Source organism: Microtus oregoni, unplaced genomic scaffold, assembly GCF_018167655.1.
Source record: "Microtus oregoni isolate MIOR12 unplaced genomic scaffold, Mior012 000028F_ref0000031, whole genome shotgun sequence".
Taxonomy (NCBI): Eukaryota; Metazoa; Chordata; class Mammalia; order Rodentia; family Cricetidae; genus Microtus; species Microtus oregoni.
Window position 1 is genome coordinate 2,012,030 of NW_024543087.1, and position 124,583 is coordinate 2,136,612.

At 48.6% G+C, this 124,583-nt stretch overlaps 1 protein-coding gene across 1 annotated transcript; it reads left to right on the top strand.

Moving 5' to 3' along the window:
* The first annotated feature begins 7,642 nt into the window (after positions 1–7,642).
* Positions 7,643–118,815, top strand: Ano10 (anoctamin 10). The gene is made up of 13 exons (XM_041676855.1): positions 7,643–7,760; positions 18,007–18,159; positions 21,128–21,325; positions 22,603–22,737; positions 28,868–28,987; positions 31,965–32,534; positions 34,082–34,137; positions 34,608–34,682; positions 36,709–36,891; positions 41,896–42,087; positions 45,805–45,933; positions 88,756–88,872; positions 118,304–118,815. The coding sequence occupies exons 2-13, from the start codon at positions 18,021–18,023 to the stop codon at positions 118,367–118,369; spliced, it is 1,980 nt and encodes a 659-aa protein (XP_041532789.1). The 5' UTR covers positions 7,643–7,760; positions 18,007–18,020; the 3' UTR covers positions 118,370–118,815.
* Positions 118,816–124,583: the final 5,768 nt, after the last annotated feature.

A 124,583-nucleotide genomic window follows, 5' to 3' on the forward strand; every position in this document is an offset into this window, starting at 1 on the left:
ACCTTTATAGGCTCATGTATTTGAATGCTTAGTCACCAGAGATTGGCACCATTTGAAAGAATTAAAAGAATTAGAAGGTGTGGCCTTATTGGAGGAAGTGTGTCAGTAGGTGTGGGCCGCTTTCTCTTCTTACTGAGTATGATCAGATTAGAACTCTCAGCTTCTTCTCTAGGACTGTATGTGCCTTCCCCATGCTCCCCACCCTGATGACAATGGACTAAAGTTATAAAGCTGTGAGCAAGCCCCAGTTAGATGCTTTCTTTTAAGAGCATTACAGTGGTCGTGGTGTCTGTTCACAGTGGTAGGGCAGTGACTAAGACAATAGTGATGGCTGGGACACAGGGACACCGCCATGCTATACCCCCGTGCTAAGGAGGATAGGGCCAAGGAGCAGGAGAGTTACTCAACCATATGGAAGGCTTCCTGGCCACAGTTGTGGCCTTCAGTGGGTGACACAATCAACTCGCCAACCTACAGTGACTCAGCACAGAGAGAGCCAAACAACAAGTCTCCTGCCCAGACCTCAGCAACCAAACCCAACCAGAGGCAGAGGACAAGGGGGTGAATCAGCTTCTTGGGACAGAGAGAAAAAGGAAGAAAAGAAAAGAACCTGTTTAATTTGCAGCCATGACTGCCACACACAAGGAATGGGTAGTCTCAATTTTGCAAATTTCTTTAAGAGACATTTCCTGTTGTTGAAAGAAATCAAGGGCTCCCTATTTGATTGGAAGCATCATTTCAGCCCCCTGGCATCCATATATACAAGGAATGTTTGGTGGAAAGTTCCAAGCCCCCATCCCCTGGGAGTTGCCTCAGTCCAGACTCTACCTCCAAGAAAGCCTGCCAAATGGTGACCCCTCCCCAGGGAGGGTCAAGACCACTCCCATAGGCTATTTAAACTGCCCCCCACAGAACAAACACATGGTCCCCCTTGTTTTTTGTACCCCTCTCTGTGTTTTTCTGGAGAGCCACCTGGGAGCGCTGGCATCCATTAAACCTGGGCTTCTTTTAATTTGGTCTGATTTGGATTATTGCATAGGCGGAGAGGTTTATCAGGCAGAAAAAAAAAGCTTAATGCTTCCTATGAGGACTGAGGCAAGCTGGAAGTCATGTAGAATCTGAGTTGCCTTGCTGGAGACAACCAGAGGTTATTTAGTGAGTCATTCTTTGTTTTTTGTTTTTTTTGTTTGTTTGTTTGTTTTTATTTTTCGAGACAGGGTTTCTCCGTAGTTTTTTGGTTCCTGTCCTGGAACTAGCTCTTGTAGACCAGGCTGGCCTCAAACTCACAGAGATCCGCCTGCCTCTGCCTCCCTAGTGCTGGGATTAAAGGCGTGCGCCACCACCGCCTGGTTTTAGTGAGTCATTCTTATATGATGAGAATATTATAAAATAACTCTTGAGGGAAAATGTATTACGATGGGTATGCCAAGTACAAAACCTTTTAAAAAGCCAGAATTCCTGCCTCAATCTTTGCTAGTAAAACCCCAACTTATAGAGCTGGAAGTGGCAGCTTGAGAAGGATGGATATTAGACATTTTTTTTTCAATTTTTTCTTAGGAATCACCCAGAAGGAATAAGCACACTGTGAAACAGAAGAACAAGAACCACTTTTGGCATCACGCGGTGAAACTCAAGCCACACAAGCTGCTCTAGAGGGCATGGGTCCCAGTGGGCAGGCCGGCAGTGAAGGGTGTGTACACAGTTGTTGATTTCAGATAAGGCTGATGGACATCCATGGGAAGAGCCTGGAGGAGAGGGTGGCAATCTGCAGAGACTGGGGGTTCAGGAAAGCGCACTTCTGTAGGTTGATCTCAGTCTGCCAGCAAGAAAACCATTGTGTAGCCTAGAGTTTAGCTTTAGATAATGCAGCATGACTAATAAAAACCCAGAGACAGAAACTGGGGTTCAACCTGAAGGTCAGAAAAACAAAACAGCTAGCCACTGGCTCTTACCTCTACCTCAGTCCAAAATGGCAATCCTGCCTCCAGGAATCCTCAGAATGAGACTGAGAACTGTCTTCTGTCTTCTCTCTAGGGCTGGGATTAAAGGTGTGCACCACTACTGCCTGGTTTTTATGGCAAACTAGTGTGGCTCCTGGGATTAAAGGTGTATGTCACCACTGCATGTTCTGTAAGGCTGACCAGGGTGGCTTGGCTGTTTTACTCTCTGATCTTCAGGCAAGCTTTATTTATTAAAATGCAATGAAATATCACTACCAGATGGTGAAAGCTCAGGGAATTCACTACCCAAACCCTGATTTGTGTGGGGGGTGGGGAGGCGGGAACAGAGGAAATGGGGATGACAGGAATGGGCCAGGGACAGCAGGGAATTTTTCCAACTAGTCTCAATCTCCTCCGTTGTCCCTCTCCCAATACTGCCACCAAATTATGATCTACCATTGGATTCATTCATGCAGTGGGTCAGAATTTCATGACACAGTGGCTTCCCTGAAGTTCTTCCCTTCAATACTGTTGCACTGGGGACCAGGCCTTCAACATGTGAGCCTTGTAGGGGACACTTCATGTCCCAACCATAATAACACATGCACACGCATGCATGCACACGAGCACACAGACATACATATGCATGCACACATCATGCAGTGTGTCTGCATGCACATGAGCACATGCACGCATGCACACGGCACACTAACAGACACATGTACACACGTGAGGCAAAGGCTTTGTACGTGTAGCAGTAAGAGGAGGTGAAAGTGGTAAGATTGGATAGTTAGAAATGAAGAACATCTGCACACAGAAGGAACCAAATGCTCAGTCAGCACAGGGAAACTCAGAAGACAGGAGCTGAGGAAAGACTGAAACCTGTATTTAGGAAAAAGGACTTTTTATTTTTCTATAAGAACTTCCATAATTAGGAAGAGAATTGGGCGCACTGTACAGAAAATTCATAAAAAATGAAATACAAATAACATTAGGATATATTATTAACCTTAAAACATTGCTTAAATATTTTATTTCTACATTTTTATGAGCATATGTGTATGTCTGTGTGTCCCTGTGTGTGCACTTGTGTTTGTGTATATGCTTGTGGAGGCCAGATGTGTATGTGTGTGTGTGTGTGTGTGTGTGTGCATCCCTGTCTGTACACTTGTATTTGTGTATATGCTTGTGGAGGTATAGTAGGAGCTGTGGGGCTGCATTCTGCCACCCAGCTCCCGCCGCCGGCTAGCTTATGCCCTGAAATAACAACACACAAACTGTATTCATTTAAACACTGCTTGGCCCATTTCTATCTAGCCTCTTCTCAGCTAACTCTCGCACCTGGACTAACCCATTTCTAATCATCTATGTAGTACCGGTCTTACTGGGAAGATTCTAGCCTACGTCCATCCTGGGTTGGAGCTTCATCGCGTGCATCTTCCCGGGAGCAGGGAGCACGGTGTCTCTCTGAGGCATCTGCCCCTGAGAGGAGAGCTGTCGAGTCTGAGCTCACTTCCTCTTCCTCCCAGCGTTCTGTTCTGTTTACTCCTCCCACCTGTGTTCTAACCTATGAGGGCCAGCCAAGCAGTTTGTTTATTACTTAGCCAATGAAATCAACAGATTGATATACGACACTCCTACACCATGGAGGCCAGATGTGTATGTGTATGTGTGTGTGTGTGTGCATGCGTCTCTTCTGTACACTTGTATTTGTGTATATGCTTGTGGAGGTATAGTAGGAGCTGTGGGGCTGCATTCTGCCACCCAGCTCCCGCCGCCGGCTAGCTTATGCCCTGAAATAACAACACACAAACTGTATTCATTTAAACACTGCTTGGCCCATTTCTATCTAGCCTCTTCTCAGCTAACTCTCGCACCTGGACTAACCCATTTCTAATCATCTATGTAGTACCGGTCTTACTGGGAAGATTCTAGCCTACGTCCATCCTGGGTTGGAGCTTCATCGCGTGCATCTTCCCGGGAGCAGGGAGCACGGTGTCTCTCTGAGGCATCTGCCCCTGAGAGGAGAGCTGTCGAGTCTGAGCTCACTTCCTCTTCCTCCCAGCGTTCTGTTCTGTTTACTCCTCCCACCTGTGTTCTAACCTATGAGGGCCAGCCAAGCAGTTTGTTTATTACTTAGCCAATGAAATCAACAGATTGATATACGACACTCCTACACCATGGAGGCCAGATGTGTATGTGTATGTGTGTGTGTGTGTGCATCCCTGTCTGTACACTTGTATTTGTGTATATGCTTGTGAAGGCCAGATGTGTGTGTGTGTGTGTGTGTGTGTGCGCATCCCTGTCTGTACACTTGTATTTGTGTATATGCTTGTGAAGGCCAGATGTGTGTGTGTGTGTGTGTGCATCCCTGTCTGTACACTTGTATTTGTGTATATGCTTGTGAAGGCCAGATGTGTGTGTGTGTGTGTGTGTATGTGTGTGTGTGTGTGCATCCCTGTCTGTACACTTGTATTTGTGTATATGCTTGTGAAGGCCAGATGTGTGTGTGTGTGTGTGCGCATCCCTGTCTGTACACTTGTATTTGTGTATATGCTTGTGAAGGCCAGATGTGTGTGTGTGTGTGTGTGTGCATCCCTGTCTGTACACTTGTATTTGTGTATATGCTTGTGAAGGCCAGATGTGTGTGTGTGTGTGTGTGTGTGTGTGTGTGTGCATCCCTGTCTGTACACTTGTATTTGTGTATATGCTTGTGAAGGCCAGATGTGTGTGTGTGTGTGTGTGTGCATCCCTGTCTGTACACTTGTATTTGTGTATATGCTTGTGAAGGCCAGATGTGTGTGTGTGTGTGTGTGTGTGTGCATCCCTGTTTGTACACTTGTATTTGTGTATATGCTTGTGAAGGCCAGATGTCAACATTACTCACTCTCCATCTTATTTTTTGAAACAATCTCTCAGTAAAACTGGGATTTCCTGATTTGGCTAGATTAGCTGCTAGCAAGCCTCAGGTCCTCCTGTCTGCCTCTGCTGTGCTGAGATTACACGCATGTACTGCCACTCCTACCTTTTCACGTGGGCAAAGGGGTTCGTGTGGCAAGCACTGCAGCTAGGCCATCCCCTCAGCCCTTAAAACGTTCTTTAATTGGATTGACAGATTTAATTTCTGACCAAACTAGAGGAAGCCCGCTCGCTACAGCTTGTGCCTTATCACTAAAACATCTGGCAAAACACAACATCAATGAAGTCAAGGAGAGCAGGCAGACTGGACAGGGAGCTCAAAAGTTGAACGGACACCATTGTGAGGCCATGAGATTCCTCGTTTTTTGTTTGGTTTGTTCTTCTGTGCTGCCTTCTGGCTTTGATCTGAAGGCTGGCTGGAAGAGGGACCAGTAATCAGAGATGATCAGAAAACAGGTTGGAGAAACCTAGCGTCCAGCAACAGTGACAGGACTAGGCTGCAGGGAGCAAGAGAAGCTGTCGTGAACCTGCCCATGGTTTTCCTTCTGAGCTTAGCCTGGTCTAGAGGCTGACACCTGAGAGCAAAACTGTCCTGTAGCAGTGGTCCTCAGCCTTCCTCATGCCGCGGTGAACGCAAAGCTCTAACGGCCGGAGCGTGCAAATGTAGCGCTGACAGGTTTGCCCTTCCCCCTTCCCCTCTTCCGTGCTGCAAGCCCTGAGATTACATTTCTAAAGTTAGCCCCCATGGTACAGCCCCTTATTTGGACACTCACTCATTCCTGAGACTAAGTAGCAAGGTCCAAAATCAAAATTCATTATTTGTCTACTATGTCCAATCAGGACTTACCAGCTCACTCTGGCACAGACCCGCCCTTTTCTCCTTAAAAATCCACACCAGTTTGCAGCTACTGCTGCTTGCTGTCTGCGTTTGCAACCCCCACCCCCATCCCCACACCCCTGCTTGCCCCTCAGGGGTAACAAATCTCCTTTGTGCTGAGAACTTGGTGTTTGAGTGCATCCTGTACCAGTTCTGAAGGGGCTTCCCTCCCTTACAATGACCTTCAGCCATAACATCATTTTCACTGCTATTTCATAACTGTAATTTTTCTAGTTATGAATCATAACGTAAATATATGTGTCTTCCCATTGTCTTAGACCATTCCTGTGAAAGGGTTGATCTCCCAAAGGGTTTGTGACCCACAGGCTGAGAACCACTGTTCTAATGGAAGGAACTGGAAAGGGGGGCTTCTGGGAGCTGCAGGGAATGGAACTTTGAAAGGGGTGTTGAAGGGGCCTAATTCTGGGGGACTGTTTGTTATGTAGCAAAGGATAATTAAGACGATGGTTCATGCCTGTCCTGGCCTGCTTTGATAAAATATGGACCAAAAACAACTTGAGAACAGTTGATGAAAATGATCCATCATCAAGGGAAGCCAGGGTAAGAGCTTCAGGCAGGATCCTGGGACAGGACCTGAAGCAGAGACCATAGAAAACACTGCTACTGGCTTGCTCAGTTTGCTTTCTTAAACTGCCAGGTCCTGCCAGTTTAGGATGGTACCACCCAGTGGGCCTGGCCCTCCCGCATCATCAAGAAAATGCGGGCTTGTCTGATAGAGGTCATTCCTTATGTTCCTTCTTCCCAGGCAACTACAGCTGTGTCAGGTTCACAAAAACTCTTCCCTGGCACGCACAAAGCCCTGGTATCAATCTCTAGGATAAAGATCATCTGAGCTAAGTGGATTAAAAAAATACTCCATTCAAATGATGTTTTTTTCAAATATTTCCAATCAAATACCAAAAAGATGAAGTTATATACAAGGGTGAATATAAATAAGTTCAGGGGATGCGCGAACAGGAACCTTGAACGATAACAAGTTGTAGTTATAGTATAACAAGTCTACTGAGTCATCAATTGGTTCTAATTGTTTATGCTCATGAACTATTTGCATTGGTTTTCAGAGAGGAGAGAGCACCAGGGCCCTGCTGAAACACAGTCAAGAACTGCTCCTTAGGGCAGAGAGGGGGCTAGGAGAAACAGCCTCCAACCCTGCATACCTCCGTGTTGGGGAGAGGATGGGGGGGTGGAGGGTTTGTCCCCACGGAAGAAGGCAGCTTTGTCTAACCTCAGGAGAAGCAAGGAATGCAACCCTGCTTGGCCTGGGGCAGAAACAGGAAGGGTGTGGAGGGTGGAGGTCGGAGGAGGGTGGAGGTGGGAGGGTGTCTGGGAAGCGCAAGGGGTTGGGAAATCCCATAGATGCCTGAAGGTGAGGTTTCAGTTATAAATCGGATCTGAGCTTCTCATTACCTGGTACAACTGAAACGAGACTTGTGCTCACACTGGATCCCTAGTCCCTTCCATTCCCTGACCTCGCAAGGCAAAGACAGCGAGTCTTAGTCCCAATTCCACTACAATGACAGCCAGTCAGGCCCCGCCCCTCCCGCCGAAGCTCCGCCTCTGCCCCTTTCGAATGACTGCAGGTCAGGCCCCGCCCCAAGAGCGGCCCCGCCCACCCGCCGAGTCCCCGCCTCCATTCCGTCGCAGTGGCTTCACCCGCCGTCTCACCGAGACTGCTGGCGAGACCCCGCCCATTTAGCTCAGCTCCACTCCACCACAGTGACAGCCCTCGGGGCCCCGCCCATCCCGCCGAGGACACGCCCCCTGCCGAGCGACAGCCAGTGAGGTTTCGCCCTGCGCACCTCCGCCCCGCCTCTTTCGCTGTGGTCCTGCCTACCCCGACTAAGTGACTGCCGGAAGGCCCCGCCCCGTCCCGTCCGGTCGTTGACGCCCCCTGGCGGCCTAAAGCGCCACGCCCAGGTCGCGCGTCCAGTCTGCCCCGCCTCAGCGCCGCAGCCGGGTGCCCCCTGCTCGGGCCGCCCCCGAGGACGCTGCGTGGGCGGCCGGTGAGTGGGGAGGGGAGCAGCCGGTGCGGGGGACCTGCCGGGGCTTCCGCCCACGGGGAAGAGCGACTCTGCTGCGCGGGGCGGGGCTGGAGCTCTGCATGGCCGAGGGCCGGCGGAGGCAGGGGGATGCCGCCGGCTTCTGGTCGGCGTCGGGCCTGGGGCGGGGCCCGTTCTGATTGACGCCTGGGGTCCGGGGGTGCAGGCAGCTCTGATTGACACTTAGGGAGGACGCCTGGAAGCGTTCCAGGGTTGCGGACAGATCCGGTTCCACTTTTCTGACGCCGGGGCCTGCTGTCTCACGACTCCGGTGAATGGGTAGAGAGCCCTATCCCCGCTGGCCGACCACCTGAAAACCCTGCTGGTTTCCCGTAGCTGGGGCGGTTTGCGTGGGTGTCCTGACTTGGGCGCTCTTCAAGTTCATTCCCACTACAAACTGCGGTGTCGCACGCCTTTAAACCCTGGATGTGTAATCGAATCCTGTGCGTTTTAAAAGTTTCCAGCGCACTGCGAGCCGCCTGGTTTTCGTTTAAAGTCACACTAACCTCAGAGGACCAGACGTTTATAAAGGCACATTCTGTCTTTCAACAGTTTTAACTGCAGCCGTGGATAAGCAACTGTGAGATGCTCCCTGAGGCGTCTCTACCTGGTGTGAATAGCCCAGTACACTCACACAGACTAACAGGCTGTGACTTCACCAGGCATATTGTTTATTTTTTTTAAACTTTGCGCATGTTCACGTGTGAGTGCAGGCACGAGGATGCCATACAGGCTTGAGGAGGTCAGAGGACCACAGGTGCCGGCCCTTGCCTTCCTCCTTGTTTGAGGCAGAGTCTTTTCATTCTTGGCAGCGGTGCTGCCTGCTCTAGGGCTAGGCTGTTGGGCTTTACAGCATCTCCCCCTAAGAGCTGGGATTACAGAAGTGCTCTATGGCCTGGCTGAAGGTGCATTCTGGGGGTCCAAATTTAGGTCCCCTTGATGAGACACGAGAGATCCAGAATAATGGACAGACCCAGACAAGACCTGGTAAAGTGTAGCGTGAGTGTGTATTTGTGAGTTCGTGCATGTGTTTGGGTAAACTGTAGTGTGTGTGAGAGAGAGGAAAACTAGAAAAGTTGAACACAGAAAAGAGGATGAAGTTGAAAATATAAATGCTCAGATTTGTATGGCTTCTGCCGACATTCTGGTGATTTCCTTCCTAATTTGTATTCTTACTGTGGTGTGAATATAGGTGTGCACAGGCCATTAAATGTGTGCAGGATTCAGAGCCGGTTCTCTCTTTTCATCCCCGTGTGAGCTCTGGGGGGATAGAACTCAGTCAAGTTTGCAAACCCAGCACCTTTTACCTACCACCCGCATCCGCCGGCTCACCAAACCAATCAATTCCTGTGTCTATAGGTACACATGTTCCCGTATTGTGACTCTTCCAGCTTAGAGTTTTCTCACTTAGTATTTTCCTTGATCCCTAAAAATTCACACAGAGCAACCAATTATTTGTTTTAAAAATAATATTAGTATTTCAACTCTGTTTAATACATGCTTGGAAGTGAAAAATTAGGGCTGATCAAGGCAGTTATATTTTCCAAGTGTTTAAATGCCAATTCCTTATCAGTATATTCATATATTCATAAATTATCTGTACCTTTCTGCTTTTACACAGAATAACATCTTTGCTTTTGGACGATGCCTGCTTGGAATGCTGAGCATTTGACTTGGTTGTTGGGTTTTTTTTTTCATTTATTTATTTATTTATTTATTTATTTTTGGTTATTGATTTCAACTTGACACAAGCTGTTCTCCATCAAATTGATAGGCACACAAGTCTGTGAAACATTTTTCTTGATTAATGAACAAAGGGAGAGGGGCCCGCCCACTGAAGGTAGAACTATCCCTGGGTAGGTGGCCTTTGGTTGTATAAAAAAGCAGGCTGACCGAGCCCAGAAGCAGTGTTCCTCCATGGTCCCTACTTCAGTTCCTGTCTTGAGTTCTTCCCTGATGAGGGGAGCCAAGTTAACCCTTTTCTCCCCACGCTGCTTTTGGTAGCAGTACTGATCGGAGCAATAGAAACTCTGAGACAGTGCTCCATGTGACCTGAAGCTGTTGTGCTGAATGCACGGGAGTTTTTATGTGTACTGTTGGGAAGGGGAAAGAAGGGATTTGGCGGGAAAAGATACCTTAAATGATTTTTATTTTGAAATAATTTGGATTTTTAAAAGTCTGCAAAAATACTGAGTTCTCATGTGCCAGCTTCCCTGATGCTAATTCCGTGTATGTTCTTAGTACAATTCCTGAACAGAGAAACCACACTGACACCATTCCTTTAGTGACCTGCAGACCATGGTCGGAGCACACCCGGCTCCCACACACTCCCGGATCCAGTCCTTAGCTTTGAACAAAGGCATCCTCCCAGACAAGATGACCAGGTACAGAGCTCTGCAGTAGGGCAGGCCTGCAGGAAGTCAACAACCTTTCCTGAACCCATCTCCTGAACACTGAGAAAGGATGCTTATCTTTCCTGTGCACACAAGCTGCTGTTTGAGTAAATTACACACTAAGGAGAACCTTTTTGTCCTGAAGACAGGAAGTCAGCCTCAGGATGCATCTTCAATTACTCTCTACCTTGTTTTCCCCTCTCTCTCTCTCTCTCTCTCTCTCTCTCTCTCTCTCTCTCTCTCTCGTCAGGATCCCTCATTGTCCTAGAACTCATCAGTTAGGCTCGGCTGGCTGAACAGGGAGTTCCCAGGGCCCAACCTCTCTCCACCTGACCAGCATTAGTATTAGAGGCTTAGGCTTCAATGCCCACCATTTTAATGTGGGTGCTGGGGATTGAACTCAGTTCCTCATGCTTGCAATGGCAAGCAGTTTACAGACAGATGTAACATGTTATAGAAGGACTGATCAGATAATCCAGGTGTCTTCTTTATTAGGATACGAATTACAACAGGAGTCCCTTTGAAAGCAACGTGCCAAGTGCCCACTTTTTCCTCCAGATACATTTAGCTCCGACGATTAAAATCCACAGCCTTTTTTCTTGGGCTCCTCTCCTCATTTCCAGCGTGTTCAGAGGTGTTTCATTCTCCTCTCACTCAGACGCTCCTGTTCTGCTTCACCATTGAGAGTAATGGGTCCTGTTTCTCCCTGAGTCTGAAATAAGGTGGTGTGTGTGTGTGTGCGTGCATGTGCGTGCATGCATGTGCACACGCAGGAGTGTCTGTTTGGAAGAATCCCCTCCGCTGTCTTCATGCACAGCCTCTCCCAGTGAACTGTGTTTCTCTGCATCCTAAGCACTATTCAGATCCACCCCTCGTGGGCCAGGGATCCCGTGACCAATGGGAAAGCCAGGTGTATCCTCTTGTCAGGTAGGTGTCTCTGCTCCTTTGGTGCCTCTGGTGAGCCCTGGATGCTCAGCTTGCTGGTCGCTCTCACCGTTGCCTTGGTCTACAGTCTTGATCGGGAGGAAGTTGAAAGAAGATCATCCTACCCCCTAGTGCCCTGGAGGTTGGTCTGTTGAATCACGGATATATTTTAGAATGCTTCTGCCACAACCACGCCTGTCACACACTAATCATGTTCCCGTCTGATATTTTGGGTCTGCCTTTCTGTTCCATCTTGTGGTAATGGTGGAGCAAACGCCCGCTACAACGGTTGGTGAAAGGGAGTCACAGAACTCAGTTTAGGCAGAGGCTGCCTTTCCCCACGCACCCCTCACTCAACTGGTCAGGGCTGCCAGTGGGCAAGGTGGAACAGACCATCCCACTGGCAGTTACTACAAGTCTGTCACCCCCATGTCCCCGCTGCATGCGGAGCACAGAGGAGTGGGGACGCCCAGACAGGGTCACCCAAGAGGGATTATTAATGAAGGGGTCAGGTCAGGCGAGGACATATTAGTGCTATTGCAGTGTGGGGCAGAGAGAGGGCACTCCCAGGTGGGCTGTGGGGAGAGGGAGGAGAGAAAATCTGCTCCGTAGGAAACCATTCTCCTGGCACTCTGCATCTCCGGGGATGGCACAGTTGCTGTGTGACTTAGCAGAGGCACAGGAAGATCGTTGGTCCTCACGGACTGCAGGTACCATAGCCTGCCTGCTTCCCTTCCCTTCTCTTATGGTTTACATTGCTCACAGTGGAACCTAGGCAATTCTGGCACTTGTGATAGAACTAAAAGTGTGTGTGTGTGTGTGTGTGTGTGTGTGCGCGCACGCGTGCGCGTGTGCGTGTGCATGCATGTGCGCACACATGTATGGCAGGTGTGCATTCCTGTCCACTCACACTTTGAAGCTAGAAGAGGTCACTGGGAGTGTGACTTTATCCTTCTCTGAGACAAGTCTCACTGAACCTAAGAGGGAAGCCAGCAAACCCTAGAGATCCCCTCTCTGTTCTCCCACGGATCCAAGGTTACTGATACGCATGTCCACACCTAACTTTTTGTTTTGTTTTGTTTTCCAAGATAGGATTTTGCTGTGTAACAGCCATGACTGTCCTGAAACTCACTCTGTAGACCTGGCTGACCTCAAACTCACAGAGATCTGCCTGTCTCTGCCTCCTGAGTGCTGGGCTTAAAGGCATGTGTCACCACTGCCTGGCTCACATCTGGCTTTTTATGTGGGTGCTGGGGATTTGAAATCAGCTCACACCTTCTGGTGTTACTGTGTATTTAGTATACATTTTATATGGAGTCAGTGTGTATAGTTTTCTTAATTGTGTGAGGAGTTAGCATCTGTATTAGTCACTAAGTATAATTTTTAATGAATGTAGTCGGAGCTGTGTCCGCTTATGGGTGGTCCTGTTGTACCACATGGTATATAGTCGTCTTAGTCGTCTGTTGGTGGATGCTTGGATAGTAGGTTGTTTCTTTTGTTATTGTTTTCCATAAATACACAAATAAATACAATAAAATCTGTAATGGCTTTTATATTCACATTGGTTCAAAGATCCTTTAGAGACAAGTATTAGTAAAGTGGCAGTGAATATCTAGATACATTTTGTTTAATTTTCTTCTTGGGACAAACTCATGAAAATAATACTGTGATGTCAGTGTGTAGACATTTGCATTCCTTGTTGCTGGTTTGTTTTCTGGAAGGTGGTGGGTTGCAGAGTCCGTCCGTGGTGCGTGAAAACGCCTGATTCTCCAGATGTTCTGTCCTTCAGCTTTAGTAAACTGGAAATAGGGACGTCTCTTGTTAATTTCTACTTGTTCTCTTAATGGCCTTGAACATCTTTTCTGGTGGGGTTGGTGTGCTTTTGAGAGTTGTGTTTGCTGCCTGTGGTGGTTTGTTGTTTGGTGTGTCGCCCGCCCCTTGAGTCCTGGTAACTGCAGCTAAGGGATGTTAACTCTTGCTTGCCATATGTTGCCAATACTGATGAGGGTCTGCTTTGGATAGTGAATGGCACAGAGTCTCCTAAGTGATAATAAGTAGAGAGCAATGTTTATAATGGGTTTCTGAGTGAAAAAATGAAATTTATGCTCTGTCAATGCTGAAGTATGCTTGGGCAGCCCGGATATGGTGGTTCTGTTGAACTTGTCCATGTTGGGTCTATGGTCTAAGTTCATGAGGACAACTGGCCAGGTCTCTCCTGGGTTTCTATGAGTTCTCCTGTACCTGCTTGAAGAGAAGCCTGCTCTGGCTTTCTCGGCAAGATTGTTTTATGACCTGATAATTATGAATAAGGTAGATTATTAACTACATCAGTGTAGACATGTTCAGCTGCGCTGACCTTTGATGCATGTCCACACGTTCTGAACACTGCTCTTTCTCGTCCCGGAGTTCTCCTCTACTCCAGCCGGAAGCCTTGTGGTCATGTGTGATGCACAGAGGTTGTCATTCCCCAGCTGCCATTAATAGCTGTTTGGAAGCACGAGCTGATGCCGTCATAAGTCTCAGCCTCTTGGTCTAGACCATTGCTAACACAGCCAGTCTGGTCTGATCTTAGAAGCTGAGCAGGTCCAGCCTTCCATGAAAGAATGATGGTCTCCATGGATCTTCACAGATCCTGATGCATCTGGAGATCAAACACCTGACCAAAGCAGTTTAGGGGAGGCGGAGGTTGGAGCCTGAGGCAGCTGGTCACATGACATCCACAGCCAAGAGCAGAGAGAGAAGATGGGCCCGAGCTGCCTGCTAGCCTCTTGAGCTCAGTCGGCTTTCTTCATTCCTGTGCATTTCATGGCCCAGCCCAGGTGCCGCCCACAGTGAACTGCATCTCCCTGCACCAGTTCACAGCTGTGAATCAGGTGCCGCCCACAGTGAACTGCATCTCCCTGCACCAGTTCACAGCTGTGAATCAGGTGCCGCCCACAGTGAACTGCATCTCCCTACACCAGTTCACAGCTGTGAATCAGGTGCCGCCCACAGTGAACTGCATCTCCCTGCACCAGTTCACAGCTGTGAATCAGGTGCCGCCCACAGTGAACTGCATCTCCCTACACCAGTTCACAGCTGTGAATCTCCCACCATCGTGGCTGCAGCCAGCCTTCCCAGACACTTCCTCATCTGAATTGTGGCAAGTTGACATTTAAAACTGTCGCACAGGCATTTCCAAGACATTGTTAGCCAGGCAGTGGTGGTGAGTTCAAGGCCATCCTGGTCTACAAAGCCAGTTCCAAGACAATCAAGGCTACATAGAGAAACCTGAAAAACAAACAAAACAAAATCCAAGACATTGTTATGGAAGTTAGTATTTGAGCATCAATGGAGAACGCAGCTCCAGTCGGGAGAGAGTGTATAATTTAAACCCTAAATTAATCTCAAAAGCCTGTTAAAAGCCAGACCCAAACAAAGCCTACACCATTTCCAGGGCAGGGAGAGAGGTTGATCAGTCCACACCAGACAACCTGTGTCTGTTCGGATGCTTTGATGCTGGAGGGCAGGTTCATGGGCAGGAAGCTGTCCTGCTGGAGCAGTGCTGTGTGCATGCATGTTTTCAGACGTTGGAGTCTTTGAAACTGATGGAGGCACACACAGTCTTAAGAGTTAGTAAAGTATCGGGTCTGCCCTGGAGAATCCCGGCTCACAGGTGAAGAAGGGAGACAACACACCATGCTTGGGAGGTCCGGTAGTGGGAGTATGAGACGGGGTCACATGCCATCTCAAGTCCAGACGCAGAGACTGACCAGTGCTGCGTAGGCTCCTGTGCCCATGGAGCTGATGCCTTCCCCACCGTGAGGGACTGGGAGCCAGAGTCAGTACTTTCTCCGTCAAGTTGTTTTCCTGTCAGACACTCGGTCACAGCCATGAGGAAAATGACTGCTTCAGAATGTGAAAGTCACCGCTTCCCCACAGTCCCACCTAAGGAGCCAAGCCAAGGGTTGTAACAGTGGGAGCGAGGCCGAGCTCTCCCTGTGTGTGACCAGTAGCCGTGCAGGGGGTGTTGGGCAGTGCAACCCCTCTCTGCTCTAAACCAGACTTTCCTGTCTCTACCATCCCAGGGGGCCCTGGAAAGGAAGAAAGAAGCTTGGGGGAGGGCTGGTTCTTCCCCTGAGGGGCTGGCCTGGAGTTAGAATTCCTGATTTCTTACATAGCTGGAATTTAGTCTGTGTCCATGCAACACAGGCAGACTGGGCAAGCAGTCCAGTGACTGAAAGGGTGAAGGCAGGGAACGTCCGTTCAGTGTGTGACACGGGCCTGTCAGCTGCTGCACTTTCTTGGTCTTTGGTCTTTTGTCAGAGCTGATAAGTTTGCATAAATTACAGACTCACCTACAGTATCCTGAAGTGTGAACTCTGCCCCTCAGCCCTTTGTTTACTCCCCTGGGAGGAAATCTCCTCCTGCCCAGGGAATGCCTCAGCAAGGGCTTCTAGTTTAACAGTCAAAGATTTCATGCGCACAGCTGCCATTCAGCCCCAACTGTGAGACCCCCCACCTCTCAGCACATCTAGGGAAAGTGATGAGAACCACTGTGTTCACCATTGCTTCTCTCTCCCTACCTTGCAATAAAAAGTTTAAGAGAAGCCCAGGATCCCTTCACCTGGAACCCCCTGGTTCTGTCAGATCTCTGATCTGATTCAGTTCCTCTGCACCTGTCACTGGAGAGAAAGTGGAAACACTGATCAGGGTTGTTTGTTTTGTGACTGCTGAGTAGTTTTTTTTTATTCTGTTTTTTTTGGGGGGAGGGGTTGCTTTTGTTCTCTTATCTTTGAAACATTTAATTTTGCCGAATTAAATGTCAGACCCCAGCATCTACAATATAACAAACTTGGGCCCCACAAGCACCTGTATCTCTGAAGAACACAAAGAATACAAAGACCTGCTTTCATGTACAGCACAACACACACACACACACATACACACACACATACACACACATACACACACACATACACACATACGAACACACCCACACATGCAAATGCACACACGCATGCATATAGTCATACAGATACATACAAGTTAATTAGTTCTTTTTTAAACAACCAAAATGGAGAAAGTAATAAATTTTGTATCTATTAGTAAATAGGATTTAGTAGAATTAGGTGAGGAGATGCTTAGGCCAGCCCCTCCTGTGCAGAGGGCAGTCATTAAAGTGAGCCTTTCCCTGCTGATGGGAGCCCTGCCTGCCTCTCTGTGTGTCCTTAGCCTTATTTGGCAGCTGCTCCCAGGAAACAGCTCTTCCCTGCTTCCCGTGGTTGTCATTGTTCTTGCTGCATCGTTAGCAGTGGAATTCAGACAGATTTCTATTTCAATTGTGTGTGTATAGACATTTAGTGCACACCTTTAGTCCCAGCCCTTGTAGGGTCCAACCACGCAGGCACCACCTAGGGACAGATCAGCCAAGGGAAACGTACCTATTGTTCCAAAGGAAATCCCTTACACACCAACCATTGTAGATAGAATCACCTACCAGTACACACTCATCCTGACAAATGCCAGCCAACCTGGGGTCCTGAACCTTAGAAATCCCTCCCCCAACCTCTGCTATTATAAAAACCCCACCCCAACTGAGCCTGAGACACTCTGTGCCCGTGCCTTGGACATGTGGAGAGTCCAAGTTCAAATTTGAATAAGAATAAAGACTCTTTGCTTCTTCTTTTTTTTTTTGGGGGGGGGGGATTTTTTGAGACAGGGTTTCTCTGTAGCTTTTTGGTTCCTGTCCTGGAACTAGCTCTTGTAGACCAGGCTGGCCTCGAACTCACAGAGATCCGCCTGCCTCTGCCTCCCGAGTGCTGGGATTAAAGGCATGCGCCACCACCGCCTGGCTTAAGACTCTTTGCTTTTGACTTGGTCTCCTTGTTGGTTTTTGGGGGACTCCGCGATTTAGTCCTAACAGCCCCCAGGAGGCAGAACCATGGAGATAGATCTTAATGAGTGTGAAGCCAGCTTGGTTTATCTACATAAAAAGTTCCAAGTCAGCCAGGGCTATGTAGTGAGATCTTGTCTAAAAAATGATATTTATAAAATTTATTATTTATATAAATTTATATTTCTATAAGGTTAATTATATATTAAGTTTATGTAATTTGTTTTATATATACTTTTATATAGTAAATTTATATTTCATATAATTATATATTATATGGAAACATATATATATATGAGAGAGAGAAAAATGCATGTGTGTGTGCATGTGTGAGTGTGTGCGCGCGTGCATGCGTGTGTGCATTGTCTGGTCTTCAGCAGAAGCGTTTGTCTGAGTCCCTCATCCGCTGTCCTGGAAGTAGAAGTCCTGGCTTGGGTGTAGTAATATAAGCGGCGGGGCTGCGTCCCCTGCACCCCGGCCGCCTGCTAGCTTATGCCCCGAAATAACAACACACAAATTGTTTCATTTAAACACTGCTTGGCCCTTTAGGTCTAGCCCTTACTGACTAATTCTGATATCCCGATTAACCCATCTCTAATAATCTATGAGCACCGGTCTTACCGGGAAGATTCTAGCCTACGTCCATCCTGGGTCGGAGCTGAATCGCGTGTGTCTCAGAGAGCAGAGCTATCCCCGTGTCTGCCCAGGAGAGGGGAGCATGGCATCTCTGCTCCAGAGAACAGCTGTCGAGTCTGAGCTCACTTCCTCTTCCTCCCAGCATTCTGTTCTGCTTACTCCACCCACCTATGTTCTAACCTATGAGGGCCAGCCAAGCAGTTTCTTTATTTTTTTAACCAATGACCTTCCCCTATCACTTGGGTTCTTACTCGGGGGCCACTTTTAGTGGCATGTGTAGTTGAGCTTCTGCAGTGGCTTTGCCTAGCAGGGATAGTGCAGTGGCTAGCATATTGCTTTCTTCCCAGAATAACTGACTTTTGCTTTTTGTTTTAATTTTCAGTAAGCTTGTCAAAGATGACAGTGACTTTATCAACTTTGGATACTTGTGAAAGCTCCTTCACACCCCTGGTGGTCATAGAGCTTGCCCAGGATGTCAAAGAAGAAACCAAAGAATGGCTCAAAAACAGAATTGTCGCTAAAAAGAAAGATGGAGGTTAGTGCAACAGTCACTCTACCAGCCTGGCCATGGTCGGTCCCTGATGTGTGTCGGCAAATGTGTTTACATGCTATGTCCTGGCTCTCTATTGCTTGTCTGTGGCTTGTAAGAAGATCTTAAATCAGCACTACACTAAAAACCCCACTACTGTGGGCCATGGGAGTGGCTTTCCTCATGTTTCTAAAGGCCACGCCTACCACTTGGCACACGTGAGGTAGGAGTGCCATATGTACTTTTCATGTGAGCAGACATGTCGTGGTGCACCATGGGTTGTTGTGACCCCAAGGGAAGGGTGCCTCTGGTACCTCCTGTAGACACTGCTGTCCAGACGGGGAAAATGGACGCTGATCCCTAGAATGTGGAGTGAACATCCTGTTAGTGGATGAATCGTCAGAGCTGTGCACAGCACACACACATGAACCTTAAACGTGGCTGCCGTAGTAAAGAGAGGGAAAGTAAGGCATTGGGGACACGGACGTCTGACACTGTGGCTTAGCAGGAACTGGGCTGGAGAAAAAGTCGAGGGCTTTGACTAACCAGACAGCTCCTAGAATACACAGAACCACTAGCTGTCCCAGCTGAGGACTGAAGTCAGGCCCTTAACGGTGCTGTAAACCAATGCCTTCAGAGTAGACTTTTCAAATCAAGGCGCTTTTAGAAGTAATTGAGCCAAAAGGAAAGACTACTTGCTTGCTGAAGTTTGAACTATTTCCAGTTGGGCCGGAGCCTCCTCGTCGCATTTCTGTGATTTAGGAGTAACTCCAGAGAGTCACAGCTTCCTTTGCTTCACCCTGTGTCTTCAGGGACTCTCGGGAGAAGGAAGGGACAGATGCACTTTCCCACTTGGGCAGCTATAGGAGAGGGTACCTTGGATCCCTCGGGGAGGATGTGCATTTACTATTTTATCATTATTATTATTTATATTTAGGTTATTTATCATTTTATTATTTCTAAACTGCTGTTTTAACTGTGGTAATATAACAATGAGGGGCTTGTCAGATTTGAGATGGCTAAGACCAAATGGGAGGGCATTGGGCTCCTGAAGAAAATGCAGGGTCTCCCCAACCTCCACCAGTGTTTCCCAGGAGCCTTAGCTTCACTCTTGGTGAAGGCTGGGTGCTGAGATGGTGGGGCCAGGCTTCTGTGGAGGTCTGCAGGGAGATCCCTCCCCAAGCCTCACATCTAACTCAGTTTATAAAGTGCAAGAACAAGGCTTCCAATAATCCAGGCGGCATACTGAATTCCTCGGGGCATCTGACCCATTTAGGAACGAAGAGTGAGTTATAAAGAATCCAGGGGGTTATCTAGGCAGTGACCTGTTGAGGCTGTGCCTGATGAATCCACCTGAGCTCTCTGAACCAGCCCCTTGGGGTCCCTTTCTTAAACAAGAGCCAAAAGAAGAAAGATTGTCACGTGTCTGATCCAAGGGAGATGGAGAAGCAGATGAAGGGTAGCACATGCCAGGAGGAGGATGAAGAGCTCAGCCCTCAGAGGCAGAAAGAGATGTCACCCACAAATGAAGCATGTGTTAGAAAGACCATCTTGTAGGAAAAGCAGCTTTTACAAAGTGAAAACATAAAATCCTGTATGAAAAATGAAAGTGGTTGAGGTAACGTTAGCAAGACCTGCAAGAACAAAGAGCAGAATGTGCTGGCAAAGAAGGTACCAGCAGCCCAGAGGCCGATACCGCCTAGAAGGATGGGTACGGGAGAACTCAGTTGAGATGGACTCAGGGCCCATTCTGGCTTTCAGGGAGAGAGATGCCCTGTGACCAGCTGCACCAGTGAAAGTTCCGGAGCCCTGGTGATTAAGATGCAACAGTCCCACAGGAACAAAGAGAGCAAAGTCAGGTCCAGTCTAGTGCAGAGTGGTGGGATCCTCTCAGTTCTGAAAGGAATCCTGGACATACCTAGCCAACAGTGGAAGGGCAGAGTACAGAGGGGCTGCTCCAGCAAAGCCAGTGACAGGTCCCCTTACGGCAGTGTGTGTAGGGGAGACTTAGCAGAGTGCAGGAGATAGGACTGGTAAGTGCAGTACGCTGGACAGTGGGTAAGACAGACTTTGGTGAGGGTCACCAGCTAGCCTGACTTGTCACAGCAGCAGTGGCAGGCAGGTCCTCTTGGAGGCCACCCCACGTCTCCTCCCATAGAGGGGCCTTGCTCACACTCAAGATCAGCTTTGGTTTTCCATGCAAATGGCACTCAGCTAGGACTTGAAGATGTATTAGGGAAAGACACACAGAGCAGAGTGTGTAGGTAGCTGCAGCCCCTGAAAGCCTGACACTTGTGCAAGCCTTGAACACAGTCCAGCTTTACAAAAGCATCAGGCAGAGGGACTCTGCTCACAGCAATGGCTTTGTGGCCCACCCTCCAGTTCAGTGCTTGTGTTAGTAGGGGCTACAGAGATGGTTCATGTAGGAGATAGAAAGATGGCTCAGTAGGGGCTGGAAAGACAGTGGTGGCTCGGGAGATGGGTCAGTGGTGCCTAGGGAGATGGGTCAGTGGGAAAAGTGCTTGGCATATAAGCAGGAGGACCTCTTTTTATCTCTGACACATTGGTGAAATTCTGTAATACCAGAACAGGGGCTGCAGATTCAGGGGAATCCCTATGAGCTACTGGCTAGACATTCTAGCTAAATTCTTGAGTTTCAGTTCAGTGAGAGACTGTGTCTCAAAAAGTAAGGAGGAGGACAATTGAAGAAGACAATCGACATCAACCTCTCGTCCACATGTGCACATCCACACGTCTGTTCACATGTGCACTTGTGTGCACACATATGCACAAACACAAGCATTAACTTCTATCCCAACTTCCTTATCTTCCTTTTTACTTGGATAACAGTTTTAAATTGCTAATATAATTTCATTTCCTTATACCAAGAAGAAACATTGTATCTTTATAGATTTTCATTTTCTGAAAGTTTGTGTCTGCTTTGTTCTGTACTGCGCTGTCTTGTGTTTGACAGGTGCCCAGTTGCTGTTTAGACCACTGTTAAATAAGTGTGAGAAGGAAACAATAAGAAACCAGAATTTGTACCTCGTTGGTGCCTCCAACATCAGACTGTTGCTTGGGGCAGAAGCGGTGGGGCTGGTGAAGGAGTGCACAGATGCGGCCATGCGGGCCTTCACCTACGGGACCCGCCACAGCTTCAAAGGCTTCCATGGTAAGCAGAGGATCGGCTTGCTGTAGAGACGTGTTTGATGGGATCAGGGTCTCCCAGCGCCGGGTAGTCAAAATCTAGGCTTTGTGGGCCTTGCTCTGCTCTGCTGTTTTGAGCAAAACAGTAGCCCTGGACCGTAAGGAGATGATGAACCGGCTGTGTGGAGTCCTTGAGCCATAACTTACCTCCCTGGGGTGGATGAACACAAGTTAGAATGGATGCCTGTTTACATATTTATTACATTTATTTCAGTAATAAATATGCGTGGACAGATGTAAGAGTTCAGGATTTAGGAACCTCAGTTCTTAAGTTTTCTGGCTCCTTCTGATGTGGCGGGATGGTGGGCATGTCCTGGCATTTAAGGGCATCTCAAAGAGAATATTCTGGAGAGAACCAGGGCCTCAGGCTGTCTGAAGGAGGGGCCCTTGTTTCAAGTGTGTGGGCTCCTGGCAGCGCTGATGGAGTTAGAACATGGACTTAGGCCTTTGGTACTAACTCACTGTAAAGCTTTTTGCCTCAGTGATACCGTGATCTGGGTAACATTTTCCTCAATAAAAAGATTTATCTGTCAGAGCTGCTGTTTTCTTACAGACTTATTTCTCCATGGTGCTTGGTTCCAGGATGGAGTGAGGCCAATGTGACAGTTTGGTAGGGCCTTTCCTGTTTAAGCCAGCTTTTCCACCTATGTTAGAAACATTGGTGCAGTTCAAAATGTGCAAGCTTAGACAACTCCCCCCCCCACTCTCTCTCTCTCTCTCTCTCTCTCTCTCTCTCTCTCCCTCTCTCTCCCTCCCTTTCTCCCTCCCTCTCTCTCTCTCTCCCTCTCTCTCTCCCTCTCTCCCTCTCTCCCTCTCTCCCTCCCTCTCTCCCTCTCTCTCCCTCTCTCTCTCCCTCTCTCCCTCTCTCCCTCCCTCTCTCCCTCTCTCCCTCCCTCTCTCCCTCCCTCCCTCCCCCCCCCCATTAAACACGTCCTGCATTCAAAGAGTGTAGTCTCTGACCATTGGCTTCAAGTAAGGCCAGGGCAATGTGTGCTGATGGACTTTGGTGCCAGAGAAACTTTGAAATGACCGAAGGCAGAGTTAGAAATCAGAGCGGACGTGGTACCCTCATATCCAAAGTGCCTTGCCGCCTGGTAACTTTCCAGTTGTACTTTGGCAGCTCCGTAGGTTGTTTATGTTTATGGCATTTCTATAACCACAAGCATAAGTTAATAACGTAATTAACGCTATTACTTTTACATTGCTACTAGAAAGTAACCAGAAAGTTTTGTTGTATTTTAGATAACAATGACGACTTCCTCACAATGGCCGAGTGTCAGTTCATTATCAAACATGAACTTGAGAATCTTAGAGCTAGAGATGAGAAGATGATCCCTGGCTACCCCCAGGCCAAACTGTACCCCGGGAAGTCACTGAGTAAGTCTCTGAAAGCCAGCTTCTCACCTATCTACTCTTAACACTCTTTATTAGTCATGATTGTTCAGAGAATTTACAGCCTCCTGTTGCCTGTAAGTCGCCTGCTTTGTCCTGTTGCTACATCTAGCCAGCTGGAAGTTGCATGTAAATCAGGCTATTATTGGCCACGTCAAGTCAGCGAAATTCACTTTATAGTCAATGAAAATCCGCGTGGGCGGGGCATGAAAGGCAGGCATGGTCTCATCCTTGAACAAGTCCTGCTCTTGTTCTCCCAGACCTCAGGGAGGTGACCTTAAACAGAGTCGCGTAGGGCATCCTAACAAAGCAGGTAGCATGGGTGAGCATAGGTGTAACAGTCCCGTGATGGGGATGGTGGCTTCAGAATGGAGCACACCAGTGTTCTGCAGCAAGGTCTTGGAACTCTGGTTCCAGGCTCCCAGCTCTGGTCCCTGCATCTGGTTTTCTTTTTAACTCCATCCTCCCTCCCACCCTCCCATTCCCCAACTCCTCCAACCTCATGATACAGAGTTTCACTCTAGACCAGGCTAGCCTCAAACTCACAGAGATCACCTGTGTCACAAGAGCTGGGATTACAGGCGCGTGTCCCTGCACCTGGCCTGGTTTCAGCCTCCCTGCAAGAGAGCAGAGCCTCAGGACCCACTCCATGTTTCCTTGATGTGCTCTCAAGCCTGTCGGCACAAAGCAAGGTCCAGGCAAAGGCTGCCTGCCTTGTTTGCTGCTGTGCACCTGCCTGCCTGGTTTGCTGTTGTGTGCCTTCCCACCTGGTTTGCTGCTGTGCGCCTGCCTGCCTGGTTTGCTGTTGTGTGCCTTCCCACCTGGTTTGCTGTTGTGCGCCTGCCTGCCTGATTTGCTGTTGTGTGCCTTCCCACCTTGTTTGCTGCTGTGCGCCTGCCTGCCTGGTTTGCTGTTGTGTGCCTTCCCACCTGGTTTGCTGCTGTGGGCCTGCCTGCCTGGTTTGCTGCTGTGCACCTGCCTGCCTGCCTGGTTTGCTGCTGTGCACCTGCCTGCCTGCCTGGTTTGATGCTGTGTGCCTTCCCACCTGGTTTGCTGCTGTGCACCTTCAGGCTCTGTGGATAGGACAGGTTCTCATTTGCATGTTTTCACAGTATTGATTTCTGCGGACATCAGGCCTTTTCATCTGTTTGTGATAAAGTATTCAGAGGTTGGGTCTCCGCCTGCCTCGGCCTCTGTTCTGAACCCATATGATACTGTCCTCCATAGAAAGGGCAGGCCTCCCATGGGCTTCAGCAAAGCCTGGCGTATCAACCTGCTTTACAACTGAGCACGTCCTGCTGTATTTAGGATGTGCAGAGCAATCCAGTATGAGGAATAGGTTCCCAAGAGCCAGTCAAAGAACTGGGGACAGCCCCTGCTCCTGAAGCCGGGAGTCCCACATCTAGAACAAGCTACTTAACTCTTACATATTTGCAGAGGGCCTCGGTTAGTCCCATGCTCCCTGGTTGTTGGCTCAGATTTCGGTGGCTTATAATTTTTAAAGTCTTAAAACAATCTTTTAAAATTTACACAACATAAAGCAAGAAAACACTTCCCTGGGGCAATTTACACATTTCATCTTTATTTTCTCTAAAGGGAGATCATGAGAAGAAGAGAGACATAATTTTTCTGTGTCTGAATTTGAGGATGAGTTGAATTTTTGTTAGGTATCCTTTCTGCCCTATGGTGCCGTCTCCCCAGCACTTCTCTTCCTTACTGCACACCCTCCGAAAGGTATTGCTCAAGAGAGCACTCCTCAAACACAGGGACTGTAGAGAGAGAGCACTCTTCACACACGGGGACTGTAGAGACACTCCCGCCATCTCAAGAGAACACTCTTCACAGACACAGGGACTGTAGAGACACACTTGTCATCTCAAGAGAACACTCTTCTTTTTTAAAAAACATATTTATTATTGTGTATATAATATTCTGTCTACATGTATGCCTGCAGGCCAGAAGAGGGCACCAGACCTCATTACCATTACAGATGGTTGTGAACCACCATGTGGTTGTGGGGAATTGAACTCAGGACCTTTGGAAGAGCAGGCAATGCTCTTAACCACTGAGCCATCTCTCCAGCCCCAAGAGAACACTCTTCATACACGGGGATTGTAGAGACACACCCGCCACCTAAAGAGAGCTCTTCACACACATGGGGACTGTAGAGACACACTTGCCATCTTACATCTTAACTATTGTGGATGTTTGCTCATCCAGATTTCCTAGTTAATTCTTGTGTGTTCCTTTTGTAGGGCACTTGGTATTCCACCATGTGTCTGTTATCATATTACCGAATAATACATTTCCTCCATTTTTTTGAATCATAGAGAAAGTAGGAAGAGTACCAGGAGTGGCCTTTAGATCCCAGGTCTTGGGATAGACACTGACAAGCTGTCCTTCCTTTGCCCATTGTCTTCGGGTCACACACTGGTTTTTACATGAGATCATCATCAGATCTAGAAAGCATCCGTGCTTCTGCTCAGTTTAGGTTGTGTGTCTGGGCCGTGGCTGTTACCCGACTCTCAGCATCTGTGAGGTTGTGGTTGTCTGTGTTGTGGTACGGTGAATGGTGCTCCAGTGTGAGCCACTCTTGGTGCCTTCTGCCGAGCTCTGCCCATCTAATGAATGTTCCTGCAGAACACCACTTACTGCTTTTTCAAATGATAGGAATACTTTATTTTTATTGTGTTTCTGACCATTTATTTCTATTTGGTCTATAATTGTTTTTTTCATTTTTTATCATTTGTATTTTGTTGCTATTTTCTTGATCAATCATAATCCTAGAGGTTGTCAACTACGGGAATTTCATCATGTTTCTGCCAATTTGCTCTCTCCCCTGACTCCGTGACCTTTTTTTGCCCCTTTCCATGTTGACCCCTCCCCGCCCCACATGGTCCCTTCTGCTGTGTGTCCTGTCATGTCTCTGGCCTCTGAGCCACGCTGGGCTGTTGTGACAGCTGCATTTTGTTGCTCTCGCTGGTCTCTGTGGCTCTTAGGAGTGGAATGCAGCATTTCTTTCTTCTCGCCCACACGGCAGTTACCTGCTGTCTTCAGTTTTTCCTTTTAGAAGCAGGGTCCCACTCTGTACTCTCGGGTGGCCTAGAACTTGCTGTGCACTTTGGTTGCTCTTCCCTCTCTCTCCCACTTGCTGGGAAGGCACCTCTGGCTCTGTCTGTCTGATAGTGAGTGTTTTTTAGTTTAGTTTTGCTTTTTTATGATTGAGGCAATTTATTAGCCCAGCATCCTTTGTTCTATTGCTTCATGTTGGCAGCTACCACATGTCTATATCTTGCAACAACCAGAAGTTGACGGAGACACCAGATAGTATCCTGAGCATAGGACACCTCAAAGCCTGCACCCATAGTGACACACTTCCTTCAACAAGGCCATACCCACTCCAGCAAAGCCACACCTCCTAATAGTACCATTCCCTATGAGATTTTGGGGGTCAAAGTTCCACACCCTGATACCCAACAGCCACAGGGAACAAGGGCTGTGCTGGTCATCCCTTGCCATGGAACCCTTCATTCCTCTGGCATCTGCTCTCTGGTCAGATCCCGGAGGAGTGGCCTGCTGCTCCCCCTGCACAGAGCCACTGTCAGGATTCCCCAGCATCAGCCAAAGGCAGCTGCACCATTAGCCGTGCTGTGCCTTACCTAGCTGAAGTGTCCTGCAGTGTCCTGCAGACCGGGTCAGATTTTGTTTGTTTGCTACTTATTCAGTGGCTCTCGTAGTCACTCCAATACTGATGGGTATTGTTGGCACCCTGGAAGGAGGGAATCTGGCTGAAGTCCCTGCCTTCTTTTGTTAGGCCCAAGCACCCTCCTATTTTCCTTTCAAGGTAAGAGTCCTTCCTTGTAATTACAGTCAAGCAGACACAAGGAGGCTGGAGGGTTTTAAAGAAGCCAGCCTCTATTTTTAGAGCTGAAACCAGAACCATGCTCTGGCATTGATGGTGACGAGAAGCTGGCAATTTAGGACTCGAAGCCTCTCCAGAGGCTCCATTTACTGTCCTGTTTTTAGAGATGTATAAGCAGGGTCCTCTGCCTGCTGGGGAGCCTGGCACGGTGGAGTCACCTCTTATAGGAGAACCTGGGACTTAGTGCCACAAGCCAGCCCAGGGTTTAAACACCGGTGCAGCAGTGGGGAGGAAACTGTGATGGAGAGGCCCTGCTGCAGCTGTGCACCCCCACACTGGGGCCAGGACTGGGGGCTTGTGGGCAACCGACTTAAGTCATATTAGCCAAAGAAAAGTCCTCAGAAATTTCAACATAAAGAACTTACAAAATGGCCTTGACAGCACCCAAAGCTGATGTAACTCAAACCATATGTCTTCTCACCCTCGCAGCTGGTATTTTGGGCTGGTACCTTTTCCAGTCATTAAGAAGGCTTATTCTTCACAGTCCGCCTTTTAAATCATCTCCTCTGGGTAGAGCTTATGTGAGTGACATAACTGTAAGGGAACCTGATTATTTTCCCTCCAGTTAGCACAGCCTACCGTAGGCCTGTCTTTCTTAATGCAAATTCCATCGTACAAACAGCCGTGCTAAAGACACACGTGGGAAAAGTCCCCCAGCTCCCCAGTGTGCCCTTAGGATGGAAAACCCTTCACTAGTAGGTCAGTCTCAGGACCTACAGCAGATCAGAGGTCTGGGTCCGTCAGGCACTGCCAAGAAGCACTGCTCTGCTTGTGTTTGTCTTTTCCACGTTGTGTGTGATTTTCCAACCATGTTTGCCACCCAGCTGCATAGAAAGGGAGGAAGCTCAATGTGATTTTTGAAGTTTCTGTTTGTGGCTGTCTTTTTTGTTCTGTTGGAAAGAAAGAAACAAGTGAAAGTGCCTGCTGTCCAGAGACGAAGGAACCGCAATGCAGGGGGCTTAGAGCAGGGGCAGCAATGTCAGATGGGTTCAGATTTCAGATTCGTCTGCTGTTGGCCCCAGATGAGAAAAGTTGAAGAGGTGAGATAATGTATGTGCATAATAATTTCAGTATTGGGGGGACTGGAGAGATGGCGCAGAGGTTAAAAGTGAGCATTACTCTTACAGAGAACGTGGGTTTGGTTCCCAGCACCCACATGGCGGCTCACAACCATCTGTAGTAACTCCAGTTCCAGGGAATTCAGAGCCTCTTCTGACCTCTGAGGGTCCTAGGTGCTCACATGCCGCAGTGCATATATGCAGGCAAATATTCACACACATAAAGTGGATATCTAAAGAATTTCAGTATTATTTGCAGTGGCAAAAACCAGAAACAATTATTCTGGGAGACGTTACAGCTGTAAAGGAGAATCCCTCTAGATACATGGTGACACTGAAAAGTTGTAGCAGATACCGTGGCTCCAATGATCAAGAGCACTATGAAGTGTATATGTTGCTTCCTGGTTTGTATTTAAGCATCAGTGTATTTGGGTATAAATATCTGTGTATATTTTGACATCTGGTTATACATTAAATTACTGTTTGTAGTGGTTATTGTTATATAGAGAGAAGAATGGAAAGTTTGCATGCTTCTGATTTGTACAGTTTGTATGGTTTAGAATTTCACTCAACTTGCACTGCTTTCATACTGAGAAAAAATAGTGAAGATATTTATATTCTGAGACACATTGTTCGTATTCAGAACTGGCAGGGAAGCTATGACAATGACCCCGTGTACCAAACCACCGCTCTGTAGCACGATTAATAAAAACCCAGAGATAGAAATTGGGGTTCAACCTGAAGGTCAGAAAAGCAAAGCAGCCAGCCACTAGCTCTTACCTCTACCTCAGTCTGAAATGGTGATCCTGTCTCCAGGAATCTCAGAGTGAGTTTGTGTCTGAGAGCTGTCTCCTCCTGTCTTACATTCCTCTGTAGGGCTGGGATTAAAGGCATATGTCACTACTGCCTGGTTTCTCTGGCAAACTAGCATGGCTATTGGGATTAAAGTTACCACTCTCTGGTCTGTAAGACTGACCAGTGGGGCTGTTTTACTCTTTGATCTTCAGGCATGTTTTATTTATTAAAATGCAAATGAAATACCCCTGCACCACACCCATGCTGGGGCACCCTGCACTGTCTGCTGGACCGTCCTCAGCCAGCCCCGTGTTTTAGGCTCTCATGCTTCTCTCGGCAGTGAGGAGACTGCTCACGTCCGGCATCGTGACCCAGGTGTTTCCATTGCATGACAATGAGGCCCTGAAGAAGCTGGAGGACTCCTGGTATACTCGGTTTGCTCTGAAGTACCAGCCCATAGGTATGTGTCACTGCCGGTGCCCCACTGAAGAGAGAGCCCTGACGAAGTCGCTGTCCTGTGACTCGGTGCTCTCATGGCCAGTACTCAGCTCTTGCAAGGGCAAGAGGATGGCTTGATGACCTTGTTCCTTTAAATCTCATTCAGGCTTTGGCTAAATTTGATCTACAGAATAGGTTGTCGAAAGTAGCCTTTGTGAATACATGTCTCTTAAAAAAGATCTCATCTGTTTATATATATATACATACACACACACACACACACACACATATATATATATAGTGTGTGTGTGTGTGTCACATGTGGCAATGGGGCTAGGGGTTGTGCATGTGAGTGTACGTGCCTGCAAAGGCCAGAAGACAGCATCGCACCCTAGAACAGTTGTGAGCTGCCTGAGGTGGTTTGGTTGACCTTGAGTCAGGCTCCCTCCTGCTAAGCCATCTCTGCAGCACAGGTGAGTCCGTGTCCCCCTGTAAGTGTAAGCTTGTCTGTGAACATTTTGTGCTTGAAATCTTCTGTTCCCATGAAGCTGGCCAAACCAGGCTTGAGGTGAGGCAGACTCAGTGGCCCAAACATCTTTTCTGAGGGATCCATCTATTTTCTCTGAATACTTATAAGAATAATTTCACTGGTATTGAATGTTACTTTATAGAAAGTTACATCAGTATTAATGTTCAAACATTTTTGGTTGGTTATATGCTTAAAAAACCTTTTTGTCAACCTTGAGCCTGCTAGGCAAGTGCTCTTCCGCTCAGCCACACCCCAGCTTTCCTTCAGTTTTTAAGTGTAAGGATGATATTCAAACTAGAACTTCACTAAGTGTTGCTGCCATAGTTTTTCTTTAAAGGACATTTCTTTCTTTCTTTCTTCCTTTTATTTTAAGGGAAGCCTTCTTTCTATATTTTCCTTCTAATTTCCATTTCCATAAACAACTGTTACAGTGTTGAACAAGAAGCAAGATTGGAGGCGGAGAGTCAGCTCAGGGCTCAGAGCCCTTCCTGCTCTTGCAGAGGACTTGAGTGCAGTTCTCAGCGCATATCGGGTGACTCAAACCACCTACACCTCCAGCTTCTGGGAGCTCTGACACTTCCTGTTCTTCCTGTTCTGAGAGCACACACACACGCACACACACGTACGCATACACGCACACACACACACACATGTACACACACACATGCACACACGCATACACGCACACACACACATGCATACACACACACTAAAGTTTTGTTTCCTTTAATATTTTAAAGATTTTCTTGTAGCCTCTGAAAGAAAAGCTTTGTTTTGATAATTCCAGGTACACAGAACTCATTTTTATGTTGCACGTAAGGGAGTTGTTCACTGAATGATATTTAAGTGGCGTAATTTAGATATTGCTTGTGGGACCACAGGTGACTAGCTCTATTCACTAGTCCTAGAAAGGGAACGAGCCTGGGGTGAGGCATACTAAACCTTCTGGGAAGGCGGGGCCTGCTGAGAGAGCTGGCAAAGGGGAAAGCCGCCGGCTTGGAGACCAGGACACACGGGTCCTTGTGTTTTATGCAGAGGGGGCCTGCAGCAGCCTGATCACATTTAAGATGACTGCATCACACTTCTGCTTATAACCCTTCTTCCCAGAACAGCTGGGAGAAACTAGTGTGGGAGGAAATAGTTTATGATCACGCCAACCTGTCCTCATAGGCAGATCTGAACACAATGTCTTCAAAAACAGTGAGTTAAGGATTCAGAGATGGCTCCCTGGTTAAGGGTGCTCGCTGCTCCTGCAGAAACCAGTTCAGTCCCATCACTCATGTTTGGCAGCTCACAACTGCCTGCACCTCCAGCTCCTGGAGCCCAGCGTCTTCTGGTTCTGTGGGTGCCCGCATGCACATGGCACACACACAGATGTCACATGCACACACAAATGTCACATGCACACATACCCAGTTTTTAAAAATACTAATATTTTTAAATACTAGTGGTGCTGGAGAAATGGCTCAGCAGTTTAGAGTACTAGCTGCTCTTACAGAAGATTTGGATTTGGCTCCCGGAACTCACATGGTGATTTCCAACCACCTATAACTCCGGTTCCAGGGGATCTGCTGATACCCTATTCTGACTTATGTGGGAACTGTATGCATGTAGTGAACATACCTACACTCAGGTACACACATAAATAAACTAAAATAAATTAAAATCTAATGTATAATTAAGAACCAGTTATTCTGATTAGTCCCCTGTCCCTCCTGTCCCCTCATCCCATTCTTGTCCCAGCCTGGCCGCTCTAAGGCCCAGGGAGTCCCCGTGTGATCAAGGTTAGCGGAGGTACCGTATAAATGGCCTTTTGGTTGGTGTGTTGTTAGTGTGTTGCAGTCCGCAGCCTGTTGCAGGCTGCCTGGGCTGTCTCCTGTCCACATGAAGGTGTGCATGGATGTTTTCAGTAGGATGTGCTGGAGCTGGAAGTGAATGTGTGGAGTCTTGTTTCAAGTCTACGAACATTTTGTGCTGAATGCACTGGGAAGTTGTCATGTCTCACTGATGTCGTAGGAGATGAAGATCTGTGGCTGTGGGTCATCTTTACAGACAGCTGCACAGAGTGACATGGATGGGGAGGAAAGCAGGGCATACATGACGGCCACACAGGGCTCAGTGTCCATGGCTGAACTTAACCTAGGACCTGAGAGAGTAAGCCCACCCCAGGATGATCTGTCTTTGGCAGTAAAGTATGTTAGATGAATGGAAAGTAAGGGGGAAACTGAGCCACGGTTCCCGACAGTCACGTCCACAGCCGAGGCCTCAACTATGAGCTGGGGGAATGCAAGGCTTGTCCTACTGACAGGTGGGGTTTTTGTATTGTGTTCAGGACAGAGCTGGTACCCTGCACGGGATGGAAATGGAGGCATTAAAGATCCCCAACCACTGAAAAGTGCACCTGCGTGTGCCGTGGTTAAATGGCAGTCTTTGGTAGCCCATGCCTCATTTTTTCCTTCTTTCCCTGCAGACAGCATTCGCGGCTACTTTGGGGAGACGATCGCTCTGTACTTCGGGTTTTTGGAGTATTTCACCTTTGCCTTAATCCCCATGGCTGTCATTGGGCTGCCCTACTACCTGTTTGTGTGGGAAGACTATGACAAGTACGTCATCTTTGCCTCGTTCAACCTCATCTGGTCCACGGTGATCCTGGAGGTGTGGAAGCGTGGTTGTGCCAACATGACCTACCGCTGGGGGACACTGGTCATGAAGAGGCAGTTTGAGGAGCCCCGGCCTGGGTTTCATGGGGTCCTGGGCATCAATTCTGTCACAGGCAGAGAAGAACCCCTCTACTCCAGCTATAAGAGACAGCTGCGCATCTACCTGGTCTCCCTGCCTTTTGTGTGCCTCTGTCTCTACTTCTCCCTCTACGTCATGATGATCTACTTCGACATGGAGGACTGGGTCTTGAGTCTCCACGAGGACAATGAGTCTGTGTGGACCAGCCTCCTGCTGTATGTGCCCAGTATTGTGTATGCCATTGTGATTGAGATCATGAACCGCCTCTACCGATACGCTGCTGAGTTTCTAACATCTTGGGGTAAGCCTAGACGTGTCTCATTTGCCTGTAAGAAGTTCTGCTTGAGGTTCAAGGGTCAGAGAGAGCTGGCTCAAGGCTGGTAAAGGCATCTGTCCTCAAGTCTGAGGACCCGAGTTTTGTCCCTGAGACCTACATAGTTGAAGGAGAGAACCGCCTCTGACCTACGCACACACATCGACACACATCATACACACGTGCACACACACAGAGTGGAACCTATGTACTTACACGTGTATGCACACATATGCACACATATTCAACACACACACAGCACACAAAATAAAAAAAAATGTTACTTAAATTGTTGGGCTCACATGGCCACTGTCCTGCAGAGTAGATGGCAGTCCTCTGGGCTTGTTACTAAGGCCTGAGACCAGCTTACCAGCTCTGACCTCCACTGACCTCCTTATGCTGGCTGCCATAGCGCTCACTTATCTGGCGTTACATTCTGGGTTCTGGCTGCCCCGGCAAGCACTACTCCGGTTTCTTTTTTCTCCTTTTGGGGCACCATGAGCGAGCAGACTCTTCTATGACTAGAGGTAGTGATGCTCACCAAGGCACCCACAATATAGTCAGTATAGTCGGGGTGGTTCAGGACAGTAACCCTGTGTTCATGTTGGGGTAAAGTACATAGAAAGTCTGCAGAGGAACCGAGGCTTGTGTCCTCCGTTCGTTGAGGACGGCCCAAGGTTGTTCTTGCCTGCATCTGTGGAGACAACCTGAGTAGAGTTTAAAAGTGGAGTCCATAGGCTGTTCAGCATTCATCCATTCAAACAAATACGTTGTGTTATCCTATGGGAAGAAGCCTGGGCCTTTACTTCATTGGACCTAACATTCTAATTTTTTATCTGTTCTGTGGTAGAGCAGCCAGTTTGCTGAGGGCTTTCTTTGTACTGGGTCATATGTTCTGATCTCTGCAGCTACGCAGGCAGTGGCCAGTCCTTACAGTAGGGCAGGAGGTAGCATGGTGGCCTGAGGTTAGGTAGCATGCACTGGTGCAGACCAATCCTCATTGCAGGAGCCTCATGATGCTTTTTCCTCTTGCTCCTGCTGTCTTGGGGTCACTGTACTGTGTCCCCATTTCTACATGAGGCTCAAATCTGAATTCTCTTGAGGCTAATCATTGTCCAGGGCCCTGCACAGAATCTGTGTTGATTTCCCCTTAACCACCTTACTGTTAGAGGGCACAACCTCTTCTTTGGGGCTGCTGGGTGCAGGCTCATTTAACCATTTTACTGTTAGAGGGCACAGCCTCTTCTTTGGGGTGGCTGGGTGCAGGCTCATTTGCCGACACTTCCCAGATTTTTTTTTTCCGTATTTAGAGAAAAATTGTTCCCAACCACAGTGCTATTACAGTGGAGGAGAGTGTTCTCTTGTGGTGTTGTTGGTAGCAAGGGGATGGCTGTGACTGACAGCTGAGATGTCCAGAGACTTCAGCTCTGGTGCTGGGTGCCTTTGCCAAGCACAGTCCCACTGATTTACCTGTGACAGCACACCGGTGCTGCCTCTTGTCTGAGAAATGTCTCCTCTCCCCCTTGATATTGTAGAGAATCACAGATTGGAATCTGCCTACCAGAATCATCTTGTCCTGAAAGTGTTGGTGGTAAGTGGCATCTTCCGTGCTGTGGCAGCATCTCTCGGTCAGTGCCACTCTGCTGCCTCCTGGTGTGGGGTGAGGGTTTGAGTCTTCTAGGTCTGGGCTGCTCGATGTAGTGAGGTCTTTCTGCTGCGGTTGCCTGGTACCAGCGTCTCCATGGGGCAGTCAGCCTTAGGCTCCATGGGAGGAAAAGGAGACCCCTTCCCCTGCATGTGAGTCTTGGTACAGGTGGGGAGCCTGGCTGTCCTGATGTGGGACGGGATGCAGGGCTGCATCTCCCTCTGGATGGGGACTGTAAGATGTGTGGGATTCTGTGCAGTTCCTCCTCCTCTTGGCTGCTGCCTCCTCTCACTTCCAGAGTTGATAGTTGAGTTCAGGCCTCAGGGGAAAGGGAAGCAGTTCCAAGCCACAGTCTGCGGCAGTGGTCCCTCAGTTTTAAATGTGCAGGCTGCTAATGTTGTCATCTTCTCTGGCAGTTCAACTTTCTGAATTGTTTCGCCTCGCTCTTCTACATTGCCTTTGTCCTGAAGGACATGAAGCTTCTGCGCCAGGTGAGTGTACCAGCAGAATGCTGAGGGGAGGGTCTCACAGAGGATTTCCAGCCTTAGAAATGACTGTGCTAGGGGCTGGAGAGAAGGCTCAGCAGATAAGAGCCTTGACTGCTCTTCCAGAAGACCAGGTTCAGTTCCCAGCACCCACATGGCAGCTCACAGCTGTCTGTGACTCCAGTTCTAGGGGATCTGATACCCTCACACAGATATATATCAGGGCAAAAATACCAATGCATAGGAAATAAATAAATTTAAAAAAAGAAATGAGTTGCTTTATGCCTTTACTTTGTCTGTTTTTCCCCCTTTAAATAATAAGCATTCACACCTGAATAATGTGTCATACTCAACAGAGAAATTAGTTAATTCAAATTCTCTTGCAAAATGAGTCATGCAAGGGGCAAAGCTGACCTGCTCTCCCGAGGCAGTTCTGACGGCACAGGTGCCTACAGTCTGTGGACATCCGCCAGTGACTGCTGTGGGATAATCCTCTGTATGCTGTGAAGATTTGTCACTTGTATTGTTTTAATAAAATACTGATTGTCCAGTAGCCAGGCAGGAAGTATAGGTGGGGCTACCAGACTAGGAGAATTCTGGGAAGAGGAAAGGCTCAGTCTGCAGTCACCACCCAGACACAAAGGAAGCAATGATAATGCTGACTGAGAAAAGGTACCAAGCCACATGGCTAAACATAGATAAGAATTTTGGGCTAATTTAAGTTTTAAGAGTTAGTTAATAATAAGCCTTAGCTAATAAGCCAAACAGTGTTGTAATTAATATAGTTTCTATGTGATTATTTGGGTCTGAGAAGCCAGGAAATGAAAGAACAGTTTCCGTTATGTTTACAAGTGATGCAGGTGGTTATAGGATAACCTTTAATAGGTCTTGCAAATTTCATTTTTACATTGATAACATGTTACGCTTGAGAGACTAGCAGGTTCGTGTCTGAAATGCTTTAGAGAGTCCTACCTGCATTTGTAGTACTATAGTTTCTGGATCATATAAAACCAGTATCCAATACATTGAATTCAAAGAATTAATTACTTTTCTTATGTGATGGGTGTTCTGCCCACATGTATGACTATGCATCAAGTACCTGATACTAACGGGTGGGAGGAAAGGGCACAGATTTCATGAAGCTGGAGTTAGAGATTTTGAGCTGACATGTGGGTGCTGGAAATCAAGCCTTCATCCTCTGGAAGAACAGCCAGTGGTCTTAACCATTTAGCCATCTCTCCAGTCCTTCAGAGTATTGATTTCTCATGTGTGTGCATGTACATGACGTTGGCTGTCTTTCTTGATTGCTCTCCACTTTGGTTTTTGAGACAGGGTCTTTCACTAACCTGGGGCTTTGCCATTTCAGCAGGACCAGCTGCCCAGTGTCTGCCGCCATGGCCCTGGGGTGCAGGCACTAACCACCTACTAACTACCTTTCCGTGGGTGCTGTAAAGGAACTCAGTGCTCGCATAGTGAACGACACTCTACTGCTGGAGTTGTCTCCACAGTTCCAGGCTGTAAAATGTCTCAGTGATTCCCCCGCCCCACCCTGGCAGTGCTGTTTTATAGTAACATGCTATAAAATATATAATGGAGTAAGTACAGTATACAATATAGTAGGATGATGAGATCACAGTCACAGTGTCAGGTTAACTTCCTCTCTGAAGGACGCTGGATGAGCTTGCTCTGTCTGTCTGTCTGTCTGTCTGTCTGTCCATCTGTCTATCCGTCTGTCTGTCTATCATCTTTAAAGACAAGGTCTCACCATGTAGAGTCCTGGGTGGTCTAGAACTCACTATGTAGATCAAACCTCCCTCTGCCTCCAGAGTGCTAGGATTAAAAGTATGGCCCACCACATCCAGCCCGGCTAATTTCTTCTGATATTATTCTTGAATTAGAACATTGTGCTCACACCCAGCTTTCTATTGTTTGTGTTTATGACATCGTAGGACTCCATTTTGAGCTCTGAAGGACCATGTGTGTGTGCTTTTGTTTCGATCTTTCTAAACGTGATGCTTATGCTTCTCTTCAGAGCTTGGCCACACTCCTGATCACCTCCCAGATCCTGAACCAAGCTGTGGAATCTCTTCTTCCTTACTGGCTCCAACGGAAGCATTGCGCAGCGGTAAAGAAGAAGGTGCAGGCTTTAAAGGTGGACGTTGATACAACCTTGTATGAGCAAGTCCTCCTGGAGAAGGAAATGGGAACTTACCTGGTGAGTTGTGTGAGTGTGTGTAAGGGTCACACAGTTCATGTGTGTGTTGTGTGCGCTGTAAGCGTTCTGCAGCGGATTCCCTCAGCACGAACCACTTTGAAGTTAGGAGGAGAGAACTATGATATGAATTAAGATGCCTCTGTCATGATTCCTTAACAGCAGAAGGTGAGGGTGGAGGATTGTTTGACTGTTTCACAGAGATGGGTGCCTGGATGTGTGCTCCAGCATGACAGTACACAGGGAAGATGGTCCCTGAGGCAGCTCACCTAAGATGGCTTGAATGTCAGATTACTGCTATTATAGCTGTAAGTCGGTTCCTTTAGAATGATTTATTGTGTGCGAGAGAGCCTGTGCACATGGAGTTAGAGGGCCACTTGGAAGTCAGTTCTTGCCTCCTGCTCTGCAGCAGAGTGTCTCGTACCCACTGCTCTGCAGACCCCAGGTTAGGTCTCCTGTCTCTGCCCTGCATTACAGATATGTGTCATGGTGTCCCACTTCCTGGGTGGGGTGAGTTTGGGGGTTGAGTGGTTCATAGAGCCTGTGCTCCCCTGCTGCTGAGGCCTCTGTCTGCACCAGGACATTTCTTTTGACTAGAAGACTTCTCAGTTAATTTGAGGAAATACACGTGGATTACTAGAGGTAATGAAAACCTAACTCTTCCTTCAGTCTTAGCTGCTGATGAGCCCCAAGTCAGACTTACCTCCCGAGTCTCTCTGCTGCTTTTCCTATGCTTGCTGTGTGCTGCACGGACCCCCCCCCCCCATATCCCCCTGAGGGACACCGCCAGAATCTTAGCTCTGGTCTCTCCAGCTCCGCATCTTCTTCCTTTGTGAAGCATGACAGGGGCAGCAGTGACCACTGTCCTCTCTTGTGTGCGACAGCACCAGCTCTAGAGTCGTTCTGAGCAGCAGGCGGTGCGGTGTTATTGGTCGGCTCTCCTTCCCAGGCCCAGAGTCGGTGCTGTGAGCCTGAGCTCTGAGAATGAAGTGAGAGCCTAGTAGGTGGGTGTGGGGACTGTGGGTGAGCGCTGTGCTAACAGAGCACCCCTTGAGCTGTCTACCCAGTCCAGCCACTTTCTCCTCACCTACTATAATGGTTATATTATTTGTGTTTTAATAAATAAAGCTTCCCTGAAGATCAGAGGGCAAAGCAGCCACACTAGTCAGGCACATAGGCCAGGCAGTGGTGGCACACACCTGTAATCCCAGGACTCTGGAGACACAGGCAAACAGATCTCTGAGTTCAAGGCCACCCTGGGCTACACGAGGTCAATCCAGAAACTGATCCAGGTGGTGGTGGTTCACACCTTTAATCCCAGCACTAGGGAGGTGAAGACATGAGTGATATGGCTGGGTGGAGAGAGGAATGTATAAACGGAAGAGACGGGAACTCAGTGGAGTGTGGAGTCTGAGGATTCGTGGAGACAGGATCTCGCCCTTTTGGTCTGAAGATCTGGGAGGGGTAAGAGGACTCTCTAGTGCTTGGCTGCTTTGCTTTTCTGATCTTCAGGCTAAGCTTTAATATCTCTCTGGGTTTTCATTATTTGTGCAACAATCTGCAGTTTCTCTGTTCATTGTCTCCGCGGAGGTGACACGGGGCAGGTTCTAAATGTCTGCAGACATTGGGAAGGAAGAGCCCAGCAGTCACGTTCTCTGGACGGTCTCTGGAGCCCTGCCCTTTCTAGGCCCCTTTGCTCCCCACTGAAGTCCATGGTCTTGGAACTGCATGCTCCGCTGTCTGAAAACATGGACAAATTTTGGAAGAAGTCAGTTTGTCAGATTGCAAAATTACTGTTAAACACAACTTTCACCGTAGAGAAATGACGGACAGAGGAAGTAGGGAAAATGAAGCCTCTGTCCCCTCAGGAAGGGCAGCCTCTGGGTGTTCTGACCCCCGGCCCTGCCCAGACCATGACTCTGCAGCTGCTCAGGGCTTCCCTGTCCACTACTGTCCCTCTATTGTGCCCGCTGTGTCATACCCACGTATCTGTGAAGGAGGCGTTTCCATCTATAGTGCCCTAGCCAGCAGCTGCCACCCAGCCAGGGCCATCGTCACTAAGTCAGCAGTGAAGAGGCTCGCCATGAGTGTGCCTGGACATCTCTCTTGCTCTTAAACATTTTCTGATTTGGAAAATGTGTTTTTTTTTTTTTAAGGTATTCTGTTTATGTTACTGGGTCATCACTTCAGTGAGTCAGAGACATTTTCTGTCTTAATTTCTAGTATGATGAATATCAGTAGATAAGACTCATGTAAGGATGATCCTAGCATCTGCAGTAGCACCTAGGAGTTGGGACCAGAGCTCTGGAGAACGGCGGTGGGTGTAGAATTCCCCTCCCCCCCCCCCCCCTGCCCCTGTTGTGACTTTACCCAGAGTGATTTGCCTATGTTGGGTCGGGACTGAGCTGGCTTGCCCTGTGGGCCTGTGCTCTGAAACTGTCCCTTGCACCTGGCCGCTCCTTGAGGTCCAGCTCTGACTGTTGCTGACTGTGTGTGGGCAGTGTTTGCTGGACTTTCTGCGTAGACTGCCATGTCCACTTCTTTGTCTCGCCTTCTCTGTGACCCCATCTTCTCACTGCTGGCTGTTAAGTTTGTTTTCTGTTTTGGAGACATTTTTTTCTTATTTTAAAATGGTTTATTTTGTGGGGTTTTAAACCATAAATGGTACTGATCTTTATCAAGAGTTCTTTCTTTTTGTGATTACTATCTCCTTGGTTGTTCTATCGCGTTGCTACACTCCAGTGGGAGCATGCTAAGATTTTATTTAGTGTTGACTTGGTTGTTCTTTCGCGTTGCTACACTCCAGTGGGAGCATGCTAAGATTTTATTTAGTGTTGAGACCATAAGCTACTAATCTTCTCTTCTCTGTAATAGCGACTGTACCCTGTTTCATTCGTCATGGAAACCTAGTTTCTTGGCGGTTAGCAGCCACTACATATAGTTTCTCATCACGAGCAGTTTCAGAGTCCCACGGTTTCTGCCCTGGCTACTGTTTCCATCCAGTGCCTGCTTTCCTTGGCATTCAGTTGGCCCTGGGTAAATACACTCTGTGATGTTCCAGGAGGAGCAGGTGGTGTGGTCCCCTGGAACCTGAACTTTGTCTTCAAATACTTAATGCATTAGGTTTGTGAGATTATGATTTTCACTGGCATACCATACCATACATAACCGTTCTGTTCCTAAGGTTTGCTACAGGGACTCACAGGACTGCCATCAGGTGATCTTTGCTGGCTTTCAGCTCATGGGGTCAAGGGTGTCTTGGGCTTGTATTTGCTTTGCTAAGATTGCATTTTCTTTTCTTGCTCTTGGGTTTCACCTGGTGCTGACTAAGCCTGTTGACTCAGCCCCTCTAGTGTAAACATACTGGTGGTGAGTGTGTGGCCACCTAGAGTAACCTCGTGAGGCAGGAAGGGCTGGAAGGGGCCCCCCATCTAGCCTTTTGGGATGTGAGGAAGAGCTCCCTTCAGTAGACTCACATGCCAGTCAGGGACCCTAGCATACCAGAGAATACCTAATTAACTCTTTTGAGGGAAATCACACATCTGTATGAAGATTTGACTGTTGTGATCATAAAAACACATTTCCAGATGTGAACACACACACACACACACACCACGATGTCTTGCAGTGGTTGAGTCTCCTCTGAGGTATGTTGTCTTTGTTTTGGGTTGGGGCCATTGGTGCTCAGTCAGTACGTTGACAGCTCTGCCTCACCTTTAGGTTCCTCACTCCTGGTGCCTACCTTGGTGTAGGCTCCTTGGAATACTGCAGCTTTCCGTAGCCTGTGGGCATCTTGCTGCTCAATCCTACCTTGAGCTCCCGGTCCACCCGTTGTCCCTGACAGACATGATGTAAGAACATTTAACAAAGACTCAGGAGGAGTTTTTGGACCTGGAAGGAATTCTGGAAGTCCACAAAAGGCAACCGTTTTGTGTGGGGTCTTCCAGAGTACCCAGCCAGGTCAGACAGTGACTTCCCTTTGGGACAAGGCTTTGGGAGAGCTGCAGCTCTTTGTCCCTTTTGACTGATAACAGTGCAAGCCATTCTACTTCATGCTGCTACGTGAATGAGTAGGGATGAAGTCAAGCTAAAATGCCACAACATGCAGTTTTCTCCTTGCTAAATGCTGTCAGCGTACAGTTAGACTCCAGAGAACACTGCAGCCAAAGTTAATCATGACAACTGTTGCTGCTCCCATGGGGAGTTGTTACCATTTTACCGGTGTCGTTATTTTCAGTTTAAAAAATCTGACCTCTTAATCTCTTATTAACTTTACTGTACATGCATGCGTGTGTGTGCTCATGGTTGGTCCTCTCCTTCCACCATGTGGATCTTGGAATCAAATGCAGGTCTTTGAACTTGGCAGCAGTCTCCTTTACTCGATGAAGCGTCTTGCCAGCTCATCAGCTTTATAGTCTAAGGTCAGGGCATCCTGGGTGCCTACAGATAAGAATACCCCCCCCTCTAAGACACTGTTTCCCTATGTCACCCTGACTGTCCTGGAACTCTCTGTAGACCAGGCTGGCCTCAAACTCAGAAATTTGTCTGCCTCTGCCTCCTGAGTGCTGAGATTAAAGGTGTGCACCACCACCACCCATTAGGGAGATCTCTTAACTGGATCATTAAAAGCAACTATGTTTAGATTTTTTTTAAATTTATTTATTTATTAAAGATTTCTGTCTCTTCCCTGCCACCGCCTCCCATTTCCCTCCCCCTCCCCCAATCAAGTCCCTCTCCCTCATCAGCCCAAATTGTTTGCCTTGAGGTGGTAGTTAAGGGAGGTGGGTATTAATTAGTTCAGTGATTTGTACATGAGGAAAATAGGCAACTAAATAACTATTGATTCCTGATTTCAGCAACTTAGTGCAAAATCATCTTTCAGTTTGTCTGAACTTGTGGTTGGGAAGAAAGGATTGGAGTAGACCCCGAGTTTTTAGTAGCTGAAGACGACCCTTTCCAAGCATTGCAGATTTCTGTGTGACTCTGAGCCTTCTGTCCACATTGCAGGGAACCTTCGATGATTACTTGGAGCTCTTCCTGCAGTTTGGCTATGTGAGCCTTTTCTCCTGCGTCTACCCATTAGCAGCTGCCTTTGCTGTGCTGAATAACTTCACTGAAGTCAACTCAGATGCCTTGAAAATGTGCAGGGTCTTTAAACGGCCATTTGCAGAACCTTCAGCCAGTATTGGTGTGTGGCAGGTAACTACATGGAGAATAATGTAAAAGCTATTAGTCATTGCTGGGGGAAGGAAAAACCCTAAGAGCAGAAAATGTATATACCCAGAGTACCCCTAAATGTTACCAGACAATAATCTCAAAATTATTATCAATAAGAAAAACAAACAGTAAAACCAGGGATCAGGTAGAAAACAAGTGTCTGACTTAAGTCCCAGCATGTCACCAATTACACTAACTATAAATGGCTTAAAGCCACAGATTAGAGACAGATTGGCAGTGATTGAAACAGTTCACAAAGGGGGGAATGTAGACAGGTGGAAGTCAAGGGGGGGAGGGGAGATAAGGAAACTAAGGAAACGTTCCCGAAAGGAAGAGAAAAGAGGGCAAGCAGAGGAGGCTGTGATACAGTCTGATAAAGCAGAGGTGCTTATGATACAGTCTGATAAAGCAGAGGTGCTTATGATACAGTCTGATAAAGCAGAGGTGGTTATGATACAGTCTGATAAAGCAGAGGTGCTTATGATACAGTATGATAAAGCAGAGGTGCTTATGATATAGTCTGATAAAGCAGAGGAGGCTGTGATACAGTCTGATAAAGCAGAGGTGCTTATGATACAGTCTGATAAAGCAGAGGTGGTTATGATACAGTCTGATAAAGCAGAGGTGCTTATGATACAGTCTGATAAAGCAGAGGTGCTTATGATACAGTCTGATAAAGCAGAGGTGCTTATGATACAGTCTGATAAAGCAGAGGTGGTTATGATACAGTCTGATAAAGCAGAGGAGGCTGTGATACAGTCTGATAGTCTGATAAAGGATACTTCTGAGGCTAGGTTACCAGAGAGGAGCAATCTGCCACAAAAAAGGAGACAAATTCTCAGAAAAACATCAAACTGAAATGTATATGTATCAAACAACAGTGAGAGAGAGAGAGAGAGAGAGAGAGAGAGAGAGAGAGAACAAACTTGGAAGGAGAACTAGAGGAACCCTGTAGTTAGAGATGAAAATACCCCATTCCCCAAGATGGAAGAAGAAAATCACCAAGAGTGGACAAGGCTCAGTGGTCCATCAGCAGGCTGCGTCTGACAGGACAGAAAACACTCCAGCAAGTGTGGATTGTAGACAGTACACCCGAGACAATGAGGCCAAGCCAGAGTTAGTGACAGGAGGTAACAACAGCAAGACCTCCCAACACTAGGCAGCATAAAGTATCCATGGTAAAAAAAATCCCAGATGCTGTCCAAAGACACTAAACCGAAGGAGGCTTTTGTGGGATGCCGCTGGTAAGGAGACCGGCAGGACTCAGGGATATTTATGCTGGAGCAGGGCCTCAGGTACTGAGGGCTCATTAAACTAGAAAAGACAAGCAAGATAAACCCACAGCCAGTAGAAGAAAGGAAACAGGAAAGAGAACGAGTCAGATAAATTGAAAACAGAAATAAGATCACTGAGTCAAGGATGTAGGTCCTAGAAAAGACAAACACAGTGGCAGTGTCCAGCGGGAGTGGATCAGTGTCTGCAGGCCTGCAGCCTTGGGGAAGGGGGCAGGGATGTGTGTGTGCGTGTGTGTGTATGGGTATGTATGCATGTGTGTATGTGTGTGTGCACGCGCGTATATGTGTGCATGCACATGTGTGTGAATGTGTATGTGTGTGCACCTGTGTGTACATGTGTGCACGTGTGTGTATGTGTGTAGTGTGCACACGCGTGTATGTGTAGAGTATGTGTATGTGTGTGTACGTGTGTGTGTATATGTATGTGTGTGTGTGTGTGTGTGTATGTGTATGTGTATGTATGTGTATGACCACAGGACTTGACAACAAGAGGGGAGGACCTTCCCTTCACAAGTTCTACCATTTAAAAAGAAGTCACACCAATCATTAACACTCTAGAAAGTAGAGAAAGGGAGTATTTCCCTTTATGTGACCTGACCATCAGGTCATTCTTCAGTGAGAGGTCCTGAGAAGGAAGCTAGAACAGGGGTCTTGCATGTGCTGTGTCCTGTGCCATGCAGTCTTTTTAGGAAATGCAGCATCTTTCATATTACTTCCAGGGAAGAAATGGGACAGCACCAGCAGCAGGCTAAACCGTGCTGCCTGCACAAGGGACACAGTTGTCTCTCGAGCATCACAGCTCCAGCACACAGTGACCTTGGCTCTGAGGAGTCAAGTCCTAGGGTGGGAGCAGGTAGGTTCTCAGGACCCAAGGCTCTAGTCGGAGCTGCCCAGACCCAAAATAATCACACAGAAACTATATTAATTACAACACTGTTCCGCCAATGATTCAGGCATATTTCTAGCTAGCTCTTACATCTTGAATTAGCTTGTTTCTATTAATCTATGTATCGGCATGAGGCTTTGGCTTACTGGTAAGGATCTGGCATCTGTCTCCTTAGGCAGCAGCATGCGTCTCCTTGACTCCACCTACTTTTCTCCTCTATCTCTGCTTGGAATTCCCGCCTTGCTCTATTCTGCCCTATAATAGGCCCAAAGCAGCTTCTTTATTAACCAGTGGCAACAAAACACATTCACAGAATATGGAGGGGAATCCCACCTCACAAAGCTGCAGCTCCCTCAAGGCCCTGGGCCCAGGCATAGCTCCTTCTCCATACATCAGAGCGCCCCGGGTCAGTCTAGCCCTCAATACTTAGGAAGCCAAAATTAGTGTGATGGCAAAACGAGACACACAGAGAATTGAGAAACAAATAGTACCTCTCATGTATGACAGAAAACCTGAAGCAGTTTGTGTATTAAACGGTGAAACAAGTTGAGCATGGTGGCTCACGCCTTTAATCCCAGCACTTGGGAGGCAGAGGTAGGTGGATCTTCGTGAGTTCAAGGCTAGCGTGGTTTACAAAGTGAGTTCCAGGATAGCCAGGGCTACACAGAGAAACTCTGTCTTGGAAAACACCCCCCCATCCCAAAACACTGTGGGACAAGTGTCCTTGGGAAAACCCAAAGAATTAACTGGAAATTTGGCACAAGTAACAAGAAAACACAGTAACTCACAAAATTACTCCATGAGACAAAGCAGCTACTGTATACACCCATGACCATTGGAAGAAGAGGCAGGGGTACAGCCCTTGTGCTTGTTGGGAGTGGCTTCGGTCATCAGGAGGCAGCCATCAAGAGCTTACAGTAGCAGAGGGAGAACATGGAGGTTCCCACTGTTACCCAGCAACACACCATAGGACACATGGACCTCCTTGTGGGACCCAGTCAGTGTTCTGTGAGTGCCAGGGAAGCCTATTTGCTAACACTCTACAGGAGCTTTGGTTCATGTTCTCAGGAAGGGACCATGCATAACTGGAGACTTTTATAGCTCAGCCACGTGGGGCGTGTGCCTTATCAAAGCAAGGACAGTCTCGTAAAATAGCTTTTCTTGAAGATGTTGCCTGGCTTGGGGTGTGAAGAGCTTTTCTTTGGTGGTCTTTAAAACCCCCTCATCCCTGTAAACAAGCAGAGACAATAACACAAACAGAGCTGCGGGCGTTCCACACTCCAAGCCAGGCCGTCCTCAGGTGGGAAGGCCGAACATACTGCTCAGGAGGGGTCAGGCCGAAGGGATCTAAAATGTCTGCCAATGGGCCAGCTTTAAGTGAGAAGAACCCTGCCAGGAGGGACAGAGGTTTAAAATGTGTGTGCGTCCCGTAGAACCTGGAGAAGCTTTCCCATGGGCTCAGATAGTGGATACAGGACATGGCTGTTGCCATTAACGCCACACCTTTTTCTCTTTCAGTTGGCCTTTGAAACGATGAGTGTTATATCTGTGGTCACTAACTGTGCTCTGATCGGAATGTCGCCACAAGTGAATGCAGTCTTCCCAGAGTCCAAAACAGACCTGGTTTTGATCGTAGTGGCCGTGGAGGTGAGTGAAAGTGTTCACACCATAGTCCTCTGCTATCCTCAGTGAAAGTGTTCACACCATAGTCCTCTGCTATCCTCAGTGAAAGTGTTCACACCATAGTCCTCTGCTATCCTCAGTGAAAGTGTTCACACCATAGTCCTCTGCTATCCTCAGTGAAAGTGTTCACATGAACCACAGGCCTCTGCTGTCCTCAGTGACAGTGTTCACACTAACCACAGGCCTCTGCTGTCCTCAGTGAAAGTGTTCACACCAACCACAGGCCTCTGCTGTCCTCCAGCCAAGCTGCTGCTGCAGCCCATGGTGACGAGCATGCCTAAGTAGTAAGAAGACAAATCCAGTCAGCAGACTAAAGAGTGCGGTCTGTGCACTTCCGCTTCCTGCCCAGCTCATGGAAGAGGCCTTTCCAGACACTGCAGGATGCATTCATTTGGAATAGACGTCTGTGGATTTAGCATGTGTTTTTAGCTCATTCTAGGAAAATGCCTCCTCTGTTTTAGAGCGGATCCTAAGAAACTTTTGTTGTAGATATAAGTGTTACAGCTCTGAGGGGAAAGGCTTCCCCAGTGGAAGTGTTACAGGTCTGAAGAGAAAGGTCTCATGGCAGTCAGGAGCCAAGGAATTCCACAAAGTCACACAAGCGATTCACTGGGAGGGGAAAGACCCAGGAGGGTGGACGCCTCTGCTTGGTGAGCAGAAGACAGACCTTATGTAGGGGTTGGCGCAGGTAGTATGGAGCCTTCCAGGGTGGCCTGTTATTGGAAGGATTATATGATCTGATCTTGGGGCAAACTCAGGGATTAATGGGATTTTGTGGCCAGACACTGGGGCAAGCTCAGGGATTGGTGAACTTTTGTGGTCAGACTCTGGGGCAAGCTCAGGGATTGGTGGACTTTTGTGGCCTGGTCTTGCACTTTTCCTTTTCCTCTTTCTATGGAGTGGGGCTTAGTCACTGCACTACCTTGAGGGTTGAAGTCTGGAGATGGGGCCTGGCCATTGGAGCTCCTGAGACCTGAGCCTCAAGGTGTCAGGCCTGACTGCCAGAGTAGTCTAGGAGTAGAACCAGGCAGCTGGAGGTTTACAAGGGTCGGAATTACAATGAGCTTGGATAAACTCAGAGATTGGCTGGATTTTATGATCAGGGATTGGTTGGCTTCTAGGCTGAGTGGTTCAGGGCCAGGGTGTGTTTCTTGGCTCTGGGTTCAGTGCCAGTGAACTGGCTCTGGTCTCAGGGCCAGGGTGTGTTTCTTGGCTCTGGGTTCAGTGCCAGTGAACTGGCTCTGGTCTCAGGGCCAGGGTGTGTTTCTTGGCTCTGGGTTCAGTGCCAGTGAACTGGCTCTGGTCTCAGGGCCAGGGTGTGTTTCTTGGCTCTGGGTTCAGTGCCAGTGAACTGGCTCTGGTCTCAGGGCCAGGGTGTGTTTCTTGGCTCTGGGTTCAGTGCCAGTGAACTGGCTCTGGTCTCAGGGCCAGGGTGTGTTTCTTGGCTGCACTTTTACACTACATCCATAGTCCTTCACAGTCTCAACAATGTTTTAAAGTCCAAAGTTCAAAGTTTCTTCTGAGATTCATGCAATCGCTTAACTGTAATCACCTATAAAAATCAAAATCAAAAAGCAGATCACACACTTCTAACATATAATGGCACAGGATATACATTACCATTTCAAAATGCAGGGAAGGGAGCATAGTGAAAAAATTCTGGACCAAAGCAAGACAAAAAACCAGCTGGGCAAACTCCAAACTCTGCCTTTTCATGTCTGACATCAAAATGTTCTTCAGATCTCCAACTCCTTTTACTTTATTTATTTATTATATAGTTTTCTATCTGTGTGTATGTCTGCAGGCCAGAAGAAGGCACCAGACCTCATTACAGATGGTTGTGAGCCACCATGTGGTTGCTGGGAATTGAACTCAGGACCTTTGGAAGAGCAGGCAATGCTCTTAACCACTGAGCCATCTCTCCAGCACCTCCTTTTACTTTTGTTGACTGCAACACACTTTCTCTTGTGCTGGTTCTACTCCCTGTTAGCAGCTCTCCTTGGCAGGTATCCTATGACTCTGGTATCTCCATCTTGGGGGCTCCAAGGCAGTCCAGGTTCTCATTCAGAGCTTCACATAATGGCCTCTGGGCCTCCATGCGGGGATGGATACTTGTGACACATGCCTGGCCCCACTGGCTCTCTGTAGTCTCCGGGACAAATTCCATAGCCCCTTCCTTCCATCCTTCACTCTACAGCCAGAACCACATGGCCAAAGCGGCCAAGTTCTGCTGCTTACTGGGGCTGGAACATGGTCCTCTTGTTCAATTATATCTTCATCAACTTTCTTTCCTTCACTGCCTGCTCTTGGCTGTCCTGGAACTGGATCTCTAGACCAGGCTGACCTCAAACTTAAAGCTCACCAGCCTCTGCCTTCCCAGTGCTGGGATCAAAGGTTTGCACCACCACATCTGGCTCTAGATTAAAGGTTTGCACCACTACATCTGGCTTTAAGTTTTTCTTTAGTTCCTTTTCACAAATTGGAAGCTTAGCTGGGTGGGACCTTTCCCTGAGGTCACCACTCCTTTTATTCCATTTCTTAATCCAGTTATCTCTGTGAACACAGGATTTAGCTCTATTCCTCTCCCTGGTGCCCCTCTTTTCCATCTGTATATTTTATATTTTTATTTGCTCAGCTTGCACCTTTTCATTATGAATCTTCATTAGATTTACCACTAATAACCACACGACAGAGTCTATACTAGGCTGTTTTGAGATTTCCTCTGCCAACAGAATTCATCACAAACTCTTCACTTGAACCTCAGGCAGACTCTTTAGAGAAGGGCAAAAGGCAGCCATTTTCTTCACCAGTATATCACAAGAATGATCTCTAGGCAACATACTAAAATTCTTCTTTAAACCTCCTGAGGTAGGCTCCCCCTGCCCCAGTGCATCAAATCACACTCAGGACCATTGTATTCCATGATCCTGCTAGTATGACCCATTAAAAAATACTTAAGACAGGGCTGGAGAAATGGCTCAGAGGTTAAGAGCACTGGCTGCTCTTCCAGAGGTCCTGGGTTCGATTTCCAGCAACCACATGGTGGCTCACAACCATCTGTAATGAAATCTTGTACCCTCTTCTGGCGGGCAGGCGTGCATGCAGACAGAACACTATATACATAATAAATAAATAATTTTTTTAAAAAAAGTTTAAAAATACTTAAAACATTCTACTGCTTTCCTAACCCAAAGTACCAATGTCCAAATTTCTCCAAACGAAACAGCAATACCTCAGTTTCTGGTACCAACTTCTGTCTTAGTTAGGGCTTCTATTGCAGTAAAGAGATACCACTTAATTGTGTGGCTCACTTACAGTTCAGAGGTTCAGTCCATTATCATCATTGCAGGAAGACATGGTGCTGGCTATGTCTTGATCAGAAGTCAACAGGCAGTAGACTGAGGCACTGGTTTGGGCACATATGAGAGAGACCTCAAGTCCCACCCCCATAGGATACACTTCCTTCAACAAGGCTTTGTCTACTCCAACAAAGGCTCAATTCCTATGAGCTTATTGGGACCAATTACATTCAGATTACTACAGATTTGAATGTCCCACTTGCAGGCAGAAGAGACCCATCCTTCTGTGCTTATAGTGGATGCTGCATGTACAGTGTGCATGGGGAGACTCATTTAAGAACCAATGAGTAGGAAGGGAAAGGATGGCCCTGGTGGGTGGCAGTATGTCTGTGTTGAATTTGGGGAGTAGAACAGGGTTTTGGAGAGTCACCTGTAGAAAGGAGGGTAAAGGAAAAGACCTAAAGGCTGCCTGGATTTATAGAGGCCATTCGGCAGGGCCTATGGGAGCCTTGTGATTCAAGACATTTTCTGCAGTTCCACAGCTTTGCTACTTGGTTTTTGTTACTGAGTCTGGAGTTAGCCAGCCTTTGGTACTGGCTGGAGTGGTGGCTGGCAGTTTACACGGGGGATGCTTTCCCAGGGCCTGTGGGCCTGTGGGCCTTGCTGTCAGGTGGCTTCTTGGTGAGAGCTGAGCAAGAGCCAATGAGCAAGAGCCAAGAGGGTGGCAGTCCCGAGACACAGGAAGCCTGACAGCAGCCCTGTTCTGAGCGGGAGCTCTGAGTGCAGCCACCTCTCTCCAGGTCTCTCCCAGGCTCAGGTGTTTGACTCTGCTCCACTGGTGTGACCAGGGCAGCTCTGCACAGCACCCAAGAGTTCCCCAGCTGTGGTTGAGTATTTTTCTATTTCAGTAAAAAAAATCAACTTTAGAAGAAATGTTAGAAATAAATTATAACAACAAAAAGTGGTTGCCCAGTTTTACTCTAGCCTTTCTGAGACCTCAGCTGAATGCCATGTGGCCTTCCATTGAAACAAAAACAAAATCTGGAGCATTTAGCAATAAATTAGAAAACATAAGTTTTGGGTGTGTGACCGTAAACGTTTATAAAGTCATGCTGAAGTTCAGGTTTAGAAGGTGGCTATGGTGGTGGGAACGCTGGTCAGCTCGGCTGTGCCGACCACTGTGTGTGACCCGCATCCACTCTCAAGTGTGACAGCTCCGTTTGTCAGTTCTAGTCAAGGAAGAACTATCACTGGGTCAAGCTAATTTTTTAAATAAGGTTTTTCTCATAAATCTTAAACATTTTAAAGAAAGGAATTGAAGTCTCAGATCTTCTATAAAGTGAAGTCATGTATTTATATTCGCTGTTTCCTCAGAGTCTAGATAGTCTTACTGTGTACTGACTGAAGCTTTTGTTATTGTTCTGGTTCTTTGAGACAGGGTCTCCTGTAGCTCAGGCTGGTCCCAAACTCTGCATGTAGCTGAGGCTGCCCAAGTTCCTGGTCCTCTTCCTCTCCCCCCAGGTGCTGGATTTTAAGGGTGTTTCACCATGGGCAGCTTTCACCAGTTTTTAACATGTCTTTCTCACAGATAACTGCATATTGCACTTTATTTATTTATGGCCTCGAAGTAAAGTTTTGCTAATTCAAAAAGCCACAGTAAACTATAAAAATACATACATTATTTTTAAATAAGATTTGAACATTGATGGGAAAAGCAATTTAAAATGTTACATTTCTCTTCAAACTCATTAGCTTCTCAGTATTTGTCACAGAACAAAGACCTTTAGAAAGTAATCCCCATTTTCTTAAGTTGGGGCTGTGTTGGTGTTCTCATGATGTCGAATTTCCAGCACTAGATAATGCCAGTGATTTTTACTTCTTCTTGATGCCTTGATTTTTTTCTTCCTTCGAGTTAGATTTGCTGCGACTTTCAATTGAGTAAGGGCAAAAGGAAAAAAGAAAAAAAAAAAAAGCTGTCATGGCATCTGTGTGCTTACTGCCCCCTAGCGTTGCCTTTGAATTACGGCTCCGGACACAGCTTTGTAAAATAGATTCATTGGGAACAGACAAGAACCTGAGCATGAGGGGAGAGCATACCGAATGCGCCAGTTTATGGGTTAGAAGTTAGATATTAAAAATGCCATGAAGTTCAGCCCACAGATGCAGTCGGCATCCACAGGTCCCCTCAGGAGCCACCTCACTGAGACATCCCCCTGAGTCTCTAACGTTTCCAGCAGAGAATGCAAAATCACAGTGAAAGTGCAGTTTGTGAAGACACAAGGGGCCGCAGCCCAAACATGCAGTGTTGGGTAGTGTTTGTCTTTTCCGGTGTGTGTCCAGCATCCTGAATGCCAGCCCTTTCCCCTGTACGAGGCGGGGCGGGGCGGGGAGTGTCCCTAAGGCGGGAGTAAGCCGACTACTCTCACTGGGAGTGTGCCTGCATTTCTAGTTTTTAGGTTCTAGTGACCAGTGAGTGTTGGCGCTGTTCATCTTTAATTACTAGTTTGATCGGGGGAGAGTAAGTTATATGATGTACGCGCCCCCTACTGGTTAGAAACGGAACTGCCTGCCATCTGCTAATAGCATTGAAGGCCCTCTGAGAGTGGATGGGGCTCTCAGGGCTTACTTTCCTAGTCTCAGACATAAAAAATGGTAAGCTCACTGCAGAGAACTGCTCTTTACCTTATATCAGGACTTACTTTAGATCTTTGTTGCTGTATGTGTTCTCCCGCTCTGGAGCATGGACTGAGGTAACAGATTGGAGTTCACCGCTGAGCTTCTGCTCAGAGCGTTCCTCGGCTGCAGATTCAGGCACCCGCAGCCTGCCCTGCAGGAGCACCCTGGGAAATAACCCACGAGTGGCGGGGTGAGTGGGACTTGCTGCCAAAGGTGAGGTCTGAGTGAGACTCCCTGTGTGAGACAGCAAGCGTGGAGCCAAGACATGTCACGGGACACACGGGTGTGATCCCGGCTGGTGTGGCAATGCACAGTGAAGCTCTTGCCGCTCCTGTTGCTGTCGTTTCTTCCTAAGCTCATCATGGCAAACATAGCGGAGTCAGAGTATGGCTGAGTGAGAGCCTCGGTTTGTGAGTTCCAGCCCTCAGGTGTAAAGTCCGGACACTGATGACGCAGAACAGGAAGTTGGCGGCCTCACCTTTAGCAGTTAGTGCACAGGCCTGGCCTGCACAGGCTCATGGACCCGTCTCCCCAGGCACACTCGCCTGGTTGGTTTGTGTCTGTTTGCTCCTCAAATCAGTCTCCCACTCCTCTCCACCTGGCTTTGTTTCCACACCTCAGTCCACCCCACCCCTTGTTCCTGCTTCTGCCTGTCAGTCTGTCAGCACTGGCATGGTGTGAGCACAGGGTCCCACACTTCCCACCCACACTCTACTGAGTGTGATTCACGTACACCTCACTCTGAGGCGTGCAGTTCAGGGCTCTCACCCCCTGCTGGCTCTTCTTTTACTGCAGTGATTGTTAGACTTCATTGTCAGCTTGACTGGATAGAAAAGACTTGGTAACACATACTCCGGGTGTGTCTGCGAGGGCTTCTCCTAGACTTGGTAACACATACTCCGGGCATGTCTGAGGGCATGTCCTAGACTTGGTAACACACACTCCGGGTATGTCTGCGAGGGCTTCTCCTAGACTTGGTAACACATACTCCGGGTGTGTCTGCGAGGGCTTCTCCTAGACTTGGTAACACACACTCTGGGTGTGTCTGTGAGGGCGTCTCCTAGACTTGGTAACACACACTCTGGGTGTGTCTGTGAGGGCTTCTCCTAGACTTGGTAACACACACTCCCGAGTGTGTCTGTGAGGGCATGTCCTAGACTTGGTAACACACACTCCAAGTGTGTCTGTGAGGGCATCTCCTAGACTTGGTAACACACTCTCCCGGGTGTGTCTGTGAGGGCGTCTCCTAGACTTGGTAACACACACTCTGGGTGTGTCTGCGAGGGCTTCTCCTAGACTTGGTAACACACACTCCCGAGTGTGTCTATGAGGGCATGTCCTAGACTTGGTAACACACACTCTGGGTGTGTCTATGAGGGCATGTCCTAGACTTGGTAACACACACTCCGGGCGTGTCTGAGGGCGTCTCCTAGACTTGGTAACACACACTCCAAGTGTGTCTGTGAGGGCATCTCCTAGACTTGGTAACACACTCTCCCGGGTGTGTCTGCGAGGGCATCTCCTAGACTTGGTAACACACACTCAGAGCGTGTCTGTGAGGGCGTCTCCTAGACTTGGTAACACACACTCAGGGCGTGTCTGTGAGGGCGTCTCCAGACAGGATGAGATCAGGAGGGCCCTGGTGTGAAGAGTGGATTTGTAATTTGCTGGCATTCTTGGAAGTGGTGAAGGTTGGAGATGAGGCCAAGTTAGTGCAGGTAGGTCCCCGGGGTCATGTCCTTAGGTCATAGCTTGTTCTAGCTTCTTCCTGTGTGACCCTTCTCTATTTCCTGCTCACCAAGAAGTGGAGAACAGCTTCTGCTCTGTGTTCCTGCTGCCAGGATGCTCCCCACAAGCTTGTGGACTCAGGGGCCACGAGCTGAACCCTCTAAACCATGAGCCGAAGCCAATCCCTTCTCTCTTAACCCATTACACCAGGCACCATCACAGCCGTGAGAAAGTGACAGCACACCCTTGTGGTCTGCTCTTGGGCTGTTCTTTCAGGATATTCTGACGGCGGTCATCCTCCATGATGGGAAAGGTGCTGCAGTGGATGACAAAGCCCCTCCCCTTGCCCTGCTTCCCGTTCTGTTGTAGGACACCCTGGTGCCTTTCATGGCCAGTTAGCAGGAACACTCACAGAACTGTGTAGGCCACACTGTTTCCTCTCCAGGATGGGGCTCCCAAGCCTGGGCCAGGAGAGCAGTTCCCCGGGGCCGAGAGGTGCATGGGGTCACTTCATGAGTGGTTTCATGATGGAGTAATTCTTTCAGAGGGTTTGCTCATAAGCAAATGAATCCCATGGTTTTCCCCTAGTGCTCTTTGTGACAGTTATTTGAGAATTCCAGATTTAAACTTGGTAGCTTGTTATAGAGAGGGGGCTGCTTGTTCTTCCCGGCAGCCAGGTGAGCTTACACTCAAAATAATCACACAGAAACTGTACCAATTAAACCACTGCTTGGCCCGTTAGCTCTAACTTCTTACTGGATAACTCTTACATATTAATTTAACCCATTTCTACTAATCTGTATATCACCACGAAGTTGTGGCCTACCAGCAAAATTTCAGCACGTCTATCTCTGGTGGCAGTGGGTCCATGGCATCTCACTGACTCTGCCCTTCTTTCTCCCAGCATTCAGTTCTGTCTTCCCTGCCTACCTAAGTTCTGCCCTATCACAGGCCAAGGCAGATTCTTTATTCATTAACCAGTAAAAGCAACACACAGACAGAAGGACCAAGCACCTGAGACCCACCCCTGGCTCCACAAATGCATGCACAGGTTCATGCACAGCTGTGCCCATCCACACACAAATGCCTGAACCATACATACTCACTCATATTTTAAATATTTAAAGAAGCTAGCAGTTAAAACCCTACCACCTCCATGATACTAAGAAAGTTTGTTTCTTTCTTAGTGTGTCAATATATAAGCATTTTCCCATTCACTAGTCTTTGAAAACAAGGTTTTAAAGTTATTTAATAATATATCATTAATATCCACATATAACACACTTTATCATTTAAATGATTCTATGTATTTAGATGATTTTCTACAAAAGCAAATGAATGAATGTATATTTGAGTATGTAATATAATAATGTCCTTTTGCATCTTAAATAATGGTTGTATTTAGCTTTGCTACTAATGAACCTGATTCTCTTTGGTTTGCTTGGATTATTGCTTGTTCATTTCTGCTTTAGTTTTCTCCAGCCTGCAAATGTTGGCCCAGATATGACCCATGATCTGGTTCTAGATGATGCATGAACTAAAAATAGATTTGGTGTTTCTAAAGCAGTGTTTTAAATAATACAGTTTCTGTGTGATTATTTTGGTTCTGGGAAGCTGGGAAGAACAAGTGCCCCTCCCTTGCAACAGTGGCTATACTTTTGGAAAGTACATTAAGAAAACCTTGGCAGGGGCTGGAAAGGTGTTTCAATGGTTAAGAGCATTGTCTGCTCTTTTAGAGGTCCTAAGTTCAATTCCCAGCAACCCCATGGTGGCTCACATCCATTTATAGTGGGCTCTGGTGCCTTCTTTTGGCATAAAGGCGTGCATGAAGATAGAGCACTCATACATAAATAAATACATTTTAATAAGAAAACAGAAAAATCTTAAAATTCTATTTTTAAGACTATACTATAGAGTTAAGATATATGATGTGGGGGCTGAAGAGATGGCTCAGAGATTAGCAGCACACACTGCTCTTGCGGAGGACGCAAGTTCAGTTCCCAGCACCCACACTGGGCATCCCTGTCAGTCCACAGCTCTTTGTCTTGTGTGGAGTTCAGGTGCATTCTCTGCTTGTGAAGGATCGACCCACAGTGCCTGCAGAGTTTGCTGCTCAGTTCTGGTTGGCTGATGCTGTTCTCTTCAGAAACAAATTCTGAGAATTTCATTGCAGGCTTGACCAGGATGGAGCCCCCAAACGGCGGTGCTGTTCATGGTCTTCCTTCTAGTGTTTTGATTGTTTGGGATTTGGCTCTTCAATTTCCTCCTGGATGGAACCATGGGCTGGATTCCCCACACGTTTGTGCCTGTGGTTTTGAGACGGGGTCATGAGATCGCCCAGACTGGGCTTGAACTCTGAATACCCCTGCCTCACTAACCTTCCTGAGGACTAGGTTACAAGTGTGAGCTACCACCCAACTTTCTTCTGTTTCTGTTTGCTTATTCTTGCTGATCTTTTTTTGATGTTTCCTAGTCTTTCTCTAGGTTGCCCCCATCTCCAGTTTTTATTCAGTTAAAATGTGACTCTGTGGTTGGTGTGGGGATAAAGGCAGTCAGGAGGGTTAAAATGTGACTGTGGTTGGTGTGGGGATAATTAAAGGCAGTCAGGAGGGTTATTGCATGGGATATGCATTTTCTGCTGAACCATCCCAGATACTAGAACAATATGGTACTAGCTTTCTCTTTGGTAGATAGCGAGCATCTACCAACTTGTCCAAGAGAGAAATTTCAGGATAGTAGAAAGCCTCTTCCCTAACCTCATCCCCAGTCAGATGGCCCTGACTGTGTCCCCTCTGGAGGGTGCTGGTACAGGCTCTCCCGGCTTCTAGAAATGGTTGGAAGTAGGCTCTGTGGACTGTGTTTGCTTGTAGAGTGCTTATGAGGACAGATTCTCCCCCCAAATTTATTTATGGATTGCATTCTCGTTACTGTAATTGATATAATTTGATTAAATGAAATGAAAACTGGTGAGAACCTTCGCTAAAGCAAAGCTGTCACATCTATGAGAACCTTTGTAAAGGATCCACGAAGACAACGCTGGTTTCAGACGGGATAAGGAGGAGACAGTTAAGTGACAAGGGCAAATCATAAAAATACGGGCATGTTCCAGATTTGGCTTTCACTTTGCTTCCAAGTGTCTTAAATTTTTTACTCTTCAGAGAAAACAAACCTGGGAAATTCAGTCGTTGTCTGGGATGTGATGGTTAATCCCAGCTCCTGGGATTTAGACCCACCTCTCCAGCCCTTCTCTGAGTGTGGGCTGCACCATCGTGAGCTGGTAGCCACTGAGCAAGGACATTCCTCTCTGCTTTGTGACTGCAGAGGCGATGTGATCAGCTGCTGTTTGCTGTTTGCTCCTAATGCCATGACCCCACTTTTCCCCACCATGCTCTCCCCACCATCACCCTCCTACTCCCCTCCATAAGGACCTCCAAACTGAGCAAAACAAGCAAACCTACCTTCCTTCCTTCCTTCCTTCCTTCTTCCCTCCCTCTGTCCCTCCCTCCTTCCTTCCTTCCTTCCTTCCTTCCTTCCTTCCTTCCTTCCTTCTTCCCTCCCTCCCTCCCTCCTTCCTTCCCTCCTTCCTTCCTTCTTCCATAGCTTTGCTTGGATATTTTGTCACCACAGGAAAGCAACAGACACAGGGGTCTTCTTTGTGGAGGACACTTCCTCACGCAGTGCCTCACAGTGCCGAAGGGCACACTGCTCTGACATCCTCTGAGGAGACTGCTTGTTTCCTTGTCACCTGACGTGTCCTTGGGGACTGCTGAGTTAGAGGGTTAGCCTGTCGTCTGTTTGCTTTCTTGACGATCCAGACCTGGAAACTTGAGGTTAGCGCACACTCTTTTTAAGGATGATTTTGACAACAACCGTTTTACAGAGTATTTGGCACTTTTAAGGTATCATAGTGGTTAACATTTCTGCCCTAAAATACAGGCAAAGGCAGGCTTCCCACTTGGGAAGTGATCATTTTCCTTAAATTTACTGCATTGGTGGAGAAAGTGCTGAAGTGAGGTCAGAACTAGGAGGCTGGCAGCCCCCAGTGTCATGCGTGAGTCACAGGGCGTCAGATGGATCTGCAGAGAGCACAGAGCTTCTGGGCTGGCCGGTTGTGAGGACACCCACTGGTCACTGCCTCTGCTCATCCTCTTCCTCTGCTGCCGTCCTCTGCAGAGCCGCTGCCGGTCCTTCCTTTCACATACCGTAGGCCTCATGACTCTCCTGCTCTATCATTCTGGGGAACAGTCAAAAAAGAATGTATTTGGGTTTCAGTTTTTTTTTTCCCCTGAGGGTAGGAATCACTTTTTATTTCAGAAAACTGAAAGAAGACTTGAGGCCAACAATAATGTTCTGTCCTTTGTAGTAGTGCTGTGGTGTTGAGGGTCTTTGTGTGGCCAGGGACACTTGGAGAAGGGCAGGAGTGAGGGGACTGTGGCATCAGAGCCCGAGGGCTTTCTGAGGTCAGTGAGGGCCTGAGGTGGGATGAGGAGTGGGCGGGGCCACCTCCTACAGTCTCACTTTTCATAAAGTGAGCTCAGCATCCTCCTCCTTCTCTGTGTGCAGCCATGAAGTGCAGCTGGGCATGCTGACATCCATGAGGCTCCCCAGCTCTGTCCCTTTTCTCTGCATTAGATCAGGAGACCCCCATTCTCTGGCAGCTCCATTTCTGTGGTCTCAGCTCTTGGCACCCACCACCCATGCTGCAGAGCCGCTGTGACAGCACTGATAACCAGGAGCGGCTCCCAAAGAGCAGGGATTTCCTGCTGCAGCCGTCTGCTCTTCTGCATCCTAGGAGATTTCCTCAGAACCCGGCTGAGGTTCTGTTCTAGAGGAGAGATGACCAGCTTCTTCCCTTTTCAGGAGGGCTGGTGCTCCAGAAGGATCACCTCAGGGCTTGTTTTGAGGATTTCATCTTGGTTGAAAATGCTCTTTAAACTGGGTTTTGTTGGGGTCTCGTCAGACACCACTTCAGGAACTCATGATGACCCCATTGCTCGACATGTTTGCTTTGCTGTGCTTTGCCGAGCTATTAATAGCTTCAGAGGGACTTGGGTTTCCTTTGTGGTCCCTAAGATGCCACAATGCAGACAGGATCAACCCAGAAGCTAAGGAGAGTGGCAGTGTAAACTGCTGCAGCTGCTGCAGTCTCTCCCTAGTTAATACAATGCTTCCCCAGGCTGGTGCATTCAGGGTTATTAAAAATGGACTACATCTTTCTAATGTTAAGTGCCATGTGGAGCAAAGTGTTTGAATTTCTTGATTTATGTATATGGGGTAAAAAAATGAATATTTCAGCTGCAAGTGTGTGTGTATGCTAGAGAATGTGTATGCATGTGTGCGTTAGTGTGTGTGTGTATGTGTGTGCGTGTGTCCATTGTAAGGTGGGCTCAAGCTGAGCCTGAAAGTCAAGACTGCCTTCTGGCAGATTGAGTCCAGGTGGATGACGAGGTGCAGAAGGCAAAGGCACTGCTGTCCCTAAGCTTCTGATGGGCACGAGTGCCCAAGTGACCACACACAGGCTTCCTCTGCTCTTTCCGTGTCAGTGTCTCACACAGAAGCTAATTGGCACCATCTGTGCTGATAATGAAGCCCATGATGTGGCTATTGGAGCGAGGCACTCGCTGGAGGAGCTCACAGTCGGGGTGAGAGGGAGCAGCAAGTTATTTCTGTGGATGTTCTGTGTGACCAGCCGTAGAAAGAGAGGGAGTTGCCAGAGGCTGCCCCACGCTGGGTGCTCCATAAGGGCGTGTGGCTGGCTTCTATAGGAGAGCCTCCCATCCGAATTGTCTGCTGTGTGTCAGAGTTGCCCGCGACTGCTGTCACATTTGTTCTGCCTGAATTGGGTGCCTCTTCTTTCAGCGCTTCTGTCTGCTATGATTTGCCCTCTGCCTCTCTCACCGTGGGCTGGTAATGTGACTGGCAGCGTTCTAAGCCCCAGAGGCTGGCAGTGCTGCCACGTGCACCTTGTCCTTGGGTCTCCAGTACAGCTCCTGGTCTTGGGGTCTTCTGTGTCACTCCTGTTCCCAGTGTTCCAGGAAGCACAGCACTGTTGAAGTGTCAAGGTTGCAACTGCATTTACATATACATACATACACCTCCACACACAGATACATACACACCCACAGACACCCCCACAGACATACACACTCATACACACAAGCCCTTAAACATGTACACACTCACAAGTGGAAATAACAGAGGGTGTAAGCTGGTCATTTTGTCCATTGAGAGAAAGGACCATTTCTGTCATTCTCTCTCAACTCTCTTGCCTTGAACGTATTTCCAGTCTAGTTTGTAGAGAAATATGCTTAAAGGAACCCTCTGCATGTGTGAGTGCAGGCTTGCACACCATGGCACATGTGTGTATATCAGGAGACAGTTACAGGTGTCCGTCATCACCTTCCACCTCACTTGAGCCAGGGTCTCTTGTTCACTGCTGTATACTGCAGGTTAGCTCATCTGTGAGCCAGCTGATCTGTCTCTGCTGGTAGGTGTGCAGGGATTGCAGGTGTGTGCGCCTACGTGTCTGGTAGGAGTGCGGGGATTACAGGCGTGTGCGCCTACGTGTCTTTAGGTTTGTTGTGGGGTTTGAATTTAGGTGCTCACACTTGCACAACAGTGGGAAACTTTATTTCCATGTTTCTTGATCTCTGTATTTTGTTATCATTTCATTTTTTGTTAGTGCACAGCGCATAGAAACTAGCGAGGCGGTTCCTGACAGGAGGGTGCCCCCCCTTGTTTATTTCATGGGTGTTCTTTGACTAGCAGCCATGTGTCATGTGGTTCAGAACTCCAAAGGCGCAAAGCTGAGTTTGTGTCTGCTACATAGTCCCTGTGGTCCGGTCCCTATCTGGGCATTCCCAGTATTTAAAGTACAAATAGCAGGCACAGTTAATCATGGTGATTAGAAAGTGGGCCATAGCGGGTTTGCTTTATACTTAACTGTCCAGTACAGATGATGATGTTACACACACAAGCTGACTGATGCTGTCCAGTGTTAGATGTGCAGCTATGCTGGTGGACAAAACAGTTTTGACCTTTTCTAGGAAATTCTTGTACCATGAATGATTGACAGGCCAAGGAAGGTGACTGGCATACCTGCCATCTCAAGTCTGGACCAGTTGCACCTTCAATTTGACAAGAGCAGAAATTGCTTACGGATAACAAATATTCTGCCTCGCTTTCACCAGCATTAGGATTGGGCTGGGGTCAAAGCAAAGGATCAGTCTGCTTGTAGGTTTATTAGATTTAAAACATAAAAACAGACTGTTTAGAACTGTCAAGGCCATCATGCAGCTTTGGCCCAGAATCCTTTTCTTTTTCCCAGTGTAACTCAGCCAAGAAGCTGTATTAGGGAGCCTTTGAGGCTGTTACAGCTAAGCTTCAAGGTTAACAAACATGCAGTGGATCTGCTCTCTGACCTGCAGATTCCTCTTCCTGTGGCTCATGCCTCACTTGTTAAGCCCCGCCCTCACTCTTTTGGCCCCGCCCTCACTCCCTTCTCTGCTGTAGCTTGTCCCCAGCTCCCTACAATTCACTCCTCGGTGCCCTTTGAGGGCCTCCATCTTGTTCTGTTCCTCCCAGGCATTTTGATGATGGCTTGACCTGGGAATGGTCCAAGGCATTTTGAGCCCTTTGGGTTCAGCCCCTGACCCCTCACTACAGGGCACATAGGCAGAGTGTAGAGAATGCCGTCCAGGGGAATGGGACACCCAGATACAGGACTCAGTACGTGGAGTGTGGTGCGTGTTTCACCAAGGGCAAGATGAGCGTAGAGCTCCATTATGCCCTGATCTTTCTGACTGGCTCTGTGATCAGGGCTGTTTTGGGAGGGGTTGAGCAGTTCCAGGGCCTCCTTTACAAGCTGGAGACTGCTCCCTCTCCTGGCGCACAACACTTACCTTCTCATGTTCAATGTCAGGCCAGTCCTAACCTCAGTGACAGTGACAAAGCAGGGATGGTGGGTTACTATGCTCTCTGACTCCTTGGTAGAATTTGAGGGTAAAGTGTGACCATCCATTCCCTCCGACTTTGGGGCCTGTTGCCTCTGTGCTGAACCTGGGTGGAATATTGACACTGATCTTGGCTGCTTGCGATGGCACTCCTGTCCTTGTTGGCCAGGCACCGACAGTGCCCCATCTGCGGTGACTCCTGGTGGATGTTTCTGTTTCCTGGGTGAAACACCAGACTTAGGCAGCTGTCGGCTCCTTCGTTATATTTTAATTACCATGGAAATGACAGAATTTTGAGATCACACATTATATTTTTATTTTGAGACCTGCTATATATATTTATACAAATTAGAAAGCAAAGCACCATACAGTACATTTGATTTTGCATTTTAAGACATTAGCGGCAGGAACACCCTGGGCATGCACGTCGGAAGATGAAGCGCATCAGAGACGTGAAAGCCCACTCTGCCTTGTTCTCATTAAACAGCGCTGAAAAGCGAGGCTGAGTATGAACTAACATTGCAATGACACAGATCTCGCTGAGTTCATAGAATAAAATAAGCCAGGGCTTAAAATTTAAAGACAGTTCAGGCCAGGGATGGAGGCTTTCACACTGCTGAGCCAAGGACAGGGGAGGCTGAGGCAGGAGGATTGCGAGTTCAAGGCCAGCTTGGTCTATATAGTGAGTCCCAGGTCAGTCTGGGCCATACAATGAGATCCTGTCTCAAAGGATGGGGGGAGCGGAAGTTGGAATAGTTTCTCAGTGTAGGGATACAGTTTGCTGTAGATGTTGGTCCCAGGAACCTGTCATCCTGTTTTGTCTTTAAAATAGTAGAATATGGTGGGTGTAATACGAAGTTAGAATGCCTGTACTGTGACCACAGATCTATATGTGTGTGTATGTGCGAGAGCGACAGAGATTGCATGCATCTGTATGTCTTAGATCTATATGTGTGTGTATGTGCGAGAGCGACAGAGATTGCATGCATCTGTATGTCTTAGATCTATGTGTGTGTGTGTGTGCGAGAGCGACAGAGATTGCATGCATCTGTATGTCTTCAGCCACACTGCGTACACAACTTTCAGTTCCACGTGGCTCTGAGCACCCCGGCTCCAGGAGGTTGTGACCCATGGCTTCCCAGTGGCATGTCACTGTCTGGGATGACTTTCTGGGGTCCCCTTACTTCTACAGCTGCTGATGTCAGATTTGAGTTCCCCTTTAAATGTGGGCCCAGAGCTGTTCTTGCTGGATTTGGGTATTGATCTGCATTTGCAGGGAGTCCTAGTTCCAGGCCACCCTGTCTTTCAGTCTTGTGGCAGGCCGACGGGTGGCGCCTTCTCACAGCCCTCCTGTAGATCTGGCTTTGTTTCTGAGTTTCTGTCTTTCAAGGCTGTGCATTCGGAGTTATATGACCGGCTCCATTATCTCAACTGCAATCCAGAGTTCTGTGACAATATTTTTATGTCTGGAAAATGTATTTATTTTGGTAGTTTGGATAATTTTGATTTCAACATAATTTATTCACTGATGGATCAAGACAAGTGCTTCCTTTTCTGTTTAGTTTATGATATTTTTAATGGTATATGAATTGCACTTACTCTGTTTTATGCCTAGGTCTTCTCAAAATCTGTTTTTTTAAATATTTATTTATTATGTATACAATATTCTGTCTGTGTGTATGTCTGCAGGCCAGAAGAGGGCACCAGACCTCATTACAGATGGTTATGAGCCACCATGTGGTTGCAGGGAATTGAACTCAGGACCTTTGGAAGAGCAGGCAATGCTCTTAACCACTGAGCCATCTCTCCAGCCCCTCAAAATCTGTTTTTGCTAATGTCATAGTAAGTCTAGATATGTTGTCCACAGTGCACATGCCAGACATGGTGCAGTAATTTAACTGGGTAAAGAACATTCTGAAATTGAATTTTTATAAATATACAGCCATTGACAAATGTAAAAACCCTCCCTCAAAATCCATCACTCAGATGAGTTTATAAGTCTGTGATTTAAATCCTGTAACAGTGTGCCCCAAGCCATCAGAGAGTAGCACTGGGTGTGTGTGCGTGCATGTGTATGCTATGTATGTATGCATGCATGTATATTCATTGTGTATAATGTACACATGCATGCATATGTATATGTGTGTTTTAGAAGTATATTGTTCACATTGTTGGGGTAAAATATCAGAATTTATTTTAGACCCCTAAGAGAATATAAAGATCTTTATTATTACTTAAAATGAGGCTCAGAAAAGAATGCAGTGCTGTATTTTGTAACATTTATGGGCAGTGTAAATAAATACTCATATTGTTTTGAACTGAAGTATAGCACGGATAGGTAGGTAGGTAGGTAGATAGATGATAGATAGATAAATAGACAGACAGACAGACCACATGCTTATATACTATTCGTGGATGTCAAGCTTGATAAATTTTAGAAGTGGACACATTTGTCCAACAGACATTTTCTGGAAGCCCCTGTGTACCTTTGCTGGTCACCACCACCCAACAGTATTCTGCCATTTTGGGGTTCTTTTTAAGTTTTTCTGGCACTGTAGGATAGGTGTGTTCTCCCTGTTAGTTTTCAGTTAGCCTGTGTTGGAATTATTTCCCCACCAAGATGCTCTAAGTGGGTTTTCTTCTGGCTGGTTAGTTCATCATCTTGCCCTGCCCTGTAATTAGTGCTCTTCAGGACTGGCAGTGAGAGCAGAGCTCCCGAAATAATCACACATAGAATGTCTCTAAATCTAGAGAAAATGCGGTCAGAAGTGATGGTTAATGAGTGAGACTATATGAAGATTTAAAGACATGGTGGCTGAACAGGACAGTGACTGTCACTAATTCTGAAAGCAAACCTCAAATGGAAGAGATGGTTTTATATTTCCGCTGTCTCTGACTGGCAAGTCCCGCTGGCTTCCCCATCATTTCTCCCTGGGTAGAGCGTGTGAGTGTGTGTACTGCCTGTGTGTTCACAAACAGGAGCAGAGATTCTGACCTAAAATATCAGAATAAATTACCGTGGGTGGATAGGTTGTGCTGACACCACGAGCAAGCAGGAGGCCTGATCTGAAAGAGATGGCTCCTGGAAGAGCTGAGGCTTGACGTGACCATGCTGCTAGAGTCGGCCTTGTTGATCTTGACAGCAGTGAGGGGCGGGTGTGAAAAGGCCGCAGTTCTCACCATGCTCCTGTCCCTCCACCATCACAAGACTGTTTTTAGGGGGCACAAAGAAAGAGGCCTTGTAGAGGCCTAGGCATGAGCTTGGTGTGATTATAGCATGTAGCTGTGTTTAAGATGTGTCCGAGTGCTCTGGCCTGGTTGCCTCGGGACTCTCATGGTTCCTCCACAGACATCACCGCCTCAGAGAAAAGCTGGGCAGCTCTCCCCTGGCCTCCCTTTGGTTGTAGTTTTGCTGATATCCACTTGGAAACCATACAATATGTGAAGTTCTCTCTTCTCTTTGGTGATTGCTCCTTTCCAGCCTGCCCCTTCTGCCTCCAGATGAACTGCCCTTTGGGCCCTCCTCTGAGATGTTTTTGTCTCAGTCTTCCTCTTGCTCACTAGCTTCCTTGTAGCATTCAGACCTTGCATGGGCTTCACCATTTTTATCTCCTGCCTATGTGTCTTGGGTTGGGTTTCTTGTGGCTGGGAATTCACTCCCACCCAATTGTTGCTAGTCAGAGGACTCCTTGAAGACCCCTTATCTACTCCTCAAGATCTGCTCCAAACATGGCATTTCCCGTTTTCCCTGCCTTTCTCACCCTGTGATGAGATGCTCCGTTACCAGCCTCCTTTCCTTCTGCTGAGGAGTTCTCTGAGACTGGGAGGTCTGCTGTGTTCAGGGTTGGCATCACCACATTCTGGATCAAACGGCAGACAAGTCAGGCTGCAGCAATGTCACCTGCAGATAGAGCAGAGCTCCTTCCGCTTCCTCTGAGAACTGGACATGTGTTTATCGCCACACCCTCCAGAACACATCAGCCTTGCCTGGACTTGGAAGCCAAGCAGGGTTGGACCTGGTTAGTCCTCAGATGGAAGGGTAAGACATGAGCAGGAGAGCGAACTCCTCTTCTTGCCTCTGTTAATCTCGGACATGGCGTATACACCAAGGGAGGGAGAGATTTGGCTTTATAGAGTACAGGGTGGTTTTAGGCAGATACAGGAGCTGGATGTCAGACCAACATCAGTCTCATAAGAGGGAGTAGATAAAAGGCCACTGGAAGGAGGTGTTGCCTGAAGGCAGGACTCCCTGAAGCTTCATACACTGCCCAGTCAGCAAATACCCCGACGTATGGTCTCTGTTTTGTTTGTTTTCTCTGTCGCTGGAGAGCTGCAGCAAGAAGCTCGATAGCATGGTGCATGGTGTGTGAGTGGCTTTGCTGGGGACACAGCGGCACTTCCATTTTGTATGAGTTGCACTTCGTTTGTGTATTGAATTAACTCTTCCTTAACTGTCTGATAACTGAACGCTGTAAACCCTCAAATGAAATCAGTAAAGAGTCCATGAAATTTTGTAGGTTGCTTATAAAAATTCACTAATTGGTCACAATAATCAAATAGTTCTATCTTCTTATTAGTCTTCAAATGAAGCTAGATAGAATAGTAGTTGATTTTGCCTTGAGAGCAGTATGATAGTGTTAACCCTAAATATAATTTCTCCTATTATAAGAACCCATAATGCCTATGGCTGTGGTGGTGTCACCTGGCAAGCATGTGCTGTGTAGTAATAAGGGCGGCGGGGCTGCGTTCCCAGCACCCCGGCCGCCTGCTCGGCTAGCTTATGCCCCGAAATAATTACACGGAAACTGTATTCTTTTAAACACTGCTTGGCCCATTTCTATCTAGCCTCTTCTAGGCTAGCTCTCGCACCTGGACTAGCCCATTTCTAATAATCTGCTGTAGCCCACGAGCTGGCTTACCAGGAATGATCTTAACCTCCGTCTGTCTGGAGTGGGAGAATCATGGCAACTCACTGACTCAGCTTCTTTCTCCCAGCCTTCTGTTCTGTTTACTCCACCTACCTAAGGGTGGGCCTATCAAATGGGCCTAGCGATTTCTTTATTGCTTAACCAATGAAATCAACAGATTGATATATGACACTCCCACATCAGGGCTGGGTTTAGCTTAGCACTGGAAACCCCTCTGGCCACTGTGCCCAGTGTCTTCCCCATAAGGAAGAGAGAGCCTCACCTTCTGCAGGAGCACTGGAAACCCCTCTGGCCAGCATGCCCAGTGGCTTCCCCATAAGGAAGAGAGCTCCTGTCATCTTCCTGTTGCCCATATACAGCTAATCAGTGGTGGGCTCGTCCTGCCTGCCTCCCCCAACTCACACACAGAACAAGCCTGCCACACTTCATGCCTTGTGAAAAAATACATGAGTGGAGGTCTCTACATTACTTAAATCCTTCACAGTATTACCAGATTGTTAATGCTTGACTCACGACCGGGAATTTACTCTGGAGGCTCACGCACTGTGCAGTCACTCTATATAAGAAGCCCAGCACTGGGCCATGGTGGCACACGCCTTTAATCCCAGCAGTGGGAGGCAGAGGCAGGTGCATGTCTGAGTTCAAGGCCAGCCTGGACTACAGAGTGAGTTCCGGTCCAGCTAGGGCTACACAGAGAAACCCTGACTCAAAAAACCAAAATCAAAACAACAACAAAACAAAGAAAAAGGAAGCACAGCTATTGTGCAACAGAACAAAGTCAATCAACATCAACTGATTTCTCAGCTTTCTTTGATTATATCACAGTAAAAATGCTATCAAAATATTCCTCGAAGTGAATGCTGTGGTTCACCAAAGTGCCCACAAGGCAGCCCTCCCAGTCTCTTCTGCCCTGGCCACAGTCCAGCAAAAACATGGACCATGAAAGCTTGGTGGGGTGCCCAGGGTCCTCTAGAGGACAGGATTTCCTCCCCTTCCTGGGTGAGGGACTGTCTTGAGACATCTTCATGTGGGGGTCTAGTGAAGGGGAGTCTTAACTGCAGCCCCTCTGCCTCTTGCCCAGGGTACTTCAGCTGGAAAGGGAGACCCCTTCCTTCTCTTCCAGCTGGGGGTTTCTATGACCAGGATGAAGGACAGTGGCAGGATCTGCACTCTGTCAAAGGCTGGGATCCAAGGAAGGGAGAGGAGGTGGCAGACAGGCACGATGGGAGGAAGGGCTGAGTGGTTGGAGGACGCTTTCGGTTTATTCTGTAAACTGCTGATCAGTGCTCGCCATCTGTACCCACTTAACGTGCTCACTGCAGTCAGAGTCCCAGGCATGTGCACATGCGCATTCTGACACAAGCTCCTTTTCCCTCTTTGCAGGTAGTGGGAGCAGAAACTGTCCTCACACATTTGCCCACAGTAGGCTTGTTGTCCCCACTTAATTCAAACTCATGGAAATCCTTTGAGGCGAGACAGAATCCTAAACACGCAAACAGTTTATATGCACCCCTACAATCCATCTTCTGAACAAGCCTGCCACAGGACAGTCTCAGCTCCCACCCAGGATCTGAAGCAGGGCTGTTCTTCGACTTTGATGATGCCAGAAATAAAGATAGGGGAGTGTGTGGGATTGCAGAGCCTCAGGGGACAGGGCCTGAACCAGAGAGGGGACCCATGAGCCACGAGTCTTCCGATGCAGGAGAAACAGAGGGCAGAACCCAGGGCAGGGTCTGGGTTTCCGCTGGACTTGTTTTTACCAGATGCTGCCTGCCCTTGATGCCAGAGAGGGTGAAGGGTGAGTTAGAGGAGTCGGGTGTGAGGGAGTGGGGCAGTTGTTAAATATTGTGCAAGAAGTGTGGATAAAGGGTAGAACTGCTCATGAGGTACATTTGTTCTGTCCTGTGCTTCTGAAGCTTGGCACCCTTCAGGGACAGACTAACAAGAGGTGTGTTACGGCTATAGTTGGCACACGCATGCCAGACTGTATAGAAACACACATCCCCCACCCCTCCTTACAACCACAAGGTATTCACAGGCCTACCCTTCCTTGTTGTCGGGCCTTCTGGTTATTTTCAGGTACTTTGAACATTCCCAGTGTTAACCTGTGCGTGCCGCTCTTTCTTCCAAAGGGTGTACATCCCAAAGCAAGATTGCTGGCTCAGAGAATATGCACAAGCTTTACTGTAATGGCTCCAGCAAGAAAACTGTACACAAAGTACCCGGGCCAGAGCCCTATTTCCCTGTACCTTATAATCTTATATATATATATATATATATATATATATATATATATATATATTCCCCTTCCCCTTTCTTCCTTCAGCCCCTCCCTTGCCTCCACACTCTCGGATCGATAGTCCCCTTTTCTCTGGTTATTGTTTTACATGTACACACGGATCTGTATGCACACGCACATAAATATAACCTGTTAAGTGCACTTTTTTATATATATATAACTGGTTTCATGGCTGACAACTTTGCACTGGAGAACCAATCAGGGGGCTCATCCCTGGGAAAGAGTAACTCTCCTTCCCCAGCATTCATCAGCTGCTTAGAGCTCTTTGTCTAGAGGTGGGGACCCAGTGAGAACTGCCCACTTCCACATCGGCTTATCTGCTGATTGCCATTGTTCTGGTCTCATTTATGCAGCCATTTTTAGGGACTTTGTTTCACAGCGGATTTCCTGGCATTCTTGCCCTTCAATCTTTCCTCCCCCTCCTCTGGGTGTTCCCCAGGACACAAAAGGAGCAAATGGGGGAGCGGCCACCGAGAGGATCTGGGGATCCCCTGGGAGCAAATGGAGGAGCGGCCACCGAGAGGATCTGGGGATCCCCTGGGGCTGGGCTCCTCTTGATCTGTTGATCTCTGCGTTTGTCCAGCTGTGGTTCTCTGAGGTCGTCTCCATTTGCTGCTCTTTGGTGTGAGGTGGTAGCTGTATTTATCTGTGGGTATAAGGACAAGGCCTAGGTGTAGCTAGAAATTATGTTGGTCCAGCAAAGTGGTGGCAATACATTCTCTTCTGAAAGCCATGACTTCCCTAGCTCCAGGACACGGCTCCATCGCTAGTACCAGGCTGTTCCCACCAAAGTGTAAGTGCCACTCACCCTTTAGGGAGTCCCTGTTGCTGAAGACACCACACACTCAGGACACATGTCTCAGGTGCTTGGCACTGGATCCAGCCCAAAGGTGATCTCCCTGTGTCCTGGCTTCCAGGTACCAGCAAATGTCATAGCAGTGGCCAAGAGAGGGAAGCCGTCGTCCTTCCCACCTGCAACACCTATGGAGCCCAGCACTGACCAGCTTGGCAAGATGCCCGTTTAGGTTCATTTCTGACCTCTCAGGTCAAGTGGCCACTTTTCCATTTTCCTTTTGAATGGTTTGTCTTTCCCCATCCACTGCATCTGAAAATGTTTTTAAAATAGGAGACAAGGCAATTTTGGTCATGTTGGTAAATGAGCCAGCAGCCAGTCCGCCATCTGAAAGATGAGATGGCAGTCAGATGGGGAGCTGACCACCGTGAGGGTACGAGCTTCCACAGAAGCTCCATCAACTGAGGAGCAGTCTCATCCCCAGGTGCTAGGCAGCTGCTGATTATTGTGAGGTTTTTCTCCTCCCCATTCCTTCCCTATCTTGCTCTTCAAGTCAGGACCACAAGAAAATAGACTTTAAATTAGGTTCAGCAATCTGTTTGAAGGCGTGTGGTATCCTGATGAGCCAGCCTTTGTTTGTCACCAAGAGAAGGTGTTGTTTTGTAGAATATTCTTCTCATTCAAAGAAAAGAACACCCGCCTCCTGGCATGCATCTCCCATCCCCGCTGGCTGAACTGCACCCAGAGAGTGTGAAGACCTCTCTGCCAGACTCTGGTCTCCGCTTAGGGGAGAACTGTTGGGCTCACTGTGTCTTCTCCCATGGTAGTCAGCCCGAAGTGCATATCCTCAGCACTGTGGTGGGACACAAACACACCAACCACGAGTGTGTGGCTGATTAGCACCCTGCCTCCAACAGCCACGGAGAAGGCTGTGGCTTCAGCATGTTGTGAGCAGCAAGCATGCTGGGCTAGTTGCTTTTAGTCTTTTTTTTTTAAGTTTTAAAATTTGTCTTATTATATGTGTGTGTGTGTGTGTGTGTGTGTGTGTGTGTGTGTGTGTGTAGTTTAGGCACACATGTTTGTCACTAAACCTGGAGCTCGGCTGGAAGCCAGCAAGCCCCAGAAAAAATTTCCTATCTCTGCCTGCCACAGCATACGTGCATATGGCCATGCCTGGCCTTTTAAATAGTTGCTGGGGATTTGAACTCAGGTCTCTATGCTCACACAGCAAGCACTCTTACCCACTGAGCCCTCTCTCCAGCCTGCTTTTAATCTTCCTTGCCTATGCCATAGTTAGGAACCTGGCCAAGTGCTGTGCCTTGCCCTAGGCCACACCAGGACAGACTCTCACAAGGGAACCTCTTTCCAGCAGCATGGCTCCCCCTTCTCGGCACAAACAACAATAACAAAGCCATAGCAGCTGGACTAGAGCTGCCTGCGATCACCAAAGTGCCACAAAGCTGTGCAGTCACTGAGAACAGAAGGCCAGGCGATCACACAGCCACAGATGAGTGACAAGAGAAAGGGACTCGATTTGCTGGACCCTCAGTCTGTGCATCCTGTTGCTGACTACCGTCAGGGTCCCATGTCAGGAAGCAGCATGCATACCTTATTAGTTTATGAGAAAGGATGTAATTACATAGTGCTTAGACATGACCAAGAATCTAATCTCTTAAGAGACAAATTTAATAAGTAGTCTCTGTCTTCAACACTGGCGTCCTGTTGATTGGATTGCCTGCCCATTACCCGTGTTTTTTCTGGAAACTGCCCCCCCCACGCCAGCAGATGGCAATGGTGTGCTCATGGCTCCTGTGGGAGCCGTGTTGTGTGCCCACCCAGTTCCCCGCCAGGAGTAAGCACCCGGTCTCTCCTGTGGGAGCTGTGTCGTGTGGCCGCCCTGCTCCCTGCCAGGAGTAAGCACCCGGTCTCTAGCGGCTGCGGTCTTGGTTGGGGCTTGCTGGGCCATAAGGTCTGGGAAGCAGAGTGGCCTTGGGGTCTCACACGTAGCCAGGGGTTAGCACTGAACCCTCATCTCGAGTTTAGAAAAGTTTGCCTGTGTACTCAGTGTCTCGAGTCCCAGCACCATACTTTCCCTTAAGCATTTGCAGTGGATCTCTCCTGCTTGGTGTGCATGATGCTCAGTCTCACACTTGACTAGCGGCCATCCGCGCTTTGGCTCCTTTTCCGGTCAGAGTCCTGTGAGTGTGGTCAGTTCTAATGGCTGCTGAACTTGAAGTTTACGTCTGAGGTGATGTCAGGGAAATACTTCTTTTTAATTTTTGTTTTTTCCCTGCTTTAGGAAAATAACAAGGAATAAATACAAGTAGGGTGACCTAGTATGGACTTTGCAGCAGGACAGCGGTGACAGGGCTGCCGTGTGCACACACTGTGGGTGCTGCAGGAGCTGGGCCTGGCTTCCGTCTGGAGTTTGCCTTCCAGCTTAGAGGAGAAATGTGGAACGTCTTGGGTTTCTGTTTTAGATTTTGTTTTTTTGTAAATGTGTGTGCACATTCATGCATGTGACATGCGTGTAGGTACCAAAAAGGCCATAAAAGGGAGTCAGATACCTGGATTTGTGAGTCCCCTTTGGATGCTGAGAACAGCACTCAGGTCCTCTGTAAGAGCAGCACACCTGTTCTTAACCAGCAAGCCGTTTCTCCACCCAGTGCTCCAGCCACAGAGATGTTTCTCCAGGTCCAGAGAGCTTAAATTTCATCTTTAGAAGCACATTATTAAAAATTTAAAGGAATTTTAATTTATTTATTTTTATCTTATGTGCATTGCTATTTTGCCGTGGATGTCAGGTCCCCCAGAACTGGAGTTAAGGACAGTTAGGAGCGGCTATGTGGGTGCTGGGTATAGAACCCAGGTCCTCTGGAAGAGCAGCCAGTGCTCTTCACCATTGAGCCTCTCTTCTGCCTTCAGAAGTACATTTTTTATTTAAACTCGAATCTGCATTTATATAATTCTTTGGCTGTGAGCTTTGATTTGCATGGTGATGTCCACTGTCAGGGGCCCTAGACAAGTGTGAAGAAGCCAGCCAGATGTCTCTGTGCAGCAGAGGCTGTGGCAGCCCTACCTGCGTCCTTGGCTTTGCTTTTAAATGCTTTAATGTTGAGGGTCAGGGGAGATAATTTGATTTCCTAATGATCTATTAAACTTAAAAAAAATGGTTTGATTTCTCCAGCCTTTGCCAAATGTCAGATCACATTCAGTATTGTGTTATCCGCTGCACGTGCAGTGTGTGCTCTGTGTTTAAAGCGGCAGAGCAGCGGCTGAAAGGGTGAGCTTGTGTAGCCAGGGACTCAAGGTCCCGTGGCACCGGTGTGAGCTCACTACAAGGCACAGTTTTCCTGAGCACTTTGACTTCTCACATGTAGAGGTGGAGTCTGTTATACCCTTAGGGTTAGAACATGCAAAGGAGAGAAAGACGAGATAGCTCATCTTCAGGAGGACACGAAGAGCCAACCCACGTTCCCATCCTGAGAAAGTTGCGTCTGTGCCCTGAGAATTAAATGCCATGGATATGAGTAGATCAGACTGCTTACTGGAAAGCAGAAATGGGTCTAGGAGAGGTAAGGACACTTCCCAGGGCTCAGTGGTACCCGGGATCAGGCAGAAGGATGCTCAATGGGGAACTGCAGCTCAAGAGCCCTTACCCCACTGCCAGTTATTTTGTGGGGTTTTCTTTTGAATACCTCTGCTTTTGAATTCGATATGATTAATCACATAGTAACGAGGCAGAAGATTTCCAAGAAGAAACAGGCACTGCAGGAGTTGAGTCCTCAGAAGACAGCAGTGACAAGCAGCACTAAGTGCAGTTACCTGCGTCTGAGTCAGTGGGCCGCACTTTCTGAGATCATTGTGTAATGGTAATAGTACATCACCCTGTCAGATGGCTTGCAAGCCTGTCTTTGCTGGACATGGCGGCCTTTATGGGCAGCTGTTTGTCTTAAGTGTGCAGCCTATGCTCTTGTGGCTCTCAGGGTCGTGTTGCAAAAGTCTGGTAAGTCTGATGTTTGTACACGTACTGCGCTTGCCTCCCACCGCTGGTGTCGTGTCTTGGCTTGGTGTCCTGGCATCTTGTCTGGAATGTCACGCAGAGGTACTTCTGGTGGTGTTTGTTGTGGTTGTTAATACCTCCTGTGTCTGTATAGCTGTTGCTTCCCTTGGATTTGGAGGTTCCCATTAGCAATGTGCAACTGAGTTGACCCAAGTCCCTGTCAGCACTTGGTGCTATCTGTTACTTTAGCTTTCTAGTAGGTGTGTTATAGGACTTGCCTGCATTTGAATACTTGTCATCTTTAGTCTTCTTGAGTGAAATGACTGTGTTTATATTTGAAGAGTTTGAGTTTGTTTCCCTATGTCAATTCTTGCTGTGTCTCCATGAGAAGAGTTGGGGAGTGATGCGTGATATGGGGTAGAAAGAATGCACTGGTCCAGAGTAAAAGATCACGGATGAGACAAATGGGCAGATTAAACCTCTAGGGTGTGGAAAGGAAGTGGAGACAGAGTGGACGACACATAGACCTGGGAAGGTGGCACAGGGCCGGTCACAGGCGTGTCCTTAGGGCCCGAGTTTCTGTACAGTAAGGGGCACTGCAGTTCTCTCAGCTGCTGCAGGCTCCTCCTTACCAGCCAGAGTGTTGTGCCCAGCTTCAGGCCTCTGGGTTTTGTCAGCATGGAAATGTGGAGAACTCCATTGCAGGAGAACTGTGCCCTTGTGCCCCTCGGAGGCCTCAGCCCACCTGTCCCTTGCAGTGCAAGGGTCTTGAGGTTTCAGATCATGTCTGGAAAATTGAGATTGGGAAACAATATTCTGTGTCCTACACGTGGAATATTAATTTTTTTTGAAACTTTATCCTTGCCTCAAAATATATTAGCCGGGCGGTGATGGCGCACGCCTTTAATCCCAGCACTCGGGAGGCAGAGGCAGGCGGATCTCTGTGAGTTCTAGGCCAGCCTGGTCTACAAGAGCTAGTTCCAGGACAGGAACCAAAAAGCTACGGAGAAACCCTGTCTTGAAAATCCAATATATATATATATATATATATATATATATATATATATATATATATATATATATATATTAGGGCTGGAGAGATGGCTTCAGTGGTTAAGAGCACTGGCTGATCTTTCAGAGGTTCTGAGTTCAATTCCCAGCATCCACATGGTGGCTCACAACCATCTATAATGGGATCTAATACCCTCTTCTGGCATACAGTCATACATGCAGACAGCACTTACACACACACACAAAAATATTTTGGGATAGTAAGTGGGGGAAGTATTTATATCTAACGGCCTTTTTGTTGGGTTCGTTTCTGCTGTTAAACCTGAGTCTGATGTTTCTGTAAATAGGTTCCAACTGGGGAAACACATTTTTCTGAGTACTCGCAGGTCACCCCAGTGGTGTGATATAAGAGAAGCCATTAGTGCTTCTTCTAAAATCACTTAATGAAAATTATTGTATAATCAGAGTACGTCTGTTTAGAGATGTAGCCTTAAAATTCTTCAAACTTGACTCACAGAATAAGTTAATTAACTTGCATTTTTAGAGCAAACTTATTCTTGCAAAAACTTACAGAAAAGTGGAGCCTCCCCGTGTTCATTCCCTGCTCAGAGCTGCTCCATTGCTTGCATCCTATGAAGCGGTGTCTGCTTCCACACCGGCGGACTCTGTTGACGCCTTATTACCAGCTGAGCTCCAGTTGACAAGGGAGTTTGTTTTTTTTATGCCATATACTTCCTGGATTTTGACAAATTCACTGTGTCACATTCCACCATTACGGTAGCACCCGAAAGCTTCTCCGGCCTTCTGTGGGTCACGGTTGGCACTGCCTTCTCCCCCTCAAGGTACCTTCTCATCACCGTGCTTGTTACTGTTCCTGACGTGTCGTGGAACTAGAATTCTAGAACCATTTAGACACTGCTCCTTTTGTATATCAGCATCCACTTAAGACTTTCTGTGACTTTTCATGGCTTAGTAACTCATTTCCTCCTCTCACTGAGGCAATATCCCATTGCAAAGTGTAATGAAGTTTGTTTATCCCTTCGCCTGTTGCAAGGGTTTTCTTCTGGTGGTTTCTAGTTTTGGTAATCGTGGATAAAGTTATTAACTATGATTTAATTTGATGTTGTTCCGGTTGATCATCCCTCAAAGTTAGCCACCAATGGCTGTTGCCCTTCTGTGCGGAAGGATACTTCTAGACTGTTAGCCATCAGGTTCTTGGTTTCATGGAGTTTTCTAGTCTGATCTGGGGAAGAGCCTGGGTTATGGTTAAGATAAGTTTATGTGCACACAGAGAGAGTAATACAATAACCGACTTGTGAATGCCTGTAAGATTTTTTGGATACTGTCGTCACTGGGTGAAGGTTAGCAATACTTACCCTGCTGTGTATTGATTATGAAATGTTGCCCACAGGCTTCTGTTTTGAATGCATGCTCCTCAGCCAGTGGTGGGAACTGGGGAAGGCTGAAGTTAGTAAGTGATGGGAACTGGGAAAGGCTGTGGAAACTTTATAAGTGGTGGGAACTGGGGAAGGCTGTAGAAACTTTATAAGTGATGGGAACTAGGGAAGGCTGAAGTTAGTAAGTGATGGGAACTGGGGAAGGCTGTGGAAACTTTATAAGTGGTGGGAACTGGGGAAGGCTGTAGAAACTTTATAAGTGGTGGGAACTGGGGAAGGCTGTGGAAACTTTATAAGTGGTGGGAACTGGGGAAGGCTGTGGAAACTTTATAAGTGGTGGGAACTGGGGAAGGCTGTAGAAACTTTATAAGTGGTGGGAACTGGGGAAGGCTGTGGAAACTTTATAAGTGGTGGGAACTGGGGAAGGCTGTGGAAACTTTATAAGTGATGGGAACTGGGGAAGGCTGAAGGACCTTTATAAGTGGTGGGAACTGGGGAAGGCTGAAGGACCTTTATAAGTGGTGGGAACTGGGGAAGGCTGAAGGACCTTTATAAGTGGTCCACACAGGAGGACATGGATCACTGAGGCTCCTGGGCGTGCCCCCTGGCCACTGTTTGTTTCACTCTCTGCTTCTGATCTGGCTCTGATGTGGCTTGAGCTGGCTCACTGTGAAGGACCCACCATGATGGCTAAGCCCCTGAATGCATGAGCCAAGTAAACATTTCCTCTCTCAAACGGCCTATATCACAGCAGCAGGAAAGTAACTAATACAGAAAACAGGTTTCAGGCACTCATTTCTGTGCCCAAACCCGAGACTGCGTGGTTCCTGAGCCTGTTTGGAGGGAGGATTTGGAAGTGCTCTGAGAACGGCTGGACTGCTGAGAGCCCTGAGTAGGTGGATCCAGGGGAAGTCCAGAAGGACCAGGACAAGGTGGCAGCTCGGACACTCAGGACCACACTGCGGGACGGCCGGTGGACCGCAGCAAGCATTCTGAAAGAATTTGTCTACACTGTACCCATGTCCAGAAACCTTGTGGGAAATGAATTGGAACATAATGGGCTAATTGATTTGGTGGAGGAAATTTCATTTCAGCGCACAGTTCAGGCTATGGCATAGATATTGCCAGCTGCTTTTAGCTGTGCAAGCTCCCAGAACTCTAGAATCTTCTTCCTTCTTTATCAGCCAGGTGCCACTCAGCTCCTCCACACAGCCTGTCCCACCCCAGTGCAACCCCCAGTCCTCCAGAGCTCAGTAGCAGCAGGCCAGTATCTGGGTCAAACAAAGATGGGCCCATGGACTGGCACTGGAACTCACCCCAGAACATGAGGCCATGGGCTAGCACTGGAGCTCACCCCAGAATATGAGGCCATGGGCTAGCACTGGAGCTCACCCTGGGACATGAGGCCATGGGCTAGCACTGGAGCTCACCCTGGGACATGTGGCCCATGGGCTAGCACTGGAACTCACCCTGGGACATGAGGCCCATGGGCTAGCACTGGAACTCACCCTGGACACGATGGTGACCAGAGCAGTAGTGGAATCACTGGGCAAACTTGTGGGATAGACTGATCACTGTCCGAATCCCTGAGAACTGCCTGCACCACACCCTGCAGGTTTACTTTAAAACAACACACAATGTCTGCAAACATGAAAACCAGTGCACATGACGGCCAGAACAGGAAAGTTGTTAACTCTGCTGTGAGAAAAGCAGCTGTGTGGAAAGGAAGCACAGTCAGAGCCTGAGGTGTAGCCTAGCATGCTTGTGTTTCATCTCCTCGTGCACAGATGAGACCTGCGCTGCAGAACGCAGGTGCTGTGAGGGGATAGGGAAGTGCGCCATTTCTCCTTGGAGTCATGACATCATGTGGATGGGCTTTGATGCGGTGGACTTCTCGACCAGCGAGAAAGAACAACCACCACATGAGGATTCTTTTCAGATCACGCTTTACTGGAGTGCCCTTGGTTGAGGGGGAGCATGAAGCGAAGGGGCAGGAAACGAGAGGGGGGGGGGGGAGAGAGAGAGAGAGAGAGAGGCCCCAGAGCACTAAAGCAGCTGCTTATATAGGGAATTGGCACACGGGTTGCCCTGTAATTGGCTGCCACCATCAGCTGACACCAGACTGCATCGGGATAGGCCCAAGAACCCTTATCCACCGCGCATGCGGGAAGCGGGGGACACGCAGCTCTCAAAGGCTTAGCCAAATATGGAGTTGTTTATTTCCAACAAGACAGGATGTCGGCGCCATCTTGTAATGGCAATCCTGTCCAGCTCACTACACTTTGACATCATGTGGATGGGCTGTGACATTGTGTGATGGACTATGACATCGTGTGGTTGGGCTATGATATCATGTGGATGGACAAGCCCCGGATTTCCTCTGCCTCTGACCCGGGTTATCCCAACAATCTGATTGGCAGTTCCCATGATTGCAGTTAGAATGAGACCAGCTGAGCTCCACTGTGTCATTCTGGTTCCCTGACAGCTTCTCCAGTTCTATGGGTTAATAACTCACATAGAATAAAGAGGATCTGCTTCAAGTGTTCGCCTTGGTCTTGATAATCGTATACAACCATGGCCACAGACACACCTAGAACATTCCAGCATCACTCCAGGGGTTCCCCACGTCCCCAGACAGTCTAAATACACCTAGAACATTCAGCATGATTCCAGGGGTTCCTCTCCCCAGACAGTCTAAACACACCTAGAACATTCCAGCATCACCAGAGCCAAAGAAGACATTGTGCATATGTCCCCAGTCTGTGGCTGGGCGTCTCATGAACTTGATGCTATGTTTTGAACACAAGTTTTTAATTGTTAGTAAACTTTAATTTGTCATCCTCTGTGTGTGATTATTGTTTGATTACATCTTGCTTTATACCCTCAGTCCTGAAGACTGTCTTCCAGTAGCCCACAGTTATAGGAACTGTATTATGAGCCATTTCCTGTTCACTTTTGCTTGTAGCTAGGATAGGGGTTGGACTGTGTTTTATCTGGTTATTTCTGTCATTTGCTGAAAAGACCCTTTGTACTTAGTGTTAGAGCTTTCTTTTTCTCTCTTTTAGTTTTTTTTTAATGTATATGGGTGGTTTTCCTGCATATATGTCTTATATTGTGTGGATACATGTCTCTGTGGAGGACGGAAGAAGGTGTTGGATGCCCTGGAACTAAAGTTACAGGCTGTCGTTAGCCACAGTGTGGGGAGTTGAACCTGGGTCCTCAGGGAGAGCAGACAGTGCTCTATCCACTGAGCAGTCTCTCCAGACCCAATTTTAGGACTGTCTAACATATTCTTCTGTTTTGGTCTTTTCCTTGCGTTATAGTTATTGTGGCTTTTGGTCTTCATATCAAAGGGTGTAACCCCTCCTGCACTTCGTTGTTTTCTCCGGTTTCTCTAGGCCACATTCTCTGCATTTTCATGTGAATCTTAGAGTTAATCTGCCTACTTTCACCCCAAAATACTTTTAGGATTGCATGGATTCAACAGTTCCATTTGGAGAAGATGACTGACATTTTAACAATACCAATTCTTTTAATCCAAGAAAATCGTTCCTCTTTCCATAGGGCCCTTAGCCACACAGCAGTGTCATAGATGGAGTGTGCTATGGTTTTGTGCGTGTGCGCTGTGAGAGAAAGGGGGTGTGTGTGACTGTGGAGGTCAGAGGACAACTTTGAGGAGTCCCTCCTTCCTCAGCGAGGTCTGGGGCTCCATCTCAGGTAATCAGGCTTGTGTAGCACCTTGGCCCACCAGCCATTTCTTTGGTTTTATAGTTTTTTCTTCAGTACTGGTAATAAACTCACCAGTCCTTTCCATAGATGAGTACATATTAATTTTCAATTTTAATTGCTTGGCTAAAGATTTTATTTTTGTGTTGACTTTGCAGTTCACAGCTGTGCTGGCCCTGCCAGCCAGCGACAGTCATGTGATCTCTGAGGTGGAATGTCTAATGGACACGGTCTAGCCGTATACAAAGGCCATTTCTCTCCTCCTTTCCTTGCTGGCCTGGCCGCACTGGCTAGCACCTCTAGTGGAATGCAGATGCCCTTGCTTGTTCCTGGTTTGAAAGGAAACACAGTGACAGAATGCCATTTATATATGACATTAAGCTATGGAGTTTTGTTGGTGATGGTTTGTGGGGTTGGTATATGTTTGTATATATGTTTGTGGATACATTTGCATGTGCATACATGCACATGTGTCTCTGTGTATGCATCCACCTCTGTATGTGTGTGTGTCTTTGGATACATCCATCTGTATGTGCACCTATGTGTCTGGGTGCATCCGCCTGTGTTTGTGCATGTGTGTCTGTAGGTGCATTCACCTCTCTCTCTCTCTCTCTCTCTCTCTCTCTCTCTCTGTGTGTGTGTGTGTGTGTGTGTGTATGGATGCATCCACCTGTGTGTGTGCCTATGTGTCTGGGTGCATCCACTTGTGTGTGCACCTATGTGTCTGGGTGCATCGGCTTGTGTGTGTGCATGTGTGTCTGTGGATACACCCGCCTCCCTTCCTCCCTCCCTCTCTCTCTCTCTCTCTCTCTCTCTCTCTCTGTGTGTGTGTGTGTGTGTGTGTGTGTGTGTGTATGCCAGAAGTCCTCATCATGAGCTCTTTCTCCTCCGTTCTCCATCATGGTCTTTGAGGCAGGCCTCTCGCTGGTCTAGCTAGACCAGCTGGTCAGCAAGCCCTAGATCCTGCCCTGCACCTTGAATGTTGTAATCACAGATATGCAGGACCATGGGGTGTTTGTGACCTGAACTTGGATCCTCATAACCACACAGCAATTATTTTCTCCACTAAGCCACCCACCTGGCTCCTTTCTCCCTGAATTACTTCAGTGTGATGAAAGCCACACCCACACCAGGGTCTGGTTAGCTAGTTTCACCGTTGGTGGCCTACCCTAGTTCCCAATAAATGCCATCCCCAAATAGAGATAATGATGGTGCCAACACATGCCAAGCTTAAAAATGGTGACGTTCTGTTGCGTGCCTCATCATGGTTTCTTATAAATGACTGTAAGCAAGACTCACAGACAGCTGGACCCTTCTCTTCCCAAGAATGCCATGTGGACCGCTCCCTTAGACCACCTCCTCTGGTTGCTGTCCCAACTGGTTCTGCTCCTTGATCCGTGGCACAGGCACTTCTACCCATGCTCCATTGGTCCCACCCTCTCCCTGTGGGCACCCACCCCAGTGCTCCATCATCCCTGTGTTTGTTTAAGTTCTGTGGAGGCAGGGAAGACTGGATGTGCAACCAGGTTTTGGGGCTCTGAGTGGCTCATCCTTCACCCTGTCGTGGCTGCTGTGTACACATCACTGTGTAGATGTCTGGTTCGCTGCTTCTCTCGATTGCACATTTCCATGTTAATGCTCCACAGTGTCTACCCTTTCTGCATGAGCACAGCCTGTGCGCCTCCTTAAGGCTGTGAGCAGACCTTAGCCTCTCTGAGGTGAACCTCTGTGTGTTGTAAAATTTTGGAGCTTTAAAATATTCATGTTTTAATAAGATGGAATTCAGAAGTGAGGTAGAAATTGCCATTAATTATAACCCCGGCATATGTGAGTCTATTTTTATAGTGACCTTTCCTCTTCTCCTAATGACTCTGCAGGTGTTGGTGGCTCTTCTGCACCTGCTGAGCACCAGGTTGCCAGGGAGAGAGCCAACTGGGTTATTTGAGGAGCAGGCAAAGGATGCACATCCATTTCTATTTAAAGAAATTAATTACTGCAGCATATAGCAGGCATTTAAGTGGTTTTTAAAATGGTAAACATAACCTCTCGGCTTTTCCTCATCTCAGGGTCATGAGTTAGCAGCTCTGTGCTTTGAACTCACCTGAGAGCAGCAGTGCCCAGAAGACATTAGAGCGAGTCCTCCTGTGTGATGCAGGATAATGTGAGCGCGTCCTCCTGTGTGGTGCAGGACAGTGTGACATTAGAGCGCACGTCCTCCTGTGTGATGCAGGATAATGTGAGCGCGTCCTCCTGTGTGATGCAGGATAATGTGAGCGCGTCCTCCTGTGTGATGCAGGATAGTGTGAGCGTGTCCTCCTGTGTGATGCAGGATAGTGTGAGCGCGTCCTCCTGTGTGATGCAGGATAGTGTGAGCGCTTCCTCCTGTGTGATGCAGGATAGTGTGAGCGCGTCCTCCTGTGTGATGCAGGATAGTGTGACATTAGAGCGCATCCTCCTCTGTGATGCAGGATAGTGTGAGCGCGTCCTCCTGTGTGATGCAGGATGGTGTGAGCGCATCCTCCTGTGTGATGCAGGATGGTGTGAGCGCGTCCTCCTGTGTGATGCAGGATAGTGTGAGCGCGTCCTCCTGTGTGATGCAGGATAGTGTGAGCGCGTCCTCCTGTGTGATGCAGGATAGTGTGAGCGCGTCCTCCTGTGTGATGCAGGATAGTGTAATGCTTGTGGGTTTTTTTCTTGCTCAGTATGGAATACAAAAATGAATAAATTGACATTTGTGTGTGCAGATGCCCAGAGTGAAGACTTTCAAAGGTGGAGCTTAGGAGGCAGTTCAGTCAGTTTGGTGCTTGCCTTGCATTTAGGACGAGTTCAATTCCTGTAGCCCACATGGAAAACCAGGTGTGTAGGAATTACCCCAGCAGTGGGGAGGTGGAGATTGGCAGATCCTTGGGGCTCCCTTGTAAGCCAGCCCAGCCTGCTTAGTGAGCTGCAGGCCAGTGACCTGTACAGTCTCAAAAAAAAAAAAGGGGTGGACAGAGTCTGAGGAAGACACTGAGGTTATCCTTCCCACGTGCACACACAAGCACACATATGCACACATACAAACAAGCTCATACATGTACCCCTCTTACACAGAAACTTAGAGAATGTGATTTTTCGTCTCATTTTCTTGAAGACTTGGGATCAGATCCAGGGTTTTGTGCATGTTGAACAATCACAGTGAGCTGTGTCTCTGGCCCACTTTCTCTTTATGTATAAGCAGACATGCTCTGGTTTTTAGGGGTGCTACTGAAGGGCATAAACACTCATCCTGATAGTAGTTCTCGTCTACAAATAAACGGCAGGCCAACCACTATCACCAAAGTCTAGAGGCCCAAACTGACCTGAAGTGCCATGGGGGCAGATTTGACAAAATGACCACACCTGTATGTTATACCATGTAGGAATGGCAGACACATGAGGGAAAGAAGACTCCTGGGTTACAGTGTCATGTGGGAGGAGCCTTTGCTCTCCTGTGATCACTGGTCACTGTCCACTGGGTGTCGCCCATAGAGGTTCAGGAAGATGCAGGGAGAATGAGGGACTGTGATGCCTGGCTGTGCAGCCTGTGGAAACGCTTAGCTCAGACACCACTGCATCCTACACAGCACCAGACACCACTGCATCCTACACAGCAGCAGACAGACACCACTGCATCCTACACAGCTCAGACACCACTGCATCCTACACAGCACCAGATACCACTGCATCCTACACAGCTCAGACACCACTGCATCCTACACAGCTCAGACACCACTGCATCCTACACAGCAGCAGGAGACACCACTGCATCCTACACAGCAGCAGGAGACACCACTGCATCCTACACAGCAGCAGGAGACACCACTGCAGTCTACACAGCAGCAGGAGACACCACTGCATCCCACACAGCAGCAGACACCACTGCATCCTACACAGCAGCAGACACCACTGCATCCTACACAGCAGCAGACACCACTGCATCCTACACAGCTCAGACACCACTGCAGCCTACACAGCTCAGACACCACTGCAGCCTACACAGCTCAGACACCACTGCAGCCTACACAGCTCAGACACCACTGCATCCTACACAGCTCAGACACCACTGCATCCCACATAGCTCAGACACCACTGCATCCTACACAGCAGCAGACAGACACCACTGCATCCCACACAGCAGCAGACACCACTGCATCCTACACAGCTCAGACACCACTGCATCCTACACAGCTCAGACACCACTGCATCCTACACAGCTCAGACACCACTGCATCCTACACAGCTCAGACACCACTGCATCCTACACAGCTCAGACACCACTGCATCCCACGTAGCTCAGACACCACTGCATCCTACACAGCAGCAGACAGACACCACTGCATCCCACACAGCAGCAGACACCACTGCATCCTACACAGCTCAGACACCACTGCATCCTACACAGCTCAGACACCACTGCATCCTACACAGCTCAGACACCACTGCATCCTACACAGCTCAGACACCACTGCATCCTACACAGCTCAGACACCACTGCATCCTACACAGCAGCAGGAGACACCACTGCATCCTACACAGCAGCAGGAGACACCACTGCATCCTACACAGCAGCAGGAGACACCACTGCAGTCTACACAGCAGCAGGAGACACCACTGCATCCTACACAGCAGCAGGAGACACCACTGCATCCTACACAGCAGCAGGAGACACCACTGCATCCTACACAGCAGCAGGAGACACCACTGCAGTCTACACAGCAGCAGGAGACACCACTGCATCCTACACAGCAGCAGATACCACTGCATCCCTCACAGCTCAGACACCACTGCATCCCACACAGCTCAGACACCACTGCATCCCACATAGCTCAGACACCACTGCATCCTACACAGCAGCAGACAGACACCACTGCATCCCACATAGCTCAGACACCACTGCATCCCACACAGCAGCAAACACCACTGCATCCTACACAGCAGCAGGAGACACCACTGCAGTCTACACAGCAGCAGGAGACACCACTGCATCCTACACAGCTCAGACACCACTGCATCCTACACAGCTCAGACACCACTGCATCCTACACAGCAGCAGGAGACACCACTGCATCCTACACAGCAGCAGGAGACACCACTGCATCCTACACAGCAGCAGGAGACACCACTGCATCCTACACAGCAGCAGGAGACACCACTGCATCCTACACAGCAGCAGGAGACACCACTGCATCCTACACAGCAGCAGGAGACACCACTGCATCCTACACAGCAGCAGGAGACACCACTGCAGTCTACACAGCAGCAGGAGACACCACTGCATCCTACACAGCAGCAGATACCACTGCATCCCACACAGCTCAGACACCACTGCATCCCACACAGCTCAGACACCACTGCATCCCACATAGCTCAGACACCACTGCATCCTACACAGCAGCAGACAGACACCACTGCATCCCACATAGCTCAGACACCACTGCATCCTACACAGCAGCAGACACCACTGCATCCCACACAGCAGCAGACACCACTGCATCCCACACAGCAGCAGACACCACTGCATCCTACACAGCTCAGACACCACTGCATCCTACACAGCTCAGACACCACTGCATCCTACACAGCTCAGACACCACTGCATCCTACACAGCAGCAGACAGACACCACTGCATCCTACACAGCTCAGACACCACTGCATCCTACACAGCTCAGACACCACTGCATCCTACATAGCTCAGACACCACTGCATCCTACACAGCAGCAGACAGACACCACTGCATCCCACACAGCAGCAGACACCACTGCATCCTACACAGCTCAGACACCACTGCATCCTACACAGCTCAGACACCACTGCATCCTACACAGCTCAGACACCACTGCATCCTACACAGCTCAGACACCACTGCATCCTACACAGCTCAGACACCACTGCATCCTACACAGCAGCAGGAGACACCACTGCATCCTACACAGCAGCAGGAGACACCACTGCATCCTACACAGCAGCAGGAGACACCACTGCATCCTACACAGCAGCAGGAGACACCACTGCATCCTACACAGCAGCAGGAGACACCACTGCATCCTACACAGCAGCAGGAGACACCACTGCATCCTACACAGCAGCAGATACCACTGCATCCCACACAGCTCAGACACCACTGCATCCCACACAGCTCAGACACCACTGCATCCCACACAGCAACAGACATGCAGTGTGTGCTTCACATGAAAGGTGGCTGCCCTGCTCCCCTCCCTGTACACTCCTGAACTTCTTGGGCTCTGTCCTGTCCTGGAGTGAAGGGAGATGCTGGGGGGGAAGGGGATGCAGGAGTCACGGGACGGGCTTCCTTGAGAGTACAAACTCCTTGTAAACCCTAAAGGAGCTCCTATGCATTATCTCACTGAAACAAAGACAAACCTTGTGCGGCTTTTCCTGGGGAGATGTAAGCAAACCCAGGGACCAGAGAGAACGTTCTGCTCTAACAGGACCTGGGTTCAGTTCTCAGCACCACACGGTGGCTCACACCATCTGTAATTTAGTGTCAGGACGTCTGATGCCCTCTTCCGACCTCTGGGGGCACTAGGACCTGTATGTGGTACACATACATTTATGCAGACAAAACACTTATACATATTAAAATAAATCTAATGGAATTAAAAGATAAAATAACTACAAAACATTACCAATGGGTAAAGAAAAAAGTAACCCATTTATTGTTGTTTTTCAAGCTCCTTTCCATGACTTTTTATAAATTAGCATTTGTCTGGTAGTTTTTCTGATGATCAGACGATTTTTATTTTTCTGAGGAAATTTCTTAGGTTGGGTTGAGGCTGCTGCACACACAAGCTCTGTAGGAGTCAAATTCCCTTCTCAGGATCCTAAGAATTCGACTCTGATTTGCATTTTGTTTCAGAAGCCAAGGGCTGGACACATGCTGCTAGAAAAATACAGCTGCTGCCCTTGATTACCCAGACTTCCTAGTTGTCACAAAATAAAAGACTTCTCTCCTTGTGCTCCTGGCTTGAGGCTCTGTGAACAGAGGCGACCTGCTGGCTGGTGGTCAGCAGAGGTCCTGCTCCTTGCCCTGGAGATGCTGAACTCAGAGCTGATTTCCTGTGGCCCTGCTCTCTTTGCTTTTCCCTGTAAACACTGCTTAATCAAACTGATGTGTTGAACCGGCTTTTTGTTTATTGGTTTAAAATTTACACTCGACCCCTTCACACACTACTTCTTCTCTCTTTTCTTTTGTTTAGGATACAGTTTTGTGAGTTTTACTTTTAAGAAAATGCTCTGGCGTCTGGTGTGGTGCTCACCTGTCCAACGCTCAAAACCCTCAAGTCATGAGTTTGAGGCCAACATGGTTGCGTAGTAAAACCTTGTCTCTAAAACATCAAAGCACCCAACTTAAAAACAAAGCATATCACTGATGAATAATCACAGTCGTGGCTCTAAGACCACCTTTCTTTCGTGGACAGGTGCCTTCCACCCAGCTCTCCATTCAAATCTGTGTCTTGTTCCATGTCAGCCCTTCCGATAAGCAAGTCAGAATGTCTGTGGTGCTGATGCAGGAGGGAACCCCTGGCAGATTAGGACAGAAGTGAGGTAGAGGCGCCAACTCAGCAGCAGCTAGTCAGGTACCCACTCCAGAGCTGTTTCATTCCTGGGCCCCAGATCCTGCAAGTTGTAGGTTGTTTTCTGGGCAAATGAGCAGGCTTGATCAGGTAAGGCAAGGAGCCTGGCAGAGCATTTCCTTCTTATGTAAACTTTCTCCTTTATAAAAGTGATGTATGTCCGCCGTCAAAGTCTAAAGATGGAGAGATGGCAGCTGGCTCCATGTCCCTTCCAAATGCTCTGCACCCAAGGGAAATGAGGCTCAGGGGACTTGGTTTCCATTTTTGAACTGATTCCCACCAGGACGCCAAGGGGCACAAACAAGGGTGCAGATTTTAGAGAGATGGGATGGGCCAGGAGGTGGGTGCGACTCCAGCTACAAACACCAGAAGGTTCCTTCTCATCCACATGTAACACATTTAATGATGTCATATAGAATTGTGCCCCCTCCTCCCAGGAGCCACTGCTTATTTCTCCTCCATCTTTTGAAATCTTCCAGGAAAGACTCATTCATTTCCTCCCCCAGTCTTTTTCCCGTCAACAGTGAGTGTACCCATCTTCAATGTCCATCTCTTGCTGACATCCTCACCACCTTCTAACTCTCTTCCCTTTAAGACCGAGTGCTGTCACCATACTCTTTCTCTGTAGGTCGTTCAGATAGCTGAGGGTGTTGGATCTCTTCACAAGGCACCAGGCAATGCTGGATTCATAGAAAGCCTTTTGGGGGGGTGGGGCTGTGCGTGCGCCGTGTGGTGTTCATAGAGGCGATGCTCTCTCCATCTCATGTTATTAGGCACTTCCTTCCTAATGATGCTGGAGGAGAAGGGAATGAGGGGCACACGGTAGTCAGTGTCTCACTGCTGTGTGTGGAGAGGACAGTTAAGATGACAACCAGCCCATCAGTGTGTGACGATTATCATGTTGTGAGAGAAACCACACCAGGCACTGCAGTGGTGTGGAGAATTCAGCTCGCACTGACTGTGACTCAGGCCACAGACACTGCTGGTGCTGGGATGGCCCCACCCAGGTGCTGTAACTGAGGAGGACACTGTGCACCCAGCACACTGCTCGGCAATGCACAAGTCAAACATTCTGTGCAAGACTTTGCAATAAACTTTACTTTTCTACAAAGCTCCAAGAGCCACACATGGTATCAATATATTATATTAACTTATTTTAAAAGAGTACATCAAAATAAGCTAGTAACTGTTGGGTTGACCACATCAGAGAGGGCTAGTACAACTCCTGGCCTGGTTGGTCGTTTATGTCAGAGACCATTAATTCAAGAGTCCCTGAAAGTTAACCGAAAGGGTCCAGGAACTTTAGGATGGCCACAGGTTGGTGACAGTGTCAACATGAGGTCTTTCTCTTTGCAGCATGCCCTCTTGGCTCTGAAGTTCATCCTTGCCTTTGCCATCCCCGATAAACCACGGCACATCCAGATGAAACTAGCCAGGTTGGAATTCGAATCTTTGGAGGCCCTCAAGCAGCAGGTAAGCCAGGTATTCTTCTATCGCAGGGGTCAGGTCTCTCTGTGCTTTCCTTCACATTGAATTGCCAGTGAAATAAACACGTGGGCTCCACAGAGGATGGGACAGCCCCACCCAGGTCCTACAGTGTCAGCAGGAAATGCAGGCAGGAGCCTGCAGGCCACAGGAAAGGATGAATGGAGAGGAGAGGAGAGCAGAGCAGGTGTCTAAGAACCAGGCCTGAGCGGCTCCCACCGTTTCTAACTGCGCCCTTCATAGAAACATAAGGGAGGGGAAGCCAGTACACAGGATCCTGAATAGTATTTTGCAGACTGAGGGAGACTGAAAACCTGTGGGCAGAGCCATAAAGAATGCCCTGAAGATTGTTTTCATGTTCTACTAGCAGAGAAAAAGAGAGAGAGAGAGAGAGAGAGAGAGAGAGAGAGAGAGAGAGAGAGAGAGAGAGGAGATAATTGAGGGAGGGCCTCACTGGAATTAACCCTGTTTATTTTCTGCCTACGAGGAGAGGGAGCAGAAGGCCATGAGCACCTAGGTGCTCAACCCATTTACCTGCAGTGAGACACCTCACTTCATCTCAGGGACCAACCTGGGCTCAGCACCTCTTGGACCACACAGTCTCTGGAGAACTGGAGGTGGACATGTGAAAAGCTGACCCTCTGGTAGATTGAGGACTCTCAGGGCAGTGTGCAGATGGAGACCCCCATGTCAGTGCTGTGCCTAATATGGGGGTTCAACCCAGGAGACAAGAGAGTCTGGTCCCCAGACAGCTGGGCTCCTTGTCCCATGGCAGGTGACAAGACTCAGTTCCTGGGCCTGCTAAAGAGATGGGTCTGGGGTGTCTTCACCTTCAGCTTGGCCTTGTTCATGCTCCTGGTGCCCCATGTGAAGCATGGGTCTGGGGTGTCTTCACCTTCAGCTCGGCCTTGTTCACACTCCTGGTGCCCCTTGTGGAGCAGCCCTGTGGCGGTGAGCTCCATGCTGGAGAACTAGGTAGGGTACATACCGGGAGAGGCAGACATATCGTGGCTGCAGACATAGAGGCTCGCATATTTAAAGCCCATAAGGTGAATTTTTTTAATTTATTTATTTATTTAAGGATTTCTGCCTCCTCCCCGCCACCGCCTCCCATTCTCCCCTCCCCCAATCAAGTCCCCCCCCCCCCATCAGCCCGAAGAGCAATCAGGGTTCCCTGACTTGTGGGAAGCCCAAGGACCGCCCACCTCCATCCAGGTCTAGTAAGGTGAGCATCCAAACTGCCTAGGCTCCCCCAAAGCCAGTACGTGCAGTAGGATCAAAAACCCACTGCGATTGTTCTTGAGTTCTCAGTAGTCCTCATTGTCCGCTATGTTCAGCAAGTCCGGTTTTATTCCATGCTTTTTCAGACCCAGGCCAGCTGGCCTTAGTGAATTCCCGATAGAACATCCCCATTGTCCCAGTGTGTGGGTGCAACCCTCGTGGTCCTGAGTTCCTTGCTCGTGCTCCCTCTCCTTCTGCTCCTGATTTGGACCTTGAGATTTCTGTCCGGTGCTCCAATGTGGGTCTCTGTCTCTGTCTCATTTCATCGCCTGAAATTAATATTCAGGAGGATGCCTATATGTTTGTCTTTGGATTCACCTTCTTATTTAGCTTCTCTAGGAACATGAATTAAAAGCTCAATGTCCTTTATTTATGGCTAGAAACCAAATATGAGTGAGTACATCCCATGTTCCTCTTTTTGGGTCTGGCTTACCTCACTCAGGATAGTGTTTTCTATTTCCATCCATTTGTACGCAAAATTCAAGAAGTCCTTGTTTTTTACTGCTGAGTAATACTCTAATATGTATATATTCCATACTTTCTTCATCCATTCTTCCATTGAAGGGCATCTAGGTTGTTTCCAGGTTCTGGCTATTACAAACAATGCTGCTATGAACATAGTTGACCATATACTTTTGTTGTATGATAGGGCCTCTCTTGGGTATATTCCCAAGAGTGGTATTGCTGGGTCCAGGGGTAGGTTGATCCCGAATTTCCTGAGAAATCGCCACACTGCTTTCCAGAGTGGTTGCACAAATTTGCATTCCCACCAGCAATGGGTGAGTGTACCCCTTTCTCCACAACCTCTCCAGCAAAGGCTATCATTAGTGTTTTTTTATTTTAGCCATTCTGACAGGTGTAAGATGGTATCTTAAAGTTGTCTTGATTTGCATTTCCCTGATCGCTAAGGAAGTTGAACATGACCTTAAGTCTCTTTTGGCCGTTTGAACTTCTTCTGTTGAGAATTCTCTGTTCACCTCAGTGCCCCATTTTATAATTGGGTTGATTAGCCTTTTACGGTCTAGTTTCTTGAGTTCTTTATATATTTTGGAGATCAGACCTTTGTCAGTTGCGGGGTTGGTGAAGATCTTCTCCCAGTCAGTGGGTTGCCTTTTTGTCTTAGTGACAGTGTCCATAAGGTGAATATTAAAAGCAATAGGAAGCTGGACATTGTGGCTAGGTGGGTCTGTGATTGTTAGGTCATCCTGGACTATAGAACAGGGTCTAAAATGGCTAGGGCGACAGAGCAGTGAAATCCTGTCTTAAGAAAAGGTCAGGAGGCATATTGTAAATTTTATATAAAATCATGTTTTCTTTCATAAGAATAAACAATCTTAAATATTGAAAATTTCCCATTTACAGGAAAAATTAGAATATAAAGTCTTTAGACGGTAACTTATCTAACAATATGGATAATCTACATGAAAAGTGTTTTTAAACTCTCTTGGAATCAGAAAATTCTACTGTCTGAGGAGGTGGCTCAGTAGGTAGAGCATGGGACCCAGAGTTCATATCCGTAGAACCCTCGTGGCAAACACCTGCAATCCCAGCCTCAGGAGGCAGCGACAGGGATTCCCCCGCCCCCCTACCCGAGCGAGCTGGCCAGCACTGTGAGCCATAAGGCGTCTGGGCCTGACTGAGAGACTCCGCCTCTCTGAATAAGGTGAAGGGGGTTCCTGACATGAACCTCTGCATGCACCCACACACTCGTGCACAAACACACGTGTGTGTACATGCACACAGACATGCACATATACATATGTGCCCCCACACGCATACACACACTTGAAAACAGAAAAAGGAAAAAGCATCCGGTATTGTGGAAATGTGGTGTCAGCCAATGTGCAGACGCAAACGAGGGACAGGTCAGCTTTTCTTCACCTTTCCCACTTAGCCTGGTGCTGGGAAGAGGATGCCCTGCGTGTTCAGAGCACCCTGCCCGCGCCTCAGCACCGCAGTCTGCAAGGGCCGTTCCCAGAGCTTGTGTTTTCTGCCTCCATCAGCTTGGCATTCCACCATCTCTGTCTGCCTTGTGTCTAGGTGTGGCTTCAACTCCCTGCTCTGCCCTTTGCCACAAATATAGAGGCTTCTGGTCACAAGGCCAGTTTCTGGGCCCAGGTTTAAAATGGAGCTATGAGCTGGGTGATGGTGGCTCACGCCTTTAATCCCAACACTCGGGAGGCAGAGGCAGGAGGATCTCTGTGAGTTCGAGGACAGCCTGGTCTACAGAGCTAGTTCCAGGGCTATCCTTCACTTCCCCTGTGAAGTGATTACAAGTTAGTGGTCAGGGCTGGAGAGATGGCTCAGCAGTTTAGAGCATTGACTGCTCTTCTAGAGGACCCAGGTTCAATTCCCAGCACCTACATGGCAGCTCACAACTGTCTGTGTGTTCAATACCAGGGGATCAGGCACCCTCACACAGACATATATACAGAAAAAACACCAATAAAATAAAAGAAAATTTAAAAAGAGAAATTGTTAGTTTACAATAAAAGTTCTGCTACGCCCAGATGGCTATTATATTATTCTAGTTTACATCAACCCAATTCCCATTTTAAGAGCAAAATGTGGTTAAAATGTTTAAGCCATCTATTCCTAAAGAAGGCTGTACATTTTAGGCATAGAACTTTAAAAACACACGTGTGTGTGAGCCAAGGGCCTGATTTCCTGAATCTAAGGCGGCATCTCAGGACCTACATGTTAAAGCCCCTCCTGTTGTCCCACCTCCTCCCCAGTTCCCATCCCAGAGCTAAGCACAGCCAAGGGCCTAGATGAGCAAGCTTAAGAAGCTTCTGCCACCATGCCTGTCAGGTGATCCGCTCACACTGGGCCTGGGATTGACCTTTTAACCAGCATGCCAGCGACCCTGACTTGGAGACCTGGATACCACGGTTGCAGAGCTCCATCCCTCGCAGTGGGTGATTGTCATTCCTAAACACACAGGCAAACTAGGCCTCCTTAGGGTGAGAGCAAGCAGGGGGCTCATTTGCGTTGGCATCTGAAGCCTCAGCTGAGACCTTCAGGAAGAGCTGGATGGAGACTGCTGCCACAGGATGCGCTTATGTCTTCACAGACTGGTTTATTCAGTATCCAGTGATCTTAAGACCAAATTAAAAATAGAAAGGAGTATTAGCTAAGAACCATTTGGTAACTGGAGTTCAGTACATACCTGGGAGCAATCAGTAGCCACTCTGGGCAGCCACGCCTTGCTGAGTTCAGAGCAAACACACAAGCCAGGGACCAGGGACAGAAGTCTAGAGCCTCCCAGAAAGAGGGAAGCCTCTGAAATCAACTCAGAGAACAAGACAACAACCAAAATCAGCACAGGACATGGCTCAGAAGGGCTGGAGGTCGGTCCTCACCAGACACTGCCTGTCTAGCTGGGATAGACTGGGGAAGAGAGCTTGCTAGGCATGAGCGGTGCCCTGGGTCCTTCCCCATTACAGGAAGAATGAACATTGTCTTGGTTTCCTGGGGTTAAATGCATTTTTACCATTTCTCTATCATCTCCTGAGAGCTTCAGAATGTACCCTTTCCCCACTTCTCTGTCCTCACACAATGGGAAACAGACAACATCTTTAACGGCGCATGGAAGAGTTCACAGCAGAAAATGAGGATGTGTAAGTGTTTGACTCTTACACACACAATGGTATGATGATCTGCCAACACCTGGATCAGAATGGCATGTTTGGAGCAGTGTGTGGGGATCACACACCCGGATCAGAATGACATGTTTGGAGCGGTGTGTGGGGATCACACACCTGGATCAGAATGGCATGTTTGGAGCAGTGTGTGGGGATCACACACCTGGATCAGAATGGCATGTTTGGAGCGGTGTGTCGGTCACACACCTGGATCAGAATGACATGTTTGGAGCGGTGTGTGGGGATCACACACCCGGATCAGAATGACATGTTTGGAGCGGTGTGTGGGGATCACACACCTGGATCAGAATGACATGTTTGGAGCGGTGTGTGGATCACAGACCTGGATCAGAATGACATGTTTGGAGCGGTGTGTGGGGATCACACACCTGGATCAGAATGACATGTTTGGAGCGGTGTGTCGGTCACACACCTGGATCAGAATGACATGTTTGGAGCGGTGTGTGGGATCACACACCCGGATCAGAATGACATGTTTGGAGCGGTGTGTGGATCACACACCTGGATCAGAATGACATGTTTGGAGCGGTGTGTGGATCACACACCTGGATCAGAATGACATGTTTGGAGCGGTGTGTGGGATCACACACCCGGATCAGAATGACATGTTTGGAGCGGTGTGTGGATCACACACCTGGATCAGAATGACATGTTTGGAGCAGTGTGTGGGGATCACACACCTGGATCAGAATGACATGTTTGGAGCGGTGTGTGGGTCACACACCTGGATCAGAATGACATGTTTGGAGCGGTGTGTGGATCACACACCTGGATCAGAATGACATGTTTGGAGCAGTGTGTGGGATCACACACCTGGATCAGAATGACATGTTTGGAGCGGTGTGTGGATCACACACCTGGATCAGAATGACATGTTTGGAGCAGAGTGTGGGTCACACACCTGGATCAGAATGACATGTTTGGAGCGGTGTGTCGGTCACACACCCGGATCAGAATGACATGTTTGGAGCGGTGTGTGGATCACAGACCTGGATCAGAATGACATGTTTGGAGCAGTGTGTGGGATCACACACCTGGATCAGAATGACATGTTTGGATCGGTGTGTGGATCACAGACCTGGATCAGAATGACATGTTTGGAGCGGTGTGTGGGTCACATACCCGGATCAGAATGACATGTTTGGAGCAGTGTGTGGGTCACACACCTGGATCAGAATGGCATGTTTGGAGTGGTGTGTCGGTCACACACCCGGATCAGAATGACATGTTTGGAGCGGTGTGTGGGATCACACACCTGGATCAGAATGACATGTTTGGAGCATTGTGTGGGTCACACACCTGGATCAGAATGGCATGTTTGGAGCGGTGTGTGGGGATCACACTGCCTGCCACATCATTCTGGAAGTCTAAGATGTCTAAAAGCTCAAGTTTCTTAACTGAAAAATTTTTGTTTTGATCTGAATGAAGAAATGGCAGTTGTGAGAACAGGGAACTCAGGGTGCCGATCCCAGGGCCTTGGCAGAGCCCAAAGTCAGATCCACATCCGGCAGGGAGTCCAGACCCTTTTTGAGCAGGTTCATCCCTCTCTTCCTGGGTCACACAGCTCATCCCACAGCCCTGTGAGGCTGTTGGGCAAGTGGCTCAACCTACCTGTGCTATGGTTGTCTTCTCGTTGTTCCCCTAGGGCCAGGGGAGATGGTGCCCACCACATAGGCCGTAATGTCTTGGTGAGGATGTAGTGAGGCAGTGTGGTGAGAGGAGCATGGGGCTGCCCAGTGGGGACAAGGGCCTCCTCCTGTGTGAGCTTTTAGAGCAAGGAGCTCTGGAGGGAAGTGACGGCTGCAGCCACTTCCGGTGAGCTTCTGGGTGGCGTTTCTGTCACTGTGATAGAACAATTTGGGAGGAGAGTGTGTGTTTCAGTATAGAACACTCAGGTCATGGAGGACGCTGCTTACTAATTTGCTCTAATGACTGGCCCAGCCTGCTTTCCTTCAGCACCAGAACCAACCCAGAGGTGGCCCCACCCACATGGAGCTAGACCCTCCCACAGTAGTCATCAACCAATAAAATGCACCACAGCTTTGTCCACAGGCCAAGTGTGTGTGTGTGGGGGGGGGGGCATTTTCTCAGGTGAGGCTCCCTCTTCCCAGCTACTGTAGTTTGTATCAGATCAACACAAACTAGCCAGTGGAGAGGCAGATAGGGCTGTGCCTTGGGAGCAGCCCCACCTGTATCCATGGCCTCCACAGTTGGGGGAAATTCTAGGTGTTGGCAGGTGGTGTATACTGGGGAAAATGAGTTGTACACCTTTACACACCAGTGACTTCACAGAGGTCACCAGAGTGGGATCTGTTAGCCATTTGCAGGTGATTCTTCCAACTTTGTCCTATCTGATGAATCAACCTTGATCCTCCTGCCTCGGTCTCTCCAGACAGGAGAGGGCTCAGCAGGTGCTTGCTATGGAAACACAGCCTGTGTCCAGATCCAAGCACCCAAGGAACAAAAGGCCAGGTGTGGTCATGTCAGGCTTGTATCCCGGCACTGCGGGCTTCAGAGACAGGAGGATTACCAAGGCTAGCTGGCTGCCACCCTAACTCCTTGTTCAGTAGGGGGGGGGTTGGGAATGCTGTCTCAAGGCAATAATGTAGGGGAGTGATAGAGCAGGGCGCCTGGTGTCCTCCTCTGACTTCCCTGTATTTAGGATAGGAGGGAGAGGGGAGGAGGAAGGGATGCTCTAGCGGATACTGACTCCGGGTATCAGGTTCACTTCCTCCGCTGCCACTCCTCTCTCACCTAGGGTCTCCATCTCCTGCCGCTGTGGGGTATGGACCGCTGGATCACCTAGGGTCTAGTCTCGAGGTCTCCATCTCCTGCCGCTGTGGGGTGTGGACCGCTGGATCACCTAGGGTCTAGTCTCGGGGTCTCCATCTCCTGCCACTGTGGGGTGTGGACCGCTGGATCACCTAGGGTCTAGTCTCGAGGTCTCCATCTCCTGCCGCTGTGGGATATGGACCACTTCGGCTCCTCTGAGAGCTGTGACGTCCTCAGGGCCAGTAGCCTCTTGATAAACATCTCAGATTTGTTGACTCGCACATAGTTCAGAAGCCAGTGTATGAAATAAATGACAAACGATGTCCTTGGACAAAGCGAGAGTCTTAAAATAGACACAGGCAAAAACGGAAACAAGTCATTTGCTTTTCTGGGATCACAGGGAAAGAATGTGCTCTGAGGGCTCACGTGAGCCCCGCAGAAGGGCCCCACTGCTGGCTTGGTACAGCTCAGATCCTCCGACCCCACCAGTAATGGGGGAGCTCGAAAGGTCTACAGTACAGCCCCAGATTAAGCCAGGTGGAGTTCTAAAGTCCTTGTACTGAAAACTAGCAATTTCCGGCTCTGGAACAGCCCATGCCCTGCTCTGACCCCTTTGCCTCTGTATTTTCCACTCTCACCAGAGAAGTCTGCAAAGGGCAAGCATGCCTTCAAATATGGCCACAGCTCCTAAAAGCCTTAGGACTGTTTGTCTTTCCCAGGGAGCAGCCTGTGTCAGTGGCCACTGATCTCACCGTTTTCCAAATAAAGGTTAAAATATGTATATCTTAGTTTTCCCACCAGATATAAGACACGTGGCCAAGGTGAAAAGCTTTGCTGCATCTGTTTTACTATGGTAAGAAGGAAGCTGTTCAAGAAAAAGATTTACTGTTGGTGAGCATCGCTCAGAGATGATTTGCCTGTGACTGTCGGGCTTGAAGCATCCTAGGAAGGGATCACCCCAGACACCAGCTCTCCAACCCTTGAGGGTTAGCATGAAGTGAGCACCGGTGGGGTCAGAGCCAGCCTGAATGCTTCTTTAAACTCCCAAATGCTAGTCCTGGACTTCTGAATTACCCTCCGCTCATTATGTCTGCATAGAGGATATAATAGCCACTGTTGACCGCTCTACCTGCATAGGACACGCATTTGGTTGTTGTTTGGAGAAGGAGTCTCAGTGTGCAGCCCAGGCTGCCCCTCAACTCACCATAGCCCAGACTGCCCCCAACTCACTGCAACCCAGGCTGCCCCCAACGCACCGTAGTCCATTCTGCCCCCCAACTCACCGTAGTCCAGTCTGCCCCTCAACTCACCGTAGTCCAGGCTGCTCCCTAACTCACCGTAGTCCAGTCTGCCCCTCAACTCACTGTAGTCCAGGCTGCTCCCTAACTCACCGTAGTCCAGTCTGCCCCCCAACTCCCCGCAGTCCAGGCTGCCCCCAGCTCACCATAGTCCAGGCTGCCCCCAGCTCACCGTAGTCCAGGCTGCCCCCAGCTCACCACAGCCCAGACTGCCCCCAGCTCACCATAGTCCAGGCTGCCCCCAGCTCACCACAGCCCAGGCTGCCCCCAGCTCCCCACAGTCCAGGCTGCCCCCAGCTCACCACAGCCCAGGCTGCCCCCAGCTCACCACAGCCCAGGCTGCCCCCAGCTCACCATAGTCCAGGCTGCCCCCAGCTCACCATAGTCCAGGCTGCCCCCAGCTCACCGCAGTCTAGGCTGCATCAGCCTGCCAAGGGCTGGGGTTACAGATGGGCTCAACATACCCTGAGAAAAACATATTTTTAAACTTCTAATTGCTAAGATTGGATGTCCTTTAACATAGAATAAGCTATACTGATTCACACTGCCTGGGGTCTTGGAGATATGACTGGATGTTATGACCAGAGATGGCGACAGATGTCGTGATTGACTAGGGACCGTGGGGTCTGGAGGAGCCTTTAGGAACCACACATTTGTTCATTTCTCTCTCCCAAGAATGGAAGGCAGAACACAGGGAATGCTCGAATTCAGTAATTATTTGAAATACCACCTAATTAAGGGGAAATGATCACACTAATAATGGTTCTAAAAACATAAATGACAATATTGTAATGCAAAATGAAAGTACGGGTAATTAAAATTCATTCCCAAAGATACTCAGTCAGTCAGCCCTCTGTGTCTGTGGGCTCAAAGTTTCCCTCGTCATTGTTCCTGAAGCCGTACTGCACAGCTGTTTCCATGGTGCTCTCATTGTATTAGGCGCTGGTGACTGACTGGGGAGGATGTGTGGGTCAGGTGCTGATCATTTGTGCATGGACTCTGGTGTCCGTGAAATAAACCCTCACTGACACTGAGGGATAACCACACGTGAGGACCAATGCTTAAACATGAGGTAGATCAGAGGGTATCTGCACTGTATGATTGGTAAGTGAGTAGAGCAGAAAAGCTCTGTTGAAATTACCATGACTCAGCCCTGACTTTACAGAGTAAGAACGTGTCTCTGGGTATGCTTGTGAGCTTCTGAGGTAGTCCCAGCATTCTATGCCCCCCAGTGTTTATACTTGTGTGGAGGTCCCATGTCCCTGTGGTTCTGTGTGTTCAGAACTGCAGCAATGATTGCATGTCTCTTCAGAAGCAGGGTTATTAAAACAAAGGCCTCTTGTTTTCTGCTTCCTCAATCACTTGCTCTTGGGAAGTGATAGCTGCCATGACACTCAGGTAGCCAACAGAGAGACCCATGTGACAAGGAACACAGCCTGCTACCAACAGCCCCTGAGCATCTCAGAATCTCTGCACCAGAAGTTGGCAGCATTTTCTCTGCAAAGAAACCAGATAGTGAATAGTCCCAGACTTGTGGACCCTGTAGCCTCTGTCACAGTTTGTCAACAGGAAATGTGGCACACTTCAGATTGCATACCGATTGTCCAGTTATAGTCGCCCCTCAGCCTCGTGCCAGCTTGGATGGCTGCTGTCTGAGTCCACTCAGACTCCTCAGGGGCTCCGACCAACGCTCCCCAGCTGCGTCCACATCTCCAACCCACCTTAACTCTAAGATTTTGATTTATTAAGCCACTGAATTTTGGAGTGATTTGTTAGACACTAGTAATCCAGAAAAATAGGGGCTCTGGGTGATCCATGACCCAAGTTCAGCCATAAGTTAGCTGTTGATGAAGCTGGACAATGGGCAATGGAAGCTTTTTTCTCTTTGTAATTAAGACAGAAAGGTTTGTCTGAAATCAAGCACCCCACCCCAGGCCTGTGACTCTGAGGCCTGTATTCTCATAGCTCCCTCTCCCTTCATAATACTCAAAAGATTACATAAAGGCATACCATCATTGCTGTAGTGTTTTGGATGCATAGATCACAGAGACACACAGTGGACAGGCATCCCACTGAGGCATAAATACCAAGAGGCACTGACTGCTGGGGACCATCTCGGAAGTGGGCAAACAGACAGAAATGTGTTCTTACTCCATGAAGTCTAGAGTTGGGACAACTGTTGACTGCATTTCCCCTACCGCTCTCTGCCACCTTAGACCCCCAACTTCCATCCAGTGGAGGCTTTGTCTTTAGATGCCAGGGCTGCTCTTGAGTCCTCCTGAGCCTGTCCCTGCCTCTCTATGCTGTGCACTAGGTTAGTCAGAGCCAAGAGGTGGGGACCTGCTCACTGCTGGAACACAATGGCGCAGTCCAATCACTTTCTCCTCTGGCAGTGCTCTAGCGGTTCATCTCCATCCCCACAGACCTGCACCAGAGACAGGCTCTCACTCTGTAGCCCAGACTGGCCTTGAATTTACCCTTCCTACATCAGCCTTCTGAGTACTGGGATTGCAGGTATAATAACTAGCTTTATAGTAAATTGAAAAAAATCAATAAAAAAGGAATGACATTGTAGATGGAAGTTTCTGTTCTGCTCAGTCCGCAGCCAACAAAACACATAGAGGCTTGTATTAATTATAAACTGGTTGGCTTATTATCTCAGGCTTATTATTAACTAGCTCTTACAACTTAACCCAGAATTCTTGTCTGGGTTAGCCACATGGTTTGGTACCTTTGATTAGTGAGGTGTTCTCTTCTTGGCTTCCTCAGCATTGGTTGATGACTGCAGACTGAGTCTTTCCACTTCCCAGAATTCTCCTAGCCTGGTCGTCCCTCCTATACTTCCTACTTGGATACTGGCCAATCAGCATTTTATTAGACAAGTGACATCTTTACAGGGTACAAGAGCATCATCCCACAGCATGACATGACTGCTTCTAGGTGTGGCGGAGAAGAAGGTTTATTGTAGATAAAAGGGAGAGCATAGCCAGAGGCAGGGGAATCTGGGGGAGTCCAGAGACTGAGCTGGACCATGTGAGGAGAGAGGGTAGAAGAGTCGAGAACCAAGAGGGGCAGCCTGGGCCAAGAGACTGGTCAAGGGGGTAAAAGGTAGACCAAAAAGGGCCAGGTAACCAAAATGGCTGGACTATATAGACACAAGTAGCTGGGGGAAGAACAGCCAGGCCCCTGGGCTAGAAAAGTTTAGGGAGTTGGGGTATGCCAGCCAGGAGGGCTCTCTAACTGGTAGAGACTGAGGGGCAGAGAGAGAACCTGCTTTGGCTTGTTATTGGGCAACTCAGTCAGCCATTTGCCCTACGTTTGAGATGGAACTCAGGGCAAATGACATTCCACTTGTTGGGCACACAGAACAGGTGTTTGAAGCAATCCGTCTTCTGTTCTGTTGTCATATCCACCTCCCTGACCTGGCCGATGCGTGGCTGGTGAGTCCGTGTTCAAATCTGGGGCCCTCGTTAGACTAGGAGACTGGATAGGTGTCATTCTGATCCTATGGTTTCCAGGATGACTGTGAAGTAAGATTCAGGTTGTTTCACGGTGACAAGTTTCCTAGAGCAGGTGTGCTTGGTAATACCATTTACGGTGGGCTTGAAATTGTGAATGAGACCTCCTAGGGAACCCTGGAAAGCAACCATCAGGAGACCAGACCATTTCACGTGCTTAGCTACAGTAGCCCATTCTCCTCCCTTGGGAATTCTCCACAATGTTGTTTCCCTGTTCTCAGATGTAGGAGAAAAAGTCGTCCTTCCTGGTCCTCTGTGAGGTGATTTTTTTTTTTTTTTTTTTTTTTTTTTTTTGTCCTGCTTTCTTGCAGGCTCTGGTTTAGAGCCCTCAGGGCAGTTCTGCGGGGAAGGTGCAGGCTGTAAAGCTGGTCTTGCCTCCCAGCAGGGGTAGGAGAGACAGTGCCTGTTGTGTTGTTTGAAAAGTGAGTCTAGAGTCTGCCTGCAGGGAACTTTTTGGCGGAGACGACAGGCTTATTTTTAATTTGCCAGTCTGGGTTTCCTGACAGCGCAAGAGAAAATGAACTGCCACGTGTCTAAGAGGCAGCTCCTACCCTGTCTGTTCTCACATGTGATAAACTGTTTTGATTAGAGACAGATTAAATCTAGGTTGCTTTTTGGTGGGAAGGGGATGTGAGGAAATGGAACTAATGTGTTGACTTTTTCCAAGTATGCACTACACAAAAGTTTGGCATTTAAGTACTTGTATGCTAATGTGCACGTGCGGGCTTTTCTCCCAGTAATAGCAGGCAAGCGGAAGGTTGATCCTCCTGTTGGGTTCAGCCCATCCATTCGAATGACTGTTCTCAAAAGAAAGCATTCTTCCTCTGTGAATGACAATGATATGTGTGTGCGTGTGTTGTACATGCATGTGTGTTCATGTGTGTGTACATGAGTGTATGCATGTGGGTTTATATGTGAATGTATGTGTGTTCATGTGTGCCTGCATGCGTGTGTAGGTACACGTGCATACATACATTTGCATGGACCTGTGGTACCGGGGATGGCACTGCTACACGGGGCCTCTTCACTCTGAGACAGGATCTTGCTAAGCTGTTCATGCTGGCCTCTGACTAAATGTTGCTTAAATGTGCCTCCAGGGTTGAGAGAAGCAGCGGGGAGTGGAGAGAGGAGCAGGTGAGTACCCAGGTGCCTGAGGGCAGCCCCTTCCCTCTTCACGGTTCGGTTTGGGAGTCTTGGCCATGCTCTTGACAAGTGCAGACAAGAAAGGAAAATTCATGTGTGTGGTTTCTTTCCTCAAAGAACCCTCCAGCTATGATGAGAAGTGAGGCATGCAGGCATATCGGGGGGGGGGGGGGGGCATCATCCCCCTTGACCTGGTGAGGTGACCCTCCACCAAAGGAGAGTAACTGTTGCTTCCACAGCCCAGTCCTGTTCTCCAGAGAGATTCCAGGCCTGCACTGAGAGTCAGAGTCAGTCTGCTGGGGAAAGGACCTGCCTTCTTTGGCAGCATCCTTAGGCAAGGGATTCTGGGAGTGTTCTCAAGCTTGTGACTCCGAGGACTGGGCCACGGCTACAGTGTGGGAGATACATGTAAACTCAGCAGGTCAGATAGCCTTGGTTTGCCCAGGTGATCACTGCAGAATCGCCAGGACTAGACTCGACACATGCATTGTGGGTGGGGTGACCCAGAGGTGGTCACAGACGGTCAGCCTGGGAGAAGCCAGCGCCATCCTTACAGGTGCCATGTTCCCAGAGGTGGGGACGGAGTTGGGAAGGCTGTGGTGATGGGTTAGCACTGACTTTCCAGGCCGGTGGGTGTGGATAGGCAAGCCCGCCAGTGCACAGCTGTGCCCAGAGCAGTTCTCCTCGCTCCTGACTGTCAGTGTAGCAGTGTGACTCCCCTTCGCCTCAGGGAAGCTGAGGTCGCCAGCGTTTTACACAGCCTCCCAATACATGGCGACTGTTTAAACCAGTTAGCTTTAGCTGACTTCACTGTTTGCAAGCGTGTTGGGTATGGGGAATGAAAAGTGCCTGCATGTTCTGGCTTTTGATGTGTGGTGGCTGTGTCCTGTGCGCTGAGTCAGTATGGACCACACAGTCCTCAAGACTCTGCCTGGGGACAGAGTCCCATGCCACCCAGGCTGCCCAGGAGCCATGGGAAGGTGGCATGAGGTTTCCAGGAAGATGGGTTTGTCCTAGGGACCAAGAGCTGCATTTCTGCAATTCTGAAATGTGTTAATGCTCGTCATAGAAGCATGTGGAGATTAGCCTGTGTTTATCCTGATGGTGAGGCAGAGGCAGGAGGATGGCTTTAAGTTCCAGGCTAGCTTGGACTACATAGTTCCATGCCAATCCAGGCTGAAGAGTGAGTGCCTGTCTAAAAAGATGGGGGGAAGGAGAAGGAAAGGTGGGGAAACGGAGCAGGGAATTGGGGATAGATAGGAAGGAAAAGCTCCTCATTCCAGAATTCAGCCGGGAGAGCCTGGATCTTTAACAAAGCTGAGGAAATGAAAATTGGCTGTGGAGCCAGTGCTTAAAGAAAAATTCACCAAGGACCTGAAAAACACAAACTTCCCACCACTCCTCTCTCATCGCTGAACTCAACAGTGCGTTCCACTTAAAACCCATCCTCCCTCCCTCCCTCCCATCCCCCTATCCCTTTGTTCCCCTTCTTCCCCCATCCCATCATCCCTTGCTCCTGATAAACATGGCTTTGCTTCACTCTGGTTCCTCCTTAGACTCTTAGTCTGCACAGTTAGGGGGCTCTGTTTCATGGTCCCCAAGGGGACTCTGTGTCCTCAGGCTGCTGAGGGCAGAGCTGGACTGAGCTGGGGAGCCGACAGTGGAGCCAACTCTGGTTTATGGTTTCATTGTATTTTTCCTGTCCTTTTTCACATCACACCTTCAATTAGATATTCCACCTTAACTTCAATTAGATATTCCACCTTAACTTCAATTAGATATTCCACCTTAACTACTGTGCTGCTTGATGCAAGTAAAAGAAAATTGTTTTTTCCGGTTCCAAAGAAGTAGGCAGTTCCCTCTGGCAGGTGGCTGTTGAGAATCCAGTGTCACATGGATTTGTCAGTAATCAGGCAGTGAGAACCGTATGTTTTAGGCTAAAATTCTAGCTTTGAACAAAAGCCTAGACATAAAAACATGCTAAGGAATAATTTGCCAGTTCCTTGTGAACTGAGGGAGAGCTGGGAGTCGATGACATCACCACGCAGTGAGTTCCTGGAAAGCAAGTGGACACTGCCTCTGCCCCTTCAGGGCTGTGACAAAATGCCTTAGTCTGAATTATTCATGAGTGATACACGGCTATTGCTTGTAGTTCTACAGACCAGAAAACCCAAGGTTGAGGCTTTGCTGGGCTCTGTATCTGGAGAGGCCTTGCTTACTGCTTCAAAGACAGAGCCTTGCTGCTACAAGCTCACATAGGAGAGGGCAGAGGGGGCTTTCTCAGGTGTGTATGTGTGTGTGTGTGTCTGTGTATCTGTGTGTCTGTGTCTCTTGTGTGTGTGTCTGTCTGTGGGTGTGTGTGTGTCTGTCTGTGGGTGTGTGTGTGTCTGTGTGTCTGTCTGTGTGTCTGTGTCTCTTCTGTGTGTGTCTGTGTGTGGGGGGTGTCTCTCTCTTGTGTGTGTGTCTGTGTCTCTTGTGTGTGTGTCTGTGTGTGTCTGTGGGGGGGGTGTCTGTCTGTCTGTGTGTCTGTGTCTCACCCCCCCCCCCCCCGTGTGTGTTTTGCTGTGAATTCAGGACTTTGGTGCTTGGGAGGCCCTCTACCACTGGCACTTATCGGTGTTTCCAACCTATCCAATCTGGTTGATGAGAATACTAATCCCTTTCATGAAGTTCCAACTCCTGATAGCTCAGCCACTTACCCAAAACCTCACCTTTTTGTGTGCCACAGTGCTGTCTGGTTCCAACTTGAATGGTGGGGCACTGACATTCAGCCCTGTGAACTTCCTGGGGGGAGGTGACCATCAACACTTCACCTCTCTGCCCTCCTGTGAACTTCCTGGGTGGAGGGGGCCACCATTACCATCACCACTCTGCCTTCCTGTGGAGTGTGGGAACTCACGTAACCTCCTAAATAAGTATGTCAGTCTGTTTCCCTAGGACCCCCGCCCCCCCCTCCCCACACCGCATGAGAGCCTGTGCCTCTGGTGTTCAGAGTTCACCGAGTGGCAACATTTGTTGAGGTGGGAGCAGCGGAATCCTGAAAACCTAGACAGCTTGCCAGAAGATCCAGGCAATGCATGGGAGCTGGGCTTTGTTCAAAGTTAGAGCATGTTAGATCAGTTTGCAGTAAAACTATGGGACAGATCTTAGCCATTTTTTAAAAGTCCACATTTATTTAAAACTGCAAGAAATTCTGGAGCTGGTGTTTGCTTCACTATTTGATGTGTTTGCTGCATCAAATGTGTAGGATGGGGCGTGGCAATGCAGGGTCCAACACTCACAACTATGAGGCCAGCCTGGTTATACACTAAGACCCTGCCTCAAAACTCAAACCAAGAAAGAAGATGGGGGAAAGAGCCGTGGAAGAGAGCCTGACACCTGGAAGGACCAGACAGTGTCAGTCTGGCTTTTACACTCTTGTTACACTAGCAAGAGGCTTGGTGTGAGGGATGCATACTGGGTTCACTTTCCGTCCAACACGTGGGCAGGCAGGTTGAGGCACCATGAAAGGTGGCTAGGGAGAGAAGAGCCTCTGGGCAAGCCGGATGTGACTCAGCTCTCGGCAGCATCAGCAGCCCTGGCTGTGGTCTGGCCTGGTACCACCTCAACTCTCCCCTCTGTGAGGCCCGTGTTCCTCAGAATATCTATCCTCTGCTACTTCTGGGCAGGGGAAGGAGGAACCTCCTCTATAAAACATTCTGTTTTAAAAGGGAAAACATATAAAAATATAAATCCATTAAGAATGTTGAAAACAGTTGGGTGGTAGTGGCGCATGCCTTTAATCCCAGTACTCAGGAACCAGAGGCAGGTGGATCTCTGAGAGTTCAAGGCCAGCCTGGTCTACAAGAGCTAGTTCCAGGACATGCTCCAAAGCTACAGAGAAACCCTGTCTCAAAGCCTCCCCACAGTCCCCCCCCCCCCGAAAAAACCCATATTCACAGCATACAGAGGTGTTGTGAGGAGGTTGCTTGTTCGTTTTCCCTGCCCAGACTCCTGAAATAACCACACAGAAACTGTATTAATTAAATCACTGCTTGGCCCATCACTATAGCATATTTCTAGCAAGCTCTTACATATTAAATTAACGCATTTCTATTATTTTATATTTTACCATGAGGCTCGTGGCCTACCTACCAGCAAGGTTCCAGCTGGCAGCTCACATCTGTCCCCTCTGGCAGCTATATAGCATCTCCTGACTCCACCTTCTTTCTCCCAACATTCAGTTTAGTTTTCCCACCTACCTCTATTTCTTCTAAGCCACTGGCCGAAACAGATTTATTCATTAACCAATAAAAGCAACACATAGACAGATGGACCTTCCACACCATAGAGGCTAATCCCACATCACCTCTCCTTTTCTGTCTAAACAAAAAGAAAGGTTTTAACTTTAATATAGCAAGATTACATACAGCAAAATAGTTATTAAGCAAAAATTATAGTTATAATGTTTATTCCATTTATATTTGGAAAGTACTCTATCATCTATCTTAGCTTTGTGAATCTAAAGTTTTATATCTAATCTATCTTTTATAATTATAACTATCTTTCTTCAATTCCATCAAAGACTCCAGAAGGATATTAATGTTACCTAAGTAAACAGCAAGTGCATTGTAAGCAACTTCCAAAACTCTAGAAATGGCGGAGATATCTTGCTGCCTGGACAGTCACCCAAAGTTCTTCTGTAACATTGGGGCATCCATCTTCAGCCTACAGACTCATAGTATCCAGCAGACTTTTCCATGAAGCAGGAAATTTTGAAGACAATTCTGTCTATTTTAGAAGTTTGTCAGTCACTTTCTCTGTGTCCTGCAGAATTTCTGACAGACTCTTTCATGAAGCAGGAACCCTAAAGGACTGTCTCACCTTTAGGAAAGTTCAGCAGTCATTTTTCTGTGGGTCCTGCATGTCCAGTTCATATAGCACACCCAGTCCAAGCAAGAGCAGTTTCTTGCCCAAATGGCTAACAAACTCCATAAGAAAAGCCTCTTTGATGCCCATCATCCTCTTGAAGTAGATTGGTGCTGCCAGGAGCAGACGTGTCTTATTGTCATGAAAAGTCCTAAGTTCTTATACATTTTAAATGCCATATTCTGTTAGTCTTTGAAAGGCTTGAAGAATAACTATCCATCTGAAATATATCTCTGTACACCTAGAAAACCTAGCTAATATGACTACAAGCTTGACTGTTATAGATGACTTTATTAACCTGTATTTCTTTTTTAAATTGATTTTTATTGAGATATCCAGTTTTCTCTGCTCCCCTCCCTTCCTCTCTCATCCCTTTCAATCTGCTCCCATAGTTCCCACGCTCCCAATTTACTCAGGAGATCTTGTCTTTTTCAACTTCCCATGTAGATTAGATCCATGTATGTCCCTCTTAGGGGTCTCATTGTTGTCTAGGTTCTCTGGGATTGTGAGTTGTAGGCTGGTTTTCTTTGCTTTATGTTTAAGAGCCACTTATGAGTGAATACATATGATAATTGTCTTTCTGGGTCTGGGTTACCTCACTCAATATGATGTTTTCTAGCTCCATCCATTTGCCTGCAAAATTCAAAATGTCATTTTTTTTCTGTTGTGTAGTACTCCATTGTATAAATATATCACATTTTATTCATTCATTCTTCAGTCGAGGGGCATTTACGTTGTTTCCAGGTTCTGGCTATGACAAACAATGCTGCTATGAACATAGTTGAGCACATATTCTTGTGGAACGATTGAGCATCCTTTGGGCATATACCCAAAAGTGGTATTGCTGGGTCTTGAGGAAGGTTGTTTCCTAATTTTCTGAGAAATCGCCATACTGATATCCAAAGGGGATGTACCAGCTTGCAATTGCACCAGCAATGCAAGAGTGTTCCCTTTTCCCCATAACCTCTCCAGCATAAGTTGTCATCAGTGTTTTTGATCTTAGCCACTTTTACAGGTGTAAGATGGAATCTCAGAGTTGCTTTGATTTGCATTTCTCTGATGACTAAGGTTGTTGAACATTTCCTTAAGTGTCTTTCAGCCATTTTAGATTCCTCTGTTGAGAGTTCTCTGTTTAGGTCTGTACCCCATTTTTATTGGATTATTTATTCTTTTGATGACCAATTTCTTGAGTTCTTTGTATATTTTGGAGATCAGACCTCTGTCTGATGTGAGGTTAATGAAGATCTTTTCCCATTCTGTAGGCTGTCGTTCTGTCTTGTTGACTGTGTCCTTTGCTTTACAGAAGCTTTTCAGTTTCAGGAGGTCCCATTTATTAATTGTTTCTCTCAGTGTCTGTGCTACTGGGGTTATATTTAGGAAGTGGTCTCCTGTGCCAATGCGTTCAAGTGTACTTCCCACTTCCTGTTCTTTGAGGTTCAGTGTGGTTGGCTTTATGTTGAGGTCTTTGATTTATTTGGACTTGAGTTTTGTGCATGATGATAGATATAGATTTATTTTCATTCTTCTAGTTATGCAGTTATCCAGTTATCTATTGCATAGATATCCAGTTATGCAAGCACCATTTGTTAAAAATGCTTTCTTTTTTCATTTTATAGTTTTTGCTTCTTTGTCAAAAATCAGTTAACCTGTATTTCTTAATTATAGATTACATTTTTAATGAGATGTACAAACACAATACCTTAATCAAGATCAGAAATATACATATAACAAAATTGACCTTAAATTTGTATAAATAGACCAAGACCCATACCAATACAAAGTATTCATCTCTATAACATATCCCCCTTTAAATGTAAACAAACATTCATAAACAATCATTTAGGGAATTTGGGCATAGTTCTCTCCAAACTGCTTCCTGCTTTTTGTTGGGTCAAGTATTTTGGGAGGTATATGGAGACCTTTTGCAGGGGCGGGGGAATCTTGGTACATTAAACCACAATAGTCTGGAAAGAATCCATAGGTTCTCATCCTCTGTGAAAACAAAAGCAGAACCTCTTTTTCAAAGCAACGTATTCTTAGACCCAAATTTTGAAGTCAAGATAACTTTTAAGTATATATATGCTGGTTTAGCTTAGCAGCCTCCAGAATCAAACGTCTCTCTGTATTTAGCTCTTTCACAGTCAAAAAATTCAAAGGAAGCACAATAATATACATAATCCAGACTCTCTGCCTATTTTCCATCATATGTGGCTTATTTTTTTTACTCTATTGCTTTTTCTACAAGTTTAATATTTGTTTTATTATCTTTACTCCTTTAATCTATGAGTCTGTACTCTATATTATAACTGTCTATACTCCTTTTCCTCTCTCTCTCAAGCCTACGTACATTTATGTAACACTGTGACCCCTTTACAGGTCTTTTTATCTGAATTTTTCTTTATTGTATGCATATCTGTAATTATTTTTTGACCAGGAGCACTTTTTTTAATGCTAAGCAGGCATGGCTAGGACCAACCCTGCCTGTTGGCTCCACCCAGCCCAATATGGCAGAGGCATGTTCATTGCCTCTGAGAGCCAAGCAAACTGCCTCAGCTCCAGGGTCACAGTGTGTCTGTGTCACCATTAAGCAAGTTTTTTTTTTTTTTTCTGAGACAGGGTTTCACTATAGCTTTGGCGCTTGTCCTGGAATTAGCTCTTGTAGACCAGGCTGACCTTGAACTCACAGAGATCTGCCTGTCTCTGCCTCCCCAAGTGCTGGGATTAAAGGTGTGCACTACCAGCACCCAGCCTACCATTAAGCAATTTGTAGCACACTGCTCACAGACCCCTTAAGTGCTCCACCTTCTGAAAGAGCCAGAGCTGTTTGCACTACTAGCACGAGCCAGGAAGCCCTCCCCTAAAGAAGCTGTACAGCCTTGGCTGCCAATGCTGAGTCAGGAAGACCTCTCTTAAAGGAGATGCAATGCCCGCTTGCCACCAGCAAACAGAGCTCATCCGAAAAAAATGTGGCTACCACGAAGCTATACTAAACTGTTTTTTTTGTGTGTGTGTGTCTAGAAATTTTTTCCAAGCTCTCTCAGGTTTTATGTGGATATAGCTGCCCCACGTTGGGTGCCAATTTGTAGATGGAGGCTGTTTGTTTATTTCCCGGCCACCCAGACCCAAAATAATCATATAGAAACTGTATTACTTAAAGTGCTACTTGGCCTATTAGCTCGGGCTTCTTATTAACTAACGCTTACATATTAAATTAACACATTTGTATTTTTTATTTTACCATGAGGGTCATGGTTTACTGATAAGGTTCCGGTTCTTTCTCCTTCAGCAGCTACATGGCGTCTCCTTGACTCTGGCTTCTTTTCTTCTCTAACTCTGCTTGAAGTTCCAGCCTTGTTCTATTCTGCAATGCCATAGGCTTAAAGCAGCTTCTTTATTAACCAATGGTAATAAAACATATTCACAGCATACAGAGGGGAATCCCACATCACCCCCTCCCCTTAATCTATCTGAACACAGATTTGCCACCTGGAGGAGTCAGGGAGGCAAAGGCCATAAGGGATCCCAGGACAGACAGAACCAGGGAAGAATGGGGTATGTAGAACGCCAGTCCCAGAGGTCCACCAAGACTCCTTTTCATGTCTAGTAGGGCATGTGCATGTGAGAAAACTGATTAGGGAAAGAACCATCAGAGTCGAGACCACTAAGCCTGGTGTGCAGGGTTGGACAATGTGTTCCTGTAGCAGACAGAAAACTCAAAATTCATGGGGAGATGGGAGGACACTCAGGAAAGCCTGCCCCACTAGTAGGGAATAACTCCAAGCTGAGCCCTCCTGTGGACTCACCCAACAAACCATAAAGACATGGTTTTAACTTTTAACTTTATCCCAGAACAATACAAAACTTCCCACGAATATAGACAAGCACACACAATGGTGAGGAGAGCCAGTCATCAGTTTGAACTGACGACAGAATCAGTAAGGATGCTGATGGAATCATTAAACTATAGTCCATGTGTTGTAGCAGTCACATAAGACATGGATGATTAAACATGTGCATCTGGTGTCTAAAGAGTAAAGCCTCAGATCGGAAAACACATTAAGTAGGATAATTGGCAGACAAGATGTTAGACTGGGAAAAAAATTAGTAAATTTAAGGACACATCATAAAATGCAGCCGAGAGAGAGGACAAAAATCTTAGAACAGGGCATCACCGCGCTGCCGGATACCCAGCGATGAAGGACATGGATGGCAAATCTACAATGATCTCATTAAGGGGTGAGTGACTGCTGGCCCCTTGCTGTGAGGACTACAGGAGGAAAGTCCACATTGTGCTGAAGACTCTGGTGGAGTCAAGTCAAGAAATGTGTGTGTGTGTGTTTGTCTGTCTGTCTGACTGACTGTCTCTGTGTGTGTAGCCCCTTATAGGAATGGGAACAGTTTCTGTAGTCCGGGGCAAGCTGGGAAATGTGGTCTTTCAGCAGGGACATGCGGGGGTTGGTTGATTATCATTCCCCTTAAGTTCTAGCCAATCTTGTACAGCGGGGTGTACAGCCACTGTTTTGAGAAGATTATGAATTCCTTTGCAAGGTGGAAAAAGTTCAAAGAGGAAGCCAGGAAAACAAACATCCAGAAGAGGGTGAGGGTCAAGAAGCCAGGGAAGAAGAATTCTACACAGGGAAAGAGAAAACTCCAGAACTACTGTGAGGGAAGGCCAAGGACAAAGAGAGGGGACCACAACCCCTGCTGCTGGAGGAAGCCTGGGCATGACCACTGAGGCCTGTCTGGGGACAGGGACAAAAGGGGAGAGCAGCTGGCTCCTGGCGGGATTTCCAGAGTTGACAGCCCCTCTGCCAGTCTACCTCAGCTCTGACAAATGGGGTGGGAGAAAGTTTGTGCCTGGCTGCTGCCCCTGGGATCTCAGCCTGCTGGTAAGGCTGGGTGGGAGGGGAGGGTGCTGAGCTGGGCTTCATCTGGGTGGGGGCACCCCACTCACTAGTGAGGACCAGAAGTACTTAACCCTGCAGGAAAGGGGACCCTGAGAAAAACAGCTCCATTGAACAGACGGCAAAGAGCACAGCTTAGGCTTCTAAGCCAGGCTCAAGACCAGTGAGTAGACAGCATCTCGGAGTCCCCAGGACGGGCTTGGCAAAGCCAGCAGTGTGACTGGGGGCTTTCACGTTCTGATGTGGGTAGGAACAGCACAGTGCCCAGACAGGCCTTCCCACTCTGTGGATTCTGTGCCCACAGGCTCAGTAGGGAGGGTACCCTGTAATTTCCAGAAGAATGAGAGGTTTTAGGGCTTTGACAGCCTGGAATAACTCTGGGTGGTTTCCATATAAAGAGTCAAAACCATTAGGCAAACCTGACTGGAAACAAGTGCACACAGCAGCCCTGCGCAGGGTTGGAGAGCAGCTGAGCAGTGCCGTTCAAGGCCTAGGCAGGCTCTTTCTGTTGTCACGTCCAGACGGCCTTGACATGCTCGCTTCATCACGGTCTCCAAGTGACTTCCGCTGCTCCAGGCAGCATACACTCAGCCCATCTCCAAAGACAGAGGAGAGGGAACCCGGCAGACCCTCATCACCATCATCCAGGGCCCCCTGACAGTGTGAAAGGAGTGAAAAATGTGGGCTCTTACCACCAGGGGGCAAGCAGCGGGAGCAGCGGCTTTGTTCTGGGGAAAACCTGAACCGGAAGACAGAATGGTGGGGCACATCCAACAAGAAAAGCAGGAAACTGGAGGCTTTGGAGTGCAGGAGCCTGCAGAGTGAAGGAAGAGCAGGCAGGCTCCAGGAGTAGCCAGACCAGAACTAGTTAAAGTCAGCCAGGAGGAACCTGACATCCTGTATTTCATTTTAATTTTCTTCATCAGTCACAAAAGCAAAAAAAAGGAAGGGAGAGAATTTGGAAGACAGAGAAAGAAAACAGGAAGGAAAGGGAAGGAAGCCTGAGTGAGGCAGGTGTGTGGCCCCATTGCCCACATTGACCGTGGCTTCCTCTGTTTCTACTCCCTGCTTAGAGACCCTCCCTGCTGTGCTGACACTGACACACTCCTCCACCTGTCTGCTTGCTTCTTGTTTTCCTGGTCAGGGTATCTCTATGTACCCCTGGCTGTCCTGGAACTCACTCTGTAGACCAGGCTGGCCTCAGACTCTGAGATCAGCCTGTCTCAGGCCACCACCACCACAGGCTTCTTCTCCAGGCTCCAGGTTGCTGCAGAGCCAAACCTGGCCCTGTGTTCCCAGTGAGTTCCTGGGCACAGGCCCCCAGCCTCACTCCTCCCTGCTGGGCTCCAGACTCCACACTGAGGGACTCGGGGACCCTGGCAGGGTATACATAGGACTTCTTAGTGCCCTTTGGGCGGTCGGCCTAAAGACTCTGAGAATCTTGTTAAAATGGAGATTCTGATTCAGGGTCTAGGTGAAGTCCACACCCTGCCACGCGTCAGACTCCCAGGCCACAGTGAGGCCTCAGGCCGTGGAGCATGCCTGACATGGCAGGGGAGTCCTCAGGCCGTGGAGCATACGTGACGTGGCGGGTGAGTCCCAGACCTGCCTTTCTCCACTTGGATGGCTGGTGAGTTCCAGACCAGAGTTTCTCCACCAAGGCATTCAGGAGAGGTGGGCTTTCTCTGAGACTGAGGCCAAACACTGTCCCTCTAAAGCAGAGAAACAATAATGACACCCACCTCACGGAGTTAGGAGAGGAGGGGTCAGTGGTCTCAGAGGGCCGAGTACAGACGGCGGGAGCTGCTGTCACCAAATCTGGGACATACGGCAAAATATTGAAGACCTTTCTTACCACGTGGGCCAAACCTGCTTTAGTTTGGGGGTCCTGCTTTGGGACAGTATCCCCTCAACTGGACCCATGCTTTGCTTCAGGAGGGCTGGTGGAAGGCAGGTTTCAGGTCCCTCCTAGTGTGGCCTTGGCAGGGCGAGTTACCTTATTGGGAGCCATTTCATTGAATTAATAAGGTCAGGAGGTGATCTGAAGAGGCTTTTGGACCTAGAAAGAAGAAAACACCCCAAGTGGACGGAAGTATCTGTGCATTTGTCTGGTAAGAACAGGCAGGAGGGCGGCAAGGGACTTAGGACACAGCCCAGTGTCTCAGGACCCACTGTACGTATCTCACTTTTTTTAGGTTAAAAATAAGTGGCTTGGTCTGGCTCACACTGCAGGAGAGGAGGCTTTGCAAAGCCTTGAACCCCAGGGCCAGGTCATGAGAATCATGGGAGAACGCATGACCCATGTCCTAAACCTAGCTGTGGGGACCAGTCTTCAGGGGATCCTGTTTGTTCCAGCCAGTTCACCACGGGAACTAGTGTAGTGGCTCCCAGTCTTCCTGGGTCCTTCTTCTGCAGGGTGACTTCAGGGATATTGGTCTGGAGTGTGTGTGTGTGTGTGTGTGTGTGTGTGTGTGTGTGTGTGTCTGGTTTGTTTAGTTTAGTTGTTTTGGGGGCAGGGTCATGCTGTGTAGTACAGGCTGGCCTTGAATACTCCACCCTTTTGCTTGGGTTTCCCCTGTGCTGGTCCATGGCCACACCTGGCCTCACATTTGTTCTGTTTTGTTCTTCACCTTCTGAATTCCGACAGTGTGGAAAGTGTAATACTGTAGGAGTTATTATTCCACTGTTAAGAGTCACTAAGCGAACAATTCCTTGTGAATATAAAAGTCTCGGTTTTCAGATTCTATACCAACCCACATAGTGGGTGTAGCCACGGTGGTGACTCACTTAGTGGGTTCAGGATGCAATGAATGGGGCACGAGGCCAGCAGGCACATCCACGTGCGGAGGGTGGGGCTCCTCGCACTATGTTGGCAGTTTGTGCCTTTGAAATGATACCAGAATTTAAGTTGTGAAGATACACTCTTGAACTGTTTGCTTAAGAGAGCATTATAAACAGGATGCCTGTTTTACAGGGTTTGCCACTCTCAGTATAAAAACTGTCCCCTGAGATCATGTGAATTCCCCAGTTGCCACCCTGGTCCTCCTCCAGGGGAAGCATTGGTCTCTAGGAAGCGGGAAATGGGCGGATCAGAGAAGCAAACTTATCAGCAACTAGTGGGAGAAAGGGGTGCCACCGGCAGCCACGTGAAGGATGAGCAGGGCGGTTGTTCCATGGCACACTGCTCACCTCCTCTTCGGTCCGCTTGCTCCCAGCTCTGGGCTGTGCTCAGGTGCGAGAAGGTCAGCACCTCAGCGGCAGGCACCCTGTCACCCTGCCCCCAGGGTGGGTGTGTGATGTCTAATCTAGAATACTGACTAGCTGCCATTTTGACAGATACAACAGACCAGGATTGAGGTGAGCATTGAGCGAGTGTGAACTGGAATCAGACCAGTTAAACCAGGACTGAGGTGAGCATTGAGCAAGTGTGAACTGGAATCATGCTATCCCAGGCCACCGTCCTTGCTCCTGGGAAGCCTTGAAGGGGAGCCAGATGTCACAGCTCAACTAGGGAAGCCACCTCGGGAACCTCCTACAGTGTCCGCTGTTCACCCAGGTCCTGGAGACCAGATACCCAGCTCCATGTAGCCACAGCCTAGGGTTGCTCAGGCTCCTTCCGAGTGAGATTGTTGGGTCCAGGGTTCAGGTGCAGAGAGATTTTAAGCCTGGCAATATCTGACGGGAAGCAAACTTTCAAGCACTTCTAACAGAGGGGTCCTGAAGTTTTAGTGTGGGCTTAGCTAGGGAGGGAGTCTGAGTACAGGAGGCCAGAGGGGCTGAGATGAGCAGGGTCTGCTGTAGCCATCCCAGGTCTGGGGGATCTTCCTGTAGTTCCTCACGGTGCGGGGAGGGGGACACCCAGCTACACAGCTCCCCCAGGCTCAGCTTAGGCAGAGGACCATTTGGGTTGTGAGTGTTTAAACAAATCCATTGTTTCTTCACTCTGCCGATACTTCACAGGGAAAGGTCAACTCTATTGTGCTGTCTGATGTCTATGCAGGTTCTAAGTTCAGGGTCCTCAGAGTCCAGCTGATGTCTAAAGGGGCGACTTTACTCCCATCCTCCCCACACAGAGAAACTGAAGAGCTGAAGAATGACCTAGAGATGCCCTTCAGTTAGGGCCTGACTCAGTCAGGAATCTCCAGTGAGGGTGACCTAATCCTGAAGGTCCAGCCACAGAGGGAGGCACAGGCTGACACTGCTCAGCTGGCTAAGTCACTGGGATCCATTGCTCTACGGCAAATAAAGGCCACACTGCCTGTGACACCAGACCATCCTCATACTCTGCCCCAGCAGAACAGCGTGGCTCTGAGGCCTCAGACCCCTCTGGTCCCTAGAGCAGTACTGAGCCAGGCAGCCTGTAGAACTCAGCCTGTTGAATCTGAGCTGACCCTGGGCCTGAGAGAGTGACTATGGTCCCTGGGGGATAACCCCACAGGTACAGCAATTACAAGGTCAAATGGGACAACAGTCACTTAGGGGGTGGTCATTCAAGGAGGAAATCCCATTTGCCTTGGGCTGAATCCCCGCAGGCCAGGCGCTCCTTCTGGGAGAGCTGTGGACTCCCTCCCGGGTGTTCTGCTACTGTCTGTCCAATCAGCTGCTCCTTGAGGCCTCTGGTGTAGCCTCGGATACAGGAGGAACAACTTGCATCTCACAGGAGCCTCGGAGCCTTCCTAGTTCTCTCCCTGTCTGAAATGCCAGGGCCTGCTCAGATTCAACACCACTTGACTCTAACGCAGTTTTCCATTTCTTGTGGTTACTCGTCAACCAGGAAATGGATGCCCTCCGCTTGTCCGTTCATTCTTTCGGTCACAGAGACATTTTAAATGTTGGTGGTTATTCACTGACACCAGCTGGCGGGGTCCCAGTGAGGTCATGGTGGACTCTGGCTGTAGTGTCCGTCTCCATGATTAGGGCTGGTAGGGCCATGTGAACCCGGGCTGTCGGGCTGGTCTGCATGACCAGGGCAGTTTCGCGTCCACGGCCGATAGGTGTGCTGGGCTGAGAGAAGCTGAGTGCTGGTAATGGAAGAGGTGACAGACCAGAAGGGGCACAAAATGTTGTGGCCTGTCTCTGCAGGTTTGTGGACTAACTCAAACCAGCTGTGTCACTCTGCTGGGGACACTCCATAAATGTGGGGCCCTGGGCAGGGATGGCCTATGTCTACCCAGTGCCCAGGCCCTTGCAGGAAACACATGCCCTGCACTACCTGCCTCTCCCCCACCTAAAGCTGCTCTGTCCCTGGGTGGAGGAACACAGGGCGAGGGAGCCTCCAGAGCCATCTCTGGATCACGTGGAAGGAGACAGACCAGGCTACAAGGGGCAGTAGCCCTCAGAGAAGCAAGCTCCATAGATCTGGGGCCTCGGGAGGGCACTTCTGTCTGCGCATGTCAACCCGAAGGCCCAGGGCACATGCGGGCCAGCACTGTTGATGCGTGGGCCAAGGCTGTCACCAGCATCCTCTGCTTTGAGCCACATTTCAGGGTGTGCTCATTGACTAGCAAGTGGGCAGAGCCGAGGAAGCCATGCTCTCCCATGCTGCAGGAGGAGGTGTCCCCAGGGAGGCTGTGGGTGCTGTGCAAGGCAGCCCCGTGGTTGTGGACGCAGGACCTGAGAAAGGTGCTGGACCTGCCTGGAACCTGGAGTCTCTCAGCTCATAAGGACAGGGTAAAGACCTGGCCTCACTTTTCTGTCCTGTCTTTTCTGAGGTCCCCGGTATCCGGGCTCACGGGAGCATTCTGCCTATACCAGTCATTCCCTCCAGCCTGGTGAGGAATGCAGGAAGCAAGCCGTGGGCAGTGGCCGAGGGGCACCTCCTTCCTGGGGTTCACTCCTCTGCTGGGCCTCTGCAGGACAGGGCCTCTGCCCCGTCGGTGCCTCCACTTGGATCTCCATGGTTCACCTGGTGCCCTGTGTTCTCTCAACAGCAAATGAAACTGGTGGCGGAAAACCTGAAGGAGGAGTCCCAGGAAGACAGAAGGGAAGCTACCTAGCCCCAGAGCGCTGGCTGTCCTGTCCCCAGCCTGTCCTGAGGAACACCTGCATCACACCTGCACAGGGCGGGGTACCACCTGAACTTGGGCCAGGTGCTGGGCTGTGTGAAATGACGGACACCGCGGGCACCCTGGCCCTGCAAGGACTGGTTCTGTGGAAGAAGAGGCTGGGACCCTTGGTGGCTCCCTGGTACCCTCTCATCTGGACCCTCCCAGGGCCTCGCTTTGCTCCAGGGCCTCGGCTGCCCTTGAGCTCCATCCCTATGGAGTCCCCAGCTTTCCACACGGCATTCACAGGGCCCACGGTGGGGTGGTGGCTTAGGGTCTGTGCCTACTATACCGATTCTCAGGATCCATGCTGAAGGGTCCTCCCACCTGAGCTCCTCTTGGTTCTCTATGGCAGTGTGTTGACTGACTCTGAGCTATTAAAGGCGGCCCTCACCCGACTCCTCCTCCCTCAGACTCTGCAGATGCTTCAGCTGCCCCCAGAGCTAGGTGGTGCCGTGGGGATCCCAGGAGCCAAGAGAAGCCTCAAAGCTCCCAGCCAGGCCCAGGTTTTCTGGGGAAGCTGCTGCTGCTGACACCCGAGGGAAGCCCAGTGTGGGCCAGGACCTGCAGCAGAGTGGTGTTCGGGCCAGGGGTGATGTCGGCCATCCCAACTGAGCCTATAGCGTTCAACTGACTCGAGTGTGACAGCCCATCTGGGAAGCAAGGTCTCCAAGAGTGGGCGCTGATGCCCTTGCTGGCCCGTGAGCTCTTCCCCAGCAAGAGCTGGGATAGCCTGCTCCACACAGCTCAGGTGTTGGCAAGAGCTGGGATAGCCTGCTCCACACAGCTCAGGGGGCTGCACCTGCGTGCCCCACTTTACCAGAGAAGAGGTGGCAGCTGGCTCAGGATCACTTGTTTTTAGGAGCCCTGCTCCGGTTTTTGTCTAATCTTGGAAGCAGAGACACTTCAGGTCATGGTACTGCAGTGAGTTTTGTGGGGTTCCTGATGGAACTTCCTAGATGAGGCTCACGTTTTAAACAGCCAGAAAATGGCAGGCACCAAAGAAGACATAAGCCCTGGGACCCCAAGGTCTTCCCCTTAGTCCATTCTGGGCTCTTGTACATGCTGGGAAAGGAAAGAATTCAAATTGAGGCCCTGGCCCTGGCTCCTGGTCCCCTACAGAGCCTGAACCAGGGGATCAGTCACAGGAACAGGCTGGATGTGAACCAGTGACTCCTCTGCCCACATGCGACCCCAGCTGCCGCCTTTGCTGGTGGATTCCCCTCTGCCAGGGGCTGTGCGAACCTGGCCAGGCTTCCCTGTGCTCACGACCGATGTTCCTGTGTTCCCACTTGCTTGACACCAGGGAGAACAGGAGCCTGTGACCACGGAGAAGATGGATTTAGGAGCACAGCAGGTGTTGGTCTGACAGACTGGCCAGGCTGTAAGTGTCCCCAGGACTGAGCACATGGGTGGTCTGTTGTACACAACAGCCATTCGAGACACTGTGGTTTGAATGAAAGGTGTGGGTGACCCTCTAGCTGTTCCCCATCCTGGTGTCTTTGTCTGGGAAGGTGCTGTCCCACCCTGTACCCTGCCCCGCCCCTTCCCGCCCTACCAGGCCACGCCCCACCCCGCAGGGCTATGCCCTCTTGACCCCTCACCCATTTCACCTCATTCCCTTTAATGTCCTGGTCACTGATCCACCAGCCTATTCATTGCTGGTGTCACTCAGCCCTCAGACGAGCCATGGCATTGCCCTGTGAGCCTGGGGGTCCCTACCCCACTCCACCTGCCACCCTAAGTCCCCATGATGACTCACCCCGAGGAGAAACCGTCCCATCTGCCATTCTCCCTGGCTGCTGAGGAGCCCTTGGGTGGTCACCCTCTGCTTCCAGTTTCTTGACCATCCTGATTACCAAGAGCTGTGGGACTCCAGCTCTTCTCAACTGCTCAGAGGACATGATGTCGGCCCCTGCCTGGCAGGCTAAGGAGTACCGTGAGTCAGTGCCCAGGGCAGTGGTGGCTACCAGGGACGGGCCTATAAAGGCCAGAATAGAATTCAAACCATTTTCCTCAGAGCAGGGTGGTTGAGGCCCAAGGAGGAAAAGGGGAAGCTCCACCCTGGGAAATGAGAGGAGCCTTGGACACCACACCTGGTCTTCTCCTCACCATCCAGAGGCTTCCACAAAGGTCACTGGGAGGCACACTGCATAGGCCAATCGTGGGAAAAGAACCTTGGCTTCAAGAGCCCCAGGCCCGAGGGAGCCAAGTGTCAGCCCAGTCTCTCACACAAGCCTGGTCCCACAGGCCCTGCTGGAAGGCTTCCCAGCAAGACAGACATAAAGCATGACATGGAGCTGAGCCTGGGTGCAGCCCTCACCAGGAAAAAGGCACGCCAGGGGCAGCTACCCAGTATTCAAGTCCTCGTACCAGCAGCTTCCAGAAGTGGCCAGGGCTGTATCCAGGGTTCCAGGCTCAGGGAGACCTAACCTACGTCCCAGAGGCTGTTGAGCCTGGGCCTCACTTTGCCATAGGAAGGTTTGGAGGGCTGGTTCCTCCCTCCAGTGCAAGGTACAACTGCCACCAAGTCCCACTGGTCAGAACTGGAGGGCAATGGGGTTGGCCCTAGGCCCAGTCACTCACAGTCAAACTCCATAGCCTGAGGTGCATGGCCAGCTCTAGTTCTGAGCCACAGACACCCCGGGCACCGCCCTCACACCCTTCCCTGGAGCTCCAGTGGGCGTTCCAATGCAAGCCAGAGCACCCCATGGTGGTTCCAAGGCAGACAATACCTGTGCCTGCAGCCCCAGGCGGCCTTAGGGCGGGAAGGGTGTCAAGTGGGGTGTCCCCCACCCCCTTTTCCGTTTGTATCTGTCTGTCTATGGCACACTATTAACCCCTCCTAGCAGCTAAGTATCTCAGACTCAGAACAAACTTCGAAAGAAACCCAGCCAGGCTTCAAAGTAGAAATCCAGCCCCCCCCCCCACTTCCCTTACACTGGCTCCATTCGATGGGCAAGGAAGCGGGTACACAGACCTTGAGAGACCCGCCCTTTGCCAGCTACCAGGATGGTGCCTTGCCCATAGCCCCCCACCTCACAGATCTCCTTCCCAGCAAAGCCCTGCAGCTCCTGCCTGCCTCCTTCCAGCAGGAAACAAGTATCAGGGAAAAGGCTAAAGATCACAGGATGAAGGCCAGACAGGCCTGCAGTTTACAGACCCTGCAGCCTCTGAGGACCATGCCTAGTGCAGTGTTTCCACCAGTGACCTGATGGCATGGGCCCTGGGGGACTCCATGCTCCACTCAAGGGTGGTCTGAGAAGGGGACCCAACAATCTGCCATGTGGGTGTCTTATCCAAGGAGGCCAGAAGGGGATGTTGGGTCCTCTAGAATTGGAGTCACTGATGGTTGAGAACCACCGTGTACCTCCCCCTCCTCCCACCCTTCTCCTCCTCCTCCCACCCTTCTCCCCCTCCCCTCACTCTTCTCCCCCTCCCTCTCCAGTCCAAAGAGCAGTCAGGGTTCCCTGCCCTGTGGTAAGTCCTAGGTCCTCCCCCCTCCGTCCATATCTAGGAAGGTGAACATCCAAACTGGCTAGGCTCCCACAAAGCCAGCACATTAAGTAGGATCAAAACCCCGTGCCATTGTCCTTGGCTTCTCATCAGCCCTCATTGTTCGCCATGTTCAGAGAGTCCGGTTTTAACCCATGCTTTTTCAGTCAGTCCAGCTGGCCTTGGTGAGCTCCCAATAGATCAGCTCCACTGTCTCAGTGGGTGGGTGCACCCCTCGTGGTCCCGGCTTCTTTGCTCATGTTCTCCCTATCCCTTTATGATAAAAATATTGGAGAGATTAGGGATACAAGGGTCATACCTAAATATAATAAATGCTATATACAGCAAGCCGACAGCTAACATCAAATTAAACGGAGAGAAACTCAAAGCCATCCCACTAAACTCAGGAACACGACAAGGCTGTCCACTCTTGCCATACCTCTTCAATATAGTGCTTGAAGTTCTAGCAATAGCAATAAGACAACATAAGGCGATCAAGGGGATTCGAATTGGAAAGGAAGAAGTGAAACTTTCGTTATTTGCAGATGATATGATAGTGTACATAAGCGACCCCCAAAACTCCACCAAATAACTTTTACAGCTGATAAACACCTTTAGTAATGTGGCAGGATACAAGATCAACTCCAAAAAATCAGTCGCCCTCTTATACACAAAGGATATGGAAGCAGAGAGGGAAATCAGAGAAGCTTCACCTTTCACCATAGCCACAAACAGCATAATATATCTTGGGGTAACTCTAACCAAGGAAGTGAAAGATCTATTTGACAAGAACTTTAAGGCATTGAAGAAAGAAATTGAGGAGGATACCAGAAAATGGAAGGACCTCCCTTGCTCTTGGATTGGGAGGATCAACATAGTAAAAATGGCAATTCTACCAAAGGCAATTTATAGATTCAATGCAATCCCCATCAAGGTGTGATGGTATTGTTATGGGATGCGGGATGACAGAGGCGTGTGATGTAATTGATTGTTATGGGATGCGGGATGAAAGAGAGGCGTGTGATGTAACTGATTGTTAACACAGTCTAGGCTCCAGAGGAGCCTAGAGAGCAATGAATGCCAGGCGACTACAGAAAACCAGGGCTGAGACGTGGGCTTGTTGCTATGGTCCACCCGACAGTGTGCCGCTTAGGTTTCTGGGACTGCTCTGTGAGAGGAAGGCGAGTCTGGAACTTTGGGCCAGGAAATTCTGTAGGCAGAGATCAACGGGCTATTCTGGAAGGAACCTGGAAGACAGGCATACTGAGGGCATGTGGAGGCCCCTTCCTGAGGCTCCAGAGGGACAAGGACTCTTAGGAACGGGGCTGGAGACCGTTCAAATTATATTCTAGCAAAGCATTCATTCTTGTTCTGTCCATCCCCCAAGACCTGCAGTGTAGGTAAGGATACGGACTGATGTGTCTGATGGAGGAAAGTTCAAGAACGTAGAGCATTCAGGCTATGGCCTGGCAGCTTTACCACTGTTTGTACAGACCCAGAGTGAAAAACCAGTACAAACTAGGCAAAAAGGTTTGATGGGGAAAAATTCGGGCAAATTTAAAAGTCTCAGAGAAAGAGCACGCACAGACAGAGCAACAGTGCTGGAGTCGAGTCCCACAGAGAAACTCGTGCTCCAGGTAAGGAGCCCTGGAGAGAGAGTGTAAGCTCAGGATCTCAGGATGCCCCTGGAGGAGGGGTTCCCTGCTCAGGTCCAGGGGCCCAAGCTGTGAACCTAGCTGGCAGCAGAACCTGGCACCATTGTCCACACTGCACGCCGAGGCCAGGCAGTCTGGCAGTCAATGGCCCTGAAAGCAGGTCCTGAAAGGCTGCTATGTGAAGCTGTGAAGATGAAACCAAGGATGTTAGTTCAGAAGCAGAGCTGCTGCTGAGGAAGAGTGGAGGAATGGGATGGAGCCTGAGAGAGGCTGTCTGTCTGTGCAGCAGGGGCAGAGCAGGAGGCTCCTTGGAGCCCAGAGATTCCATCACAAGCCCCACTGCCAGGCATGGAGCTGCAGGACCCACAACCAGCCCCAGGCTTCTCTTCAGGTATGGGGACGTTCACTGGGAAGCACTGTATGTCGGAAGCACGTAGTTGGTTTATAGGCACTCACAGCTAAGATACTTTGAGCCTCAGGTAAGACAGCTCTGAACTTTTGAATAATGTTGGAACTGTTAAAGACTAGGGGACTCCTGAAGTTGGACTAATTATTTTGCATTGAGATAGCCATGAACCAATGGGAAGGGCTAAGAGGCTGTGGGTTTAAATTGCTGTTTGGAGATCAAGTTGGCAGGGGGTAGACCTGCCATGTCAGAGTGACAGCATTCACTGTCACCTAGGAGACAGTCCTGTCCATACCTGAGAGGACTGTCTATACTTAGCCTTTGGGGAGGTAGGTCTGTGAGGAATTATGGGCTAGCTGAGGCAAACCCCCTCCCCAACAAATAAACAATATGGACAAATAAAAGGGGAGCTGAGCCCAGCATTCAACTCTGCTCCCTGGTTGTAGACATGCATGCCCAGTCACCTCGAGCTCCTGCCTCCATGCCCTCCCTGCCATGGTGGACTTTAGCCCTGAACCAAAATAAAGCCCGCCTTCCTCAGGCTGCCAGCCAGGTATTTTGTTGCTGGGTGAGACAGGTCTCTGATGCAGGCTGCTACCAAGAATCCCGG

What these genes read in the sequence shown, in the direction of transcription:
- Ano10 (XM_041676855.1), top strand. Translation starts at nt 18,021, where the DNA reads ATGACAGTGACTTTATCAACTTTGGATACTTGTGAAAGCTCCTTCACA. An exon ending in TTGTCCTGAAAGTGTTGGTG is followed by an intron (nt 34,138 to 34,607) that starts GTAAGTGGCATC and finishes CTTCTCTGGCAG; the next exon opens with TTCAACTTTCTGAATTGTTT. An exon ending in AGGAAATGGGAACTTACCTG is followed by an intron (nt 36,892 to 41,895) that starts GTGAGTTGTGTG and finishes TCCACATTGCAG; the next exon opens with GGAACCTTCGATGATTACTT.